We start from the raw sequence: 143,376 nt of genomic DNA, 5'->3' as shown, positions 1-143,376 counted from the left end.
TGGATTGATCCAGACAGTGTGATCCTCTGGAGATACTGTGAACCGACCCACCCGTTTGCGCTACTGCTACATGCATGAGAGCTGCGCATCAACCTAGCCGTCCACCGTCAGTATCCTGCAACAGACTGTCGACCTAGCAAAGAAAAAAACCTGTGAAAATTCAGCTGTTAGATGTTCTTGTAGCAGTCACAGACATATGGACAAATTCACTGCAATGTTCACCCACAGACTAGCATCACTTTGTACTGATGAATACATTGGTGTAAAAAAAAAGGAAGAATATGGACAGTATTCATAATCCTGTAATACACTTACCAAAGTTTCATGTTTGACACTGTATCGTGTGTATTTATTGAAAATTAAGATGTTTTACCCACTGACAGGCTAATAATTCATAACCTTACTCTGTGTCAGCCAGCTTTGCAAAGTAATGCTGTGTCGTATCTACGTAAATGTGCAGCTAACTTTTCATTTGTTTGATATCTTAATGAAAGTTTGAGGTCACTAGCAGACTTACACTGTTGCACCTTTTTCCATCGTGTTTGTTCATGGGCACATGCTGTACACCGTAAACCACTGGTTCCCAACCTGGAGGTCTTCACGAGGGTTGCGAGGCCTGTTTTAAAAATATATGGCAGGTCATTCAATTCTGTGAAGAAATCTAACATGTTATTTTTAAAGTTTAATTATTTAAGATGAACTTAAAAAAACCCTTACGGTTTAAAGGCAAGGTGAACACAAGTGATATTCACAGAGCCCTCAGTCTCTGCTGAACAGCCTCGTCCTGCATTAGAAAAGTACACAGTTAAAAGAACCAAAGAGCTAATAGAACAGTGGCCAAGCATCAAGGAGACAACAACACTGAATTTATCAAAAAAGAAGCCTTTCAGGAAAGTATGATTGTTAGAAATAATACAGAGAACTGGGTAAAAAGTCAATAAAAACATCTGGAAAACTCATCTGATGCAATATTCACAGAATAATATCAAAATTCATCCAAACTGCTGTTTTTACACAGACTTCCTGCAGTTAGAGTTCACTATTTGGGTTAATTGGACAGTTAATCAGTTGTTCTGTGCTTAATCAGAGGTCGTCAGTTTACTCAAAGGAGGAGTCCCCGAAGGAAAAAAAGGTTGGGAACCACTGCTTTAAGCAACACAAATTCAACTTTTCTTTTACCAAATGTGCAGGAAGTTTAAGAATAATGCCTGTTCCTCAGTGAATTCTGGACCACTGTCTGGGAAGAACAGCGCAGGCTTCCTTAAGTGTGCGTTATGTCGCCTTCTTAGTTAGACAGCATTGCATGGTAAAGCGTTAGTATAGATTAATCGTAAGCCATACTGTCTAACTGTCTAACACAACTCAATAGTGACTGGATTTACAGACCGGCTGGCGATTGCTTCCACTGAACGGATGCCCAGGTTTCCCCTCTGCTTTCTTTTAGCACATATTTAAATGTTTTGACATTTGTCGCAGTGCCTTTTGTTCTTTGTATATGTTACAGTGACGCAGAAGCCAAATGTAAATATTACTGATCATTCGTCCTTTGTGAAACTGGCCTTTCACAGAATGTTCCAGAAACAGTTTTGTACAGTAATTTGTAGATGAGCCCAAGCAGGTCTTTAAAAGCCATGAATATGAGCAGCAGTTAAAAAATATTTATGATATAATTTGTTATCCTGTAGTAGTCACTGGAATTTCTCTGTTTATTTTCATATGTAGATTGTTGGGTTGTTTCCTGGCACTGCAGCAGCTGGGCCTGTTTTGTTTTTTGGCTGCAGAGAAAACAAGTTATGGGGATTTTATCTCCAGAGAGGAATTTCTTAAAGTCCGGAGTAGCGAGAATTTCACAGCCTGCATGCAGGTTTCTGTCCATGACCGACTGACGTGTCTGATGTTGAAGAGAAAAACGAACACGGTCAGAACTCACAACTAATACATTATTGATTTGAATTATTTTGTGTGTGCCTCACCTATTTGCATCTATCAATAAACTGTGCATATATTTTCTCACAGTATCAGCTGGTGTTTTTTTTTTTTTTTGCATCCTCTTTTAATGTGGTGTGCTACTAATGAACCTGGAAAGAAGGTTCGGTAATGAGGGCGGAACCTAACGTTAGCCACCATCACCTGATGGCCGCAACAAGAGACCAGGAAAGCTCTCCGCCAGACAAGCCATTGACCACCTGTTTTGTGACGGTTCATAGTGAACCGTCACAAAACATTGACATTCCATGCATATGGTATAATTTAGCAGAGGAACAGAGGAAGTGTAGGGGGTTGTTTTGATGTACAACATGAGCACGACTGCATACAGAGTAACCAAGTCTTTGTTGTTTTGTCTTCTTACTCAAGTTTCCACCTTAAAATTCCTGTTGCGCTAAAGTACGTTATGCATGGAACTCAGCAGGAAACAATACAGCACCTGAATGCATCACTCTTCTAGTCTTTCTGCTGTTAGGTGATTTTTTTCAAACATAATAGAATTTGGAAAGGTACATATATAAACTACAGTAGTTTTTTGTGCAGGGATTAAAAAAATTTCTGCAATTTTGAAACTGAAGGAAGTATAAACAGGCACCAAACTCGTGGCCCAAGCCCAAAAATGCAGACACCTCTCCTACAGCTGAGACAGAGAGTGCATTTCATGGATCAACACAACAGGTTGTACGTGTGGTGGAATCTCAATTTGAGTTTGGAGCCTCAGGCCAAAACAGACCCCAGACTTTTCCTCCACCCCAACGCCTCCCTGAGCGCTGCCCCCACCCCATGTAGCTTTCTGCTTCACATTGTTCTGTCAAAACCACTGGCTGCTCCCTTGTCATAGGTGGAACTATGTTGCTATGGTGTTTTGACCAATGGAATGGCATTTCCAGGAACGCAGTCTCAGTCTCTGTCTCCCTCTGTCTATCACACACACACACACACACTCACTGAGTGAAGCAGCCTGTTGAGCAAGAATCCAAATAACCCCCTGGAAACAAACATGGCTCCCTTCTTTGTTTGTCCAACGAACACCGGTCAGGAGGTTGCATACTTTGAGCAAATATGCATCCCGGCAAACCGTCTTCAGGGCAGGATCTAAAAAGACAAAAACAAACACAGCACACTCAAACCTCACACGCTTTGAGCATGAATACGTTGCAAATGCAACTGCTGTGACAAACAAAGTGATGTGAAGCATAAAGGAAAAATCCAGTGTAAAAACACGGGTCAAAGCTAACTCATCAGCTACTGCTGCTGTGTGGTGTCTTTTCGTATTCTTACAGGGCTGAGTGGCCAAACATAGACATAATGTAATGACTTTCTATCCATATTTGTTCAACCATCCACATCATTTGATTCGTTAAACCAGATAGTGGGTCATGCACTGGATATTGGACTTTCCATATTATCTGTGAATACCACTATCTCTCGCTAGAACACCAACTGACTTTTTTTTTTTTTTGGGGGGGGGGGTTTATAAAGTAAATAAATAATTTATAATCACCCAATACAAAGGCACAACATATATTCATATGTACATATCAGTACTGCTTTGGAAACCACAAGCATGACAGCATGGTGCACAAACTGGCACATGACATATTTCACCCGTGCTTATGTATTCACCCCATTATCAATTTGAATATTTCATGCTCAGCGTTGGCTGGCTCGGCAGGCCTCAGGAAAGCTTTGTAGAGAAGTTCCCAGGCCAAATTTCCACTCACATTGTTATAGCACAGCCAGTGGCTAATTTGACAGTAGCCCAGAGTGCTCCTGCTCCATCACCTCGACGCAGCTGCCCATTAGACTGTGCCCACTCAGCACCGGGGAGGATTCCCCCCGCGAAGCTGAGTGGAGAGATGTCCCCTGTCTACGTCCTTGCTGTTCTGACTCCTGCTCACTGCTGCTTGCAGCCATTTAAGCAAAGCACTTACTACTGCTGCATGAGCTGCAACAGCATGCTTCATGCGTTAATCCCCGAGACAAAGCTCTGTACACATTTTGACGGGACACAGTAGGAAAAGCAGAGGTGTAAATATAATAAAACAGATTATGGCTGGATTCCATTTACCTGCTTCAGTTCTGGTCCTGATATTGTGCGTGCTGGATCACTGTCTTGGCTTACTGGGACACCTGAATAGTGAAGCCATCGTTAATGCTATTAGCAACACCTGTGTCAAAAAAAGACCCAATAGACTACAGACATGGCAGCATTGCTCTCGAACGAGCAAGATAAAAGTGATGCTTCACGTTACCCAGAATCCCCTGTGACCCCAACAAACAGCCGACATACAGCTACAGCTGCAGTTCTCTGCATGCCGTCTGCAGCCTCCTTCTAATGGCGACTGCATTGATTCACCTATGTGCCAGAGGCCCCACAAGGTCTTATCTCACCAAACCAGAGTGTATTGTGGGGTTTGATAGAGGTTACGCGATACAGAGGACATCACGGTTTGTGGTGCTTGACCGCTGTGTGCTCTTCCTTTGTCTCTCTCTATCACATGAGGAGGACTTTTTAGGTCTTTGAGCAGTTCCCCAGCTCCAGCATCATGTTGCTGATGACGCCTACAATACAGCAAAGCACAATGTATCAGAGAGAGAGGCAACGGTTTAAGCATCTGTGGTCTGCTCTGCTGCTACTGCAGTCCTGGCTTGATGGTGATAAGGTGGAGGCCATAGAAACAACTGCCCTTTCAGACATTCAAGCTTGGCCACACTGACGATCTTCAGCGTTCCTCCTACTCCTTCACACCGCCTGCCTTCAAGCTCTCACCACAGCACTCCTCTCCACTCCCAATTTTTTCATCCTTGAAAGTGTTGTGCCCCACTTGCACTTCCCCTCGCCATGCTGCTTTTGTTTTTCTGCAACAATAAGGTCCATGAATCTTTAATAAGACAGAGGGCGGCCTTACTGCTGGAAAAAGTAAAACTCAAATCAATAACCCATGGCCTGAAGTGGAACACTGTGGAGGGGTGAAAAGCACTGCAAATCACAGCTAAGTTAAGCTTCGCTTCGGCCAGTCATTTTAGAGTGTGTATATTCGAAGGGTGCTGCTGTGTCTCAATTTTAAGACTCTAAAAGAAACATTTCAACATATCTCTGCAAAAAGTGCTAAAATTCACAATCATGCACCTGTGCTTCGTCAGCAGCGGCAAAAAATTACAGGGCAAGATTGCTTTTGGTAGATTTAGAATGCCATCCACGTGCTTAAAAAAAACTAAACACTTGAAACATTTTCACATAAAGCAGTCACATCTTTGCAAAAACTAACTGCAACATTGAGTTTTTACACAGCATTACTTACAGGTCAACAGTCCCAGTATAATTCTAGTAGGATCCTGACATCTAGTGGCTCAACATCATCACTACATTCAGGTTTTGGCTTGACTGTCCATTCTTTCTCCCTTCTCTTTAGTGTACAGCAGCCATGTCCAAACTATTCCATAAAGGGCGGTGTGGCTGCAGGTTTTCGTTCCAACCAAGGAGGAGCACACCAGGCTGGAATCAATTAATCAGCTGATCTCAGTCTTCAGCTGATAACTAATGATCCCTTGATGTTGATTGGTTGGCCTGGTGTGCTCCTCCTTGGTTGGAACAAAAACCTGCAGCCACACGGCCCTTTATGGAATAGTTTGGACATGCCTGGTGTACAGCAACCCCAACGTACCTATGATTTTAAATATAGCATTTTTTTCTAAACTTCTTGTTATAGTAAAGTCAAGAAAATATTTCCAAACAGCTGGTTCTGGTGGTGCTCTTGTCATTATGAGGCATTGGCTCCTTACACATTGAGTTCCTAGTCAACGTTTACAAAAAGGAATATCGGCTCTGTGACCATCAGCTTTAACATAACTGCCAGCATGAAGACCACTGAAGTCACTGATTTTGTCAGTGAAATCCAGCGCTACAGTGGCTATAAATGCACACTCAGAAATGTCATGAACTGCCAAACTTTATTTTCAGATCAAAACAAAGCACAGCATTTCAACACTGTAATGACATTCACCCACTGTCTTAACGTGTGTGAAAAAAAGATGCAATCAAGCACTTTGGGCTTAACATCATGCTCAGAATTAACGTTAGTCAAACTAGATGGTTTGGCCATGAAAACAAATTCACCTTTTATGATTTTACATCACTATCAAAAAGTTGAATTCATCATGCCAAAGCCTAAGCAGACGTGAGTGAAAAGAAATACACACAACCTCGAGTTTGTGATGCTGAAAAATGCATTCGCTCATTCGATTATGTGGTCAAGAAAGGATTTTCTGATGACTTGTCAGTATGCAGCATGTAATGCAGTGGAGCACCAGGTCCTCGGGCAGGACACTGGTGAGATCAGCCCAGGTAGAGGAAGGGACGGGGGAGAGAGGAGGAGAGATTTTGAGGGTTCTTGGAGGTGGTGTGAGGAAGTGGTTCAGGTTTCGGAAACTGGGAAAGATGGGACCTGGGGGGGCTGATTTCGAGGCTTTGTGTTCATTTCTTCTTGGGTTTTGCCTCCAGGGGTAGGCCAATATCCTTCCCACGCAGTTTCAGCCCTGTTTATGAAAGAAGAGGAACATACGGGTTGTACAACTCTCAACTTACATAACATAAACACGATCGCTCGGTTTTAGCAAACAGTATTCTTACCAATCGCTCTCTCTATCTTGCCCATGACCTGGTTGTTGGGAATTGCTCTCCCGCACTCATAGTCCGCAATAACTTGAGGCTTCTCATTAACTTTCTGAAGAAAAGATTTGACATAAATAATTTAGAATAGTGTTTAACCAGCAAACTCTTCAAGCATACAAAAACACTTCCTCTAGCTGAGAATCCTTGTATCTCAAAGCTGCATTGCAGAAAACTGCCAGTAACACATTTCAAAGGACTGCTGCGACATGTACCTGACCTTTTTCAAATACTCAATAAGTGGAAATGGTCATCTATGCACATGATATAAAGCAGTGATGGTTCCATTTGCACAGGAAATGGCTTTGAACACTGGATGAATAATATAGTAAAAAGAAGCTTCAGGGCTATATGCTAACTCTTCTCGCACACTGATGCCACAGAGATTGAACGTTTTGTAGCACAGGCCAATAAATTGTAGCAGAGAAGAGTGAAGACTATAAAACATCTTTTACCATCTCTAAAAATATCCATAAGTGGTGCAGTTCATCAATTAAACAGGCATGTGACTGGTAATGGTCATGAATGTTGCATAAAGGACACCATCCAAACCTCAACAAGAAATGTTTTACAAAACATGAATATATTATGCTTCAAATGAGCAGTACAAGCCTCAGCAAATTTATATCCTCATACAATATCATTTATATTAAATTCATAATGCAAGATATGTATGTATTTTTTTTTGTTCTCTTACAAGTGTTTTACATAAACACTGGAAGCGACGTGCCACTAAATATCCAAAGATTCACGTCACTGGCCACAACTCGGGACTTTAGGTTAAGCTCTTTGTTGTTCCTTGCAGGTTTGTTTGGGGTTTTGGTTGCTTACAGTACAATTATATCATTTCACATCAATTATATTGTTTATCGTACAATGTTGAGAAGTATTGTGGTTTTGTCATTTGGAATTGAATACCATTTGTGACTATTTGTATACAGGATTGTGCATTGCAAATGATTCTGAAACTTTTAATGTCTATATCAAAGCCTGTGGATGATGGCTGCATATTATATGATCACAATATGTGACTGTATGTTTCACTGTTACTTGCTTTTAATCCTCTGTTACCCTCTGTACGTTGCTTTATGCGAGCAAACGTCAGAACCACCACAATATTTTACAAATCAAGACAAGCAGCTGTTCATATGTTTTGCATGTAAGTATATAAGGAGCCTTTGCACTGTTACTCACAGTGGCCAGGTCTTTCTGGGTCATGCCTTTGTCCTGCCTGCCCTGCTGGATGACCTTGCCCACCTCCAGGGTAACCCTGTCATGGTGTAGCTCCTCAGTCTCCCGGTCCAGTTTGGCTGTGTTCTTTGTCACAAGGTGCTGTTTGTTTTGCCCTGCAGACCCTGTGAGACGAGCAGAGGATCAGCGTAATGTTGGGGCACCACAGCAAAACCACAACCCAGGCCATTAAATTTATATAGAGCTAGTGATGTTTTGTCTGCATGGTTACAAATTGCATGAAGAGAAGAAGCTCTTAACTGCATCAAAATAAGGTCACTCTGCAAGTGAACCTTTGTACAGAAAGCATAAATTTACATTTCTTGGTTGTCTCGACTTCCTCCCCGCGTCTCTGAGCAGTGGTGACAGCCTAGAGAAAAGATGGACAAGCACAAACATTTCAAAACACATTCCAGGTTTACTGACGACAGATTGCTTTATGGCCAGGCTTATATAAAACCCGATCAGCTTTTAGCTCTTTGCACCGGATCATGTAGTTAATGAGTAGTGAATCTGCTTATCTGAATATGACGAACAAGACAAACAAAAGCTGACATGACCAATCCTGCCTGAGCACAACATTTCTGGACCAAAAAACCAACCAGGAAAACAATTTAACGTTGTCCTAAAACAGATGTATGTCGGATTTTAAGGACATAGTTAACTAACACATATCACCAGATATCTACACGTGGGTATCGAATGGCCAGTTGGTTGCAGCAGTTATTAACGGTTTAAAGCTGGGGGAGACACACGGTGCTGTCCACTGTTGTTATTAAACTAAACCACGACACATGGGGGTCGATGTTTGCTCATAAAAGAAGAAATATCTCAAATATTACATAATACCCGTTTAATCGGGTGCCTACTGTAATCAAAAACCCGATTTTAGGTCGTTTGAGGCACCCATCGTTTAGCGTTTTCTAAGGAACACAGACGAAGTGCAGCGTTCATGCTAACCTGCTTGGATTTGGCCTGGGCAGCGGTCGGCCCCTTCTTCCTCAAGACGGTCACGGTGTCCCAGTCACTTTCTGCCATCTTCCCAGGGCTTCAATCGATACCCGTAATATTTAATATAGATAGAAAAATAAGTTCAACTGAGTGTGTTTAAAATTAACCCTTTAAATAAGGCAGCGCTACTTTCGCGTATCACACGCTCCTTCCAGAAGTATCACCCACGCGTTCAGCTGAAGCTTTATTTAAAACAGAGTGACGGACAGTGACATAATGGAGGAGTGTCCGCAGCGACCCCTGCTGGTGGAGCACGTTGACCTACATCCGTATCGACAGGTTTCGACGTGTGACAGCACGGAGCGAGTGATTGCACTTTGTAAATACACGTTACATCAGACAGAGCAAAACGAACTGCAACCTTTGCCATTGTTACAACATATCAGCTGTGGGTTTTGTCAACTGATTCATCAGACTAAAACCTGATAGTCATATAGTGGGATGAAGTGACTGTTGTGGGGAAAAAACACTGTATTTTAATAAAGTAGGTGTGTGAAGATCTACTGCGTGTGTGAGATCTTTACTATCTTGTGAGGTGCTCGTTAGCGAATCGTAAACAACCTATAATGATGTGTCTTCTGCTAACATATACTGTACGTCTTCACAGCACAATCCCAGCATTTCTGGACAATCTGTAAGCACTGATGATTTTTATTTAAATTTAAAATTAAATAAAAATTAAATTTTAAAAAACTTTGTAGAAAATTTCACAAATTTTGCACAAACATACCATGAACAAAAACAGACATACTGAGAGGATTGGATAGCCATGATTTTATTAAAAATCGAGCATGTTCAACAAGATAACAGTACAGGACACAGAAAAATGTGAAGTATTACACTACCTGTAAATCTGAGCATCTTCATGAGTGAAAATGTACCAATAACAAAAGAAATGTGCAAAGAGTTTAGTTTTCAGTCATTGATTTGGTGGAAGTGAGCTGTACAATGTTCTGCATTAACTTGCAACCTCAGCTGATCTATTGGCCACAGTCTGCCAGCTCACCAGTTACAGGACATTTCAGAGGCAGCATCGCTGTTTCGTCGTGTGCGGATGGGGGACCAGCCGAACTCTGACTGGGCGTCCTCAGCCTGGTGGAGACGTCCCAAGCGGTAGCCATGTTTGGAACCCTGTTTCCCTGCCCATGCGCGAGGTTTGGGGTTCATCTGGAAACACATGAAGCAGCAATTAGTGAAGAGACCAATGCACTGTACACTGTCTGTTTCCAAGTCCCAGAAATAGTCCCATGTGGAAACAGGAATTAGTTTCCCAACTTTCTCCTTTTAATTTTAGACTTTCATATAGATAATAACTGACAAATTAAGTATACAATGTTAATTATTTCCATAATATGCTCCTGTAGTGCTAGTTACCAGAATCCATGAACAGCTTATTCTTAGCCAGGATTCAGCCTCTGTGGTGTCAGAATTTGTGCCACAACCTACAAACAAGGCTGGATTACCAACCAGGCAACGTGAGCAACAGCTGTGTGTTGTTTATGTGGCAATTGCTTTGTGCAAGTGCACAAGTAAAGCGCAATAACTGAAATGGCAAGGACCCTAAGGAGCCACTCCTGTAGTTTTACCCATTGTTAAGAAACTGTTGTATCTTGTATTGATACCATTCATATTTGGGTTGGTGTTATGCTTGCATACAACAAAGCCAGGGCTCAAGGTGCTTCAAAAGAAACAGAAGACACTTACTGCCAACTTTTGCACGCACATTACCCAGATCTCATCAGGAGCTCCATCTGTTTCTCACCTGAACAAAAACAGTTGTGTTCATGTGAAGAGTCTCCACTCGCTCTGACAAGTGATTCAACCATTCCAGATGGTCAGCGATAGACTGGCTTAGATCACTGTTGCTCTGCAAGGGAAGAAAACCAGATCAAATCAGAAGCGAGCTCAAGGAAAATAAGTTCTGATCAACCTTTATTTTATTATACAGGGGGATTTACTGCATGCCTAATGTACCCCAGATAAGTTGTCCTTCAGCTCAACAGCAGCTAGGCGAACATGCTCCAGTTTGTCAATCTGCTCTTTCAGACGGTCGTCAAGCTCCTGCATCATCATCAGGCCTTCATCAGGTCTGACGCCACCTCTGGTAGCCATCCTGGGTCACAGAAACACACCTATTATTTTAAGAAAAGGGTAACATACTTGTGACACAATGTCTGTTAAAATGCATTAGCATCATCAAGAACAATGCCCTCCGTGGAATGCGGCCAAGCAACATTGCTATTTGACTTCAAAAACACTGCGATCATCTGCTTGTGGTCTATTGGAGGTTTCCAGCAACAGTTGAAAGACAATTGGGGATGCAGCCAGCTCGCTGAATATTTTCAAAAGAAAGCTAAAAATGCATCGCTTCACTTAAGCCTTTATTTTCATCCTTGTTCGATCTTTCTATTAATTATTATTATTATTATTATTATTATTATTATTATTATTATTATTATTATTATTATTATTATACAGGCAACCAACAGAGGGAGACACAGTTCCATACACTGGCTCTTTTGAGCAAACTTCTGTGCTGCAGTGGAAGTAAACTGCTGCATCCTTTTCTGATCTCTCAAGACTTGAACATGACAAATAATAATGGGTTACACAATGATGATGATGATGGCTTTACAGTGAAAAGACAGAGACACATTTTGCAGCTGTCACCGTTAGAAAAGAGTTTACCATTTATGTGGAGTGAACCATTTCACTGATGGTGAGAAATACAACAAATTATGGTTTTGCCAGCAACTGGATGAGAACAGAGACAGTGAAAACGCACGTTTACTTTATCTTAAATGTGGTCTAAAGAAACATTGCAGACTATGAAGAAACTGATATCTTATGATGATATCTTTTCTGTATTGGTTTCGACCAGTATCAGAGGGCTACATCAGCGGATCAAACCAACTTTTTAGCCCCTCTAGATAAACTGGGATTCTGGTGATGACAAAACCTGTCTTATCCGTTGCTGTTTTCTTATCATGGTGACGAAAAACAGCTTTCAATTGCTCGCCAGGCGATTAATAAATCAGTTTTAGAAAACAAGAGTTAGCGCGATCCAGGTAAAATGGCTGACATTTTCCCCTCTGGAGCGACATGGATTTTGCTTTTACCCCCATTCATCTAACTGAGCGACCATACATGAGTTTTAACTTCGGGAATAGTTGTTTTGTTAGCGCGCATCGTTTGCATGCAGGGATTTAAGCTGCCAAAAGAGGCACCGGATGTTTTTAGCTAACAGCACATCGTGGTCATGAATATTATCATACTACTGGTTTCATGTGGCTCCATTACAGACTAAAGAAAAAGCGGCGGCTGTTAGTTATTCTCAGAACGAGGCTAAATGCTAACGGTACATTTTGAATGCTAAACTTTATTCGCACGTGCAACACAACAGCAAACAGGAGTCTGCGCTCGGAGCAGTAAATCACGGTGCGGGCGATAAAAACTTAAAGTGAGCTTACCTTGTTTATCTGACGTGGAAACACTCAAATGCTCGGATGTAACGTCAAAACGCCAGTGAATCCTGTGTTGAGGTAGGCGACTTCCTCGCTCCGCAGTCACACGGAAAAATACGCTTCCTTCGTCCAGACAAGCCTCTTTGTCCCGCAGACATCTCAGGAATTTGACACTTCTGACGTCACGTAGCCTGCTTTATACAGGTGCGTTATTAATGTGGTGTTATGGTCATTGTTATTTATTAAAAAAAAGAAACCGACGTTATTATGATATCTCTCAGTATTGCAGTGGATTCCATGTACTAATAGCCTTTATACAATCATGTGTTGACAAAGTGGTGAACCTCGCTCCATCCTTGCATGTGAACGACTGAGCCTTTCCAGGATGCTCCTTTCATACCCAATCATGATACTATCACCTGTTACCAATTAACCTGTTTACCTGTGGAATGATCCAAACAGGTGTTTTTGGCGCATTCCACAACTTTCCCAGTCTTTTGTTGCTCTGGCCCACAGGTTGGGAACCACCAAAGTGGCTACATAAGAACGAACAATACAGACCGATCGAAAAGGCCATTTGAACAGCACAAACATTAGTTGTCTTGGATTTACAGTATTTTTAAGGCTTGAATATATGGCTTTTCATTTAAACCCTGTTTTGGTGTACTGGACAGACAAACAGGTTATATAGTTTTATCAAATGACCATGCAAATAAAATATTTTTCCTTAAACCGGATGACATATTTTAGAGATGGCAGCACTGAGGTGCCTAGAGGAAATGTTTTGGCTTCTAGTTGAACATTTGTGTGAAATTCTACAAATAAAACATACGTACTGTCAGAAATTATGCTGATACACAGCCTTAAATCATCTCCCCATAATTTCTCCTCTCACAAGAATACAATGCATGATTTTAATGACAAAGTGAGAACAGAATCAACCGTACATTTAAGAAATCACAACTGCTTTATTTCTTTTCTTTCAATAAGCTCTTTTTTTTTTTTTTAAACAAGGGAGAGTAATGACCAAATATCTGAAAGGATAAAGATCAGGTAGGATAAATAGAATGCTGGATCAGCTGTAGAAAGCACTGGTCCTCTGACAAAATGAAATATGCATCTTAAAAGTACAAAAAAAGTCAGGGCAACATTTTGGTGCAGGTACAATGATGAGAAGCATAAAGATCTTTTGCGGTAAGGGATGAGAGGCAAAACACTCCAAGCCTGATAAACATATCAACAAGTGAAAGCAGTCCATTCTGAGAGCACAGTGACCGTTTCAACGTTAAATCCTTTATAGTGCCACAAAATCTAAAATGAAATGTGGGTTTAAGCCTCCTCCTCGCTGACAAGGCTTGACTGTACAGTTAAGTATGCATATACATATATACCAGTGAAACACTGTCAAAGATAAATTGTAACATTTTGTAGTGTCATGGAGCGTTATGGTAAGCAGTAACATTTAACCAGGTATGACATTGGCATTGTGAGTTTCAAAATGAGTGTCCATTACAAAAAAACAAAATAAATGAGGATTCCAACAGCTTCACATTTTCAAATAGAACAAACACTTTAAAAGTCCTTCGTAGTCCACTGGAACTGCAGTGCTCACAAAAAAAGCTTAAGCAAAGAGCGTATTTAAAGTCAACAAGCAATGCAAAACGCCCCTTGTTTGTGATCATTAGCTTCTAACAGGAAAAAAAAAAAGTTATTTGGACCCTGATTGTGATTATAGTTAGGCTGCAGTTATTGCTAGTGCCACCTCAGAGACCAGATGTTGAATAATCAAATGGGGACTAGTGCGTTTCTTCAGAATTCCCCAGAGTGAGAGTTGTGGGGAGTGGGATTTAAACGGAATTAGAGAGAAAGGTCTTTCAAAAGCATTAAAAGGAAAAAAAAAAAGAAAAGCAAAACGCCCCCAGGCTGCGGGACGTAAAAATCATCACTTACATCACGTGTTCATTAACAGACATTTTGATTAATTACAACCCAAACAAAGCGATAAGAAAGCAAACATTTCAATCAGCTATTTTGGGGGGTCCTTTACAGCAATTGTGAGCGCAGCCCCTCCCCCATACATAACTTCACAATGAGCCCACCCAACCCCAAAAAAAGACTGTTGCCAGCTTGGTTGATCAAAATCCACACAGTCGATGGCAGCACTATGAATGCTGAGTTCAGGTTCAGTCTTAGTGACGTGTTGCTATGTTCTAGGCAGGAGTCCTGCGAGTTTACACATGTTCAGCAGATCACATGCACACGCTGTTATTAATGCCAGTGAAGTTCCCATGGAAGCAACATGATTTTGGTAAAATGTCCACCTTTACGTTTCAATTTACATACAGACGAGCGCGAGCGACAGAATGTAAAAGCAAAGAACAGAGTTTCAAGAAAAGAAATAATTTCTACCGATCTAAGCAGTTTCACCAGGGTTCTTGGACTGGGTGGAGTACCCCAGAAGATGCATTTCTAGGGGTGATGCACTTGACTTTTGTCATGACGACATGCAGTGATGCCCACAAATTGGAGGATATTTTTCTGGGTTAATAACAGAAGTCCTTTACCAAGAGGAGGATGATGATCATTTTATTTAACCAGCAAAAATGCCAATGGAATATGACAAAAAAGTGCCCTGCTGCATTTCAAATTTGTTTAAAAAAATTAAGCAGACTTTGCTTCTCATAGTGAGTTATATCAAGAGTCTGCCTGGTTTTAAGGGCTAGAGTCCATAAACAGGGAGTAAATACAGTTTGGCAAAATGGTATGAAAAAAAATGAACCATCTGTCTGAGTTGGCCACTTTCCTTTTCCCCACCTTGGAGAGAAACACATGCACACAAAAAAGAAAAAAAAAAAGAAATATCTTTTCTCTTTACCAATCTCCCCTTAAAAGTGACTAATAATAAATTAAAGAGGACCTTGAAGAGATCTGCTTAAAAGACTGTTTGTGTCTATGTATATATTTATATATATTTATATATCTCTATACGTGGTGTGAAATAATAATGTCCAGTTCTGACAGTTCAAGAGGAGTAATTCATTATGATGTCTGCATGTATGTCCCTTGCCTTGGTGCCTCGAGATAAGGTGGGTCTTAGAAGGCTCAGACATTGGTCAAGGGCCTCATGTTGGCAGGCTGGGTGGTGATGAGGATTTTAAGGTCCATTGTTATGCCTTGCCCTCCTCTACTTTGACAGCCTGGGGTTTGATGGCTCCAGTGCGTGCTGGTTTGGCTTGCCCTGTGGAGGGTAGGGGCTCCTGGAGTTTGCTGGTCATGCCCCCGGATGGTGTCTTGCCGTCGCCCACTGCCTTGCGCACTTCTCGCATGGTTTTATTCTGCACAAAGAAGAGGCAGAGTTACTATGACCTACAGCAGCGCCTGGAAAACCATACATTCAATGCATTAACACTTGTTTGGATAGTCCAAGGCTGATGCTCAGCAATCAGGTAAATAAAAGCAAATGTGAAACAGTCTTCACATTTTTCTTAGTCTGCACAATTTCCGACAATTGTGAAAGTTACTTATTTTCACTATACTGGTGAAAGCTTCTCAGCTATGATGTGACACCATAACTCTGCTTTAATTACCATAAAACACCTATGTGCCACAAACTACAGAAATATTTTCACAGACGCATTGTCATGTGGAATTAATTGATTATTAGCTTTAGACTATCCAAAAAACTGACAAAGCTTTAGATCGAGTAATACAAAAGTCATTACTGTTAGCATGTGGAAGAGAATGCTCCAATGAATATTATAGATAACTATATTTGTGAAACATTTACATAGTATAGTACAACTAAGTCAAAACACACATTATGATTAACAGTATAGATTTACATGATTCCAGATAAGTCTAACAGCACTAAAAATCCTAGCAAGACTTCTCAGATATGATAAATACAACTGTATACTTTAAGTCACAGGCACACACTAAACAAGTAATGCAAATAGAGAAAAAGAAAATGGATTAAATTAAATTACCTATATTTACAGTGGGTGGCTCACCTTCATGCCATCCTCTGGCCCTTTGACAGGGGGCTCGGGGGCGGAGGGAGGGGTGGAGTGGGGAGGGTCGCGGCCAGGATTGGGGTAAGGGGGGGAGCGGATGATGACAGGCTTATTGACCTGCATGACTGGTCTCTGGATGGGGTTGGGGAAAGGGCCTGTGGTGGGGGGCCGCATGTGCATCACCATGCTACCCTGAGCAGGTGGGACCTGTTGGTCACGGGGCAGCAGGAGAAGGAGGAGGGGGAAAGTAGATGAGGGGGTTGGAAATAAATGAAAACACAAATAATTAGCATGCTAGAATTGAATGTTTTAGGGCATTTTCAGACTTGGACCAAATACTTAACTGTACATAATGATGATGACGATGATGGTGATGCGACTGTGAATGCCTTAAACCAAATCACATTATTAAATTTTACTTTTTTAAAGTGAACCCTGAGAGGGACGTGGGAGCAACAAACTCTACAGCCATAAGTGCAGAAAAACCTCTTTCACTGGCCCAAGAATAAAAATGCCCTGATTAGCCTGTGCACTAAACACATCAACATATACGTTTAAAACATAAATACCTGTTGGGCAAAATGTGTTGGCAGAGGGCCAACAGGCCCCCCAGGACCTGAGGGCTTCCCACTGGGGCTGGCAGACCCAGGCCTGATGAGGAGGAGAGAAGGAAAATAAAGCTACCTTTACAATCCAGTTCCTAAAATGTGCATTTGTGATACACCATATCTCAACTGTTGACACAACAAAGCTATATGTTAAGTGTTCTAGACAGTTCACTTGTATTATTTGTCATTTCCACTCACCTGTAGGACCCTCCAGATATGCCTGGGGAATGACTGGGCTTGTCGGAGAACTGAAAGCCTTTCATTTCCATCTGCGAGCCCTGAGAATAGTGTAGCGAGAAAGACACGCTGTCAATACACAAACAATCGTGGACTGCTTATTGATAGATATTTGCGCATTATAGAAAGTTGTCTGCACTGTTATGGGTTACAATGAATTTTAACGTCCATTATTGCTCTCGTGTCTGAACACCACAGTTTTTGGTTGAGCAACATAAAATCAGTCAGTCATACCTCTCGGCTGCCAGTCATGACAGTAGGCTGGGAGCCAGGTGGCAGCATTCGACGTGGAGCACCGACAGACAGGTTCTGCCCCTGCTGCAGCTGGATGGACTGTGGGAGGATGAGATGTTGCTGAGCTGAGCCATAGCGCAGCTGAGAGCCAGGTAGGGGCATGGTCACCTGGTGAAAACAAGGATTTTATTGTAAATATTATTATCATTTAAGGCAATACTCCAATGATGGTGTAATTATGCTATGAAGGATAAATTAATGCCATGTGTGATTAAATAAATTCCACTGAAATCTGCCAAGCATCAAGAGGAATACATTACATTGAGTCATTGTCAAATCCACTCACCTGGATGAGCTGAGAGTCCATTAGCTGGGAAGAACCCATACCAGGCCCTTGGTTCATCTGGCTGTCATAGACTAGCTGTTGGCTGCCATTCATAGGCTGATAGTGTGAGCCTGACTGTGGCTTTACCATGTCTGAGGGCTGCATGCCAGGGAAAGCTGAATAGGGCCCCTTGAGCGGGGCTCCGCCCGACAGCACCATGGGGCTGGGCTGTGACAGGTTGGGGTGCATGTAAACCTGGGACCTGAAAGGAGGGAGACAAAACAGGGCAGCAGAGTGAGTGAAGTACATGGTGGTATCACATACATGAAACAGAAAATGGCTAAAATGAAGCAAACCAATGGGACCAGTGGAATGAAAAAAAATTAGGTGGCAGTACCTAAAGGGGGGAATAGAGTTGAACATCTCTTGGGACTGGGAGACGGGTAGACCTCCTCGAAGACCCAACTGAGCCTGAGCCTGGAGTGACGTGTGTAAAGAGATGGGAATCTGCTGGGCTGCGGCCGCCTGAATGAATGAACAAAGAGAACATAATGACAATTCTGCTGCTACACAAACAAGCCTGTGTGTGTGTGTGTGTGTGTGTGTGTGTGTGAGTTTATCTCTCTACCTGTTGGTAGGTCTGCTGCTGGGTCATGGTGGGAGGTACGAGGCGTGGCTGGCTAGGAAAGACATGACCATCCAGATATAATGGAGGAATATGATTACCTAGAGAAGGGACAAGAAACAACAGGCTTTAGGTTTAGTTCTGCTCAAAGCCCTCACCAAACAGAGAAAATTAAATGAAGTTTTACCTTGCATTGACATGGAAGGTGCTACTGATGCCACAGGCATCGGAGGCATGGAGACCCCTCCAAAGGAACTGTAGCTGACGCCACTGGATGAGCCAACACTGCAGGGAGGCTGAACACCCGAAGCACCTCCTCCAGGAGAACCCTGCTCAGGGAGGGACTGGGAATTCTCCCACGCCTTGCGGGCCGATTCCATCTAAAGAAAAAGAAACATTTAAAGTTGATAAACGTGTGAATAACAGTTTTGCTGTTATGTTCTCATTATATCTTTCCCAACACAAGAAATGCATAAACAGATGCCGATTATTCCTTATTTATTACATGTATGAAAAGACATATCTATGTATGTGGGACTGTAATTAAAATACCTTGAGAGTGAGGTCAGCACTGGGGAAGGAGATGGGGTTGAGGTTAATGCCAGGCTGCAGATGGTTGGAACGCAGCATGGGGATACTCTGATTGAGAGCCGTCTATTTAAAAAGAAAGAAAAGTTCAGGATCTCTAAGTGTAAGTCACTATCTCTTGTTTTTAAGCAACAAAAATACACTCATCCACTATCAAAAAAAACCTTGAAGCATTCTTCTGCCGATTTCACATCGACATTTGCAACAGGTTACCATCAGTAATAACTCACATTGGTGGTAAGTGCATCCTGAAGCTTGTTGACAGGATTGGACACGGGCACTGGGGTGGAGCCTGGTGGTAGGCTGAAATCAGAGTCTTTGGCACTGACACCAAACTCAATTGGAGGCACAGGCAGCACAGTGTCCACATGGAGGTCCACACCATTGACTGGTGTGATGGGGCCACCTTCAAGCCTGTCAACACCTTCTGAGCCCTTGCGGTGCTTTAGGGAGCGTTCATTTCCAATGGGCCCTGGCTTGTGCTGTTCTTTAGTCTGCTCCGGGCCAGCATCAGAGTCCTGGCCAAGAAGAAGAAAAGGCATTCATCTGTTTTGTCTTATTTCTCAAAGTAATCCAAAACCGTTGCAGCTAATTTGTTACTGGTCAATAATGAGACACAAGAAAAATGTTGAATCGAGGATCAAGAAATATTTAACAGTGAACAATACAGACACAGAATATATGCAGTGTATGTGGAAGTTGCAACGAGCAACTATGTTACCTCAGAGTTGGGCTCACTACCAGCATAAGAGACCTGTTTAGTCCACGAGTCTCCCCCTGACGACTGTACTGAAAGGGCTGGAAAACATACAAGGACGCCTTTATTTAATCTTTGTGAAGAATGGAATAAATTTGTCTCTTTTCACACTATTCCCATTTTTTCAAAAAGCTCAAAACCATTTCTAAAACTGGTAAATGTCTTTACAAACATACTTCTACCTTGAAAAACATGAAAATGTTCACACCTGTACAAAAACTGTCACATTTCCTAAGGTTGTAAATAATCCTCTTTCTTGTTGTTTTGATGTTGAACAATTTAATTCTTTAATAATTATTAGAATTTAGTCTATTCTAAGTCTACCATGATTTGCCAATTCCTAAAAATTACAACGGTTAAGAAATGCCACCATCATGAACTTTGTCTCTTAGTTATATTTAGTATTTTCTAAATATATTTACTGTCAAGTAACAAAACAGTAACAAAAAAAACACGAAGAACAAAGCCTTGACACTAAGTTGGGTCTGTCTAGTACCTGAGCTGTTGGTCTCCCAGATTTCAGTTCCCAGGTTGTTAGAAGAAAGTGCTTCCTCAGGTTGTTCAATGCTCATGCTTCCCTGCTTTTTGGCAAAGCGTGGCGGTATCTTGGATGTGATGGTCCTGTTTTTCACTGGCACCTAATACAAGCAACAATGAGAAACAGCTTGATACACTGCACCCTTTTTTTGCTCTCTTTTTACCATTACTGAGCATATGTTCACATACAGCAGCTCCCTGTTCCTTCCTCCTTCTCTCATCTTCCTGTGGGCGTCTTTGCTTTTTGGACAAGGCATCCTGGTATCCGTCTGGATTTGAAACTGGTCCCCCTGCATCCCCCTCAACTATAAAACAGGCATATGGTCAATGCAAAATTATCTGTAGATAGGTAGGAAACTGCAGTGCCGAACATTATCTGTATTTCTGTTGAAGATTTTGTGAATCAGTACAACACGTATCATCATCAGGTTTTAGCTTAAATGTGATTAGTAGCTACCCTAAAAATGTACAAAAGTAGCAGCAGCAATTGCCCAGGACTTTTCCACTGTAGGAAAAAAGTTCTCCATTTGAAAAGGTAGAAGTTCACCTTTAGAATTGCTCTTTTCACTTCTATCAACATGGAGAACACAAAAAGACAAATCAAAAACATTGAACGCACTTGGGTAGCTGCTGAGCTCATACTGGGACAGAGGTTCAGCTATGTCTGCTTTGACAGGTCCTTGCTTCAGCTCCTTGTCCAATTTTTTCCCAGAGGACTCATTGGGCTCCCGGTCCTCTGGCTGCTCTATGCTGTAGACTGGGCCTGATTCATCTGAACCCCTGCTGAAAACATGAAAGGGACAGATGAAGAGGTTTTAATAAGGTATTCTGAGCAACACTAAAACATCTTCATAGAAAATGCAACAGTGGCAAAAAAACCATAACTTCTGGGAATATTATCTACCTAAAACATAGTTTTTAATTACCCAATTAAGTTCAGCAAAGGCTACAGATGGGAAGAAGAAGAAAAAGAAACAAGATGACTTAAAATTCAGGTTCTGGGGAATGCAATGAAAAATGTAGTGTTGCTAATTTAGCCAATCCTCCAGTCACACACAGACACCTTCTCTGACATTCATGAAGCCAATGACACTGACTTCTGGGACAGATTGCATGGCCAGAAGTGCTCAGTACCAGTAACAATTTTGTTTAATACCAGGGAAAACAAGGACAAACGATAGTGGAGCAGAATGGATGAACAAACGATTTATGGGCTTATGACTGGATCAACTTTAGTGAAGTGATGCACAACTGTTGGTAAATAAAGTAAGAATGGCACGTGGCTCCTCCTGTTCCAATTCCCAACCTAACCTGGAAAGCCACAGCTAATTTGAACGAACCTCAGCCACTTCAGACAAATTTACACCTCAAAAGCTAAAAGTTTGTACAATTAACAACAGACACAACAAGTCAACTAAGTATCCTTATTTGTAATAGAGAATTGTCTGTTTCTCCAAAAAAAGATGAGCAAAAAAATAAATAAATAACTGGCGTTCATTCCTTTCATTGTAACAATGTCAGCCAGAAAATATTTAAGTCAACGCAATGTAGGAGACACAATGTTATTGGTTTCTATTCAACAATACATGAACCTGACCTGAAACAGGGCACTAGAGCATTAATATAATTCCCAAGAACATGTTGAGTATGCTTCTTTCCCAGTAACTATACATATCGGTACAGCAGAGTATTACCTACAATTACTTCAGCTTAGAGTTGGTTCTATTGTCACCTCACCTCTTACAAGACGTTCCTCCATTCTGCCAACTGTCACTCCTGGTAGAGGAGGTGGTGGGGGGATCAGGTGTGCGTGTCATCTTGCTCACTTCAAGCAGTGATGGCTCTCCCTTCCTGTTCTGTCGTTCCACCAATGGTCTCTGACTGGAGAAGCTTCTCTTGCAAAGTTCCCTCTTCTCACCAGAGCCTGGTTCGCTATGGCCAGAGTCTGAGGGAATATCACCGTGTCCCTGTGTAGCAGCACCCCCACTTCCACCTCGTTTCTCTCTCCAGTCCCCAAAATCGCTGTTGTCTGATCCTGTCTCCCATTCCTCTGCCTGACCATGTTGGCTCGTGCGTCCACCGGGGTAGTGACCACTGGGCCAGTTGTCTTCCCCGCTACCTTTGGGGCGACCAGGCCAGGGGTTTGCAAAGTCTCCATTTATATACTCATCACTTGTCCACTGGTTTGAGCCAGGTTCACGTTCTTGTCGTAGACGACGGAAGCGTGGAGGCTTGTCTTGACGGGGTGGACGCCGTCTCCTTAACATCTGCCTGTCAGGGTTGTCACTGTCAAAATAGTATTCTCCTTCACGGTCCTCTGTGCCATTTTCCATGAAGGAACCAGTGAATTTAGGGGGGTACTTGAGAGTCTCACGTTCAACAGGGGGTCTGCGGGAGTACGCAGTCTCAGCTCCAGGACCATAACCATTTTCTTGCATGGAGCCACCACTGCTACTGAACTGAGGCCCACGGCCCCTCCATGTAGAAATGTCCCTGGATCCACCAAAGCTTCGACTGTAACCTCCAGTGGTGTTCAATCTGGGAGGCAGCATGCGACCTCCAAAGCCCCTGCTGGCCTTGACTTTTTCTCTGGAATCTGGGTTTGTCTGGTCATCTGTGTACACCTTGTTGGATCTCCAAGAATCTCTATCAGCTTTGCGGACTTCTCCAGATTCTGTGTAACTGTCTCCATTTTCAGATCCCTTCTGGCGGCGCCTCTTGGGCAGTTCCTCATACTCAGAGGCTTCACTCAAGGTCTCACTGACATTTCGCCTCCTGGGCTTGCCCCTCTGGAACTCCTCCACCTTGACAAGGTCTCTTGGTGTTGCTCGACCTCTGCCTGTACGCTGAGCACCACTGTTGTTATTGTTGTTGTAAGCCCCTCGGAGATTGTCTCCACCTCTGCCACCACGGGTTCCACCTCTAGAGCTAAATTCCCTAAAGCCTCGACTGCGTCCTCTACCTGTTCCCCTGACTGCACCAAAAGCCTGTTCTTCATCAATGAAGATCCAGTTATTGCGCCGTGGTGCGTGTGGCTCACGGCTTTCCTGGATATCTCTAGGTGACTGGCTCTTGCTGCTGTCCCAAGTGCTCTCCTTGGGAGAGTCATCACTGTGGGTGCTCAGAGGCCTCTCTGTTTTGGTGGGAGCTGGTGACTGACGCTGCCTCTCTTCAGGCTGTTTCTCAACAACAGGTGAGGCTGAACGCCTGTTGCTGGCAGGCTGGTTATCTTTCTTTAAGTCGTAAACATTAGTAAGGACTTCTTTCTCCAGGCGGTAAGGGACAGTCTTCTCCTCTGGCTCAGGTTTAGGCTTCTCATTCTCCTTGTCTTCCACTTTGAGAGCCTTGAGAACTGGTTTCTTGATGGGCCCAGTTCTACGAGTCAAGGGGCGCCCAATGGTCTCAGATGGCTGGCTGACACTACTACTGGAACTGGATTCAGACCACTGGCTTTGTGCACTGTTGAGTCCCCCATCTTGTTTCTGGCCTCCATCTCTTTTCCAATTGTCCTTGGAGACATCTAAGGCCTCATCTTGAGATTCAGGGCCGTCTTTTAGATGCTTGTCTCTAGAGTCTTGTTTTGGGTAATCACTATCTGTATGACTCTGAGCAGTGGTTAGCAAGCCTTGGTCATGGTGTTGGTGTTCTCTGTCTGGGACTCGGCTCTGGTAGGCATGATGGGGGAGATCATCTTGGGGGTGGGTCAAGCACTCGTTGGCCCTCTCTTCATATGAATCTTGTTGGGAGCAGGCCATATCACTTCTGTGGGGGGGAAGGGGGAAGCAAAAAATGATGAATGACAAAAACAGACCTACCAAGAGGAGTCTGAGCAGGGATTTATACAGGGATTTTAATCAAAATACAAAAGGATGCCTTCATCAAAGATCTCAAAAATTCACAGGCTCTTATTTTTTTAAGCACAATAACTGACCTATCATCTGGCTGGCCACTGTCTGAGCTTTCATGTTGTCTCTGGTAAGGTGGAGTGAAGCTGCGCAAGGGGTAGCCATCTTGGTTCCACATGGGGTAAGGCTCCGTGGAAGGGGTTCTTCTCTCCTGGTGCAGGTTGGGATGGCATCCCTCATCGGAACCAGGGCTGTTTAAGTGATCTTGATGCATCATGGGTTTCATCATTCCTGTTGAAAACAATCAGTGTTCAAATTGGAGAGTTGTTCCCTGATAGAAAACGGTAGGAAATGGACTGATTTCAAATGTGAAGGCACAGTCATCTTCTCGGATCAGAGCTCACCTGAAGAGTGGACAGCACCAGGGTAGTAGTCCACAGGAGATCGTCCTTGGGCCATGCGGGGATCCATGAAAGGCGGCATCATCATCCAGCGGGGATCAAACCCAAGGACATGTGGGGGATAGTAGCCCCGCTGGGCGTGGCTTGAGCCAGACGGGGCAGGGTGACCTGACTGTTGCCAGTGCTGCATCTTGTACACTTGTTCCTATAGAAAGTATACAACAAATACACTTGTAAGAGATGACGGATAAAATCCACAGTCCCTGTTCCGTGTGAAAATGATGCTGCCATGGTCATTATCCCAGCAGATGTTCTCTGTGAGGGAGAAAATTACCAAGTAGACAAGCAATATAGGATAGCAATTTTTTTCACAGCAGACATTTTGACTTGTGACTGTAAGAAAAGCAAGGGTTGTAATACAACTTTAAAAATAGTTCTATACATGTATCCCAGTAAGCCACGACAGCGTGAAAGCTAGGCAAAGCAGTTTAATGGAATTAAGTCATCATTAATTGTAGAATTTATACATGCTTTTCTTATTGTGCTACATGCTAAAATGTCTTCTGTGATGCTCAACTAACTCTCTTGAGCTGAAGTGAAATGTGGGAAATGCTGCCAAATTTATGAATCCACTGTGCATGGATTTTATTTCAAGTTCTTACATGAGATAACCAAACAAAAAAATGAACTACAATGAACTATCCAATCAAAAACAATTAGGTTAACTCTCTTTACAAGGCTCACTGCTTTTCATGTTGATGTCTGTAACCATAAAACAATCCCTTCTTCAATGAGCTCTTGAAAGCCCTCTTCTCACAAAGCAGCCACTAATACACTGACGCATTAGACTGGGATTAGGATTTAGGGTTAGAAGGGGCATCAGCTGGCACTCACCTGCTGCTGCTGGTGGTGCTGTGGCTGCTTTTGAAAGCGTGGTGGGACAGGTTTGGAGGAATGACGTCCACTGTAGTCTCCAGATGGGGAGGAGGGTTCCTGGCTATCATCCTCACTGCCACGGTAATTAGAGAAGACAGGTTCCTCACGGTAACTATGGCCAGGAGAGTTGTTGGGAGGACACTCACCTGCATCTGGAAAAACATGCACAGAACATGCTTAGATATATGCACTATATAATATGTAATCCTAAATGTACAAGTCTACTTGCAGTGTTTTTACCTTTTGTGCTGTACTGCCAGTTCTCATGGTGACTTTTACTCTGTTCCCTGTTTGGGGACAGTGGAGATTCTTTGCCCTCTCCCTCTTTCTGGCCCTCATCTGTCCTTGATATCTGTCTTTCAGTCTTCCCAAACTTCTCATCCAGCTTTTTGAGTTTTTCAGCACAGGCAGCCAGTCGTTCCTCGCGAGCACGCCGCTCTTCCTCCTCCCTGCGTCTGCGGGCCCTCTCGACAGCTTCTGACAGCTCAGGTGACACATATTTCGCCCTAGCCGGCCCTTGAGTCTGAGACTGCCGCTGGTGATCTTCCTGGTCAGCAAGTGGCTCACCTTGGCTTTTCTGCTAGGATGAAACAGAGACAGTTAGAGGGAGAGGGCTCAGTTTGTTCATAAGTATATAAACCTAGAATTTCCGTCTTGCGGTTGTTTGCCTCCACCACCCAGTCATGTTGCAGTTTACATCCTTGTCTGTTCACACTCATAATATTTGCAGTGAAGACTTTGAAAGAAATTAATAAAAAACATATTTTTGACAAAATGGAAGTTATCACTATATTGGCATGTATGATTCCAGTGAGAAACATGCTGTCTTCCATATTCACTAGAGCTTCATCATATGATGCAATGACAATCACCTGAAGCTCAATATCAGCAGAACCAATAAGCTTCAGTGTCTGACCAAATGTGAAATATGGTCCCAATCTCTCCTTCTGTTCCTGAGTTCTTTGCAGAAGTTCTTTGAGTTCTGAGTTCTTTGCATTATAATGTCAAAGTGAATATGACCTTTGACCTTTTGGGTTTAAATGTCATCACTTCATTTTCTCCCATGAGACATGTGCATTACATTTTGACACAATTAGTGCATGGATTCTTGAGTTGTGGACAAAAATGTGTTTTATGAGGTCACAGTGACCATCAGATTCTAATTAGTCCATCCTTGAGTCCAAGTGCATGTTTGTACCAAATTTAAAGAAATTCCCTCATGGTGGTACCGAGATATTGCACTCATAAGAGTGGGATGGACAACCTGAAAAGATAACGCCTCTGGTCACGATCAACAATGTGTTCTTTGAGAAAAGGTTTTAACGAAGAAATAACTTATTTTATGATTAACTGATTTTAAAAGCGTGGATGCTTGGGTTGGCCATCTGTTTATCTCCAACATTGACATTTTTGGCGATAAAACAAACCACTTCTTGAAAAATTAATTCTGATAGTTTGATTCTGTTTACCTTTCAGGAAAACTGTTTACAAGATGTCATTCTTCTAAATTATGGCAATATAAAAAACAAAGGAGGAGAGATGAAAAACACCCTAGGCCCCATGCCAGATTTTCACTCGGGAAATAACTGTTACATTGTAAGCACCACTATACACCCTAAAATTACTGTCTGCAAAGACCACCTGCTCACACTGAGAACTTAATAGCCTGAGAGACCTGTTTAGTGAAATAAATGATAATTAAATAGGTAGGCCTAAATGTGCAATTCTACTTGTAATATTAGAGACTTTGTCGGACAGATTTTTCACTTTGAAACTGCCCAAAAATCAGAGGCATAATCTGTATTTCCATTATGTCTGTCACATCCTTTGCACTTGCCAAGCTAAAGGCTTGGCAAATAAAAAGTAGTGAGGCACATATCTCTATGGTTACTGCAAGGTCATCTCTTCCAATTCACAATGACAGTCTCACTCGAGGGTGTGCGAGGGCGCACTGCTATTCATATGCTCTGTGGTGTTGCCTTATCCTCTGCAGTCACAGAGGGATTAAAGAACAAGATGCATTTTAACTGCGGATAACATCAATGTTTTAATCTTTGATAAGTAATCTCAAAAGAGGAGGATGAAAGTGGAAAAACACAGTACAGTGTGTAGTTACCGGGGTGTCTGCAGAGAGATATCTGCCGCTGGTCTTCCTGGGAGGCTCGTGATGGTGATGTTGGTAAGAATAACTCTCCTCAGGGCCCTCCTGTGGGTAAGACACCTCACCTGAACTTAGGGAGGATTGGCAGTCACGCTGGATATCTCTCTCCCTCTCCCACTCAGTCCTTAAAAGATAATGGATCAAAATTAAACCAGGAACCCTTGAAATGATAGCAAAAACAAAAAAACAAAACACAAAAGTGGGAGCTTATTTAGAACAATAATAAGCTATGAGGAAAGCAGTCTCACCACATCTTGGTTTTATCACCGTGTTCTTCTTCATCATCACTGAACTTGAGCTTCTCACTATAATCGACTTCCTCATGGAGTCCTGAAAAAACAATGTACTAACCATTAGCACTAGTGCTGTGGTACAGGATCTAGAGCACTGGGAACAGGTATTGGTATCCATTAGCATGTTTTCAGCCGTTAACTGGTTAACGACCGTACATTAGTATTTAGCAAAGACCAAGACCTGAGGGGCCTTTATAAAGGGTTTTTGAATTAAATTTTAGTTTAAAGCAAAGGTGTAAAATTATTTGTCAACTGTGACAAACTAAATTCTTTTGTTACTGACAAATGTTTGCCTCTAAGTCAAATGGACAACAACACTGCTAAAAGGAAAGATCTGAGAGAAACCTCAATCTCTGCTGAGAATGCTCAGTTACCGAACTGTGTCTGAATAAAACAAGCTCAAAAGAGGGATGACTGCAACATAAATCTAGCTAAATGAAAACCTAAACTAGCTGTCCCGAGCAGGTACGCCAACGCATCCTACTTGTCTAATACAGTTCCTTGAGTCAGGTTTCTGACTAACTGACCATTTTAACCCAATGCCCTGAGCCACAAAATGTGACACAAGCTAACACTACAGATGGAGCTGGATCTGATCATCTGTTAGAGCTACCTTGAATTGTCAGGATAAAGTATCCAAACCTTTCTGTCTCTTTATGTAATGTAACTTTACTAATTCTTGTGTGTATGTGAGATAATGCCTCAAAACCAGAGCAACTGCACAGATTTTCATCTTGTAGCTTGCCTGGAATACAATGGCTGCAGGCTAAGGAGACACTGCTGAAGTCTTACTAGTGGAGTCAGAGCAGTGAATGGTAATCAATGCTGGCATATGATGAGTTATTCAGCAATACCTCACACGCAAACTATGGCCTGTGAATATTCAGAAGTAAGTATCACACAGTTGACTGAAATCTCTTATTTGGCCTCAGTATAAGAAGGACCGGAGACAGTTAAACAACTCCAAGAAATACTGACCAGCCCATCCATCCTCGCAGTCATTGTCAAGTTCATCCAGATCCTTCAGGTCCTCTGGATTAATGATGGCCGGGCGCTGTGGTCTGTCACCAGGCCTACGGATGGGCTGAGAAGACAGTCGAGGTGGAGCGCGGACAAAGCGGTTCTCTCTTTTCACATCACCACTGTAATCAGTGATGGTAAAAAAGACAAACAGAAATCGTCAGTTGCCACAAACCTTTCAGGAAAACATCTTAAATAACAGATAAATGCTCTTGCTTTGTCAATGTACTTACTTGGCAAGTTCAGGTTTGGCATAGCTCTGCCTAAAGGAGGGCTTGCTGTCAAATCGGGCTGGGGCTGCAACAGTGGTGGGAACATGGTCTGTACCCGGGGCTTCACGTGTCTCTTTAGAGCACATCTGAAAATGGCGGGATGAAAAGTTTTTAATAGAAATACGATGAACCACCACAAAGTTTTGATGATTTCTGATTTTAAAACCAGTAGATCGTTTCATAAAAATGGCCTTCAGGAGTCATATAGTACTTACAAATGCGGGTAACATGTCATGGTAGACAGCAGTTGAGGTGTGGTGAAGCTGGTACTGCAGGGCAGTAGGGACGGTTGTTCTGCGGACAGGCTGGGCGGGTCGCAGGGAAGGCTCCTTGGGGTCAAGGACTGGTGACTGAGCAGTCACTACACTAGAAGAGGTTGTGCCGGTGGTAGTGGAGGGGTGAGATGAGGCTTGAGGGGTGCCGGTCTCACCCAGGGCAGTGATCTTACCCTCAGGATCTGCTGGCAGGCCGAGGGTCAGGGACGAGGGTTGAAGGTTCCTGCCACCACCTTCCCTCCAGCTCGTCACATCTTGAAGTGGGAAGAGGGAGATTTCAGAAATCGGGATGAACAATGGAATAATGCGCACAGACAAAATATGAAATTAAAAGTAACATCGCACTGTTCTCAGCATCATATGTGTCTGACAGGAGTTCATTTTGTCGTGCAAAGTCAAACAATGCTCTCTGTATCACTGCAACAGCCAATAGAGAACATCCTTAATTGCCATAGAAACGTAAAAGAACCACGGCTAGTTTCCCCAGGGCATCCCATTGTTGGAATGTGTTTCTTTTTGTTTATCAATGAGCCATTAATGTGTTCCAACAGTATCATTATCTTACAGAGTGTCAAAACTCTCGTCCCCAATTTAATACTTTGCTTTCCAGCAGACTTTATCTCTAATCTATGAGATTGTCAGCAAATTTCTAAGACTTAAAACTTACTCTGGGGGCGGAGGCTTGGTCCGGGCCCATACGACGGATCGAAGCCGCTTCTTTCCTTGCCAGCCCTGTCCTGTTCTCCAGCTGCTTTCAGCGTGGGAAATTCCTCGTGAGAGAAGGGCTGAAGTCGGTTTGAGGCCCTTGAACCTGATGTTGTCATTAAAAGAAGTGACATAAAGAAAGATGTTTGGCGGACTTATGCAAACAGAAGAGTGTTGTGGGGTCATAATCTGGACAGCATTACTATTCACCATTAGCATGTGATTTGATTTTCAGCACTCCGCTCTCAGTTAAACATTATACACAATCAGATGACTCACCATCTTGCTCTACTGCCTTTCCATTTAGCTGGGCCCATTGCTTTGGTCCACCTGTGTTTGTGTTCTGTGGAAATGATCAAAATCAAGGTCAGAGTCTAATAGCTGCATTAGGTCTCTCTGACCTTTGAGACATTTTCCCTCATTCTTCATATAGACTATTTTCCTCCTGATAGATAGAAAGTATTAACAGTATAAAGTTATTTTTTTGTTCAAGGCTGCAGCTCTCAAGCTGAAATTGCTTATAGAGTTGGGCATATCTAACACATACTTGGACACGCTGACTGTGATTCTTGCCAAAAAGTTCAAAATGGATAATTAAAGAGCAACTGTTTCGTCACGTTTATTGAAAGACTGCAGTGTGAGTTTTCTAGCACAAAGGGGGCCTTTTTGACTTTCTGGATATAATTAATGAAATCTGCACTGGATCATTTATATTAAAGAGGGCTTTTCAAAGATCAAATAGGTGACAGATCTTTGGTGACACAATCTTCATTATGGTAAGAATTGGGAAGAAATGTCCCAGGTTGAATGCAGCCAGAGCCACACATACACACCTCCTGGTTGGCTACCGGTGAGGGCTTCTGAAGATTGGAGACAGATTTCTGTAAAGCCAGCTGCGGCTGCAACTCCGGCAGCTGTGGTATTGATGCAATAGAACTACGAAGAAGAAGAAGAAGAAATGTCAGTTTTTTGATAGTTAGTCAAAGCTGTCATATGTACTACGAGATGATACATTGTTGCATCTTTACAAAACCCAAAGCTTTATTTCACTTTTTCCTGGTGTTGAACAAGGATAAAAGTGTTTGTTTAGAGGTAATGCTGGTCTCAGAATGCACCTCTCCATCACACCCAGTGTAGTTCTTGCCGTTTTAATGCTTGACAGCCTACATTTTTATGACTGAAAACTACAAGCTCCAAAGGCTGCTAGAAGACCACGAACATAAATTAATACAAAAAATTACTTCAAGCACAGACGATTTACCTAAATGCTGATATGATTAGATGAGTAGTAGTTTGCAGAGTCTTAACCCTTCTCCCCTTACCTCTTTTGATCGGGTTGTTCCTGCTTGTTCGCCCATCCTGTACCGTCTTTAGGCACAATAATCACGTTAGGATCGTTTCCTTTGTTTTCGGACTTCAAGCTCGGCAGGTGAGCAGGTGGGGGCATGCGCCGGGCTGTGGCCACTTTGCCAAGACTCTGCAAGCCATGTCGCGGAACAACTGAGAGAGAAAACATGGGCGGATAAAGCACAGGGGGTGAAATTAAGACAGGGATTGAAAGAGGGCAACAGAGACGTAAAGAAAGTATTTAAGTAAAAATAACCTTACCTGTGTTTTTCTGAGTTTCTATTGATTTTCCCTTGTACTTGTCAAATAGGCTGAGTGAGGAATACTTGCTTTTCCCATCCTTGGACTTGGTTATTTGCCCCAAACGATCGGACATTGCGATGTAATGTCATCGAGTATGGAAATTTTTCTTTGCGCCTCTTCCCAGTGCCTTCTGATTCTACAAAAAGAAGAGCAGAAAAAATATTGAGTCTTAGGTATGTGGGGTTTTCGACTGCTACCATGTGACTTTGGGCATTATCTAGATTTTGCCGATACTGAACTGAACTGAATTTTAGGTTCTTCTCACATGGCTCCAGTATGAAAAGAAACCAAGGAAACCATAGTTTTAAAAGCTAAAACCCATATTTTCAGAAGAGTGCGACTGGGAAAAGCGGCAACTGTAATTAAGGTATTGTATTATTTTTTTGGTTACCAAAAGAAGAAATGTATATGCATTATTCATATTTTTAGGGGCAAAATCAAATCATTGACAGATGGGGGGGAGTTAAGAAACTATACCTCTTGTTCCATCTGGGCTTAATGGTGCAACAGACAAATACTTAAGTACTACAAACCTAGTATCTTTTCATAAACAAACCTCACATAACACTAAGTTGCTTTAATATACGTCAATGCTGAGTCTAAAAACCACCAAATTTTAATCAAGCTCTATTAACAGCGTTTCTGTGAATGTGTTTGTGAATTTATGTTTACATACAGGACAAAAAGATCTGAACAGCAATAGCGTATAACTGTGAAATTATTTTTTTATCATACTGAAGTAAGATGTTTAGACTATTTACTTTTGCAGAACTTGTGTTACTGCGATCTACCAGAGAAATATTACCATGGAAAACTGTTGACAGCTCACTCTGAGTTACTCTGAGAAGCCAGGACATTGTTTCTGGAATGACAAACTACTAGTAAGTTTAGTCAAAGGTCATTTCTGAGGTTTTGTGAACCACAAACAAAATTCTACTTGCCTCCATTGTACTGAGACGAAAGCATTGCTTTCAGAAGAAAAACAACTCAAGAATTTTTCATTATTACTACTTGGGTTAACTGACTGTTTTATGAATGAATTAAACACAGCTAATAAAATCAAGCCATGAAGGTTATCATTGCAACAAGAGAAATTGAAGCTTAACAGCTAAAAATAACCACTGTTTAGCATATGTGCCCATAGTTTGCACTTGGTGTGTAGAACTGATGGGTACAGTATAGGTTGCAGTGACCATTAAGCATGAAACAAAAGCGGTGCAGTGGACTAGAGAGAGCATTCTGATTGTCTTTTCAGCTTAATCCCATTTACCCTTTTAGTTTTTCTTGTCTTCTTCCACAAGCAAAGCACGGCCTGGAAATGCCAGTACAAAGTCAATAAAACAAAGGCAAAGCAAATCTTTATAATGCCAGTACCAACTTTTCAATCAGACATACTCTGTGTGCAGTGAGAGCATATGAAGAAACTGTTAAATCGGATTCACAGTGACGTATGTTTGGTTGGATAGTTTGTTCTGTGATGCTTTACACACTAAAGACACGTTTTTTCCTCACACTGGGGCAGACGTGCATGTAGGCGGTCAGATCGGTGCTGTGTATAGTTTTTGCAATGTGTTCATGTGCAACTTTTAACAAAAGATGTGAGCCAATGTGAGGCGACCTATCGGTCACCCTTTGTCGGCACTAGTTCTTCTGTATGTCAGGGCCCTGTCCACACAGAGATCACAACCATTTCTACTGCGACCTCAGCGGCATCACAATTGTACAGAAAACCACTGGCAACATCTCAGCTCTGATCACGGTTGCTCATAGCATGGCTCGGAAGTCAAGTATCATAAACATATGGAAAAATACCCTGTGTGCTCAGGTAAACCATGTGATTAAAAAAGTATGGTATGAAGCAGGTACTGTCATTGCCCCTTAAATGCACATTTGATAATTAATGAAGAAGTGTGATTTGCTCAATATTTTCATCTGATGTGGAGGTTCACTTCAACCTCAGATTTTGTTTATTCCAAATACTGTCCTGAGGGCAGAGAGGCCAACAAGTCAAACTCTAAGACACATCAGAGGCAGAGTTCATTAAAAAATAATTACTGCTATTTTGTACAAATACATACTTTACAAACAACATTAAGTTGCTGTGAGCAGCTGTGATTAAAACCAATGCTATGACTTGCTGCCCTCCATATGTCTATAGGAGAGGGCACGCAAGTACGTTTGAACAAAATGAAATGACTGTTCACTTTTTAACTCAAACCACTGAAACTGGACATCAATCAGAGCATCCCCGTCATGTTTTTATTTTGCCACGTATTTTTAGGTTTAACAGAAAATATTTCACAATGAAAACAATTTAGGTATATGGATTATCCTGAGTAACAGACATTGTTTCTTGCACACACCCTTTTAATTTTTGTTTCATGCTTTGAACACCATAAAATGTGGCACCTCATCACCAAGTGTGGGCTGCAGATATCTCAAAACCTTGACTACATCTGTAAGATTAGACCCCACTAATGGTGAGGGGGAATTTTTTTGTGCTAGTTTGGCTCTCAATTTTAAATGAGTAAGCATCTGACATGTTTTAGCACTTTATTTAAACCAAAAAGTATGAGAGACCATGCTCTTGTTGGCAGGAAGTAAGCGTCATGATGTTGCCATGCAAAGAGTCTCTTCTCTTCCCTGGTTGTAACTCCATTTCCATCTATTCTTCCCTTCCTGTTGAGCTCTTTTGTATAACTGATGTTGTGTTTGTGGCTTTGACTTGTGGTGCATGTTTTCATAAAGAAGGAACCATGTTCTCAAGGCACTGAGTTAAGCTTTCGCATGCTCTGTGCTATAGTTCACATCTGAGAAAACCCAAATCATAAGTTACAAGCATACTTGAATAACATGAAATTGTTAGGACCAACTGTTACCTATGTAATGCAGCAACTATAACTTCTAACAGCATTAACTACAGACATATACATAAATATGTGGATACATAAAGCAATATGAAAGACACTGCAAATGGAAAATATAAAAATAAAAGGCAATGCATTGATGTTTACCAGTTGACCTCTCATGTGAAGTTACATGAAAGCGGATGTGGGGTCTAAGTGAAAATTAGGAGGCATTTGATTATTTGTAAGCTTTATCTAAACTTAAATTGCCAGACACTTAAGTACAAACAAACAACTGCAATAACAGATAACAATCAATAAGCAGGCAGATTTATTTTCATTTATCTAACATGAAACAGGTTTGAGGAAAGACACTCACATCAGAAGAAGTCCATACCCCGGCAAGTGTTTTCTAGTTCAATGTTATGATTCATGGCCAAACATGTTCTTCAAGTTGAACATTTTTATGATGGCTACCAGCGCTCACATTTCAAAGTGACTGACACCAACCAACACATAATGTGGGTCAGGCTTGTGGTTAAATGTTCTTTTTTTTTTTTTTAATTATATGGCCTTAGCTACGCTTCAATAGTCCACAGCTGATGTTATGGCTATTATACACAAACCTATGCAAATAAATATCGTTTGAGCCCAATACCAGTTCACACAATCCATAAGGCATGGGAGGCTGCTCGGTTAAAGCTCCGCATAGGCGTTTTACCGGGACTTCTAAAGAAAAATACCCGTCCATCAAGGTCGATTTAGTCAAGTATTAAAATTATCATGTCAGGCCATTTCCTCCTACCTGAAATTCAGAAAAAACAGAATTCTTATAAGGACCACCAAATTACAAATGTACCATTAACGTTAGTTAACGCTCCCTTGAGTTTGATTTGGAAGCAGCTAGCGTTATTCATTTCTTGACTTTTAGACTTTAAAAGGTATTACCACCAGACAACTGGAAAAAAAAACATAAGTACTTAAAATTAATACATTGGCTGTGATTTTAACATACTTATTCTGACAGCAGAACAACGTTTGACCTCATTAACGTTAGTTATTGGTGTCGTTACCTCCTTAAAAGCTAATGCTAATTCCAGCACATGAAGCTGACATCAGTCAGTTGGCTGTACGAAAACAAAAACACAATCTTGCCATCTCAAGTAGCAAGACAAAACATAAAAGCGGTTTTGGCAATGCAGCAGTTTGTGGACTACCCAACATTACCTTCAAGTGTAACCTAACAACATAAACGTCAAAAGAGACCCTAGGTGCAGTCGCTAGCCATCACTGTTAAAATGTTAGCTAGTGGCTACAGAAAATAGCTATGTAAACACCAAGCGCTGGTGGCCAAGGTCTTGTAGAGCTGTGTATCATTATTTTTTACCACACCTTAGGCTGCGAAGATTCAGGAAAACGTGTGGTTTTCTATTTATTCAAGATAGCACACGGGCAAAACAGTCCACAACCAATTGCTCTTACTTAGCATCGGCTAGCTCCGACAGTCGCATCTTGTTCGAAAACTAGCTAAACGGCAATCCCGTTTAACTTCAGTCTTAAATTCCAAAAACAACCTTGACAGGTCGGGGTTTTTCAGTGCTACACTGCTTGGCACTATTAAACACACTGTTTTATATGGGGAGTCTCTAAATCACTCAGACCCATGATGATATTTTCAACCTTTCTTGGCTTTGAGATCGGTCAGACGACAGGGATGGGAATGTAGGACAAGGCGATTAAAAATGGCTGCTGCACAGAACAAAGCAACAATAAAACTAGGCAGCGGAGAAGACAAGCAAAAGTGAAGATTTGGCAGGACCATCCGCATCCATAACTCACCGATTCAACGACTTAGTGTACCTTCTGATCAGTGACAGTGATATATTTCCACAAAATGTTGTCTAATCAAAGGATGGATGGCGATTGTAAAGCCCAATCTTCATAGGTTGAACCGATTGCAGTGTTGTTGCTGGGGTCCTACCCGGCCTGGAAATGAACAGGCTGTGTAGGCTGGATCGGCTCGCATGAGAGCGTACTACGTCACCAAATGACGTAAAACACAACGAGCACCCCCTGCTGGATGATTTCTGCACTTACAGGAACACCCTTATCTTCTGCAAAGTTCATTAGTTTTATTATCAGTACAAGACAACAAACTGCAGAAAATGTCACTGAAATAAAAGAAAAATATACTCTGACATTTACAGGCATATTGACTTTTAATTCAATTAACTTTACAATAATGAACTTTAATTACGATCGTGTTCTACCTGCTGAGCCACAGACCTTAGTGAGGTTTGGGCACTGGGTATATCAAACTTCACTATCTATCAAACTCTAAAATACAGAGATGATGACCTCTCGTGACATCTGCAATCATCTTAATTGACATTGTTTTATTGCTGGCAGCAGCCTGGAGGAATAAATTGTGGGCTTATGTACAACTTACAAAGAGCACCCAAACCTGACATGGTGCAACCCACATGCTTTGGTCTGAGTTTGTAATGTAACATGTACAGTGTGAAAGCAGAGGTAAAACAGATACTCAACGGTAAGAGAAACGAAATGACAGACACACAACGAGTCTCCCAAGTTGATTAGACTGGAACGGTTTCAGTATCGATTTGCATGTATGCTGTATTGCATGTTAATGTTTTGTTTTATCCACAGTGTTGATACTTCCATCTCCCATGTGCAACGAATGACTCATTTCAGGAATCATAACAAGATTCATCTGCAATGTCTTGTGCATTCACCCTTTTCTTTGCAAATCACAGTCTTTGTTTGCACAGCTTCCAACTCACTGACTCCTTGATGCATCATCTTGAAAGTTAATTTTGTTTTTAATAAAGTTCAAATATCTGTTCATGTAAGTATTTTGCATATGGCGATTTGAATGTACAGCAATACTGTAAATCAAATTATGTATGATGAATACATTTTTAATCACATACACAGAGAAGTGAGCTCTGAAATGTGAGCCTTTCATTTCAGAGGGCTTAACAGTGAACTCAGCTGTGCCTGCCTTTACATTCACATTGTCATATCCTGGCTTTGATCTCATTCTCGGTATGACTAATTCTTCTTACTCATACGACTGATCTCTTACTGAAACTGTGTCTTTTATTCAACTAAAACTTTTCCACCTGTAAAATTTACAATCTGCTCTTCCCTCATCAAACTTATCAGTGCAGTTATGTAGCTTTAACAATAAAATATGATATGGCTTTAATAAATAAAGACTTTGATGGATTTCCCTTATTTTGTTTGTAAAAAAAAAAATTACTGTCTTCTGTAATTTCTTATTAACATTACATCTGCTCCTCTTTACAAGAAAGTTGTCTGTAAACAAGCAAATTCTGCTGAGGGAGCTCTTCAGTGTGACCTAATTTAACAAATGTATATAAGGTCAATTCAAAGGACAGCATTAGACAATGAATGTAAAGCAAAGAACATTCAAATCTAGGGCAACAGCAGCAATGATCAAATTTAATTTCAATGGGTTGATGCTTTTTCTTTCTGCTTTCCACATCTTTAAATTAACAGGCTGATCTTCACAGGTCAAAGTCCGCTTTATTAATTAAGGCTACGTTATAAGGTTTGTGATTTGGATCTTTTTTCGAGCAGCTAATAAACTAATGGCAGCTAATGAACCTTGCCAGTGCTCATACTGGTCAGACAAGACTGGTTCCTGGACATTCCTCTAGAGGGAGCACTTGTTCAACCATTCGTTTCAAAAGGCTGCAAATGTCCAGCTACTGTATGCTTTTCAAAAATCACAAAAAGACAGTAATATTGGCGTTGCTCTAGCACATACATCACAAAAATGTTAAAAACAATCACAAAGCCATATTTTTAGTGACCCTATTCCAACTACAAACAAAAAAGAATGATGGAGAACATGAATTATCATGCAATTTCATCACAAATGTACATTAACAGCAACCATTGAGATACAGTTTGGCCCAAACCAGTTTCTCGGGAGTTTACTTCATTTTATGCAGCTATTTTACACACTTTTATTAGCCTGCAGGGCTTTCAGGGGTGATCTATTACACAAATACACAAGAAACATTCCCGAATGTACTAAAATCCAAAAGCACTGACAATCACCAGAATACCTGTGTGGGATTATAACATGCACAGAGCTACATACCTGCAGCATGCACTGAGGTCAGTGGCACCTAGAAGCTTGTGGTGTCTAATGTTCCCTCTATCTCTTGTATTCGCAACTCAGAGCATGACACAAAGAAAGCACAAAGACACAACAGTAGGACGTGTGGTGTCTGTTGAGTCAGTGCATGTGGACCCTGCAGAAACAGGCCCGAGAGCACTATCAGCACTTACTCACAGGGATATTTTGGGTACATGCTATGCAGGGTTGTGGAGGCCTGGAATTCGCAGCAGAATTAAACAAACCTGCACTGGGACAAGCTGTAATTTGGTGATGCTGCTCGTGTTTTGCTGTATTAATGCACATTTTATTTCACCATGAGAAAGCTCATATAACACGGTGCCAAGTCAGGCTGCTGCAGCTGGATAACTATCACTTCCTCTTTTCTCTCTGTGTGCATACGTGTCAATATCAATTGTGTTTATGTGAAAAGTTTGTCACGATGGTGGCAGTGGCTTGCTTGCTTGCTGGGACTTAATATCAGAGTTAACCTCCTTCTACTCCACATCTTTTGACATGTGGTCCAAACGTACTTCAGATGTTTGGCAACTTCTTCTAATGTATGTACATGTCAGTACATACATGACATGTAACACATAAGAATGACAACTCTTACCCTCGGACTCTCTGCCAGAGATTATTTTTGTAAAGCAGTTTCTGTTCCTGCTATCTGAACTGTTTCAGACGCACACACCAATACATTGGTGTTGTTTCCTGTCAGATCTTTCTGTGGTAAGAGTAGTGTGACAGGAAGCTAGTGTCAAACCTTATTTAGAAGTATTGTTGCATTAATACATGAATGTTTGTCCTCTTAGTCAAGGAAATAATTTGGTCTAAAATGATAGGCAAATGTAAGACTAAGACATAAACACTGTTTATTGATAACAAAACATTCAAGCTTTATGTCAAGTGAAGCCCTAATTTGCATGCTGCAGAGCTCTAGTTGCATTGCAGCTGAAGATGTAATCGTGGATCTTCACATTTCTTTTTCAGTTTGATGTCAGGATAGGAAATACATTCGTGTAAGTGTAAATTTGTGTAATTCATTCTAAATGACTAAAAATGCAAAAATAATGCATCAACTGGAAGAACACATTTTAGAAGTGAGAGAAAAGTCACATATCAGACAGAGTCTAGTTCAAACCTTTACCTGAAAAAGTACAATAACCACGTCAGAGCTGCGTCACTGCTCGAGACCACAGACCACACTTCTTTATTCTTTTGCTGACCATGTTGTGCACCATGTGATGTCTTGCTGTCCATGTGATGCTTGAAGCAATCAAAGCAATTTGTCGTGGACTTCCCTTCCTTCAGCTGATTCATGAACATGATTCATCACATCATGTTTAATGGTGTTTTCCTCATTCCAGTTGGCAAACATTCGAATTTCATTAGAAAATGTTTGCCTTGGATGATCACTACACCCACGCTTAAAAGCAACCACTATCCACCCAGAAAATGAATGTAAAAGCAAATAATTTCGACCGTTATTGGCCTTTTTGTGTTCACGCATATAAATAAAAAACACAAAGGCATCCACTATTTATTGACAGCCCACCTCTGTTTATTTATGAGATGGAGAAACAAATTAAAACCATGATATACACATTCCTGTCCAGAACAAAGCAAACTAACGTACACAAAACCGTATTTGACCACCAAACCAATGCACTGAAATGTGTTTGCTAGAAAAAACAGGTTTCATTCAAAGGTCCATTAAAAAAAAAATAACACATTTAGAAAAGAAATGTATTGTTCAAAATTGCTGTCATTCATACCACACACACACACTCACATGCACATTAACACACACACGCTTCAGTTGTTTTGTGGGGCACAGAATCAGTATCGCTGACAAACCATAGGCAGCTGTTGGGCTAATGTGCAGACTGCAGCAGCCTGAAATAAAATAGCTAAAGAAATATCTGTTATATTAAAAAAAAACAATTAAAGCATAAATGGCACATTGAAGGAAATTATTCGACCCCAGCTGCATCAAAAATAAGCTCATATTAGATAAACGTACAGTAAAAAGACCAAAATCCAAACAGAGATAGACAAATGCACGAGTCATGCCTACTCAGTGTTCAGCAGTGTTCAGCATGGTTTCACTATCCCAAAACTGTGAGCACAGTTACTAACAAGAAAAAACCCTTGTGAAAGCAGGAAGAGGTAACAGAGAAGGAGGAAGTAAAAGGAAGTAGCATGGTGACAAGAAAGAGTTCAGTTATGGATGAATCTTACCAAAGTTCATACTATGTGAGAATCAATAATCTAAAGAAAGGAGAAGAAAAATCTATAAAGAAAAATCAAAAGCTTGACTCCTACATGTACGCTTTCATCAAATCATTGTCAGTTTGCAGTTATCTTGATTTTCCCTTTATTAGTAGTGCTTAATTGAAATTAAGCAGCAGTAGAGGTGTGTTTTTATAACGGTCTCATGACCTGCCAGTTTTCGGCGTTACATGCAAGCCACCATCGGATTCCAAATGTTAATGCTTCTCCTTTCAAACCCTGCGATAAGAACATCGGACCCTTGCAAAAATAACTTCACAAGGCTCTGACATTGCGATGTTAGTGTATCAAATAAGCCTTGTGTGCTAGCATATCAAAAGCTCAGAAAAAGGGGCTCCAGCTGAGGGTGCTTATGGAAATAAGAGTCTGACAGGTGCTTGACGAGAGCCACACCGTCTCCATCAAGGTAAAATGGAGCATGCCCAGTGCGAAGCCACACACCATGTCAGTGAGGTGGTGTTTCCCCAGCAGCACCCGGGACAAGCCCACCAGGAGGGCCCACAGCACCAGCAGGATGCGAAGCGGCACGGCGAGGACCAGGTGGGACAGCAGGAACTTGGAGACCATGGCGGCCCGGCTGGCATGAGCAGCAGGGAAGGAGTAGACGTCCATGGCGACGCAGTCCATGAAGCCCGGCGTCATCTCCCAGGGTCCCCTGCGCTTCACCAGCCTCTGGACTCCAGCCACAGTCATAACATCAAGAATGAGGGCTGTCATGAAAAAAAGATTCTTTGCTTAAACACAACAATGTAAAAACAGGTAGAAGAAGAGTAACAAAGTGAAAGTAGCCATTGTGCAGAAAAATGGCCCATGAGTGTGATATATTATTACCTATGACATTATTAGGTTGTTAATACTGATACATTAACACATATGCAGCATTTTACTGCTGTAACTGCTGCTGGTGGGCCTAGTTTTAACTTTATACGTCATATAGCCTTCAGATATACGAGAACAGTTGTGAGATGATTAAAGACATAGGAAAGAAGAAGAAGAAACATTCGGCTTTGGACTTTGCTCAAACCTTTAGATTTTGTGAAATATCGGATAGTTTTACCTCTTTGAGGCAGAAAACAACTATTCAAATCAAACCTACGGAGAGGACTCAAGTGGAAAATGTGACAAAGCTTCAGGTTCAACCAAAGAGGAATTATTTCCTCCAGACGTTGGTGATCTCTTGACTTTCCCAGTGTTGCCACCACCAGGTTTGACTGAAATGATTTTGTAACTTTGTTTAGATAAGCGCTGTACGAGTAAAGTTATTATCATTTATCATTACTTTGGTGTCGAGTGCTAATTAGCAAATACTGGCATGCTAAACTAAAGATGATAAACATGGTTAAAATTATATCTTCTAACATCAGCATGGTGGCATTGTCATTGTGAGCATTTTAGCTCTTGAATCAGGCCTACAGACTCACGGAGCCGCGAGCGAGGCTGCAGACTCTTAGGCTTGATAACTGTTAACAATGGTCAAAACAATAAAGTGATATACAGATAATCAACAGACTTTTTGGTTTTATCAAGACTTTTTAAACAATATAACTCTTCAGAAAAGCGGAATAAAACTACAGTCCTTATGTAAACAGATATCTTGGTGACCAAGAATAACCAATAAGGCATACAACACTGGGTAGCATTTGCTTTGAGTCCACATACCAGACATTTGCAGATGCCTTTTTTAGCTCCATAGCACTCCCAAAAATATCCCTACCAACGCCACCTTTAACTGTTCAAGTCTGCCATCTTCACACACACTCAACCAGCCCGGCGCTAAATAACTGTCAGTTGTCTGACATATTGGTTATGCTTCCCTGCTTCTCATTCCAGTCGCCCACTCTCCGTCCTAACGGGGCCATTATTTTAAACTTCTATTCCAGCTCTTTAAAAGCAGGCTGGCGAGGTGGTGTCATACTCATGTTCGCTGGGGGAAAAAAAATGTAAATGCTAAAACAAGAGATGAAGGAACAAAAGGGAGGTGGGCTGGCTTGTGAAAAGGACAGGAGCTGGGCTAACAATGAAACTGGTGAAATGCGAGGGGGGACAGTTGTGGTGTTTGCCCCATGGTGTCCTCTGGCAGTCTACAAAGCACTGATGATGCATCATATTAGCAGCTGTAAGGAGAAGCCTGTTAGTGGTGCCTCTCAGCTGACTAACATAACAGTGACGATTTAGCTCATTTAAGCAGGTTTGTTTGGCCTCATCAGCACCTTAAATGACTAAACTCTTCAGGAATGTGGGGATAATTGTGCAAAATTCTGTTTTTTTCCAGAACAAAGCTCAGACAAATGTGTCTCCTGTGCTGGCAGATTGAGTGACTCCTTCGTTCCAGTCAGGATTTTACTGACTAGTGCACTGCTGCTACTGTAAAGACTTTGTTCAGTGTTCTTGCCAGTGAAACACTGTCAGGACAGACAGCACATCTGCAGTCAGCACACTGCAATAACATGTTCGAAGTCAGCCCCAAGTCAGTCAGTTATTGATCGCACAAAAACTGTTCTGAGCATCCAGACACTCTCCATCTGAGTCGGATTGTGGGAGCTGCTCAGATTCACTGTTCAAGGGGAAACAGCTATATTGAGAATGGAAACTCTACCCCTAAGATGTGTAACAGGTGTGGGCAGACGATTGGCTGGGCGGTCAAAGATCAACTTGTATTGTGAGGAAATCCCTTAATGCCCATTGTTTCTCACACCGGAAAATTAAAATGAAAGAATACTAGAAAGACACTTTATTCTTTGCTTCTTCTTTCCAGAGTCAGCAAAGGTGAGTTTTAGTGAGCAGCAGACGATTGAGAAACTGAACACCTGTCTAGTATCTATGGCAACACAAAGGTTGCTCAGTTAATATGAAAATACCTACAACAACGGTCTGCAAAAACTGGCTTTTTGGCCACTTGGGGGCAGCAGAAAAAATGGCAAACAACACTGACATATCACCACCTTCTCGGTTGATTTGGAGAATTTGTTCACAAACTGGTGCGAATGTCCACATCCAGCAGACACGGAACAACATTAGCATTCATTTGGAGTTGTGTGTAAATTCACCTGGCGGACGTAAGTTGAGTATTCGTTTTTCTTTTGTCTCTATTTTTGACGCCACCAACTCCAGAGCAAAATACCTGTTTCTTTAGCAGCCAAATGCAGCACTACGTTCACCAGATAGTCGCTAATTTGATTCATTTGCCGTTTGGTGCTGGGAAGGCAGTTTAGATTTTAGAGCTTATTTTAGAGCAGTTGGAGTAAAACAAGTTGCAGGCTGGATGAAACGAGTAAGAAGCCACTAAAAAAGCCGCTTCAAAGCTTCGTAGATCTGATGGGTCCTGCACAGTCGGGTGAAGATGCTCTGGTTTTGTCGCTATGAGTGACCTATTTCACATACAAGTAGTCCACGTGATCCATCATTGATATAAAAAATATTGATTACAGCTGCTTTAAAGATTATGGCATTGCTAAATTCATCTGCTGCCCCTTGAAATAGCATATAAAGCTAAATACTGAGCTATCTGTTCCAGCAAGCATAATGACAAATGACAAAAAAGACAAAACTGTGTGAGCATGGCCGAACCATGTCTGATTGTTACTGTCACCACCCATGTAGGCCCCAACTACAGTCTAGGAAGTTTGAGTAAGACTACACCAGACTCTGCCTCATTCAATTTTGCACAAGTGGTGATAGTGATGATGAATTGCAGTGCAGTTGTGTAATTAGCAACGCCCACTTTTGATGGACACATATTTACCACCTTCCACTGTGCATTAAAAGTGCGTTTTAGGAATCTACTCACACAAGATAAACATTAAATATGTCAAGCAAAAAGTGTAGTCGCAACTAAAAAGCAACCTTTTTGGTTTTTGTATGATTTTTTTCTGTTTTTATGCTTGAAACAGTCATGCTTTTTCACTCTTAAAATAAAAGATATTCAAACTGAATCTACAATATACAAACATGGTCTTTTAGCAACGTTCTCTAAGGGCCTAGTTCATGCATAGGTTAATTAATCAGTGCCATTTTAGCATTTTGATGCCTGAAGCATCTAGCAGTTGTATACATACTTATTCTTTGAATGAATGTTAGAATAAGACCCGTGCATGATATGAGGCAAACTTGGTTTCTTTGAAAAATGGAGTAACTAGGTCAATGGAGCAACTAAGTTACACAGAAGAAGAAAACAGAAAACAGCAAAGCAGAACTACACTGCAGCTGAGGATGTTCCAAGGACAGGAACATCCTCTGCACAGTCAAGGTCTGCTGACACGCTCAGTAGTCTTTTAGACAGTCTCACTTATTGTGTGACTACAACTGTTTTTAAAACACTATCTGGGAACTATTCCTACACTGCACGGTTCATACGCTCATGACAGTGGACTGAACTAAACAGTACCTGACAGGCAGGTCGGGGCTGATTACTTTCCTGTTAGGTGTAAACAAAACAGAATATTCCCCGCCCACTCTTCAGTTCATATGCATATTTTCTCCTGACAGACCTCAGTAGGCTACAAATTATCCTGGACCTGCAAAAAATGAACAAGCATTTGTGGCTGAACAATGTCCCAAACACAATACAACCATGTCCCAAATCCAGAGATTTACAGGCTTCCAAGCAAAGCTCAATGTAGCTACAGCCTGGAGATTTGTGCTGCCTTTTGGTCGATAATCGGCGTTTGGGTCGAGACTGTGCATGTGTGTGTACATGTGCAACCAATGTCTCTATAGATAAATGTTTGAGAATACTTTAGGTGCCAAATGGCCGTTGATTAAAGGCATCATTCTTTGCAGCTAAATCTATGTAGTCATAAACCATCTAATGCAACTCTGCACTGCAAAAGTAATACCTTTGCACCTAGTTCCAGTCTTGTGTTTTAAGTTTTGGTTGTGGGGCTAATTCTTAGTTTACATTAATGTGGCTGCATGTAGGCCTAGCCTTTAATTCTGTTTGATATATGGCTGATCTAAACTTCATATGATGTTTTTATGAGATGCTTTGTGATTGTGATTCATTTAGGCGTTTGTCACCTAAATGAGGCTATTTAGAGCCTTTGTAAATTCCTCCTTTTTCTGGAAACTGTCTTCTGATGGCAGACACAACACACAAGGGTAAGGGCCTCTTAATGTGCCTACCCAGAATGCCATAGGCTCAGTGGACAGCCTGCCTGTAAGCTGCGTAGCCATATTGCCTATTGGGACAGGGACACAATATCTACAGCTAAACTTGATGGTCTTTAGTGATGTTGCTACTAACATCAGCAAAAGTGTGATATTGGCAGTGGTGATGCCAATACGAGCAACATCTAATAGAGTCACAGAAAATTACTCAAGTTGAGTTTGAATATTGTTTCCAGCCATATAAGTACTTCTTTGCTGCGCTATTTTCATTTTTTTTCAAATTGGCAAAATAAACTTAAAATATAAAAGATCAAGAACATGATTTAAAAGCAAAGACTTGTGGAACTACTAATTATTATAATAACATTATAGAAAATCTGGTAATTAAAAGAGCAGAATAATACATGATTTGTGCCCTAAACACACTCATGTCTGCTGGTCTGGAGAGGGCCTTACTCCTGCCTGAAGTTCATCTGTAGAACAAAGAGACTCAGACAACATGGTACAAAGCCTGGGTGCAGCGTCAGGTATGCTAAGACTGGTCTGCGATTCTTCACCAGGGCCTAGAAAGCATCCACCTCCCTGCAGCTCAAACGCTCCAACGCTGCGGCTGTGGGCTGGCATTTCCCATACAAACACCAATAAAACAAGTCTATCAGGAAACTCTTTCATCTCGCACCCTTACTCTTTCCCTTTCTCTCTCACCACTGTGGTACAACACTCTAAAACACAGCGTGGATTTATGTGACATACAACTGACACAAGATGATACTCACACATTAGCCCCAATTATGGGTAAGTATCAATACTCCTTCTGTCCCTTTCTTCTCGCAAAGTCTCAATTTGCTGTTTTTCTTGTCTGTCAGCTTTAGTTTTAGCTAATGGCAGTGAGGGGGGATGGGTACTACTAAAGTGTGCTAATTGTAGAAAAATCGCACCTGAGACAACTATTATATCTACTATCAGATTATTATTATTGATATGTTAATGTAAAGGCGGGATTATACTGTTGTAGTTAGTTGAGGTGATGCTAATTTTGAGTTATTCTGCATAGGACTGCTACTAATTATTATTTTCATTTTGATATTAATCTGCTGATTATATTCTTCATTAATTGATTGTTTGGCTTCTAAAAATTCGGAAAATAGTGAGAAATTAAGTCACAATTACGCAGAACGCAACGTGACACCTAAACAGTGTTTGTTTTTTCCAACCACCAGTACAAACATGAAAATGATTAAAAATAAATTAAAGTGATTAGAAGGGAAAGCAGCAAATCTGCATATTTGTGAAGCTGGAGCCATGAAATGTTTTTACATGAAAAAATGACTTTTCAACATAATTCGCAATTAATAGACTAATCGTTTCAGCTGTACCTGTATACACTGTTGGCAAAAATCTTGATTTGTAAAGCATCAAACTAAAACTGTCAAATAACTGTAGTGAAGTGAAAAGTACAATCTGAAGAACAGAAGCAGAAAGTGGAATCGAAAGAAAAAGAGTCAAGTAAAGTACAAGTATCTCAAATTCCTACTTAAATATAGCACTTGAGTAAATGTACTTAGTTACATTTCTCAACTGCCTTTTAGAGCAGTAATGAGTACTATTTTAAGGTTGTAATATTGTCAAGATCCCTCTTTCATCCCATAATCTATCATGTTCTTATAATTTAAATGACCATTTAGAAACCCTTTGTAAAATGTGCCTCGTCATAGAGCCTTACACACACGTCAAAAGTGTATCTACAGTTTTACTAAACTCTCGTTTAAACTAGTATGAACTTTGGAAATGTGGCTGTGTGGCTCAATCATTTTTCTGTAATTACAACACAGTGAGAATGTCACAGCTGGCTGATTTCAAATCCGGGCTGCAAAGTCGACCTCTGCAAGTTTTGACAAAGACATGACGTGAGTCATGACCAGGGGAAGACTACTGGGGACTTGCTTCTCCTGTGTGGTGCGTTCAGGACACCGGACTGCAGGTTGGTGAGTGTGGTGTGACATTTACCGAGCAGCAGGTTGACCAGGACCTCTTGCCCAGCCAGAGTGTTACTCCTCGTGAGACACACAATAGTCCCAATGATCCACGTGATGCCGTGCCCTGTTAGCGCCAACAGGGCCACCATGGAGCGGCAGCCTCCCCAGGAGGACGACGTGTAGGCGCACACCCCCATGCGCTTGGACAGACAGATGTCAATGGCGAGGAGGGAGTTCATCGCTATTCCCTTGAATGAGGGGTTCAGCTGCATGCAGTCTTCCTCTGGCATTTTGCTGGGCTCTCTCCTGTCCTTGCTGCCACTGTCGGTGGGTTCTTCACTTGGCTGGCTTGTTTGGTGCTTGATTTGACCCGGTCGCCTTGCGCTGCCCCGGCTCTCCGAGGGGCTGCCGCCGGCGGCGCCGCGGAGGGGCTGATGGTTCAGAGACATGAACTCAGGTCTGCTCAGGACGCTGTTTCTCTCCCGCGCCCTCGACCTCACATTGTAACTGGATGGCATGTTTGGATCGGGCCAAGTTCTTCCTTTGTGGGTGCAACAACCGATTGCCAATCTCCGGAAGATAATTCAAGTGGTGCGAGTTCACCACGACGGTGAAATGTCCCAGGATAAACCCCCGTCACCAGTCCTCCCCCTCCTGTGGCCTTAATAGATATATTTAGAGCCACTGGAATGTGCGATGGCCATGCTGTTTATACCGCGACCCATGCACACAGGAAGAGTGTATTGAATGGCATCTGCCTCGGTCACTCCAGTGAAACCCGATCTACAGCATGGAGATAACATAACAACATGAGCATCTTGTTACGCCACAATATGGCACAACCACACAGCTGACAGGTGCTTCACTGCGTGTTCTGCTGTGAAAAACAAGCTCAGTGCCGAGAATGTGCAAAAGATACGCGAGACGCGGTGCTGTCATCTTACCAGGCGAAGGACAAACATGAAGCGCAAAGCATCGCTCTAAAGCTCCCCTGCAGCCTCCTCTGGTCTCCTGGCAGCGAGGGTAGGGCACAACCTGAAACAGTTAACAGTCGGCCTGTACCGTCAACAAAGGGTGAAGACATGAGCAGCCCACCCAGCGCAGCGTTTGGTTCTTCTTCCGGATCCGACGCAGTGTACGCACAATCTCTATTCAGCATCTGCGTTGCGCTCCGCTGTGCAGCGGAGTTCTCCAAGGTGCTTAAACAGACAGCGGCAGGACGGAGGAGCGCACCGTCATGCCGTCAGCCTCACAGAGACAAAGGGAGGATTTTCAAAGTGCCACGAAACAAAAAGCCAATAAAAGAAATCGGGGCGAGCGAGTAAATAAATAAATAAGTGAATAAATGAATGTGTTTGAGGAACAAATGATCGATCACTGAAATAAAAAAAACTTTTGTCTTCTCACATGGCAGATATGGGAACAAGTAACGATACAAAGCAAAACACGATTGATCATATTCGATTATAGATTATACGTATCATTCAGCAATCCGGCCTGCCCAGACAAATCTTTATCAAAAAACTTCATTAGCATGAATGCTGATGTTAAGTTGTGTTGCCAAAACGAAATTAGTTAAATGTTTTAATAAGCCTAAAGAAAATAAAATAGATTAATAATTGCATGATAATATTATTAGTAGATTTTAATGAATTTATCTCCAAATTAAAACATGAAAGGGATATGATCTAATCACAAAAAATACTAGTTACACTGTTATTTTTAAAATAAATAAATAAAATATAATGATCTTCCTCTTTCTGTCGGCTAGCCTACTTACGACATTTATTCGGCATTTCACATTGTCCCAACAATGTGCTCTGAGATTATTTTCTGCTAGTTTCCGACACAAACCGCTATGCCTACATTTCCCAGAATGCCTCAGAGCGGAAGTGTCGTCCCAGAGACGCTTATAAAGCCGCTTCCCTGACGGCCGAGGTAGACCAATGCGTAGCGGGGTGAACCTGCCGTGGCAGCGATGGGACGAGCGCGGAGAAATGACGGGTCGTGCAGGACTTTCGGCTGAACTGCATCCCATCGCGGACAGGACTGCAACCGGCGGCTCGGTCCCACTATGTGACAGCTGGCAGCTCTCCCCTCCAGAAGCGTGATTTTTCTTTCTTTAAAAAAAATAAATCATTATTATTTGACTCTAAGAATGGATCCGGTGAGGTGGGCGCTAAAGTTGACCCGGCGGTGTCATCTGAATGTCGCGGGGCTCCGTCTCAAACTCGACTAGATTTCAGTGGTCGTGGAAAGGCTGCCGCTCGGTGGGACGGTGAAATTTGCAGCTATAGAGGAGAAATAACGGGAGCGGCTGTGAAGGAGATAACGGAATTACCTCTCTGACCGAAGAACTGTGTGAGCCGCCGTCCACTCTGCATTTCTGCAGGATTTCTCCCCGCTGAAGACACAGGAGACTTTCCAGAGAATTGTTGTATAGGTAGACTTCTTCTTTTTTTTTGCATGTTGTTTTTGTCGGCTAAAAATAGTCCACAATTTATGCAATTGCACCGCATGAGCCGCTAATCCGCACATGTGTAAAAACGTTCAGTACAACCCTCTTAAATCGTCAAACTACACTTTTTATTGTGAGGAATTGAGGTTATTGCGGATTAACCGGACGCCAGGCTGCTCCACATATGCGTGAGCGTCACCTCTGAGCTACCATTTGTCGTTTAGCGCACCGTCCAGCGCAACATTTCTGATTATGACTCTATCACCAGCTGGACGCAGGGACACTCAGCCTTTGCATAGTCCAGGGATTATCTGTTAATGACACAAAGAATCACACGAGAGAGAACATGACGCCAAGATGTAACATTAGTAGCTTTTGTTAATTATTTAGCTCATAATTACTTGAGCCTTTTACGCGCAGCTTTCCATTGGATGCATGTTGCCAGAGGTCCTGCTGTGATAAAGCACATTTAGGAGGCAATGACTCGCAGCATGAAAACATCCGTGCACGGATAAGGAAAGTTACTGTCCCTGCGCTTGTTTGCTGGAGTTGCGTTTACGCACCGGGAAGCATGCGCTCTGCAAACACGAAGATTTTCTAAGTCCGTCTTTTTCTTCTCTGAACGTAGTTTTGGATCAAAGGTGCATGGCTTTTTTTTCTTTTTTTTTTAAAAACACTTTTTTAACCTGGTAAGATATTTTTGAGGGGCAGAGCATGATGTGGATCCAACTGTGGTGATTTTCTTGCTGTATCCATGCGTCTCTCTTCTCCTCCAGACCTCTGGACGTTGTTGTGGACTGTGTTGCTATTTAATGCAATGGGCTGTATCCAGAGTATCAGGTGTAAGCCCAAGAGTTTCCGAGACAGTGTCATCGTCCTGGAGGTGAACAGCTCCATCGACCCCAACCCCACCAGCATTGACGAGTCTTCCAGCGTGGTCCTGCGCTACCGGACACCGCACTTTCGAGCTTGTGCCCGGGTCCTGGTGCCGCCAGTAGCCGGCAAAGAGACATGGACCATCGGCTGGATTCAAGCTTGTAACCATATGGAGTTCTACAATACGTATGGAAACAAAGGGATGTGAGTATCAGGGCACCTTTTTATTGCGTTGGCTTTGATAATTGTCGATAGGTGATGAGCAGCTGCTGAGCACATCTGGTTGAGTTCCAGGGATGAATGAGAAATATATGCGCTGTGTTTGGAATACTGAACACCAACACTAAAGCCCTCTGGTGTCTTTTTTTGCTGAGCAAATGTCCAAAGCATTCAGTCCACTATCATACAGTACATGACAAAGAGTAGCAGCAGAACCTGGAGGCTGGAACCTGTGAATGAATCCCATTTGCTTGAAAAATGACTGAAATGATTAACAGATTATTAAAATAGTTGCCGATTAATGTTCTGTTGAGCAACTAGTCAGTTAATCGATTAGTGGTTCAAGCTCTAGTCAGCGTAAGTAAGTGGATATGCTTTATTTTGGAACATGTATATTTTGTTAGTATCATCTAACTCTGACTAAAACATGAGCTCACTTTAGACATATTTTGAGGACGTGCTGTCACCCAAAATAAAGAACTACGCAGAGAACTAGAAATTATAGGGCACCAATTACCACAACGAATCGTCCCTGATATGAAAAGAGCCATTTTAGCCAGATTGAACTTCAGGAAAAGAAGTCCAACTCAAGCACATTATGCACTTATTGCCAAACTTTTACAATGGGCCAAGGGGAGCAACAGAAAGAGTCAGCGGCAAACATGAAAAGGGAACCTTTTTTCAGTGTAATTCGAGAGGCTGAGCTTTGAGAGTACTGGTGTTCCTGTTTTTTTTTTGGTTTTTTTTGTATTACAAAGGATGATAAAATGAATTGGAAATATTTTCCAGTAGTGAAACTTGTCTACGGTTGCATCTAGGTTGCCCAGTTGGACGCCAGCATCAATCAAAACATTCCACATAAGCATCTGCGTTCAGGAAGATGAGATAAAAAAAAGCTAAAAATAAAAAATTGACTTGTCTGTAAGAGCGCTTTAATATTCAATAAGTAGCTCGGCTATCTGGGCTGCAGGCTACAAAATACTTCAAAACCTGACAGATATGAGGGCAGGACATTGTGATGGAAAATAATTGGTATGACCTTTCAGATCCCTCCAGTTGTCAATACACAGTTATTCTGCACCAGCGGTTATAAATGAGGCAAACCTGGGCAAATTCCAGCTAGAAGAAAATATGCTTGTGACAGCGAGTGGTTGTTCACAGTCCATTTTTCATTCTCTGTCTCCTTCTCATCTCACTGTGAGTGTGTGTAGGGGAGAACAGTACAAATGTTAGACAAGCGGCGTTCATCTCACATCCTTTAGTGGGAAACCACAAGCGGACATGTAGCCAGAATTTGCTTTATCTGCGAGCGCTGCACGTCTAAGATTAGAGACACAGTCCGCTCCCCTGCACCCCCACCCCAGTGTGGCCCTGCATGTGTGTGTGTGTGAGACAGTGAGAGGACCCTCAGTTACTCTCTCTAAGTCCAACATGATCAATGCCTTTTGTAAGCTGCTTTTCTGTTTACAGTAATTGCCTCATTCATCCAAGACACATTAATGTATCGCAAATATTCACTCTTTTATCTAGCTGAGGGTTAATTGCCGCTTTTGTTGAAAATATCCAGTTTTTGAAACATAAAGTGAACAAAAAGCAAGAAATGAACAGATAATCAATATTACGCCTGTCTTCTGTCATGTGGCGCCAACTGACGGGATGCAACATAGACTGAACCCTTCATTTAAAAGGCCTTTTAATCTGAAATGACAAACTCTGACACAGAAGTGGGTCAGGTTAGGTTAAATGTCACTTTGTCAGCTGGTGAAGAGTAATCAGCACTTTCACGTACGATGATGTGCTTCAGTCACGTACCTCTAAAATGATCCGTGGCCAAACTGCAGCCAAAAAAACTCAAGAGATAACATCCTCAAAAATGGCTCCAGCATATGGTAAATACAGACAAACGACACTGCCAAAGAACAGTGATCACATGCTGGATCTAACCAACGTGTAACTGATACACGCATACAGTATATATAGCACTATGTATAGGGGTGTTGGAATGCATCCACCCACCTTTGCAGCAGTGTTTGCAAAGGCAAATCCCCTCTTTTTTTTTTTTCAACCCTGCTGGACCAGCTTACGCGCTGAAAAAAGTACATCATCGTACTCTAATATTACAGTCATGAAAGACCACAACAAGGCCACCTATTCTTGATGTTCATTTTTAAGTCGCTCTTGAGATGCAAGAGATGAGTCTGCTCTCGCTGAGTCTCATACTAAGTAGTTTCTTTGATGGCAATGGAGCTTGGGCGTGCTGTAATTGGACAGAACAGACGAGGATGGTAATGAGGATGATTTCTCCGTTGGCTCTGGACGATGCGCTCGGGATTCTGCACACATTCATCGCCTCTCCTCCCGTCTGTCTATTAGAATGGCTTTACTGAGGTACAGTTCTGTAGGTTTGTTCAGTATGCTTGTGCACTGTGTTTATATACAGGCACACACACACACACACAAGCAGGCTGATACCTGTACCTGTGTGTGTTGTGATTACGTTAAGTTTCTTGCATTACCCTGAAAATGTGAAGGTGCTAAAACAGGAACTGTAGAAGTGAAACTGAAAAAGGAATTTATATTTATCTAAAGTTTGATACAACTTGTTAACAGCATTTATGGCTATAATGTTTCTTAAAGTGACACAAAAATTACTGCCGATATTCTTGGAGAGCAGTGTTGTAGTTGCACACAAGCAGGTGGTGAGGTTTAAGCATGCTGTAATTGGTTAACTAATTGCATTGGCACCCTATTTCTTCACTTCCACTCCTACAAAATTGATCCTATCTTCATCTATGAAAAAAGCATCTCTTGGACGTCTTCATTATGTCTCATCAGATGCAGTTTTCATGCTCCAAACCATTTGTCCCCAACATGCAAATGAATGTGGCTGCAAAGTCGCAGAAACAGGAAGTGAAATTCGGCATTGTGGGTAGATGCACAAATCCTCAATGAAGCTGACTGCAAATAATTGCAATTACAGAGCCTGAGAAGTCAGCGTCCATTTAGAGTTTTGACAAAGAACAAATCAAATGTGGGTCACGTGATGTGCAGCACGCAGGGCTTATTATCACAGGAGGTTTAAAGTCATAGGTGAACAGGAAATTGCAACCATGCACAACAGTGCTTTCCAACCTTTTTGTCACCAGGCATGTTCCACGTGTTCATTTGAACTGATTTTAAACTGGATGTTATTTAACATTATTAAATATATAGAAGTGGGTATTGTAATACAATTAAACGGTTAGCGCTTAGTCTAGTTTGGTCAAGTTTGCATTTGTGGCACCAGCAGAAGAAGCTCGACATTTTCAACCATTTATAGACTTATCTGCTCACTTGCTCACTAGTTCTACACTCTTTCAGTCGCAGCCTGGTGTTCAGGTGTTGCAGCTCACCTTATATGTGTATGTACATATGTTCTTTTTAGTCAAATCATAATTTGCATTTTGGGAATCACTTATTACAATAACTGACACGCTCAGGAGTCAAAGTTGAGCGGTTCTTTTGTTTGTTTTTTTGAGTGATTCCTTTTTAACATCCCTGCAGTTCTGTCACACACGCTCACCGTCTATTGCAGACCATTTGGCTGTGACAAAGCAAGCAGCGAAGACACAAACAGGAAGTGAGACATATCTCTACAATGTCTCTCCACTCATGATCAAAGTTCCGTAGCGGGTAGGCGTCTCCACATTGTACCTGTGTGCAGCTTGCCGCCAGAGTTTGTTCTCGCTTTTGATGTACATTAAAGGAAACTTTTCCGTTTGCCTGAAGTTTTTGCGCTGAGAATCAGATGCAACTTATTCACTGCCAAAATATTTGCACTACTGAAGTCATCTGAGGTCATGACAAAACGGAAAATTGCTGCAAATTGTTTTGGAGGCACCAGTTGAGAGGATTATGTGATTTTTCAGACCAGAAATGTACACATGCACACACAAGAGCACGCATGCACACTCACACACACACACACACACACACATGCACAGGCCAGGCTATTATCATGCCCGACATGCTAATCTCACCCCCTGGGTGAATACATAAATCACAATTTGAGGCCAGGCCAGGCAGGCAGTAAGTCATGTGGCTGTTGATCACACTGTTATCTCCTCTGTCCTGCTGATCCTCGGCTTCAGGGAATGAAAGGTAATCTTTTTCCTGCTGTGGGCAGAAAATCGATGGGCGAACGGACCAGAGGTACCAGGTCACTTAAGTCGTTCTGTGCCGCCTGCTGTGTGTGTCACAGTATTTTATTGTTGTGCAGCATTTTTCCTCAGCGGTTTGAAAATTGGTGGAAAGATCCAGCTGTGAGGCTTTGAGTCAGTTCTGTCATGTGCTGTTAGATAGAGGGTGATATCAAGAGGGACACTTCTCACACCATTGGAAAGCAAATCTCAGCTATCTATACAGAAATGACTCGACAGGAGAGCTTTTTCATGTGAAATCTTTGGCTTGGTTTAGTGTGCCAGAGGTTAATTTAAAGGATAATTTTGGTTTGTAAGAACTGTAAGAATAATTTTTGGCCATGATTTATACCAATAATATAAAAGATAAGATCAATAAAAAGAAGTCACTTGAAGAAAAGACAAAAGCAAACTGTTAAATTATGACCCAAACTGCCAGCCGTACATCCATTTCAGTTACAGACAACTTCCTGGTTAAACTGTGGCTTTCTGTACTTGTGCATGCAGGACTTTTCCTGTGCAGTTACACAACATTACACATATGCTCACTTCCGGTTTTACCTCCAGAGGAAGTGGCTTGAATAAAAATTTCTTGTTGGTTGTGCTTCACATGTTTCATGTCATCATAACCAGTACAAATGATGGCCAAAATTATGATCAAATGACCAAAGTAGTGATAAACTGCAGTTGTCATTTAATGTCAACAGCCACTTCATGTCTTTCAGCTCCATTTTAGGGTAAATCCTCATCTGTGACTCCTTACACTTCCAGGTCGAGTTGGGAGCTCCCTGACCTGCGTGATGGTAAGATCCAGGCCATCAGCGACTCGGACGGGGTGAACTACCCGTGGTATGGCAACACCACGGAGACCTGCACAGTCGTGGGCCCCACCAAGAAGGACAGCAAGTTCACCGTTAGTATGAATGACAATTTCTACCCCAGCGTGACCTGGGGCGTCCCCGTCAGCGACAGCAACGTGCCTCAGCTTAGCAGCATCCACCGCGACCAGAGCTTTACCACGTGGCTGGTGGCCATCAACCAGGCCACCTCAGAGACACTCGTCCTGCAGACGATCCGCTGGAGGATGCGGCTTCACATCCGAGTGGACCCAGAGAAGCCTCTGGGTCACAGGGCCGTTCTGAACGAGCCCCTGGCCCAGGAACAGCCCCAGATCCTGGGCAAGAATGAGCCCATCCCCACTAATGCCATGGTCAAGCCCAACGCCAATGACGCCCAGGTGCTGATGTGGCGGCCAAAGAATGGTGACCCTGTGGTGGTCATCCCACCCAAATATTAACCTGTTTCACTGACCAGACTGGCCTTGGATACCTTAACAGTGTCATTCTTTCTGTTGTTCCTGCTCGTCACCAGCTCTCACTGCTTTAACCCTTTCCCTGTTTTCAGCCTCTATATTCTTCTGTCTTATGTTTCAAAGAGACTGACAGAGAGAAAAAAAACAGGCGGAGACGAATGAAACCAGCTCTGAGAAAAAGACCAGCTGTTGCTTCGAGGTTGGGGGCTTGAACACACTTTTAAAACTGGAGCGAACAAACTGCAACCATTCTACCTTCAAACTGGGTCGGGTCGCACTGTGCTAAATGAGATCATTGCAAAAATGAAAAACTGGAGAATTTCTTTGTTTTTTATTTTCATTTTATATTTTGGCCGTTCGGGCCAAGTGACGTGGGGTTTGTGGGTGTGTGTGGATTTCAGTATTGACATGACCATATCTGCGCACATGCTACATACATGGACAGGCGCAAACCTTGTGTATGAATACCAGTTGTGTTTTTATTTATGGGCTGGGAGAGAGTGCATTCAATTTTGTTTGTCGTCACAGACGAATTGCATTGGGTGACGCACGAGATTTTAGTACTTTTTTTAAAAACATGCAAGACATTCAATCCATGCTGCCTTAAGTTTACATCGCTTTCCACTGCAAACTTTTTAGCCTTAAACAAAGTGCAATGCAGTATTTTGCTCATTTGTCCCAACTCTTCCAGACTGTTGGTGCTGGCATGTGTGGGTTTAGGACAGGAACGATGCCACAGAAGAAGAGCCGGCTCTGAAGCTTTTATGCTCAGTTGCATTTACCTGACAAACGTATTGTCTCACGAGCACAACCAGCGTTATGCGTAAACACAGTTATACAACCAAGTTAAGTAGCTGTGTTTCAAGTGCATTACACAACAGAAGAGATGCGCTGCACCGACGGACAAACAGAGAACAGCAGCAAAGCCGACCCTTGTCAATAGCACTCAACACAATAACGTGCAATAACAACTTGAGCAAAAAGTACTCAGAAGCGCTCCTCAGTTAACCTCATTTCATTCACTTTATGCTGTTTATAGGCAGCCGTAGCAAGTTTTCCTCTGTCTGTATCACTCCATCTCAGGGCCCCCTTTTTCGCTTCCTTCCCTTCTCTTTTTTCATCCACCCTGTCTGGCCTACTCTCTCTTGCCACAGCCAATAACTCTTTGCATTGCTCACAATCAATACTTTGATTAATAAGCAGTCACGCATGGGGAAAAATAACTCTTAATAACTAGAGAATAAAAACAGCAGTGTTTTGAAAAGTTTTCGCCACTCGTCTGACAATCTTATACACATTGCAACTGTTCCTTTAAATCAGCAACATCCCTTTTCTTTCTAAAATATTAAAATCCGAACATGTCTGTCTCTTAACTGTCGTTGTCCCTCATCTTCATCTACACCATTGCTCTCCCTCCCACTCCTCCTGCTGCCTTCCTCTCTTCTCTCTCTCTCGTTTTTATCTGTTGTCGGGGCTGAAAAGCAGAGCAGGAGGCATGCAAGTTTGATCCTGACTGCTCGGTTGGCATATAGATGACCCACTTCTCTGCTTTGCCGGTTGTAGCCCCCGCTGCAGAAATGTGGGGCTTTCCTCCCTTTATTTCACCGCCAGCAAACGCACGACACAAACGTGCGCATAAACAAGCAGCTCTGGTCAGCTAAATACCAACGTTAGATGAGATGGCGCCCATTTAACCTTTTAATCTTTGAGAAGGGCTTCAGCTGTAAACTGAAAACTCTTTTAAAAGCAGAGAGAAAAGCTGAATTTGCCACCAGGGCGTTTTATCTCCTTATCATGGGAAGCCAAAATATGAGTAAAAAGTTACTTCTGCACACACACTTTATCTGTTAATGAGTTAACATTATGCAAGTTCACTAGGCCTGCCGAGTCCCTGTGTTTTTGGCTCCAACCAAAGAAATAATTTGCATGCAAGTCTGATCCACTCATGTATTTCACAAAGATCAGTCAGCTGCTGCTTTCAGTGTACAAGCATCTCTGTTTGTCGACTGTACAAAGCACTCATCCATCAAACTTGGTTCAGGCCATATTTTTTGTGTTTCATGGGATATTTTGTTCATTCTGTGATTACAAAACAGAAATATTTTGTGATTTAACTCAGTTTGATTTGGCTGCTATGTCAAAGCCTGTAAAGGAATAGTTCAGCATTTTGGGAACCACAATTATTCACTTTTTTGCTGGTAATTAAATGAACAGCACTTTCATGTCTGCATGCTAAATATGAAGCTACAGCCAGCTGCAGGTAGCCTAGCAACATCATCAAGAAGGGGGAAACAGCTAGCCTGGCTCCGTCCAAATGCAATAAAATACCCTACCAGCGCCTCAAAAGCTCAATAATTAACAAATTGTACCTCATTTGTTTAAGACGTACAAAGTTTAAAAATTGTTTTAATGTCTTTATGCTAAGCTAACCGTCTCCTAGCTGCTTCTTCAATATGCACAGATATCAATCTTCTCATCTAACTCTCAGCAAGAAAGTTTCCCAAAATGTCTCCATATTTCTTCAACTGTGAGTGAAATGGTTCCAAGTTTAAATCCAATAATATGAGAGCGCAACCTTACACTCGATGGAGAATTAGGTAGCTAAAGGCTCTGCAGGGCACCATGCAGATTAATGCAGTAGAAGTCAAATAATATCTGGCTGAAGCAGAACTCAGACATGCAGTCTTGATGTCCATTCAACGCCACTAGCTAAACTGTTCACGTAACAGCTATATCAGACAGTCCTGCTCGGCTTGGTTCAAGCCTCCGCTCCAGGCGGGGTCGCAGGGCCTTGGTGGTGAAGGGAGAAGGAGAAGAGGAGTTAAAAAGGCTACTGGGTGACTGCTGTCATAATTAGATCTGCAATGACACACTTGCATGCCCTAGATGGACCGCGCTGTGCCGAGTCGTGCCGTGCAATGCAAAGGGCTAGCTTGAGTCATGGGTGAGGTTCGAGTGAGGTCAGGAAGCAAAGGTCAGGGTCAAAGTGTTTGTGTGAGGGGGGGCTGCCAGAGTCTTAAAATGTACTCGTAGAGAGTCGAGCGCCTGTGAGGGATTGAATATGAGGGTGACAACAAACTGAATCCATTTAGACATTAAAGCCAGCTCAAAATAACGTTGACATTTGCAAAGCACAACTTGGATGTCAACCACGAGTCATTTCAATTTGAAAGAAAGCTGCAGCCTGCAACTCAGTGACCTTTAACCCAGCGTAGTGTGGGAGCCATCTTTGCATCGTGGACTGCCTCTTAATGTGTTGCGATGACCTATGGACACTAGTACTCAAGCTGGACTACACGTAATGTAATTAAACCTCGACAGTGTGAGTGTGTGTGTGTGTATGTGTACACATTCACGTGAGCGTATGTGTTAAATCCAATTTGAGAGACTTAGGCAGGATGAGGAGTTTCACTGATGTGCTTCTGCTGTTGTTGAGTCATGATTCCTCCTCTCTGTGTGTCTCTCTCACACAAACACACGCTAACAGTGCAGGGAAGGTAATGTCCTTGTCATAAAACAGGGCCAGAGCTTGCCCTCACAAACACACACAAACACCCCGAGGGGAAAGGAGCAGGCCTGGCGTGGTATCTGATTGTCACAGCAGTGTCACATTGGCAGTGTGGACTCATTTATCAGCCCTGCACGTGGACCATCTGCACACATGCACATGCTAACAAAGCCATATGCACATACACAGCTGTTTACTAATAAGCAGGAAGTGATATGTGTATTTCTTGTGTTGTTAAACTAGAGTGAGAAGGTTTTAAAGAGAAATGGAAGTATTCAGGTGATTGAGTGGGTGCCTGTCAACTATCAACAGAATTTCATGTTGTATTGTAGGAAAAGAGCACTAATTGTCTTCTGTGTGTGTGTTCAAGTTTGTTAATGTTGTGTTACTGGTGTGTATTTTATGTTCACAAAACAGAAGAACTTCATAGATGCTTTATGTGCTTCCTCGACTAAGAATGAGAAAAACATACAAACAAAACTGCACATTGTTCTGTTTGCTGTATGGAGGGCAAAAAGTGCCAAAATTGGACAAAGCCAAAACTATGCAGTAAGACACTGTGAGTGACTTGTGAATTCAAAAACCTCTTGGCACTTATAATAGGCCTGTTTTCAATTGTTTTTTGATCATTCAATGCATTTAGCATATTAATATAACCAGAGAAACATCATAAATGCACAATGTAGCCATGTGGACGATTCTTTGTTGTCGTGTTTTCTGCTTGTCGGGCTGTGCCAAGTGAAAGAAAGCCTCCTCTCCTAAACCCACGCCATTACAGTTCTTCTGAGGGCTGCTACCTTTGCTTCACATCTACTTTATGTTGTTATTTAACCTCCATCCGTGAATAATCATCCCAGTATTTAAACCAATAAAACACCCCAAGTTCACTCTCAGGACCACCTGCCTTCATTTCCTTGCTTTTCTTTTTGGTTTTATCCCATGAAAAAGAAAAGTTAGTATTTGTATTGATGTTCTCCTTACTTCAAACAATAACAAAGTCCTATGGTTTAAATACAATCCTAATTATAGCACATAAGATCATATGAGCAACTACGTATGCTTCTCATTTTATTTGGTTTGTTTTACGGACATACTGAAATAGTTAAAGCAGTTTGTGTTCTTTTGTTCAGCTTTGACTTTTACACCAATACTTGAAAATGGGTCAGTGCTGGCAAATATTTAAAACTGTGAAAATGCACAACACTGGGGAAGCAACCCCTGAAAAAAATACAAATGAAAATTATATATATATGTAAACAAAGGTCTTTTTCATGAATAAATAAAATGTATAAATATTATCAGTTGTCTTTCTTTTTCTTTTTAGCTGAAATGTCCCACAGTGACATTCAAATACAAAATCTGCATTATTTAATGTTTTTTTTATATGTAAGGAGCCTTACAAAAAAAATGTTTGGCAGAAAGCTCATATTGTCATTTTAAATTCTCAGAAATAAAAATATGTGCTAACAATTGAGCTTTTCAGGTTATTTTAGCCCAGAGATTTCTCTTTAGTACTTGAATGAATTGAATGTTTTTTATTGCAAATTTTGCTGGTCTTAGTTTAATATTCAAACTGAAACCAACAGCCTTTGCTGTCCGGTAGATACACTGTGCATTAGTCTACTAGTTTCATCTATACATGTGCCACTTCGGGGTGATTTCCTCTCCAAACATGTTGGCCTGTGTGTCCACTCACACTGCACAAATCAAAGAAGCAGATATGCTCTGAGCGAGGACGACGACGCGCAGTCTTAAGTGCTGAATTGAAAAATCTGAAAAGCCTGCACGCATACGAACAAACCCTGAGGCTACACATATACACGGATGAGCACATGACGAACTGTACGGCTCCGTCAGCATCGGAAGGGATGTTACTGCCCTATATAGGTCTCTTTTTGCTAATGACAATGATTAAATGCAAAGAAGATGGGACGGGAAAAGAAAGGACATATGGTGGAATGGGATAAAAATCGAGACAGAAACAGACAAATAATACAGTAGAGATTAAAACTCCCATAGTCAGGGATTATGTTGGTTTGACATACATACCGTGAGGTGACGTACGTGAGGAAAAACTGACTCAATTAGAGAAGAAACTTAGCAAGAGCAGTTGTTTCATGTTTTTCCCTCACGGTCAAAGATCTCAAACTACTGAACACATACTACCGACCAACTTGACAGTCTCTCACCATCAACATCAGCAAAACAACAAACCAGAGAATTAATATTTCAAAGATGAGGCTGAAAATATTCTGTTTTTTCATATTTGTCAATATGAATCCCATGAAAGGCCAAAACTAACAATTTGTTCATTTCTGACTTCCCTACCCAGCCTGCAGCATGTTGTCTTTAAAAGCAACTCACTAATATTTGATTAAATAAAAAAAAAAAAAAGCCTGATAATTTCCTGAAGCTTTCTTTTCTTAGCAAACGTTACTCAAACAGGAGTAAATGGAGCGTTTTTCAGCTGTGGATTGATACACATTTGGTGTGCTTGTCAGTATTTAAAGTGTGTGGGACTGACTTAAAATTAGACACAGTGCCCATGTTCATCGGAATGAAGGAAATGTGTCACCCAGTGCTAAAGTGTGGCTCACTCATGTGTTTTCAGTAGGTTTTGGAGAACAATGGAGGTCCATGACACAGAAGAGTAATTTAGGCTTTGACAAAACACCCACTGCTTGTTAGCTGCATCTTTTTATTGCTGATTTTGGTCCTTTCGGGGGATTTGATGACAATAAGAAAAATGTAGACTATCTCTGGCCTGATCCTTTCATATGGCTCAAATTAAAGCTACGGTGCGGCACCCACCGACACACAAGCATAGGCTCAAATTAATCAAAATGTTTGAATCTGAATGAAGTCATTGAAATGCAAGAGGACAAACAGGTATGCTGAACAGCAATAATAGAGGAGGACTTTTCTCCCACCTCTTTTACGCTGCACCTCCATTATAACTCTTTAAGGAGTTCTAAAGGGACTGCAAAGTGCTCTATGGGGTTCCTTAACTTTGAGTTCATCACTTGGTTTAGAATATTACCACATTAAGCAGGAAGGTAAGGACTTAAAATTAATCTCTAGTCCACGGCATAAGCAGGGAGCTGATGTTTTCCCTTTCAGCACAGGCTCGGAGGATCCCTGCAGATATGAAGGACAATGACTCACAAATTTTAAGACAAGGTTGGGATTTAGCCACTGGTGGTTTTAATGAGAACTGGAATCTCTCGATAGCACTGAAGTAGAGAAGACAGAAGGGCTGATAAGGTTAAGTGACACTGTACTCGGATTTACTCAAAACTCTTCCTCCGATCCTATGGCATGTCAATTTACCAGATAAAATGCTGCATGTGATTTAAAGCGATTCTGTAAATGCCACACTTGTTTGTGGAAAGCCATGTGTAAAAAAAAAAAAAAAACAAACAAAAAGAAATCCAGCAGCAGATACGAGTGTCGGTTCAGCTGGACTCAGATCCAGACCTGCAGCCTCTGTCTTTGCTATCCTGGTCACATTCCTGAAGCTTACAGCTATATTTACTTGGCTCAGCGTCTGTGAGTATGTCGCAGTGTATCCCTGCATCCACCTGTCCCTATTTGTAATACCAAATAATCACTGTACCACTGTATCTTCAGCCCCAGACGCTACTATTAATATTCCCATGGTGCCAATGTTAGAGCTGCAATAGCTCTCTGTCATTCTTCGAGATCTCTGGGCTAATACTGAGGCTTACCAGCTACTGATCCACAGAAATATACTGGCTATTTTGGATTGAAAAGACTTCCATCTTCACCACGACTGGCCTCCAGCACTTGCAAACATGGAAGCATTTTGCTTTGCTACACGAAGTGGAATAGATTAGAAGATATTTGGAATAGTTTTAATTAGGGATATCCCAGCATCCCTGAATTTGAGGGTTTCAACAACCTCTGAGGATTTACAATTTATTTACGCATGGTAGTCATTGTATAGGCTGATTCCAGCTTTTTTAGACTTTGACATACAATTTTGACCTTCATATTAGGAGGTGAAATTTACAAAAAAATACAGACCTTCTTTATTATGTCTGAACTAAATTGTTTGAGGATGTCTGGGATCAGGGGTACCTGGATTTGGACCTAAGTAAACCTTCTTTTGGGAATAATGCCAGCCAGTTGCTGCTGCAACACTCAGGTTGTTTGGGGCAAGAAGGAAGGTTAAGGAATAAATTATTCTTAATGATACAATTCATTAAATTTCGCAACCTGGACTCAGAAAATCGGTGGATTAGTCAATCAAATTTTTGCTAAATCGACACTTGCACATATTGAGACGCTGAGCTTCACAGCTTCTAGCGGTAATGACAGTGTTTGCAACAGGTCTGATGGTGCTGATTGAAACTTCATAATGAAGAAGTGAACATCTGCAAGTATTAGTCGGTGTCTCAAGAATATCATCAATATAGCAAAAAAATAATTTTGTTTAAATTAAGATTTGTTTGTTTGACTTTTTGACACCTTCTAATGCATTTTAAAGACTATACCCTGCAGACAACATTATGTAACTTATATTTAAATGTATGCTGCAGCAAAGCGGATCAATGCTATGCTAAAGACAGGCATGAACACTGAAACCTTCACAGTTACATAACAGATTGCGTTTAAACAACATGCACATCAGGACTACATCTGGACTGTAGGACTAAGCCTTGAATGAGGACAATAGCTGCTTACTGTAGAGTGTAATGCAATTTTCCAGTTAAATTAATGAAGGCCATTAAATGCTGAACATCCCACAAGCTGGGACGGGGGCACTTATAGGCGAACTTTAATTGTCATCGGTGTAATTACAGCATGTGACGCCGCTGGATCGCACACTCTGCCAAGGCTGTTGTAATAAAGCCAGACATCAGAGGCAGCTCCTCAGGGAAAGCATCTCGATCTTTTACACAATCACGAGCTGAAGTCGAGCCGAACGCGTCATCTGACCTGCACCTGCCGTGTCCAGAATTCATTTCTGTGAATATTAATACCTTCACTCACATGAATTAAACATAAGACTGAGTCCCCTTTCATTTGATAGTTACTTAAATTTCTCTCACTCCACAGCTGTACAACTTACAGGAGCTGAAAAAAGGTCGGGAAAATCCAGTGAGATGACCGCAGGTCTAAAATAGGTTAAAAAAAAATAGACCGAGCAACACTTTTTAAATAATTTCAAGTGATCCCATTAGAGAGTCATTTTACTGAGGCTGCATTGATAATTCTTCACACCGCTGTGCTGATAGGGGGTGATGTATGTTATATACCTGTATGTGACAACGCCCCCTCCCTTTTCAAGCTCCCATTTGGTTTTCTGAGTGTTGACAACTGCCAAAAACATCCAAACGTTTCACAATGATTTGTGGCAGTAAGAACAAAGTGTGAAACATTCTTCGATGCCATTTTGCTTCAACAGAATTCATAGGTGTGAACTGTCATGTCTCGTCATTCCACGCCGCTGCGCCATGTGTAGCACCCCCATATGTCAACAACAAGCTGGGCTGTCCTCCAACAAAAAAAAAAAAAAAAACCCCACTGAATTCCAGTCAAGTTTCCTCATTAAAAGAATTCTTGGTCCCTATTTCAAGCACTTTTTTTTAAATAAACCATTTAAAAGTTGCAAATACTGGCTTTATTAAAATTTAATAAATCAATTAGTTTTACTTTATACACCAGGCACATGTCTGGATGTGTTGGGGGTCACAGTGGGAACGTTTTTGTGTGTGTTTTTATTATGAAAACACTTTGTGTTACACAGCTATGTATGAAAGGTGCTATCCAAATAAAGTCAGATGGATTTTCGCTGTTATATTTTACCATCCGACAAAACCAGAAAATACACACACTGTGAATCATTTTCTACCATTCGCTAATTGAGCTAAAGCTAAGAAACAATAACGGATTGGATCGGTGTATTATGCTGGCTAGCAGAGTCTGACATCATCGTAATTAATGTAAAAGCTTAGCGAGCACATGGCCCATGATTCCTATGCTTATCCTCTTTGACCAGTCAGAAAGATAGCAACTGGTGACTGGTGGTGTGGCCACATGTCTGTTTTAAATGAATATACTGTAAAGATGAAAGCATGCAGACGCTGACATGTTACACACACAGTACCACTTATTTCCTAGATGCACATGTAGCACATGACAAGCAGTCTCTTGGGTTAACATGTATGTTGCCATGCGACTGACTAAAAAAGATAAAAGCTCCTCCTATTTCTGCTGAATCATTTGCTCCACTGTGTCTCACTGATGATCAAAAAACAGGACAAAAAAAGGAAAAATTTTAGGGGCGGATATGGATTTAGTTAATTTATGTACCACACATTTGGGCTGTACAACAATTCTGCTGACACCAGCAGTGTTTAACATGCATTCAAATGCAAGATGCTTGCTGAGTGAAGAGGGGAAAGTCCAGGATTCAGCAAATAAGAAAAAATAAGAAAATGAACTCAAAATGTTGTCAAACTGAAACACTCTCAAAGTGACATTTATTAAATAAATCAGTTTTCGTCTACCAAACTGATTTCATGGTATGAAAACCACTGCAATCAAACTTTACCTGAAGGAGATTGGATGAGCTAACAGGTTACTGTTAGCTGGGTTCTTTTCTGACAAAGCTGATCAAACGCGCATGAAGCTTTAGCTCAAACAGCGCTATAGAAACAGGGAATGCTCACCTGAGTGGGAAATTTAGGTGTGATGCTGGGAAGCTGGCTGTGGCTCAGCTCTTTACACTGAAAAAAGAAAAACAGCTTTTGTGGCCAAAGCAAGGGGCTGACCTCAAGTGCACTTCAGCGCAAACGAAGGAGGACTTCTCACATCGGTGGTGCAGGCAGCTTGTTGAAGCTACCTGCGATAAAGGTGGTGACAGAGCGGAGCTGCAAGGTGAATACTGTCAGAAACAAGGAAACATAGAAATGTAGGTGTGTTGATATGTGCCAAATCATTTATCTATTAGGATAAAGCTTCCTGTGTCTGCCTCTATATGTACAGTATATCTATCAGGTATCATATATATCCAGTTATCATGGACGGATCGATGGTAACATTAGCAGATACTTGAGATATGGCAACCCATGCACTTCCACATCCTGTTTTTCTTCTTCTTGTGTTTACAGTCTCATTTTAGAGGTTCCATAATGTTTAAATTTGAATAATGGGAGTGAAAATAAGGAATTGGGATTAACAGCATTAAATCCATGTTATGGGGACAACAGAAAGAGTAGTTGTTGCCTTCGTAGGTTTTCAGAAACAGAGAGTGTTTAGCAACTCTGTGCAGCTCTGGTGATGCTCAAAGCCTTCTCCCTGACATCTGTGATAATGCCTGACATCCACGATCAAGTCTATTAGATAAGACTTTAAGCCCACTCTGTAATCCATTCACATGTAAAGTACGTGTTGAAATTACAGGCACCTGTTTATGTTGTGCCACATGTTAACGGAGAGGGAGCGTCGGCTTCTTCTGCAGAAGCAGAGCACTTTGTGCACATGTGGAAGACTAACCTCAGTTTGAAATTAAAAACTTCGCGCATAAAAGCTCCTTTGAAGTATCGGGATAAGTGATGACACTGAACTGCATAATCCCTGCGAGTCTGTTAAAGACAGAGAGGGGGAAGAGAGTGAAAGAGGAGGAACTGAGGCAGGTGGGTAATTAAAGGTTGGCAGGTCGGGATGGACTTGCTGGTATCGTGGCTCCGATGTTATTTATCACGCATTATGTTCGTGTCCCTGCAATGCTACAGTACTCAAAGCTGTGCTTAGCATTTAAGCAGGAATACCAGCATACAAACTGGACATGTCCTTACATTCTGTTCATAGCTGGAAGTGATGGGTGGCACACAATTAACTAGGATAGCATTTGAATGAAATATTAAATATGATGATGGAAGATTGTGGCAATAAGTATAAGACAAATGCTGTCACTTGCTTTGGATTTTCACCACTTCTATTGACTACTACTTATATTTAGGGTAAAATATCTCACATGCCAAAGCCAAACTTGGTGATGGATACATCAAATGAACTATTCGGCTGTGCAGATTTATGGAATTCTTGTCAAACTGTCCACAGAAAAAGATGTTAAACAAGATCAGGAGTCTTCAATCATGCTAGCGGATCTGCATGGTGGTACGTTGACACAGAGGTGTTTTGGGCTAAATGCTAATGCAAGCATGCTCATAATGCTAGAGCTACCATGCTGATGCTAAATTGTTATGTTTACGAGGGTGTCACCATCTTAGGGTTTAATTAAAACAAAGCACCGATGGGGATTTCATCAGTGTTGCAGGTATTTAGGCATAACCCAAAGCATTCAAACTCTTCATAGCAATGTGGCCACAGGTAGCAGATAGGAGAAGGCCTTAGAAAAAGTGATCTGCAGTGCACCACCCAGTCAGCACAGTGTGCAGAGAGAAGAGGAACAGGGGGCGAGGTCTCCCTTGTCTGTTCATGGATTATTGGATTTGGATTATCTGTCCAGACAAAATTACCCATTAGGGAAAATTGTAGCATGCACTTTCAGAGGAGCCACTGCTCACCAACGCTGGATAACACTCACCTCACACAGCAGTGCGGCCCGGCTGGTACATGATGTACAGCAGGGCAGACAACTGAGTGACCAGAATCAGCAGCACACAGGTCATAAAAATGCCCGAAGACATAAAAGATGCTCACGCTGCGAAGCGCAGCGGCACATGTAGAGTAGACCAATATGACAGCAAAGCAAGGGAGGATGTGCTCAAGAGCTGCTAATCATCATTCACGTGGGGGGTGGGGGAAAAGCAGAATAAGGTTGGGGGCTGGGGAGGGGCGGTTTAGCTATTTTTATCCGGATTCCATGAAGACAGCTGCCATCTTCCCGAGTGTTTGTGAGACTTTCCTGCACTTTCCATCACCAGCAACGGCGAGACAAGACGTAAGAAATCAGTACTGTCACTATTGAGAATTTCTGTTATATCAAAAGGAAGAGGGAAAACAACACCGCTCCAACCTTTAATGCTTTCATGGAGGCCAGTTGTGGAGTGGGTGCTGAAAATCTCATAAGCTCATCCGCTTTAGCTGAAAGCATTACAGACTTTGGGCTCCGTAACTGCCCGTGTGCCTCAGTAATCTGCCATTGTGTCCAATTCTTTACCTGAGAGTGAGACATCAAATAGATCTGGTGCCGATCACGTATATAGTACTGTCTCTTCAGACTAATATACGCATCAAAAATGCCTAATTAAAACAAAAAAATACACCCTTATAGTTGATTTATGGCCATTGGCTCCAGCCGACCATTTGTATCTATTAAAGACTATTTGGGGAATGTGGATTTGACCATTTCAGCAGGTGGGTGGTTCAGGTCACATGTTGCGACCCTGACATTCCCGTGCCACTTCAGAGCGACCAGGACCTCTGCCGTCCGAGAGGCGGGTGGAGATAAGGGTGGACAGAGTGACAGTGACATGCCCCACACGCAGCCATAAGCTGGGAAAGTAATTCTGTAGATGGTGCCACAAGCCATAGATCCCCATCAGCATTCTCCCACAGCCCAATTTAGCTCTGACTCAATGAATTCTTTGCTCAAGCAGGAGGAATGAGCTGCATATCAAGAAGGATTTAGCATTAATTAGTGAACCATCTAAACATGGCCTCGGGCTTGCTGCAACGCCATTCTTCATGCCACCTTGAATTAAACTGTTTAATTTTGTATGGCTAATATTCAGATTTCATTTTACTCCATGTTAAGGGAACACTAAGCATAGCTTTGCTCTGCTTTGATGTGAAGTGCTGTAATGTACGTCAGGGTGTTTTAGGACAAGTTTTGATGTGCACTAAATTAAATAAAATGGTATAAACTCAAAGTAACGTCTTCCCACTTTGAAAGATAAGGTCAGTACTCCAGGCAGCATGCTAAGGGCTTTATACCACATTATTATCAGGTGGTAATGTTTCGTCTTTTGTTCGCAGTTTCAGTGTCGCCGGAAGGAATCAATAAGCCTTTAACATGACTGAATAAAAAACACAATTATGAGAAGGCAAATGATTTGTTGGAGACATTTCATTCATTCATTTCCACTTTTTCATGTAAAAATATACATCAAGCGGGAGCGTACTGCAAAGATCATTTGAAAAAAGAAAATAGACCTTTTTATTCTCACATCAAACCACAATCATTTTTATGACAGTTGAAAATGTTGGGTTTGTTTAATTTGGGTACATTCTAAATGGGTGTACATGTTCGACTGTAGGACTGTACTGCAGTAATCATATAGCCGAGCTGAGAAGACCATTTCACATCATTCAATGAAAGACTGAAATGTTTTGAAGTAAATGTAAAGGTTTTTGTGCATTTGCACATTTAAAACTACAGAAACAAAAAGTCAAAAGTCACACTGGAGTATGAATGTTATGACAAAAGAAAACTGTGATAAGTCTGTTAACTGCATCAACGTGCAACAATGTACTATATTTTCTTATGAAGATCATGGACCAGATTACAAAAAGATCATTTTTAGTTTTCTATGATTTCCATAAACGTTGTAACAAATGTGTTTTTCCAGCGACCTGGAACTACCCATCTTCTGCTTGTATGCATGTTAACACTTGATTCTCCTGTGTTCTCCTACAGCATAAGCCTCTCAAATGAATATACATATATGTAGAGAATGAATTGCACGCTGCAAGCTGCTTGAAAACTTTCCTTAAGCTTTTCTTAAAATACACAAAAGTTTTCTACAAAGAAAATGCAGGGAAATGTATCCTCTAATTCACTTTATTTACCGCTTTAACCCAAGAGCAAGCTTCCCCCTTTCCCTCGGCCCACTGTGTGGCACAAAGAGCTTGATTGCAGAAAGTAGTGACGTCTAGCTCATGGAGGTTTAATAAAACTAGCTTCTCCAACTGGCAAATGTTTGAGGCCTTGATCTGGAAGAAGAAATGACAGACAAAGCAGAAAGGGGAGATTATTGAAAGAGTTTTAAACGGCACTAGTAGTAGGATTATTACCACAAGACCGTACATGTTTCCATTTGATCTAATGGTGCTGTTATTAGGATATTTCATATTGTATTTTTTTAAGAGGACAATAAGAGGAAATTAGGAATTTTAAGTTGAAGATAAAGAAACAAGCAGTAGAACTGTGTGCCTGTGAAAAATAAACGCACACAATCAAAATACTTAGTTTTCCTCATGTCTTGTGTAATTTGTGTAATATCACCATAAATGAAATTGCTTTTTGAATGAAGTTGATTTTTCACACAGAGAGCATGTGAGAGTTCCACAAAGATTAAGGATTCAGTACGCTGACCACAGTGGGTCCTTGTTTATCTCTCATCTAATTTTGATGTTTCGATTGTTGTGGATTGTTAAATTATGGCACAAAAAAGCTTTTTTGTTAAATTTTAGTTTCAGTCAAAAATGATAGAGGTTCGTTTTGCATATTTGCAAGAAAACAAGTGTCCGCTATTTTACTGTTGTGGCAATCCATGAAACGTGTACAAGTTAGAAAGAGGAAGACAATGAGCAGAAAGCTGCATGTACTATAGGAGGAAGAACTGAAAACAGAATGAGAGAGGAGGATTATTAACAGCATGTGAATGTGTCCGGTAGGCTAAGCCTCGTCTCCACACACTCCTGCACACTTCAGAGTGCATTCCACTGGAACACACCCCGGGGAACACTGGCTGCCATGTGACACACAGCAGCATACGCAGGCAGAAGCAGCAAGAGAGGGAGAGGTAGACGGTGGGAGTGAGAGTCCAAAATTTTTTTTTTAAAAAAGACAGAGAGCAGGATGGCAATGAAAATCTAATTGCAACAGGGCAATTAGTAAGAAAGTGCTACTAGAGCATTTAATCATGCATCATCCATTTCAGGGACAGCCACTTTCCACAGGGGATCAAAATAATGTAGTATGTGCAGCCTTGTACAATCTTATTTACTGTATCTTGCATTATATCACCTTTTTAAACGTGATTTAATGTAATATTCATTTATTTTTGTGTTTTTTTTATCCAAGGTTGGAAGGGCAGGAAAAAAAAACAGCAGATAATTCCTGTATTTCAGTGCACTGCAATAGCAACAGAGCTCAGTCTGACTGTAAATGGGTAAAGAGGAAAGACAAAGAAGAGGAAATAATGGAGGTGGTGTTCTGAAAAGGTTCTATGGGGAACCGTGATGTGGAGGAAAGATGTGAGCTTCAGCAGAGTTCAAGCACCACAGGCACAACACACTGCTACCAGGGAGAAATGTGGGTCTGTCTGCTCATTAGTTGACACACACACACACACGCACGCACGCACACATACACAGTGTTGACCACACTTACTGGTTTGTAGACCCGAAGGTGTTTCCAGAGAATCCTACAAAAGAAAGGAGAAAAAAGGGATCAATTGGGTGATTGTAGTGATAAAACATTATAACTGTCAGTGTGCCAAAGATGAAAACTCCTAAAGCAGTTCTCCTTTCACAGCATGGGTTATCTATGACAGATCTGTGTGCTGTGTATGTAACATGACCTGACACAAGCAAAGCTTTGAAAGATACAGGCAGAGAAGGTTTACAAAGATGAAGGGATGAAAGGGGGAATGGTACGGTCTGATGTACAGTATGTATATGAATAACAAAGGCTGCAGAAAAGCCAATTAAGGAGACAAAAGAGAGAAAAAAGACACAATAAATACACAGAAATAAGTGGGAAGAAGATGACAAGGGAACTCTGATGTGCTGACAAATTTGGGTCAAATATGCTAACTCAAAGAAGCCTGCATCATCTCTGCAGTGACACGTGATGGTGGGACATTTTTGCATCCAATGGAAGTCCCACAGCGTGACACTTGAAGCTGTCTAATCTTGATGTTCGCTAAATGTATGCTTTGATCAGTACTAATGCTGATCGATGAAATGCATTTCCATTGTCATTGCGATATAAACACGAATAACAGAAATTCTTTCATGTATGTGCACCAGTGGGTCCAAAATGAACACAAATCAAGCGCCAAATGCGGGTAGATTTTCCGTTGATGAGTCAAACTCAGCAGACTCTCTAAATGTTTGTACCAAAATAGTAAAATAGTAATGCACAGACACAGGGTCTTCATGGTGCACCTTGTAAAATCTGTAATGTACACGTAAATGACCACAAAGGTTGTTTTCCACCTTTTTTAAAAATGTATTTTCCTTTTTGAAATACATAGGCCTTTATCTGTCATTACTTTATTGTTCTTTTATTAAGACATTTTTAATAATAAAATAATAATATAATAACATCATCCCATTACCACTACTACGGCAACACCACAGCTGTAAGTTAACTTGGGTAACAATTATTTCGACCCAAAAAAATGGATTTGAATAAAGAACATGTGCTCACTGGTTTGCTCTATTTGACAACTTGTTTCCAAAACGGTGAAAGGACATCTTTTCTAAACAGTCGTCTGGTACAAAATCTAGTCCACCGAAACGAGGAAATGTTTGGTTGTAAGAAGCTATTTATGCTGCAAGACAGTAATTTGCTTTTTTGAATATTCACTTTGCTGAAAAACAAACTCTGTTGTACAATTTATTTCATCACTATTTCAAAGCCTCCTAAGACCACCAACCACAAAACTGTGCACAGAAATAAGATAAAGAAATATATAGATGTTGTCATTGCTTAACAACCATATTGATGTTGGAAGAATACCGACTGCACAAACACCACTGACCCTTCTGCATGCAATAGTCAACTTAGTGCTGGTAAGGAAGAAAACAGGAGGAAGAAGAAGAAAAAGGGAAACTACAGTAGTAGTCTCACCTCCTGCCTGTGGCTGTTGTCCAAAGCCTGAGAAGCTGCTGGGCTGACTTCCAAACCCAGAGCTCTGCTGGGCCAAGCCCCCAAATGACGGAGGGTTCTGATTGGCTAGAGCGCCAAAGGAGGGGCCACTGGGTGGTGAGGCAAACCTGAAAACGAAAGCAGACACAGACAAATTGATGTGGAACACAGTTACAAAAAGACTACTACAACGACTAAATTAAAATAAATATCTGGCAGTGAGCAGGGCTGATGAGACAAAATGAAAAGACTAAGCCGGAGGGGCTGGATGCCATTTACATCCTTGCTTTAAACAACAACAGCAATTTATCTACACAAAGGGAGGAAAAATGAGATAAGAGAAATGACTATAGTGTAAATATTTCACATAAATATGCTAGCAAGGAAATAAGTGTCAGATGGTGTTTGTGAGGATTGAGCGATGGGGGTTTAAGCGGTAATCCCTTCTACAGGACCCACGCCCACTGACCCCCAAGGGAGAGAAAAAGGAGAATAAGCAAAACAGAGCAAGAGAGAGGGGGGGATAGAGCAAGCCAGTTTAATCTGGAGGCAGCAGAGATTATCTGAGGCAAATAATCTAGTCCTGCACAGGCTCCATAGTTTTGGTCTTGTAGCCATGCACACTGTGGACACACATGGTTGTTAAAGGAGGTGGAGAAATCATTAAAGTGGAAATGATGGAAAGAAGGACAAGGTCAAATAATCCCTTTTCCTGTGTCTTACAATTAAATTTCATTTGAAATAAGGTTGACGTGCTGGGGGCTATAAAGAATTCCCCATTTTGTAAAGTGACCTGAGTCAAGATTTTTCTTAATTCAAACCTCCAGTCTTAACCTGTTGGAGTAAGAAAAAAAATGTGTGCACTACAACAGCAGATTCAACAGTGTGAAAGCAGCCTCCCTTGGTAAATGTGCCATGTTTCAACGGGGCTTCCAAAACTTGCTCCATTTGGTTTATTTCATCACATCTTCGCTGTAACACTGACTGTTTAACAATGCACCGAATGCTGCCCTTCGCTGGCTTTATGTGTTATGATTGTGTGATGGCGAGAGATCACAGATGTTCTGAGCCCCCCCCCCCATCAAAAACAAACTGCTGCAGGTAAAATCCTGCTGCTCCTCTCCTGCTTCTGTATTACACAAAAAGCCCGGTGACACTGACATTCTCAAATATGCAGTCACTGCAACGATGTGACAAACAGCAGGGTTCAAAGGCTGTCAATGAATATGCTAAATCTGAATTTATATTCAAACTGTATAAAAAATCCAGATGTTCAATTGTGGAAATTAATATCTGATTGTGGGATAGCTGCACTGAAAGCACTGCATGATGGTCAGGAGTCACAAAACCAAGTTTCTGCTCTCTAGAAATAAATAATCTGTTTCAGACTGACACATTTAAATCTTTACAGTCGTTATTCTGGTGAAAATAATTCCCAAGTTAGATGTGAAAATATTCTGCCGTTTCCCCTGCTGCTTCTCTGATGTCCGCCTTCTCTCTCGCTCCTCTCCCCGATTCAGTGAATTAAGAGTTTATTTGAACCAAACCAGAGTTGGAGGTGACTGTTGGAGCAGTGGACAGACGAACCAATAAGGTTTTGGTGAGTTTTATTTTGTTTCTGTCAAGTTTGAAGGAAGTGTGTTTTACGATGATAAAATTACTGTTTCTGTAAATGGAGTCTGGTGGCTTTGCCGAGAGTGATATAGCAGCTGCTTCTGGTCTTCAAAGGTCCATCTCTGTAGGAATCCTTTCCATAATGTTTTCAGACATCTATTATAACAATCTGAGCTGTCACTGGCAAAAACAAACACTTTTAGTGGCAAATGCCAGAGAGATTACATTGCAGCCCATTTCATGGCTGACGGCTCTCGTTCAATATTGACAAGAACTTTAAACTTGAAGAATAGGGTCCTATATTCTAAAAAAAACTATAAGCTAAGTTTCTTACCCAAATCCTCCCATGTTGGAAGCCGCGGTTCCCTCTCCAAACACTTTACCACCTGAGGAACCCATGTTGTTGCTGAAGGAAGCATTTGAGCCAAAAGATGCTCCAGTGCCAAATGCTGGGGCACTACCAAAGGAAGGGGGACTCCCAAACACTGGGGCACTGCCAAAACCACCTGTAGAGGGAAAAATAGAGCTTAAACAAGGTTCTGTAACAGAAAGTAGCAGAACATGTACAGGGAGTAACAGCACAGCTTCTACAAAGGGAAATAAAGGATAGATAGAAAAATACCTTCCACATAGCTGTACTATTTGGAGGGCATTTTTCTTCTCACAGGAGGCAAAAAGTTCTGCTTTGACTCTGTAAATATGACTAAACATACATTCTACATGTGGTCTGTAAAGTCAAATTTCCAATAAAAGTGAATATTGTCTCTATTGTTTCTCAAAGGTAAAATACCTGATCATGGTATATATTTGCCTTGTTGTGTACAGTGCCCGATTGTTTTGGAACAACACAATGTGACAGCTTAATGACTGGATGGACACTTCAGTCCGACTCAAGCCTCAGAGGCAGTGGTGGCAGGGGTAGAAAGGGTGTACTGAAATTACAGCCTGGCCACCAGCATGCCCCAGTAAATAATTGATTGAGCTAATGTAACAAGATTACACTCCCTGTACGTGGGCCAGTGATACGGCATTAGTGTGCTGAGTGGTACTGATATCCCAGTGGAGCTCAGGGATAGCTCTGATGCTACTACTTATTACCAAGAACTGCAAAAAAACTTAAAGAAAGAGGCTCAGTTTATATCCTGAAAACCAAGAAATCTATTTGTGGATGAATCAAGTTAATTCGTCATACTTAAATTTTGCTCCACACCTAATTTCATTTGCACTTGATCCACTTTAACTTGTTAATCTGCCAAATAGTCCTAGGTGCACAGGAGCATAGTAGGCTATTTAGACCATGTGAAAGATATGGTCCTTTTCCATTCTTACATTTTTACTGAGGACAGAATCAGCTGTAATGACTGACACCTATATAAACTGGCATGTCAGTCCTCTTCTAAGTAAAGTAAAGCAGTGAGACTATAACACAAATTGGCGACATGCATGAACTGACACTTAAACTCGTGGACGTTCTTTATCCAACAACAGTAACCCTTGTCCACAAAGCACAGCATAACAACGACACAGCGTCAAATTATGCTTATATCCAGCTGGCTTCACATGCTCTCAACTGTTACAGAAACCAGATGAACGGAAATTATAGCAGAAAATTGGTACTGTTTCTAACCACAAATCTACACTTTTGTAACCATGACATAGCATCTCTATTGAATGGTGATTATTTAAGACATAAATTACCCATATAAAATGAATTATGCGGTTTAAATAGATAATCTAAAGCTTTTTGTGTATCAAATATTAGTTTAAATTTGATACTGAAATAAGTACATCACATCTTTAACCCATCGCACTGTGACTTAGCAGAGTTGAGAAGCAACATTGCATCAGCAGTATTTAGGCAGGTAATAATGCAGCCTGACTAACACTCTCTTTCTGCTCCGCTGGGGGGAGGAGAGAAGGGCACTTGCTGTAGCTCAGATGATAAAGGAGAACGCAATGTCAAGTGTCGGCTGCTGTGAAAAATGCGATTATGTATAGGTGACAGGGCTTGTACCCCAGCCATGCCATGTTCACTGAAGTTCACACATCACCAACCCAGAAGCCCTGAGACAGACCCCGAAAAATGTGAAAGGACAGAGAATATCGAACATCACTAATCATTAAACCCCATCATGAGAACATGGAATTGTTCTCAACTGTAAGCGTGGAATTATGTAATTCTATAATTACCGAATAACGGCACCTATTTACATTTGCTAGGCCATTTGCTGATTTCGAAGAAGAAAATCAATCTCTACCCAAAGGAAGTATTCACAGCACATGGACACAAGTCTGGTGTGAAAGTAATCAGCAGTAAGAATCATATGATAAAACTGCGAAGCAGCAGTAAGCATCACTTTCAGTGAGTGGATGAGTGTGTCTTCAGGAAGACACAGTAAGGACTTTGTGCTATTGGAATAAAAAAACAATTTGGTTAAAGCTGTACCTGGTTTTGTCGGAGAAGAGAAGGAGCCAAATCCCTGGGATGCGACAGTCCCTGCACCAGTGCTGAAGGTCCCACTAGGTTTCTGCTCTCCAAAGGAGGTCTGTCCAAAACCAAAGGTCTTGGCACCACTATTCCCAAACAGACTGTTGGCACCTAGAGGAGAAGTAGGCAGATAAATGTGTCTTTCACATATGGTAAAAATGTGTTTTTTGCATCTGGTACTTTTGCTTAACACTTAAAAACCTTTCTTTTCTTTTTATTTTACAGATTGCTTACCTGTCGGAGCAGGTTGCCCAAACCCTCCTGTGGCAGCAGTGGTGCCAAATGGGTTCTTATTAGCGGCATCTTCACTCGGTTTACCTCCCAGGCCACTGAAGAACCCGCCGCCAGCAGCTGAGCCCGCTGTATTGGCTGAACTTGAACCAAACAGACTCCCACCGGATGACGGCTGCTGCTGCGAGAGAAATGTCAGCTAAACAATATGTCCAGAGGAAATGGAACTTTTGTTCAACTATAAGACTATTCACAGGTTGCTCTATCAATCATGAAAATGTAAGTGGATGATACCTGTCCAAATAGATTCCCACTGCTGGGTTGTTGGCCAAACACAGACGTGGCAGAGGAGCAGCCAAACGCTGTAGTAAGATGGAAATAACAGTCAAGATAGATACATTCACTGTTAACACAGCACTACTAGATGTAGATGTAGCTGTCATACATTTCCTCATGACCACTGTATAGTTCCTTCTCTTCCCACAGTGTCATATAAGAGAATGAGCTGACTCTGGAAATTTGAACCCCCCCCCCCCCTTAAAATCTGTAGATGGGTGACAGACGAGCTGCATCTAACTGCTGAGCTGATACTTCAACATCAGCTGTCCACAGACACACACATTCCCACACTGTGTTGGGAATTTAGAGAATGTTTGGGAATAGGACAACTCCCCTCATGCCACCCTCCTTACTCAGACTGCCACACCACCCCAAATCTCACAGCCACTGCCACATCTCGAACCCACTCAGGCTGGTGGAGGAGCTACAGACAAAGCTGGGCGCCTCTCCACAGACATGATATAATAATTCAGGGGGTTGCCAGATGTTGTTAGCTTAAACGCTGTGTCATCCTGATTAGAAGAGATAACACCACTTTGAGTGACAACAATGTCTATGGCTGACAGGTTTTAAATTGAGAACTTTGTACACCCCATTACTCTGGGAGCCTCAAAGCCATTTTTCTAATTTATAAATAGACACACTGTTAAATGATTCCAGTATTTGGTGGACTGAAGACGCTGTGTTGAGATGAAATTATGAATTGCAGCCTACATGCGAGAATTTGCTGCACGTACAAGTGGGTGAATGTGAAGACGACTCTAATTATCATTAGCAAATAGCAGCGTACAAAACATTCAGGAAGCAGCATTTCTCTTTTAGCTGACAGACGCTTCCTCAATTTCAAATGACAAACAGTGGAAGAGGTAGGTAATATCAGTTGTCTGATACATAATGCTTGCTCTTTGTAAGCTGGTGCCTGTACTCAAACACTGCCAAAGATCTTTAGTGAGGGAAATAGCTCCATTCTGTGACACCACTGTACAATGGAGAGTGGACTGATTGTTTCTGCAATTTTAGCAAGTCCAAAAGAGGGATCCATCTTCCCCTCTAGGGGATCAGGTCACATTAATTTGAGGGGTCACATTCTCCCAGTTAAACTTTCATTCAAATCATCATCATCTTTAAAGCCTAATATTTTGGAAACAGAACCTCAAGTGTTTGGATCAAGCAGCTCATGAAAATATAATTTTCAAATTTAGAAGGCTACAACTGTAGCAAATGTGCCAGTTATATATTATTTAACATTTAAGTAAATTTAAGTATTGGATCGCACTCTGTATTTGCAGATATTCAACACTTGCACAAGGATTAGGGCCAAAAATAACTTGATTGGGACTCCCCCTTTTTACAAATCACCTGCTTCTATAGCTATACTACTCCTGTGTCCCACAGACATAAAGCAGAAATAAAACCGCAGGCCTTGAACTCTTACTGTATTTTAGCAGACCCACACTCACCTGATGGCTGTCCAAAGCTGAATCCTGTAGATGAGGATGTGGTGGTGTTACTCCCAAACACAGAACCTTGTCCAAATCCAGAGCTCTGGCCAAATGCTGGTGCTGTGCTTTGTCCAAACAGCCCTGAGCCAGTGCTGCTGGCTGTGTTGGCACCGCTCGTGCCAAAGGAGAAGGAACTGGCATTGCTAGCAGTAGAAGCACCAAAGAGACCTCCTCCAGTAGTGGCACTGTTAGAACTTGCTCCAAATGCTGATTGGCCAAAAGAAAAGCCACTGGCTGTTCCTGTGTTGCTGGTAGGCTGGCCAAAGCCACTCGCCTGGCCAAATACAGATTTGCCAAAACCAGTTCCAGATGATGCACCAAACCCAGCTGAGCCAAATGCTGTTGATACTGGGGCTGCAGGGGCTGCAGGGGCTGCAGGGGCTGATGGAGCTGAAGGAGCTGAGGACACTGGAGGTGCAGAGGGTTGCCCAAACACAGTGCTAGCAGCAGTAGTTGTTGTACTGTTAACAACATTAGGGGTTGTTGCAGGGCTAACTGTGCTGATAACTGGTGAAACTCCAAGCGAACTGCTGTCTGTCGCTGCAGGGGCAGGCTGGGTAAAAATGGAACCTGGTTTGTCAGAACTGGGCACTTGGAATGCTACTGGAGCTACCTGGGAGACAGGTGCCCCAGCAGGGGTGGCAGCAGCCACAGGAGCAGTGGTGGTGGTGCTGTCTGGGGTGGCTTCAATTACAGGAGCCACACTGGCTGGTGTTGGAGGTGTTGCTTCAGCTGGTGCAGTGATGGAGGAGGGAGCATCTGGAGTAGGTGCAGTTGTGGCCAAAGGAGGTGCAGGTGATGGTGCTGTAACTGTGGCTGCTGTGGTTTCTGCTGTGACAGCATCTGCTGTGGGCTCAGCTACAACCGGGAGACTGGTGTTATCTACAGCTGGTTCAGTAGCAGGTTCTTTTTCAGGGGGCGGGGTGGGTTCTGAAGGTTGTGGGGGAAGTTTTGGTTCCTCTGATAAGTCTGCAGAAGCTGCAAGAATACTACTGAAAGACATCGGTAAAGCTGAGGCAACTGAGCTAGACTGGGGAACAGAGAAGGCCGGCTTGGGGTTTGATTCCGGAGGCTTGAACAAACTGCCTGACGCTGCCCCCTTGGACAAGTCTGCTCCGGTAGAATCTTCTGCAGCCATTTGAAGAATTGCACCGAAGCTAAACTGCGCTGGTCCCTTGCCCATACCAAGTCCAGTTTCCCCAAAGGCAAATGAGGCAGCAGTTGATTTAATGGACGAATCTTTAGCTTCTTCTCCTGGGCCTACACGTAGTCCAGAGAAACTGCCCAGAGTTTCTCCTCCAACTGTCTTTGGGGGCTGTGGCTCTATCCTGAGGGCAGCTGTGGAGGAGGTGGGTTTGTCTCCAGACGTGTTTGTAGGCAAGGTGGGAGATCCAGTGCCAAGAGCAGGGGAGAATGACTCCTCTCCAGTCTGGCCAAACATCATCTTCCCATTTCCACCAAAGGAGAATTTATTCACATCTTTCCCTGCAGAGACACAGGGGGAAAACAACAGGGCAAGATGAGGGTGTGTATGCTTGACACTATCCAACAACAATATGATACAAAGCTGCTGTATTGTTTTTACCTTGTGACATTCCAGCTCCTTGTGCAACTGAAGCAAAACTGAAACCTGTAGACCTGCAAAAGATAAGTCACAATGAAACAACACTGAGAGAATATACACGTTTCTGAGTGTGGTTAGATTAGGAGTCGGGGAAGGGGGAGAAATTAATAAATTCAATCTCAACCAGTACTCTCAAAAGTACTCAACCCAACCTCAATAGTTACGACCGCCCACAAGCTGTGGTCAAGTGCTGTTCTATATGATGGAAGGTAGTAGATAGCACCAAATCGCATTTGATTGGATAAAAAAACTGATGTACACATGGATGCAGGATGATGGTCGATAATTTTCAGAAGATGACTCACCCTGATGCGAAGGAGAACCCTTTGCTTGTGCTCTGTTCTGCTGAGCCAGCAGGAGCCACGGAAACATCTGTTTTGGCCGACTGACCTGAAGGACGCAGAAGTTTATGAAGTCAGTCAAAATCTATCATGTGAAGAATAACCTTGCAAAATAAAAGGCCAGGATTACTGAACACACAGCTGTGTTCAAGAATCATGAGCAATGTTGCAGACTGCAAGTTTGTTTGTGTTTAACCAAATCAGAGAAATACGTATATCCAGCCAGCGCTTACCAAACACGAAGCTTCCCTGTGGGGTGGTTGTAGTTTCGTTGGGCATCTTCTGGATACCTTGAGTAGGATTCTGCACAGAAAGTTTCAAATAGGCAGTGGCTATTGTAGCTTAATTCTGCACAACCTTAATACAGAAAAAAAACTATATATCTATTGTGTATGAGAGTTAAAAAAATATCACTCTGCAGGTTACAGCGCAGGTGCAATAAACTGCAATCTTAAAATGGATGTAGAGAAAAAGCAAGTGGCTGCAGATCAGTATGTTAGGGTCATTCCCATTAAACTGAACTTGGGCCTGAAAAGTGACCAAGCTTTGCGCAAGGGGTTCCCCTGTCACCCAACTGCAATTTCTAACATTAACATGGGAGGGAGCCAGGACATTTCTCACCCAAGCAGTTAATTCTTGTCTCGTCTTCACATGCAAAACTGTCAGCAACGTGTGAATTTTCGCAAGCTGAATGTTCTTTAGTTGCGGGAGGGGGATGTCGACACTGAATTTGCTTGATTCTGAGTATTTAAGTAAAAGCATGTAAACAAAAAAAAATAAGTCTCAGCAACTACACTTTTATCCAATGAATGTGTTTATCAGAGAAGCAGATGGTATAGGTGGCTGATATGGGCAAAAAATAATATCCTCAAAACATTTCAAGTATTCTGTAAGATATTTGAATTGTGAGCCATTTAAGATGCATTTTGCAAGCTATTTTAAGGATAAAGTGCCACTTAAATGATACATGTGTAGTGATATAGTTGTGTGGGTGATAGTTGAATATATGAAAAGATGAATGACAGCTTGGTGAGTGATGGATACAGTTGATGTAGTACTCACTCGTTTGGCCTGGTTGGAGGAAACTGTTGCAAAGACCTGAGCTGGATCTGCTCCTGATGAGCTGGGAAAAACAGCAGAAGAGAGAGAGTGTGTGTTCAGGTGTTTGATTTTAATTCTGTCCACATGAACAAATATAACAAACACCTTGCCATTCAGTGAGATAAGGTGTTTATGTTAAATAAAATGACATTTGTGTATCCGTGCATATGATCATACTGTGGCACAATTTTCATACTGATCATTTGGTTCACACTTAACGTCAAAATGAATTCAAACTTAAACCAAATCTGTCACTGTGTGGAATTCAAAATTCTTGGGAGCATTAATTTATTTCAATTGAGAAGATTTTTCTTGCTCTACAAAAATTAAATATACAGTACATGTTGGTTCTCTATATCAAGCTGGGAATCACTTGTAGAAATATCTGGAACATTACTGTTTGACAGAGATTAAGACAACATTAAGCGTGGAATCAGGGATAAGTCCACTTTCATAATCGTCTTCCTCTCACAACGCCTTGTTTTCCAAGCTTGTTATTGTGAGCAAGCTTTATTTGGGGAAAGCCCCAAGGAGGGATGGCCTGCCGAAATATCAAGCACAAAAGTGGAGCACAGCCCAGTGAGGCAGAAAGAGTAAGGTGCAGGCAGCAGGAAGGGGCAAACAAGAGACTGTGAATCATGGACTGAATAAAGAGCCAAATGAAAGACATGACAAAAGGGCAGTGACGAGGATAATGGCATGAAAAGAGACCATTAGACAGTGTGCATAAAGTGCAGCCCACGTATTCACACAGGTTTGTTTTGGTTACATTCTCCAGCACACAGGCGTTTAAATTAAACTGTAAACTATAAGGTTAGAGTGTTGTGCCCCTTTTTATATACCACCAGAGGTAAAAAGACCTTCCTGCACTATTCACACAATAAGCATATGGACATATTGTAGACATCCCTGAAAAAGCTGAAAGTCAACACTTTATCAGAATCATTGTTTCATTTCACATACTGGAGTAGACCCATAACAATAAAATACACTTGCCATACTTAACAGAGTGCATTGTATGTGGCACAGACAGGATCATACACAAACATTAACATGAAGGACGTTGATAAAAGAGGAACAAATGAAGACAGAATCTTTAACTCTGAACACTGAAAAGACTAAACTTAAAAAGATCTGTAAGTATTACATATAAGAGATGTGACTCTTGAAGAAAGAAGCTGAGATGCAAATGTAAGACGTCCTCAGATGCTGCTGGCCTCTGCCAGTCGTGGTGTGCACTGGCTAAGATTGGGTGGAGTCAGTGACCTGATAAATCTATACCGAGGAGACACACTAAAAACAAACACTGGACCCCTTGAGGACTCATAGTGACAGACTGTCTACTCACTGTATCAGAAATAGATTCATGTGGATACAGACATGATTAAACGCCATAAATATTATATAACATGGTTGATATAAAACAGGTAGTATATAAATAGGACAGATGAGATAGATAAGACAGACAAAAAAAGTACTTTATAAACCCCAATGAGAAATTGCACAAAATGCTCATTAACTACTCATTAACTAACATTAATTAAAATATGACCTGCACCAAAAAGACTGCTTTTCAATTCAAAGTTACGTGCCAAACAGTTAGGACTAGGGATGCACGATAATTATCGGGCCGATAACAGGAAATTATGACGTCATTCATCATTCATTTTGCTACACCTGTCTGGTGTAGCACAAATAGCCCCAATAACATATATGTTTTTGCCAGCACGGCAGTGCCTCAGTCCCACTATGAGACCCGAATGGCCTGCAGTGAATGCTGTGTTCAAGTGACGTTGGCATAATCAGAAAAAACTCCTTCTCACTGGGAAAAATCAAGAATACCCCCTCATGCCAAAAAACAACTCGTTAACTCGGTCATAATTTTGCTAGTTGCTGACGGAGTTTGGAAAGCGTATGAGGACGCCCGGCCTGCTAAAGTAGCTAACGTTGGCAAGCCAGCCGCAAAGAAGCCACCAGGACTTAGGCGTCGGCGAGGCTTTCGATAAGTCCAAGAAATTTGCCAAAGATGACCCACGGGCTAAGGTTATTGAAGATTTAATCATGGACGTGATGGTGCTTGACTTACTATGGACTGCCCTTCTTCAGTTTGTTTACAAAGATAAGTCTAAGTAAGGGATCATGTATCTTCCTTCATGATGACATAGAAGCCCGACGCGACACTTCTCCGTAGGAAACTGCTCACTATACATTATCCCGCTTAGACCGCAGCTTACTACTAAAGCATTCAATAGTGTGACACAAAATACTGACTAAAACATATTGTATTGATTTAAAATGAGTCTACTCTTGCCTGTCACCGCTCTCACTGCACAGCGGCTCTGAAAGTAAACACGTACGTTGCGTAGCAACAGCCTCTCACTGTGCGCAGGCCGGCAGGCAGGATAACTAGGATAATTAGGAGGTGAAAGTTATCGGTTATCAGTATCAGTTTTAAAAAACAGTTATCGTGCATCCCTAGTTACGACGTATCTTCACTTTGAAGCTGTGAACTACTTTGGTAAGAATCAAGCAGGACATCTGTGGACAATGACTCAGGGGCGAACAGATAAAATGTGTCATCTGCCTACAGACTACAAAAACAGGGGGATTTGTTACAGTAATCTGCAAAATAAGACAACCAGCATGTTTGTCAAATCAGCCCCTGTACCCCTCCAGCGCCTAATAACACACCAATAATAAATTAATTAATAAATAAAAAATGTTGTGTTGTTATTGTCACTGGATGATAAGTCTACATCCAGACCTGAAAACTCAGTAACCTGGAACTGGCAGTTTGAAATGCATCCAATGACAGCTAGTTATCCAATTTAAAATTCCTCATCTAAATCTGTCTTTACCTCTAGATTTATTCTTGAGCAAACCCTCCCCTCACTTTCCATTTGAAACTATCACTTTCTTGAGGAGATTTCAGGACATAACCTGAAAAAAATTACAAAAAAAAACATAAGTAAATTCATTTTTACCTGATGATGTTAGACACCGGCACAGGAGGTCCTTTGTCCTTTAGCTCCTGGACATTGACTACCTGAGGGACAGTCTTCAAAGTGGACTCTGTCAAGGAAGCACTGACAACAGCTGGAACACACACAAACACTACTGTGAGTAATTCACACACACAGATGTAACACAACCATTGTTTACACTAGAAAAAAATACACCTACATAAACACAACTGGTGTTTAAACTTATAAAATAACAAACCAGACAGGTGTAGCAAAATGAATTGAAAGTTTCCATGGCGATTTAAGGCTGGTTTGAATTACACTAAACATTTTAGTCAGTGAGTCTCGGTATGATGGGGTACTGAGCTGGGACATAAAGCCACTAATTTCATATTATTTGGTAGTCTGTGTCTCCCCCTGGTGAATAACAGTGAGCATAGCAACACAATATTATCAATATCATACAAATGGCCTCTTATATACACAGTGCTGCCCGTAGCAACTTAATACGTCTTCATTACTGTTTAAAAATAAACTAATACATAATTCTTTTTGGCTGCGTCAAAGGCTGGTGACTGTGGCATGTTCTTCCTACCTGTCTTCTGATTGGCCATCTGCCTGCGTAGAGCAGCAGTGGCTGCAGCCTGCTGGGCAGGGATGGTGACAGGGATGGTCCTCTCAGTTGGTGGGGCTCCATGTTTCACCGTCTTTGTGGCGAGAGCAGTGCTATCAGCCCCGCTGAGGTTGATCTTATTGGTTGGAACTGAAATATCAATAAAGTGAACAACATTTATGAGAAAAAAACCCGCCTACCAGTGTTTATCAGCTGCACTGTGTTACATCTGACATTTAAAAAGCAGTCCTCTTGTGGCTTTGCATGCAAAACAACTGTATGTTGCATCACATCTTACATGAATACCAGTAGTTATGATTTACACACCAGGGCTGGCAATAGGGCTGAGTCCAAAGCCCATACCCTGGACTGAGTGAATTTTGGTTAAAGGGGTGGACTGGATTGCCCCGAAGCCTGGCTGGATAGAGGGGGTCCTCACAACTGTGGGGTGGCGGGGGACAGACAATGCTGGTGGAATGACAGTCATGGGAAGAGGTTCTGGCTGCAGTTCCTCATCCTCCAGCTCCAAGTGAGCTGGATGAGGCTCCAGGGACTGGGACAGGGAGGACGTCGAGCTCACATCATCCAAGTCCTCATAGTATTTAGGTGAAAGGAAGGCTGAGCGAGACAGGTTGGCTGAAAGAGAAAAGATAAAAACAATCTAGATTACCAATAACTGCGGTAAGGCAGCATTATGGTAATATTTTATTTATCTCTTTGCATTGACAGACAATCTCCTCTTGTTCAAAAGCCCTAATTAAGTTAATTTTCTTCCCAACATTTAGACCTTTTCTTTGTTTGATTATTATTGGAGCACCCTAGAGAATTTACAGCAAAGATTTATTACATTTGTAAACTTTCATGCAACTACAAATTGCTAGTCAGTAAAGCGAATTTACACAAGGAAAACCAATAAAAGATTCCACCTCCAGACATCAGAGAAATCCTTATTAAATGAGTTTGAGTAGGATATGTTTACCTGGTGCAGTAGAGCGGACAGGAGGCATCTGTCCCTTTGAGAGGAAATTACGCAGCTGGGACTGTTTCACTGTCGATATCTTGGCTGATGGAGAAGTACATATAGTTAGCATGTTGAAATTAAGCAGTGTGATATCCGTGATTATTTTAACATCAACAATATATAAAAAATGATACCTGGAGATTCAGATTTGGTCTTAGGAGGGGTGGTGTCCAGCTTGGCTTGCTGGAGTGTGTCCCTTAAACTCTCAAGCTCGCCTTCCAAGCTGTCATAAAACACACAAAATAGTTCTTTAAGTTGAACACAACACCACCTTTTTTTCTTAAAACGATTTGCAGTGTACTCATGCACATACTTAGAAATGAATATTAATATCCTGTAAAGAAAGAAATGAATGAATGCAATCTTTATGTAATTCATGGACCATGGTGATTATATTGTTAGAGATTGTGCCATCCAGTTATAAAAAAACAAAAGCTGAGTCTATTCAGTTTTAATTATTCAAAAACTGCTCTAGATTCAAATTTCAGTCCATTTAAGTTCAAGGTTAACTTGACCTGTCAAGTCTGTGATTTCCAAAGCTGCACTGCAGAGTCTCCTTCCTCAGAGCAAACTCAAAATCTACAACATGTTATACTCATTAACAGATTTTCACATTCCTCCATTCCTACTGCTTGTGCTTTGCCAGCTCCTACCCAGCGGTTGTTGCTGTCTCAGTATTGCAGTTTATAGTTGACGTGGCAGTCTTGTTATAGAGGCGCAGTGAAGTCAGTTTCTTAACCAACTGGTCCAACTGGTTCTTCTGCTGGTTGATAATGTACAGGTTGTTGGCCAGTGTAGTGAACAGACCCTCCCGCCCTGGCACCACCATGTGTCTGTGAAGAAGACAAGTACTTCAGTCCAAATGATACTCAACCAAATCTTTTAGGTATCAAATACTTAAATATCTGATCTTTGTTGCTTACTTCTGCTTTTTCTTCTTCTCCAGGTGTTTCTCCCATTCCACATCCAACACATCATTGACATCTTCCACAGCAAAAGTAACATACTGGTACAGCCTGCGAATCTCCTGAATGAATGAATGAATGAATGAATGAATAAATAAATAAATAAATAAATAATAAATAAAGATTACTTAGCTGATTCATGTAAAGGCTTTATGAGAAGTATCCATTTATGCAGTCATTATTTATCGTCCTTCTGCTTGTCACCTTGAGCTGTTCCTCATTGCGTGGATCCAGAGGTTTTTTGTATAGCAGCTGTCTGTAATTTGTGTCCCTGCTCAGCTCACTCTGGGTTTTGGCTTCTTCTGCCCCAGCAAAGCCATCCAGCAGGGTGGTCTTCAGTGTACCAATGTCCCCATGGAGAGACTGCAAAAAGAAAAAAGGATGGATACTCATGGTACAATAGGCTTAATTCAACAAAGAGATCAAAACTATTGAAATAAATCAACAAAACAGGTAAAAATGCACAACAATGCAGTTTTGGACTACGGTCACACTAAAATTCTGCCAGTACAAACAAGTCTAGATATACACATGGGTTGTCAAAATGACAAACACTGGTTTTGTGACTCCTGTCCGTCATGCAGTGCATCCGCTGTAGCAGTGCTGCTTTTCTTTCCGCAATCAAATATTCATTTACACAATCGAATGCATGGATTTTTTTACAATGCCGATGTAATATTTGAATTTATAATATGTCTATTAATTGGCATGACATGAATCTTTTGCTATTTTGTCCCCTGGAAAACCACTTTTGTCCTAATTTTGTTTTTGTAAGCATATATTCAGAACATATGGGGCTGTCCAAAATACTATGTTTTGGTGCACCTTTCAGGGAGACGAACAGAACATGCGTTACATACTTCTGAACGTTTTCTTGTTAAATAGCTGAAATTTTAAGCATTCTCTCTTCTAGCCAGTAATTTTATTTATTATAACACTGTAAACTTACGACAGTGAGTCATTCTAAGACAATTTCATTCTGAGCAGGAGGCAGCTGTCGGGGGTCGGGCTTGACTGGTGAGTGTGATTTTGCTAACAGGGATTTGGGTCAGCGCGGGCAACATGTGAACGTGTTTTGGTTTTTCAACCATGGTCTTACCTCTGTAGTTTCCTTGATCTCCAGCGTGAAAACATGGAGGTCCTCTGACTCCTTCCTCAACTCCTTCATCTCCTCACTGGTGCCAACCTTGAAGTCAGCTTTTGCATTTCGTGCCTTCAGGTCATCTAACTCCTTCTGGAAGTGTGCGATCTGATGAGGAGTCAAAGACGTGCTCAGTTATTTGTAACTTTTTACATTAAGTCCATTCGAAACACTTGGTATATACTACAATAGCAACTTTCAAACTCGGGATTTATCAAACTGTGTTGCACCACTGAACCTAAGAAGTCTTAGCTAAAAAATATGTGTATGTAAATTTTCTGTATATTTATTTACAGAAATGTGTATATAAATGTGTGAAACAGTTGCTCAGAAACATCTGTAATTCAACTACACAAACAGGGAGTCACTTTTTCATCACATGCTGTAAGAGAACATCCAATAACCATTTTAGGAAGCAAATGACATATTAAACTGCCCATCCTTTGTAAGTGTAGGTATAACCTTGCTTTATGTGTGTTTCAGAGTTAGCCCTGTTTAAGCAGTTTAGAGTGAGTGGGAAGTATAGCCAATTAGGCTAACCTATCTAAGATTGTTTGGTCATTTAGTGTGATGTTACTGGTATAATGCTTTATAATGTTAGGTATATTGTGTATTAAGTCTACCCAGTTTACATCATTATTAAACAGCATTTTGACCAAGTGTTTGGTCAGCTAGTTTCAGTTGAAGGTACGTAGCAGTTACTGGATATAAATGTTTAGTAACTAGTGGTAACTTGTTTGTGTGGTGCAACCTGTTGTAATTGAGTGTTGACTAAATCTTCACTCAGTAAACATCTGTGTTATAACTAGGTTTGACCTTTAGAAAGGCTGGTGCCACAGAAGGAACCAAACTGTTGGGTCACAAACTTTCTCATACTACAGCTAAACAGTACACTGAATATGTTTCTGAAAACATTTGAGGCAAGACAGACGGACTGCAGAAACAGAATCTTGAGTCACATTTTAAAAGCACTGCCTAGTTTCACAATTTCCTCCTTGGTTCTGGCATACAGCTTGACAAACCTTGAAAATGGTATCAGCCCCTTACAGTGGGGTTTATTGGCTAATCTTTCATTGGATCGTCTGGACCCAGGTAAGCCTTGACCATAATTTGTGACACTTAAGCTAATGTTAATACATATACACTAACTTGCTTAACATGTAAATCTCAATTGAAATTCTGTTTACATCAAACATTCCCTAATAACATACGTACCTTAGTCAAAATTGCCAAAAGCTGACAGTACAGTCACTTGAAAGATAATTTAAAGATGTCTTACTACATTTTTAGCAAGAAGAAAAACGATACAAGAAAACCTGCAGTGTGTAGTTATGAACACAAGCATCTAGCTAGTAATTTTCCCCATATGGTGTGAGCCACGAGTCTCTCACTTTCTTCACAAGCTCACCAATTAAAAGTGGTACATGGTACTCTAGTGTTGACAAGACGATATGTCTCACCTCCTCCAATATACCAGCCATAATGGGATCAGAGTCCTTCTTTTGCTGTAACTGCTTCTCCAGAGCCTTCACACTTACAGCTGCCTGCTTCGAGAAGTGGTAAAGTAAGAAACACACACCAACAAATACACACAGCCCATATATTAAGTCTAAACAAGAAAAATAAGAATATCTGTAATCTAATATAAACACATAACGCTACAGCAATAGGATATAGCATCTATTATCTACTCCCTTGATGCCTTTATTGAAGTATTACCATTTGGTGCTCTTTTTTTTAAATAAAATGTGATTGGTGAGTTGTGATTTGTTGTTTTCTGCAATCAGTTTGGTGCTTACAAAGCTAGCCATTATACTAGCTGTCTCAGGCTAACATGTGGCTAATGTAACATTCGAAGTAACTGCTGGGCTAACTGTTTATAATGTGTACTGTACTCTTTTTACTTTTACTATGGTGTAATTCCTACAGGGACTGAATGTTGTTATTTTATTTGTGATGTGTTAACAATTAATGATTGCTTCCTTTAAAAACTTTCCAGCCAATTGCTGTCTTCAACCTTTGTTTTAAGTTGGTTTAGCTCACTGCAAAGCTAGCCGTGCACCTACATGCATAGCGGGGGCATATACTCTATTCAACTTTTGTATTCTCAACAGAAAATATTTTAAAGTCAAGTCGAAGTTGCATGTAAAGGGTGAGGATGAGGAAAACAGAGAGCAGACAAAGAATACTGAAACTAAATATTTTTATGGTCGTTAAAAACCTAGGGGAAGCTGTGCCCTCACCGTGTCCATACGATGAACACGTTTATCTTATTTTTGAGCAATATATCAACAAAACTGGACGGGACCTGGGGAGTCTGGACACGGCCCTGGGCAGCAGGAGCAGGTTTCTGGACAACTGTGGATGGTGTGCTGGTTTGAACTGGACGCACTGGGGCTGCAACACAACAGAATATCAGAATCACAACCCAAGGCTTCAAGTCTAAAACTTTAAACAGTGTTTTGATTTAAAAAAAAAAAGTTGAAATGACAAATGCAAAGTACAACAGTCAAAAAATTGAAGCGTGACTTTCTTACTTAATACAGCTGGTGGCTTAGCGGCTGATAGCGGAGGGGTGGCCAGACTACTGGAGTTGGAGACAACTGTTTTGGGCAGTGAGGAATTGAAGGAGAAAGACTGTGGTGCTGGGGTCTCCAATGCTGAAAACCTTGAGAAAGAGAAAACATTTTTTTGAAGTCTTTGTATAGTCTTTAGTTTTATATAAAACCTCAATGTCTCATTTGGAATACTCTAATAAATGACAGGTCAAAAATAATGATTTACCTCTCATTTAGATTAAGTTTCACTGTTGGTGGGGAAGGGGCTGCAAGGCTCTGGGGAGTCGGAGCAGGAGCAGGAGATGGAGCTGCCACTGTTGATGGTTTGATGGAAGGGGTGAAAGAAAATGCTGAAGGTGCTGAGGGAGTGTCAGAGGGGGGTTTAGAGGCAAAGGAGAAGCCTGAGGATCCTGAACCAAAAGGTGTGGATCCCCCCAGAGAGAAAGCTGAAGGTGCAGAGGTGGAGCATGTTGTTGGGACTGAGAAAATGAATGAAGATGATGACGACGACACAGGCACTGTGGGAACAATGCTGAATGGGGCGGTGGAAGAAGAAGCAACAGGGGCTGGAGGAGTGGAAGTCGCTGCAGCTGTAAGACCGAGGTTTGGGAATGTTGCTGGCGCTGATGGGATGGAGGCAGCAATTTTGGGTGGTTGGATTGCCAAAGAACCTGTGAACAGAAAATAAATTTGCTTTCATTTGATCTTATCACATGTTGCTCAAGTGTTGTTTTAAAGCAAGTTTGCTAACTCTAGAAGTAAATGGATTAGCCTTAGAGAAATCCACATTTGTCATGGTTAGATGCTCACGGCCACATTTCTCCCAAACATCAAAGGAGTTTGCACAGATGTTGTGAGGCCCCCCTCTCAAAGAAATTGGCTGAGGAAAAGGACTGGTTTTCCTGCTCAATAGAAAAGTAAACTCGTAACAGTCTAGCCCAAAGATCCATGCATGATCACAACAACTGGTCTCATGCAATAAATGTTAGTGAAAATAAAATGAAAACATCTGAAAAACAGTCTACTGTTAGATTTAAAAAAAAAAAACTCCTCACAACATTCCAGCAACAGGAACAGAACAGAAAAACTTAAAAATGCAACTGTTAGCATTTATAAATAACATTTTCTTTCAAAAATGTGTCATAAATGACAATGATCATACAGCGTTAACAAAGCTGTCCTGCTGTCATTACCACCACACTCAAAAACAACTGAAAACTTCACAGGCCCTGTTTGATAATGTAAAAGTGTGTTAAGACTTCCAAACCTCATTAGTAGATTTGTAATTAGGCTAAGAACTGAAAGTTTGCTGAACGAATGTTCCTTGAAGACTTTAAAATAAGCTTGCTGAGGGATGTATCTGGATGTGTGTTTGCTTGATTGATTGACAAGTCTCTCAGGCTGTTAAACTGAACTGTGCTGAGCTTGCCACTTGCATGGTCCAACTCCACAATACAGCTAATTATAGCGTGACACCAAACACCACAGTTAAAAATGTCACTTGGAACACCACTTAAGAACAGAACATCTGTGGAGTTCAATGGCCTGCTTACCTGGCTTGGGCACTCTCTCCCCCTCCAAGGAGAGGGTACTCGGGGGTGCGACCAGTTGTTTAACCCCAGGATTGAGGTTGAGCAGAGCAAACGGGCAGAGTAGTCCCTCCGTGGATAGCATTAGCATCGTGGGCACTGGAGGCAAGGTCTTCTCATCAGCTTTGAGAGGTTGGAAAGACAAAAGGCATTTAGACAGAGAAATACCATATGCATTTAACTGTACAGTCAAATGTATTCGCTCACCCATAAACACACAAAGACACACACATCTCCCTCTTTTCCTCCCCCTGTGGCACATTTTATAACCAGATCAGAGAGCCAAGAAAAATCTCTCTGGTAGGAAATTTTGTCTTAAGTCTATTAATTAAGAGCCACATGCAACAGCAATCTACATTATGCAGCAACAGACTTTAGCATTCTGCACAGCTTTCTGCTTCCAAATCACACCACTGCACAAGGGAGACAATTAACAGCAAGTGTCGTCTGCTGTCTCTGTTCATGTCTGCAAAATGCTGTTCATCTCTTCAATCATGAAAGTGCTGACAGTATTGAAGCACAAAGACTGTATGTACGTTAGTGCAGCAGTTATCTCGTTGATCTTGGCTTATTCCACCCTCCAGTGGTTAAAATAAGTACCCAGCGTTCAGTTCAGAAAGGCACACTGCAGTCATCCACAAAGACAACTGTCCTACGATGCCTCATTTGGTAAAACACAGTCCACCGCGTTCCTCTTCTTACCAAACCCCCAAACTCTTTCTTGCTCTTCACACCCACTTTCCTGCACTTTCCAAAATCATACTGTGTGTTGTGGGCTGCAGACAAAATGGCAAATCCATCCTAAACCAACATTTAAATGTTGAAACTGAGTATTCACACCCCAAATTAAAGATGCATTAGTCAGAGTTGATAATAGTCATTTCAGATTTGTCGAAAAAGCAAACTGAACCCCTTTGTCCTCTGTCTCATATCGAAAAGTATTCCTCAAGTGTCACTTTCACGGTCATCAGGGGATGACAGCAGTGCCTGCTTTTTCTCAGTACATTTCAATGTCTGATTAATTACCACTGATTCACCTCAGACAGTTCTCCTATATTTTGCATCTACTGTACATTCAGTCAATGAACTGCATGCACACTTTTGACATGACAGTTTTGGTATTTCATTGTCTGCATAAATTCAAACCTATATCTACCACAGACGCGTACACCCACACACAAAAACACACATACATATTCAAGCAAACTTAGATTAGCATTATGTTTCAAGAAATGAAAAGCGATCCTAAGTTCTCCACAAAATAACCACATAGTGCAGAGCATAAAAAACAAAAACGCAGCATCTAATGTTTAGTTTCATCTCAATTAAGAAAATATAGTTTGAAAAATAAAGAGAAGCATAGAGGGAGAGGGTGAAAGAAGGAGTGAACAGAAGGGAGAGGCACAAGGTAAACCTCATCAGCATTCTGCAACAGGATTGTCTGGGCTTTGTTGTTTGTTGTGGTCCTCTAGCTTGTCTGAGCCATTTTAATGAGTGCATTTTTTTTTTCTCCACAGATAACTCTCTCGTTACTCTCCCTTCGCTTTCTCTATCTAATGTCTCACTTCAGATAAAGGTTTTGATCAGACTACAATCATGTCAAAATGTTCCTCAAATTGCAGGTTTTCTTGCTGGGGAGGGAGTTCTTAGAGTGAGTGGGGATGTGACTAGACAGCAACAGCAGCTCTACGTGAACGTCTGGCAGACTGGGCCATTTAAGATAAAACAGTGTACTGAGACGGTAGCTTATCACTATTCTTTACACATGCTGCAATAGAGCACTGCAGTGGATGCTGTATGCACAAAGAAACTTGACGTATTTCAGCTTCATCGGATCATCATCATGTTCCGTGTGGAACATAAAATGCTGTGATGTCTAAACAATAAATGGAATAAGTACAAGAGATAATTATGAAATAATGCTAACTTCAATAAGCCAACAAACTACTTTATACCACAGAAATCATTAGTTTGTGGGAATATGAAAAGGCAAATTGAGTTAAAAAAAATATATATATATATATAATACAGCATATATCTTACCCGTCTCAGTGTAAAATACTCTAAGCACGCATGTTCATTAAAACAGACTTATCAGGGTGGGCGGTATCGTTGGTAGCAGATGGTGTACAAACCTGCTTAAACTGGTTTAATTTTCTCCTCACCGCTCATACTGTCAGTTCACTATTTTCTGAAAAACCCAGTAATTCATTGAGCTTCGCTGAAGACATGCCAACACCATTTATAATTACTAACACTGTGAAAATTAAAGTGATATCCAAAAAAGAAAGAAAGAAAGAAATGCAATTGCAAGTGGGAGAGAGCGACTTTAATATCTTTTGACTATTGAAGCGGGAGATGTTGTGACGTCAGCTTGATTACGGCAGAGAATATGGGCAGATACGTCTCATGTATTCAATCACAGTGTATGTGATTTTACATTGTTACAGCGATCATATAAAATTGGGAAATGGGTACATTTTCTCTTTTTACTGGTGTTCTGGCAGATCACTACAAAACTGACTAAAACAACATAACTGTGGTAAAATGCAAGTGACCTTTACTCAAACTTACTTACTGTTCCTGTACAATTAGCGGAAACGCATATCCTCGTTTTCAGATTTCACTGGCTATTCAAAGCACTAGTCATCTGCACAATTTGGTTGCAACTGGTTAGATTTTCACCCTTGTTGGCTCTTGCTGGCTGAATAGGAAAAACTGAAGATCCTAGTTGGTCAACTGAGGTGTCAATTGAAAGGTCAGAGTGCAGCGACCATTTTGATACCAAAATATCGCCTAAGCATACATGCTTACTGGAGTTAGAATGGAGAAAATGTGAATGGTTAGCATGTCTGACAGTTCATTTGAAACGATGCAACAGCTTTCTGTGGATTATTAGAGTTAAAAACTAAATATTTTACTGTCTTGGATCGTCTGGACCTTGTTTGTTGTAATCAGTGGATTACTGAGGCTTCCTAGGTGACTTGCCTCAATTTTGCAATCATTTGTTGGTGCAGGTGATTCTACCTGCTGTTGTGATTGTAGCTTAAAATGGTTTGTATCAATCAAATCACAAGAATTTTAGCTTCCCGATGATGTGTCGCGTGAGTAAAAACTTAAACATAGTAGTTGTGTACATAGACGGTTGGTGTACTTAACACTGACAGCCTACGCACAGGCCGTGTGAATTCCTTTTTTAAGTGCTAAAACAAAGTTTACTGGGCTCCAAATTGGTGTTAATTTGCCAACTGACAACCATCTTTGAGTGTCAGCTTTGACAAAGAGAAATTAACTTTAACGTTCAACAACAAAGACTAGGATAAGTGTACTTGCATTGTGTAAATGTGCAAAATGGGTCAGAAAGGTGAAGAGAGAAAGCACAACAGAAAAGCCAAATTTACTTACTGATGTGTATCTCCTGCTGGCTGGTGTAATCTATTGCTAAGCCAAGGGGAAGAGTGTCTTCGTTTGTCTCGGTCACTGGAAGCTCAGCCCTACTTGCATCCTCCAGGATCCAAAGCTCCCAGATCTAAAAAGGACAACAATCTATCGTGGTTATGACAATCTACAGACATTTGATGTGTTTTCCTCACCCCATACAGAAAGCACTAAAAAAAACTGCAATTAAATACAGCTAAATAAAATTATCAAAATAAAAAAAAAATCTGCTGTAAAAGAAAACTGAGCATCAGAGCTTCATGTAATTGGTTGTGGCTTTGACAAGCCTGAGAGCCAAGATAACATTATTTTTTTTGCAGTGGAGTCCTGTTACAGGAATTTAAAGACTTCAGCACATCAACAAGCTGGCACAACTGTCATCAAGAGGGCTAGTTAAGTATGTGGTATTAGGTTCGTTGACTGTAGATGGGGGAAACTCTGCTGGCATAAATGATTTAATCAGAAAGGGTTTTGAGTGAGACAAACTTTGTAGAACAGTTATGTAACTCTACTTGATACTTCTGAGCATCTCAAACATTCATCATGCCATATTTTCCTTTTAAAACTACACCAATCTCATACTTTACATGTCTGGTAGAATTTAAATGGAAATCCATCATAGCTAGAGACACTTTTCATTTCTATCTATATTCAAAACAGTGCACATTTTCAAGCTAAAGATTTCTATACTATGGTTTCACTTAATTCAGTACCTTGTCCTCTTGTCTGGCAATGACGCTGACTTCAATGGAAGCTGCTGATGCCGCAAACACAAGGTCCCTGGATGACATAAACAATGAGGGGAAAGCAACACATTTCACTAATTTAATGTGACATTAATTTAGTACAACTAAGAGTTTGAAGGGATAAACAACACATCTAATCTCAACAGCAAACTCACATTAGGGTGCCTACTATACCACCCATGGCTGTAAATTGTGATCATTCTTACCAGTCCTCTACGTGGTTAAGGAAGTAGTGGTGTTGTCGCTCAATGCAGCTGCCATATACTGTGTCACTGAAGTTCAGATACTTTGTCTCCACCTTCTCTTCCTTCTTCTACAAAAACAAACAGCCCTTTGTCACATTTATTTGATTATTGGAACATAACAAAATTGAACAACTGATGAAACTTCTTCAAGGTGGCAGCATTTTTAGCTGCTTCATAATTTACTATATTACCAGGAAAGAATGCCACTACATATACTGAGAAGTATATGCATTAACAAGCTCAGGCACAAGAACAGGTATGCTACTCTGTGACCTAAGTAGCTCTAAGAAAACAAAAACAAAGCCTTGCATGGCTTCGTGTTCAGCTACATGAAGGATCCAACTCAAGTTACAATACATAAGGATGCGCATGTCAGCTGCAGCAGAGGCCCCTATGTGACTACAGAGCCACTATACGAAAACACAGTAACTCTGCAAAGCATTTGGCCTTCGCAGCTAAAATGCATGACCTGGCAGAGCATCTAATGCTGCATTTGTTTCTTCACCTTGTTGCTGTGGCCATGTGGAGAGAATATCACCAACTAAAAAGGTAACATTCATGTGAATTGAAATTGTAATTTCAAATGTATCTACTGAGGCAAGATGAGCAAGACGGCATTGAAGACTGGAGGGGTAAAACCTGACAAAAATTCAAATGGATGAACTCATTGGACCGTGGATGTAGGGCATACTCACAGGGAGGGAGATCAACACTAGGTCAGGAGGGGTCTCGAGTGACCCATCTGCTGCAGCATATACCACCGCAAACACAAAGGTTCTCAGCCACAAAACATCCAGAACTGTGAGAGATAACAGGAAAGAGAGGTGTTAGCGCAGCTGTGGCACAGTAAACACAGAAATGAAAGTAAAATGCAAGTAAATAAGAACATGAAATATACTATCATTATATGCAATTAATAATTCAGCTCAGTATATGGACACACAACACAGATCTTACTTAATTTTACAGGTTAAGGATTTACCTTACCTTTGACAGGTTCGTCGGAGGTATAGAAGTGTGGACATGGTATGACTTTCTTTTCCTCAAGAGCCTTTTAACAGAGGAGAAAATCAGTTATTCATCTTGTCATTCATTGGCTGCTGCAGCTCTCAGGGAGCAATAAGTGATTTCATTTTAATGATTGTGAATTAGCTTCACTTACCGGTGTGTACTGACAGACTGTGGCATTCATTTTTCCTGCAGCGACTTGTTTTCCCTTTGGACTCCAACAAACTGTGTGGAACAAAGTACATTAACAACAAATGAGCTACAATAGAGATATGGAGTAAAGGCAAACCCGGCTATTATGTTTAGAGGCTCACTCACTGCATGTGATGCCACTTGATGCAGGTAGCTCGGCCAGCACTTTGACACTGTCAGCAACATCCAAAATCCTCATACTGCCATCAGACATACAGGCAGCCAACATCGATGCCTGTGCAGGATTCCACTTCAGGTCCTGCACTGAAGTGCCAGGAGGTACTGCTGGCAGCAGTGATGCAAAAGGTAACTTCTGTGGTCTTGCCTGGAAAGGAAAATAAAGTTTACAATATTAATTAATAAAACAAAAAACAGATTAAATGCTTAAAGTGACTAAATCTGGCAGATATTACATTAAGAAATACTCATAAAGTAGTCACCTTGTTCATAAAGGTGCGGACATCATAGAATGTGAGGGACAACCCTGCCTCCTCAGACAGGCCACATACTGACAAAGTAAGTTCATCACAGCTGAGAGCCAAGTGGTGCACAGCCAGTTCCACAGTCACCTCTGCCAATGCTGCTATCCCCTCGACTAAAAGAGGGAGAAAAATTGGAGTAAATTGTGAAAACAGACATTAAGGGAAATTAAGCTACACATGTATTCTTAGAAACAGTGAATTACAGGACAATGTAGTGAAAAACTGAATGGATAAGTATTCAAATTCAAACCTGTACACTCATATTCATACCTATCTCATTGGAGTTGCCATCAACTTTATCAGCAGCCAGAATGTCTTGAGTTAGGTAAACCTTGAATGTTTTGTCGAACCCAACAAAAGTTAAACCAAATTTGTTTGAGATGGTAAGCAGACTTGATCTTTCTTTTGGCAAATCTTCAGCAGGCTCAAACACTCTCGCTTTCTTCATTTGTCGAAACTGAAAATCCTGAAAAAGACAAACAAGCACTGTTTGTTACTTGAGGGTGACCAGCTATGAGTGGTGAACGTGTGTGGTTCGAATAACAGTACACTTGGAAATAAACCGTACCTCCTTCTGAGAAGAAAAGTAATAATACACTGCAAACGTGTTTGACATGGCCTGTGCGCATACAGTATGACCTTACAGCCAAATTACTTTAACTGCGTGAAACATAAGGAGAATAATTGCCTTTTAAACAAGAATTTGGTTGCTTTCAACTAGTTTATCAACATAAACAGGGACGCATAACCTGAAACCGAAAGTTAAAATTTTTCAGTAACAGCTAACATAGCTATACTGTGTAGTTAGCTAATCATGCTAAGCTGTGTTGATAACGTTACAGCAACATTAATTGAATGTGACAAGCATTTATACACACAGGAGGTTGTTTATTCGCCTAACCTCAAGTTAGCACTGCACTCTCAAGGGGCGCATATGATAGAGCATTTATATGCTAATAGCTACTATTAGCATGAGTATATGGCTAACTTACAAACAAGGATAAAAGTTGCTGTAGCTTAGCAGCTTTTTTTGTTGTCAGATTTTAAAACCGACCTCTAACTACCTCTAACTTCATTGTGTCTCTGTTATTAATATGCCCCTATAAATGCTTTTCGGTCAGGTTTAACTACACAGAAAACCTTAACTCGTTCAGCTAGCTAGCAGCTAAGATCGCCAGAAGCATTGAAAATGAACGGACACATTGCTACCAAACATTAGCTTATACATGCTAACCTGTCAACACAACTAGGATAACACGCCGTACCTTCATTTCCCTCTCAGGAGGGGAGTCTGTGTCGTCACTCATTTTGAAGTGCAGAAGCTGGTGCTTTTCCAGCCGATCTGTTGTGTTAGTTTATTCGCTCCCAGTCTGTATGTAACACAAATTTCTGGTGAACCACATTAGTCTGTCAAGACAGCTGAACACACGCCGCGCGATTTTGCTACAGAAAACGTCGGCGCTACGTAGGATGACAAATAGATACCAGAGAACCCTGAGACCACAGCGCTGAGTTCATACAGGAAGTCCCCTTTACAAAATGGCCATGTTTTGGAATCATTGAGAGGACGTTCAATGATAAAGAAGAATTAAATTCAGCTCTAAAACAAATTTAAAAGAAATACACGAATTTAGCAAGAAATGCAATTTGCTAATTCCCCAAAAGCACCAAGCCATTACTCCACCTGTCCATCCTGCAGGGGATTAATATCAGTCTAACAATGAACAAAGGACTATTCAGTAAAACTGTAAGTCCTATAAAGTTTAATAAATAAAGTTATAGCACATAGACATCATAACCCAAGTGGCTGGTTCCCTGCTTAAAAATAAAAAAATACGTGTTTAGAAAGTTTGAACAAAGTATATTGTATTAAACTAGATCTATTTTGTGCTAATGTGTTTTTTCCCTCCTTTTTAAAGGTTTACGATAAATCCTGCTCGCTACAACTAAAGGTGTGGTCCGATTCAAAACTATAAGAATGTTTACTTCACTCTGTTTCTAACTCCTCACCTACATTTTGGACTGCAATATATTCCTACAATACATCTCAAGCAAAGTTCTTTGGGGTGACATTTCTGGGTCAGCACTGTTTAAATGTCAGGCCATTATGCTCTGCCTATGGAAACACAGCTGTCTTAATAAACAGTATACACACAGAGACAAAAGAAAGAGGAGGGCAGGATATGGTGAAGTAAGGACTTTTATTAGAAAGCAGATTTTTCTGTATTGCATTTAAAGAAATCAGGTACTCTTGGACTACACAACTGAAACTGGTGATGGCAAATACCATGATGGGAATGAAAGGTAGATTCTTATGCAACATCAAAAGTGGCAACTTGCATTTCTGTTGTATATATTATTGATGCTTGAGTCAGAAGGCGCATAAACATTTTAACATTTTTCATCTGAAACATAAAGCAGTATCAACATTGAAATTGTCCCATCCCAGTTTGCCTGGTCCAAGCCCTGTTGATAGTGAAGAACATTACCATGATCAAAGTGTAGGGTTGCATGATAAGATCCTCAGTCTTTCGACTGTTGTCCATTGAGAGGTTACCAATAAGCCCAGACTAAGGACCGTGTTCGGCCCATGCCTACCAGAGCTTTACAGTTATGGTCCATGTCAACATGGGACAGCTTTGTTCACGGAGCACCAAGGTATCAGCCAAATATCCACCAGTCCTTGTTGCAGAGACACACACTTATAACCAAAAAGGCTTGAGTTAACATCACCATGTCCCTCCACTCTGGAAAGTAAGCTAGCACAGACCAAAGCAAGCTGGAGAAAGACAAAGCAAACAGCAAGAGCACAGCAAGTCATGTCAGATCTCCCATAATGCACTTTGGGTCTCATCCCTACTCTGATTGTCAGCGCTCTGAACACATGGCTTTAAAAGTTGCGTTTTCTCCTCCTTCTCCTAACCCTCAGTCGCCCTTTTGTCTTTTCTTTCATTTGTCTAAGTAGTTCTAAAGTGCTGGCATTATGTTCAAGGACACATACATACACATACAAACTTTTAGTGCATTTTTTTCTGAGTCTGCTGAAGGTTCAAAAATACACTCAACTGGGTAGTTAGTCAATGTATTCCACTCTTTACCACTACTTTGCTTTCATTATTGTAATAGGTTAAACTTTACCTAAACATTCAATAAAAGGCCAGGTTGTGTGATAAAAATACAACCCTTCTCATTGCAAGACTCCACAGTCTTTGTTTGCTAACAGTGACAACAGTTATTCAGCATAAAATACATGGTGCATAAAGATCAGAGGTTTCATTGGGTTAGAGTGAGTGTCTCAATGGCATGCATTTTATGATACAAGTGTCTCTTTGCATATAAATGTGTTGTTTTCAGGATAAACCCCTCAGTGGAACAAAGACTCCTGTGCCCATTAGTTTGACAGTAATGGGGGATGAACAGAGCACTGTGTAAGTTTTTAGAAAGGAAGTAACAATTTATTTGCAAAGAAATGTTTGTGAAAATAGCTTCTTTTCAACCAACAATCCCACCCTATATCTTATTTTATCATTTTCAATGATCATCTGGATGAATGACAGATACTGCAAAAGACACATTTCTGTCACTGAATTAAAAAAAAGCATTCTTAACAAGAGAGTTGCTGTGAAAGAAACGCAGCTTTCAATCAAAGACACAGTATATGTAAAAATACATAACATGACATACATTTTAGACTGGCTTTTCTTTCAGCCACCTAAAACAGAGCTCATCCTCCCCAGGGGTTAGCCATCAGGTTCTCTCACGAATTCCTCTGTTTACAGTATAGTGCAACATCATTCATGTTCAAATTCACTCTGCACAAGAGAAAAAGACCCTAAGCAGAAGAGAGCAAAAAACAAAACAAAACAAAACAAATAATTTCCTAAAAAAGTTTGGTATTTTTTTGTGGAACAAAAAGTGAATAAGCTGAAATGTGAAATCTGTGTACAATATCATATCATCTTTAAATAATTTTTGGGTTGTCGGTCAATCATATAGATGATGTTAATCATACTGTTGCTGTTGATAAGTGTAGCAAATCTATTTTCATGAGTTTGTCTTTGTCCTGAAAGAATGAGATGACAGATGGCAAACATTAGAAAAGGAGCGATTAAAATATCACATGCATTATACTAAACGAGCAAACAAGGCCAATTTTAGTCATAACTTCAGTGAAGAAAAAAAAATCTATCCCTACAGGTACTTTGTTTTGTTCATCTCTGAACATAAAGGTCCACATCACAACATCCACACCCACACAGTCACAGTCTAAGGCACTGCTCCACACCCCTTTATCCAGACAGTGTAGTATATCAATGTTTCACTCTATATTATTTACCGCTTTGTGTTAATTGAAGCTTATATCAAATTCCTCCAAGTTAAAATGTTGACCCAATTCTGCCTGTTTGATAATAGATCCTAGTAAAACCAAAACATAGACTTACTGTGCATGAAAATACAAAGAGAGCAAGACAGGATAAACGTATATGTTATACAGTTTAACAGTGGAGCACACAGGCTTTAATTTAAAAGGCTGATTAAGTTGCAAACTATTTTGTAATCTACAGTAATAACCGTGATTTTGTTTTAAAATCCGTAATTGTATACATTTTGGGAAGACTGTTACCTTGGTTGACAAAATCAGAAGCATAGGTGATCCTCTCAAAAGTCTAGTAATTAAGCTAGTGGCTCTGATAAACAACTGAATATCTCTATTTATGCTTTTTTTTTTTTTTAACAAGAGCAACTTAAGGACCCGAAGCTTCATAAATTAAAAATGAGATAAAGAAATTATTTGCTAAATCTTGAAATATATCTACGCAGAGAGTTTCAGGATCAGTTCAGAATATTTCAACATTAGAGACAAACATAACTGTCAAAATGTTTTTAAAAAATGAGGAGCGCATTGGGATAAAAATGGAATAAACAATATCGTACTAAATGTCTGTACTCGAACATCGCTCAGTTTTCTGTATACTAGGAAAATGCTCCCTGGTGTTCCCCACATTGGAAGACCTGTTCACTTCAATTTGAAAAAATCACAAAAGCTTTAGGTTAGAACATCACCCAGCCTCACAGTCAAATCATGTTATATAGGCCCATTTTTAAGAGTGTACAATTGATGAAGAAGTGGGTCATATAAACAGCATTTGAGTATTTGAACATATTCTGTCAAGGCTCGGACCCCTCGCCGAAGCAGTGCTACAGTTTACATTCATTCATCATCTCAGCCATCCCATCACGGCCCTGTTTTCTCACATTTCTTCCAAAAGAAAAAAAAAAAAGCAATAAACTGTAAACGTCATATCATTACCAAGTGCAATTACAACCCTGTGTTTCTAGTGCAGGGCCATCTTAAAGCTTCCCCTAAAGAGTCCGAAACAAGATATGTAGATCACAGACAGAGAATAACCTGGCCCGTTCTTTCCCGTGGCGCAGCACTGAAGCATAAACAGACAGATTAAATATATCAGGACCATAGACTGTGTTTCTCGCTTGCTTGTTAGGCTATGCCATCAATTTCTGCAGAGGAAAAAAAAAAAATCAGATTCATTTTATTTTTTGACCACGCTTTCCCAAAACAGGGCCTAAAAATAACTTTGGGGTTCATTCACCTAATTTTGACAGTCTGAACTCGTGATAAAATGTGCTTTGACGCTGATCGGGAACACCCAGAAAACAAAAAAAACAAAAAAAAAAAAAACAGACAACAGTGTATTCTTAAAATCAATGCACAAAACAATGAAAGAAGGCTGTTTGGACTTCGTCCCTATGCGTGGCAGAAAGCATGAAAACAAATGTCAAAAAAAAAGGAAAAGAAATACGAAAATACAGGTTTAAGTCCCTGTGCGACTCATTGCCTCACTCCAGTTTTCTCCTTCCAAACCCACAACCCCCTAATTCAATAACTCATCAGGGTGATGTGGAGGAAATTTTCAGTCTTTAATACAGTCACATTTTGCCAAAAAGCATTACTTTCCCACCCTTTAACCTCTTTTTTCGAGTGCAAATGCAATAAGCCAGCAGAAATTGCTCTTATAAGTTTTATTCAATAATAATTTACCCCCCCTCCAACCCCCCACCATGGAAAAAACAAACTAAACAGGATGGAAGCAGGACTGTGTTGGCTTGGTGCCAATCACACCACCACATCAAGGCGAAACAGTGCTCCTCTCTGACATGCTTCCCTCTGCCACTCAGTGTAGTGCACCTCCTCTTACTACTCCACACATTCAGTCTCCTCCACCCGTGGTGACAGCACGCTCCGCAGTTAAAAAAGAAAATCCGACAGACACTGCGTCAAACACAGTCACTCCTGGGTCACACCCAGGTCAGTTCTAACATGTGTCAGACTGAGGTCAGATCCCAGTGAGACATGGGATAAAAAGTCCTTTTTGCGTATTAATGGCATACGTCGAGGCAACAGTAGCTGTTTTCTTATTTAGATGCAGGTTTGTGGCTTTGTTGTCGTTTTCAATAATTCTCCATATCCGCTGTTTGTATTCATGCATGCAAGCTGTTGGTTTCTTGTTCATGTCTCTCTCCTCACAGAGTGATGTAATCTAAATGATCTTTCAAGTTAAAAAAAGCACAGTTATATATATATTTTTTTTTTTTTTTGGGTGGCGGACAGTGTATTTTTAATGCATTGGTGCAGACATTAAAGGCTAGCATCATAAGGTGAGAAATGTGTGCGCATGTCTGCGCATGTGTGTGTGTGTGTGGTTGGGAGGGGCGGTCTGGAGCAGACACAGGCATCACATTGACAGTCTAATCCGATATGTCACGGGCAAATATGCGTGAAAAAACAAGTCCATGTGATAGATTATTTGTTAGAAGTCTTTAGCGTTAGCAGAAACACTCTTCCTCATCTTTGCCGCAAAATCCACGTGCTGCTTTGAGAAGAAAGTAAAATTGTTTTAATGGTGGTAAGACAGTACTTGACCTTTAATTACAATACAATCTTTGTTATATAGTCATACACATTTATCATACAACGTGGTGTGAAGTGGTCAAACACGGCAAAATGAGCTGCTTTTGAAGCGAGCTGTGTTTGTCTCATCTGTTTTTCCCAAGGTTACACGGGTTATTTTCAGATGCAGCTTTCCAAGAAAAAGGAATCATTTTACAAACCATTATACCACACTCCCTAAACTGCCAGCAAAGCGGCTGTTGCTGTTGTATTGCACTGAAATGATGAATCATTACAGCCATTTGTTCTGCTATCAGGCCTTTGTAATATTGCTGCGGGTGCCGAAATACTGAGTAAATACAGAATACACGAAGAAAAGGGTGGAGCAGAAAGGGCCGATTTACTCAGTGTGCAAATGCCATGCCTGTGTCTACTTCTAGTATCGCTGCTCTACTTCCTTTAACAGTAATTATGCATGTACACAAGCACATGTGTGCACATGCATGTGAGACAAATTCCTGTATAGTAAGACCTACGAGCGCAGCTGTTTGTGCTGTATAATTCCTGTTGAGGAAGCACGGAGGAGAAGAGAGAGTGGTGGATGAGATGTTAAGAGTAAGAGAGCAAGCAAAAGAAAATGCGGTGTTAAACAGATTTCACAACGTGAGAGGCAGCCCAAGGGACATTCACTGTCCGTTCACCCGCAGACCTTGTCCAAAACTCTCCACTTCCTGCTCAGGCGGCGTGTCACCACAAGTGCCTGCCTCGGCTCCTGGGATCAAAGTTGGCGCCCCCAGTGATCCATCTACACCCTCTAACCCAGCTTCATCCTCATCTTCCTCCTGTTCCTCTTGGACTACTCTGTCACCTTCACCTTCAACCTCTGCTCCAGCAGCCCCAGACCCAGGGCTGCCCTCTGTCAGCGGTGGGTGAGTCCTGAGAGGGTCCTTGCGATCTGGATACAACCTTTGGTCTAGGGTCTTGAAGTCAGACTCAAAGGGGAGGGCTACCCCTGATTGAGGGGCGCCCAGTGCCAGGCCCAGACCAACAGCAGCACCCATGCCCATTCCTGCACGGTACACGTCCATGCCGTCGGGCAGCATGGACTTGATCTTGGGCAGCCATCGCTTGCGGACACGCCTCGCATTTGTGCACATGTCAGCAGCAATCACATTCATTTCACTCTCCTTGAAGTTAGGGTTGAAATTTTGACAGTAGACTGCAAAAGAGAGAAGACAACACACTCCATGTAGACAAACTGTGCTCTTTTCAAATTCTAAATATCAAAATCCCCAAATATCAGATGATTTGGACAATAAACCTACGTTTGACAGCGTTGAGGACCCTGCTGTCTAGGGGTTTCCTGCTGGGGTCACTAGTAGAGGAACGGATACCTGTCCCACAGCTATTGGCTAAAGTGTTTCTGCAGGGATACAGAGTCGACACCAGGGGGCAGAGTCAGCAACAGGCACATACAGTAGATAAACATGGGAACACACACACAACTCACCGCATTGCACAACATGGCCACAGATGGAGTGTGAAAGTTGGTTTGTGACAACAGTGGTAGTGTTGAAGACATACACAGAAGTCAAATTTTACAGGCCCTTAAAGACGAATACAAAGTGTTCTGCTCAGTTGCGCATGCCTTTATACTCACCTATCAAAGAACGTGGCTAGCAGGCGGCGGAGCAAGACTTTGTGTTTGATACCAGCACATAGATGGCAGTTCATCAGCTGGCCTCGAGTCATGAACACCTGTGTACCTGGTGAAGCATAAAAAAAGAGGATCATATTACTCTCTGTTTCCTGTCTTTGAGGATTCTGGAGGTTTGTCATTTCTCTCTTTGGCCCAGTCGCCAGTTCATCTTTTATTCTTCAGCTACATTTGAAATTCATGTTCAAGGAGATCTTTAACAAAGCTACGGCTGTCCAAAGTAGAAAAATGAGGGTGAGCAATTGAAGTTGAAGGCCATAAAAACAGCAAAACTATTGAATTACTTGGTTTTGCTTTCAGAACTATCTCTTTCACATTCATGCATCATATTCTGTATCTTACAGGCAGACTACAGAACTGAATTACACGTTTCCACTGTGTTCCATTGAATTACGTTACGATCTGATTGAATCTGAGCAAGTTTTTTGATTGATTGCTGACTACAACTTGCATCTGCACATGTCGTCGCATTCGGCTGTGTCTGTCTGTAAAGTACACTGGGCGGTACTCAGACTCTCACAGATTCTTTTGTCAGGAAAAGATCCAATAATAGACTGATTAAACTTTTTGCCACGCTCCATTGTAAGAATTATATTGAGCACATGTTGAGCGGTACCTCGTCTCTTCGAAAGTCTCTGGTCTGACTGCCAAGAGCGATATCTGGCAGTCAGACAAAAGAGTTCAGTTTTTGTCTCATCATACCCAAAAATCTTTTTCCTCATGCTCTCAGAGGCCCGTAAGGGCCATTTGGCAAACTCCCGGCAGGCTGTCATATGCTTTTTACTCCAGAGTGACTTCTGTCTAGTCACTCTACCATAAAGGCCTGATTGATGAGCACTGCAGAGATGGTTGTCCTTCTGTCACGGTCTTCAATCTCTGCAGAGAAACTGCAGCTTTGTTCGGTCCCTTTCAGATCAATACAGGGACGTGGCTCAAAACAACTGTGGCGGCCAATCAGAATCTGGTTGAACGTGGATCAGATGACGCTAAACTGCGTTTCCATTGGGGACGAGAATTCAACTGAATGTTATTATGACATAAACATAATGCAGCCAAAATGTTTTTAGCACTAATTTATATTAGAGCTAGAGTTGTAGCTGTAAAACAGTGATGATGGAGATTAACCTCAGCCTCATATTGATCAAACACAAGTTGAAAAAAGTGTCTCCTGCATAAAAATTATTTTACAAATGGTCAAGTGGGTTGTGGGTAACCTCCCCAATCAATGGCCTCTTTGCTGGAGGACAAATCTTGATTTTAAAGGTTTTCTATTTAAAATGTTGGTGCTGAGCTCCTAAATTTATTAGTTGAAATTAATTCAGTCAGTTAAATATAATTTTACCAACTATTTATACTAGAATTTTAAATGAGTCTCCATGTGATAAAATGTGAGCAAGCAAATGTGTGCGAGTGGATGCATGTGTTTGCATGTGCGTGCCTACCAGCTACCAATTCCAGCTTCTCCCCGGGGTCCCCCTCGGTGTAGAGCTTAGGGTGGCAGCGGTAGCCTATCTGGCTGATAAGGCTTGCAGGCAGTGCCACCAGGTCCCTGCGGATCAGCACACAGTTCCGGTTCTCCAAGGCCAAGGGCACCGCTGCCATCTCTGGCTTGTCCTGGACTGGTGGAAGCAAGCAAGAATAGAAAGTGTTCAGAAAACGAAGAGGGTTTTGTGTTACACAGCTAAACAGAAGCGGATAAATGTGTTTGGATCCACATATTCATCAGACTACAAACTACAAAAACATAGTTGTATCATCCGTACCCTCCATGCCCCCTGTTTAGACAGAGGCTACAAAATGTGATTAATAAAGCCGGTGGGTGTAATCTCATACAAGTTTGTTGTATTTCATAAATGTTTCAGAGCATTGCAGATGTATCCCAGATAAGTCACAATGCTGCATCAGCAACTTGAGGGGGGACAGATCCAAAGCTGGGTGTTAGGTTCTTACTCACAGAATTGTTTCCCCTAACCTCTGAGATGACTTGTGAGTGTATGCACATGCACGCACCTGCTGTGCACACACATGCAAACACACACACACACAGAACAGAAGAAACTAATCCATTAATTGCCACACGTACATGCACATAGTGTAGACAGAAAAGTGTGGATTAATGCATTTGCATGTGCATTTACACTTGTACACACACACTTGCACACATGCACACACACTCACACATGCACAAACACACGCACACGCACACACACACACACACACACACACACACACACACACACACACACACACACAAAGAGGAAAGATGTGCATGGATCTCAAATATCCCACAATGTCACCCTGGGGTGCTCTGTCTGATTGCAGATAGAGTGGATTTCATAAATATCTGAAACTCTAGAATTTGACAAACCTGTGTGATGCCTTTAAGCTGTAGGATGCTAAGAATGTTGAGTGTGTGTGTGTGTGTGTGTGTGCACGTGCGTGTGTGCACGCAGGTGAGTTTTAGTTTGAAAGTGGCCACAGTTGGTGTTTATGTGTTTATGTGTTTTATATGCGAATGCAAACACAAGTGAATCTATGTCTGCATGTGTTGGCAAATCTGCACCAGTGTGAAAGTATGGTAGAAAACCAGAGCAAAAAGCTGCACAGACCAGCTGTTGGAGCTGTGATAAGGAGTGTGTTGTTGGTCACGATGCACTCCAATCATAACTCCATAAAGCTATCTTTATGCTGAGAGAACCCACACACACACTGGAGGCACAACATCCTGCTTTTTCAAGATGTGCAGGATACATGATTTATGAAAGATTAAATAATGTAACTGGGATGAAATGTGCATCAGTTTTTTTTTTTTTTGCACAATAAATAACGAGTCTAGACGAGCAGTATCTATGTTCCAAAAACTCTACATTCATAATTTCTGCAAGTCATGCCTAGTTTTAATTTAATTTAAAGCCAATCTGAGAAGTAATTCACTTACTCAGATCTTACATGACTAGAAACGTATCACTGATGCAGGTTTTCCATTCAGATCTTGATGAGTCTTGTTAGCTTCATTAAAATACTTTGATTTACTAAAGGAATAAATACTACAAAAGTTAGCGTAGTGGAATAAATTATTCTCGAGTATGCTGAAAAATAAAAATGGCACAGTCATTTTGGTCCATGACTGAGGACATACTGTATTTTTAGAAGTTTTTAATGATGAAAAATATTCCAGAATAATGCTTCAGTGATGAGTGCTCTCCACTAAATACAGCAATGGTGTTTGAAATCCACCTGAGCACTGCAACACTTCACAAAGATCTTATAAAAGCATCAATATAACACAGTACTCACTCCCGTAGGGGTTTGCTGAACGTCCATAGAGATGACTGTAGGCATCCTCTGAGATCCCATCATACGGCTCTTCCTCAAACTCCTCATCTTCATTCTGGTAGGACGTAGGACTGTCTGTGGTTGGCAGGCTGGAGGCTCCAGGACTGGACCTTTCAACTCCACCTCCTGCTCCACCCCCACTGGCCCCCTGAACTTGGTAAGAAGGCATACCAGGGATGGGGGTCCCACCAGCCGAGTAGAACAGTGAACTGGCTCTCGCCAGCCGACTCCCGAGCTCCGTCGACGAAATCTTGCTTTGTGTCGTGGGTATTGTTAGGGGCGTCGGGTCACCCCCTTCGAGTTTAATCTTACGCTGCGGCATGAGTAGGGATGGAGACCAGCCCGGGGTTCCCAAAAGGGCAGCCACCGCTAGTCCGTTACCATTATTACAAGGACTCTGCGGCTCGGATCCTGTTTCCTCTAAAGACCCTGCTGTTTGCGAGTCACAGTGAGGTGAGTTCGCCTTGAACATTAGGTCCATGCCTCTTTCAACTATATGCTGAATTTGGAGGTAGCCAGCTGTGTACATGACCACCAGCTGTTCACTAGCTGCCATTGTTAGCTTCCCTGTATAGCAGAAAGTGAGGATCTGCTCAAAGCAAGCAGGTGTGACTGAGGAGGGCAGCTCAAACTGGGTCTTGGTGGAGCTGCTGAAGAGGTCACGAAAGTAGAGGCTGCTGGCAGCCAAAACGGCCCGATGGGCTTTGAAAGCCTGACCTGTTTGATAGAGACAGCAGAGAACAGGAGAAAAAATAAAGTTGAGAATATTGATAAAGACAATTATTCATTTAAAAGTTCTGTACCAAAAATTAAATCTCCAGCTTTCTTCCAAACCAACCTTTGACCAGGATGGAAACATCGCAGTAGTGTCCCAGCAGGCGCTGCTCATTAAGGGAGCCCAGAACTGTGGCTCCAAAGTTCGGGATCTCCACATGGAGCAGCTGGGACATGTTGACCGCAGAGGAAGAGGAAGATGGGGTTTCAGATATTCACTGCAGACTCCGCCAGTGAGAGAGGCATCTATATATATAAATAATAAAAAAAAGAAGGCATGGAGAACACGTTGGAGAAGAGGAGTGCAGTGATGAAGAAAGGAGTGCACAGAAAATGCGCGAAAGATGAAAAGACATGCCACAGGGAGGTAGAGAGGCGAGAAGGGAAAATTGAGAGAACCTTAAAGGAGGCAAAGAACAAGATTGAAAATAGAGTTGAGATAACGTGAGAAAATGAATACAGTTGAGGGAGAAGTGAGAGGTGTGTGAAAGCGAGATGGATATGCAGAGATAGTGGGTGAGAGAGTAGAGGCAGGAGAGAGAAAGGAGGAGTCAAGTCAGTAAAGAATACAATGCCGTGCCTACTGTACATGAGAACATTGTGAAACACTTTAAGGCGATGTTGTTTTACATGACTTAAATTCCAAGAAACTTGGACTCATTCCATGTATTGCACTCAAGGCATCAAAACATTTCTCCCACAGCATGGACTTTGATAACCTCTGTCAGCATTTCTAAACTCTGACTGGAAAACAAAACGGCTCAAGTCAAACACACAATTTCAGATTTTAATAGCTGCCTTTATCGAACATTCTCCAGGCATATTTGCACCTTCTTTCCTTCCCTGAACCTTGTGTCATTGTTTTTTTTCTCCCCACCAACCCACACACACACACACACTTACATATACGCACTAGTTTCATTATTAAGCAATGCTGCAGAACAGTTTCCAGGAATACAAACTGAAAAAAAAAAAAAAAGATGTCACCGCCTCTCTTACACACACTCTCTTTCTCTCTCTCTCTCCCACTTCATGCACTCCATACAGACAGGCATGCACTCTGGCTTACTTACATAAAAGTGTGCAGGCATAAACACACGCGCACGCACACATACGCAGCACAGGCAGCATAAGGAAATTACTGTGTATTCTGGCATGCAAACTCTCACCTGGAGAAACCAGCACACGACTTTCCTCTGCTAACAGTCTCTCACGCATGCACGAATGCAGAAAAAAAAGAAAAAGTGCTCACTGTTATCCCAGACAGTTCTGACCTGTGTAAGCCAGTCCTCTGGTTAAAACACACCATGGAGCCTTGGGCACACACAAACACACCAGCGGCAGTCAGGACCAGGACAGGAGAGGAGTAGTTAGAGATGGGAGGAGAGCACTCTGATGCACTCCGTCTGGTCGACTCTCTCTTTCACTTAAAGTGTCATTCCCACTGTCTCAGAGATGATTCTCACTGCTGTCTGACTTTTCTGTCTGCCTTTCTCCAGCCTTCTTCTTCTTCTTCTTCTTCCTCCTCTATCTCTATATCCTCCAAAGCCCCATTCTCTCTGCTCACTGTCTGTTCTAGCGCTGTCTCAAAGCCTCCCTCTGCCTCCCTGTCATTATCTCTCTCTGTTTCTCTCCCCTCTCTCTATTCTCCAAGGGTTGAATTCAACAAGTGCCGCTGTAGAGAGAGAGAGAGAGAGAGAAAGAGGGAGAGAGAGAGGGCGAAAGAGAATGGGGAGGGAGAAAGAAAGAAAGCAGAGCAGAGCAGAGCGAATCAATGATGAAAGGAGTAGGAGGCTCAGTGTGTGCGTGTGTGTGCATGTGTCTGCGCGCGTGTGTCTGATCAATGCAGTATCTATACGTCGCAGGGAGTGGGAGGGAGAGAAAAACACAGGCTACAGTTACAGACGGAGACAGAGACTGGGCAGAGCTAGAGAGAAGCAGGGGAGGGAGGGAGGGAGCGAGGGAGGGGAGAGTTGAGACAGAGAGAAAGTCATTTGAGGACAGTACGAGTAGAGAAAGACAATTAGGTTGAAGCAACTTCTGCCACTTGCCCCTGGACACAGATGCCTATATGGCCTACCAAAAAGAGGAGGAGAATGACTAAGACAAAAGAGAAATGAGAAAAGCTCGCAGAGGTCACAGCCACCATTAATTAATTAGAACATCGAATAGTGAAACTTCTGAAATCCCTGTTTGACGCAAGTCTGGACAGAATGCGTCACATCTTGGTAAAGTAAAGCTTTGCTAAACTGGAAGCTTTTATATACACGATGCAGTAATCCTCTAATCCTTCCAATAGTAGAATTAAAAAGGTCAATCAAAAACACTGCAAGGTATTCCCCATTTTCTTACCATCTGTGGAAGACAATAGTTAAAAAAAAAAGAGCTTTTACTTTTTGAGCAAGTGTTGTGCATTTTCTCTGAATCATGTAAGGAACTCGCTGCCAAACACCTACACACGAGCAGAGAGAAGTTCTGTCTTCACGCAAGACTATTTTGTTATTTCTACATGAATTGATAAATTAAATGATTAATTTACGCCTCCGCCGTGGTGGCTCAGCTTATTCAGGTGACATTTCAGCGTTTTCTGTTTTTGACCAGCACATGAAAGGCCTCCCTGAATGCTGCTTGATGCGGATGAGGGAGGACAGGAGCCAGATGTCACAGCCTGTGACAGGCAAGGAAAGATAAAAGACAACAGCTAAGAGAAAGGACAACTTCCAGAAAGACGTGTGTGGGAGGATAAGAGCGCAAAATTGCTGTGACAGACGAGTAAATGCATTTTCTTACTGTACGTGCACACACACGTGTAAATTTTGTAACCTTGTACATGCAAACTAAACACACTGGAGGAGGCTCTGACCTCTGTGCTGCATTTTGGTAGAAGAGACGCGATGATTATAAACCTCACAATATGCAATCTGTTAAGAAATAAATAAGAAGCCGATGCGCATCATTTTTTATAACTGAGCGTGTCCCCAGAAAGTATCCAGACACATTGCGCTTCATTTTTTGCCAAAGAAACCTCAAGCGGAGAAAGTTGTGCTAAACTGAGCAAACTTTTACTCTTCAGTCACAGCGGAAATATGAAAGGGAGGATATCACAAAGCGCTGAATACAGTGAGTCAGTCTTTGGTTTAGAGAGCTTTGCCCCAGCAGTGTGATATCTGCACGGCACATATAGACACACATGAGTGAGCACACACAAAAAGCACAGTCAAACGCAGGAGACACAAATCCGCAGACACACTAATGCAAATGGGCATAAACACACTCCCCCTGTTCTCTTACACACATGCCAACACACAGTCAGGTAATCTCCCCGTGCACACTCAGCAATACACATTCTGTTTGTTTGTCTGTCTGTCTGTCCCTCTGTGAACCTGCCACACTGCTTGTCCATCGGTCCGTCTGTCAGTTATTGTGACTATTGTGTCCTTACATCGCCTCTTGCTCCCCCCCCCCTCCCTTTTCTCTATCCTTCCCGCCCTGCATACCACATACCCACTGTCTCTCTGCCAATTAATGCACACAGGGCTGCATTGCAGTGAGGTTGGCGCGTGCCACGGCAGCAGCAAGCACAGTACAGAGTCTACAGACATGCATGTACGTGCCAGCCGGGCAGAAGAGCGAGGGGAGAGGGAGTGGGGGCGGGAGGGGGGGGGAGTGAGGGGAAAGAGGAAGAGGGAGGGGGAGAGAAAGAGCAAAGGAGAGTGAATGGAGAATATGTTGAGTCAGGCAGACAGGACGGCGGTGTGCCACACTGCACATATACACAGCCGCATGTAAATATATATATATATATGCACAAATATGAAACAAACATGGATGTACATGTAAATTATGAGGGTAAGTGCACACACATTCACACACGTATAAAAGTGCACACACACACACAAACATTCACACGGAAATTGCAGCCTCCTCCTGCCTGCATTAAATATAGACTTTGCACATCCCCGATAAAAAAATATAAGGCATGAACTCCCTCAACTTGTTTTGCTAACGAGTGATTATGTGTGTGTGCATGTGCGTGTGCGCATGCCTCTCTGCTGCTTGTGTCCTCATTTCCTTCAGTGTGCGTGTTTGCATTTCCATGTCAAAGTTTCTCACATACCAAGGCGTGTTTTTATAATCATTGTTATATACCCGACTGTGACTTTTGGCACTGTATGGCAGGAATGTATCTATGTGCGTGTGTGTTAGACAGCATAGCTTGTGACTTGATATATGAGATTTGAATGCTGTTCTGATTGCTGTTGTCTGCTTTGTTGGAATGTGTTACATCCATTTTAATCAAGGATTCATACCTACGCACAGTGTTATTAACTGTAGCAGCAGGTCCAGGCATATTTGAATAATATGAAGAAATGAGATGATTCGCCAGATGGCTCACACACACATGCACACACACACATACGCACAGATTTAATTACTAGTTATACTGTAGCTAGATACCAAGTGACAATAGGGTAACATTCAAACATAAAACCATAAAAGTCATACACAATTATGACTGATGCATTGGCCATCTAGTACTTTATGGGATAGTTCATATAAGTTGAATCTTGACGTCAAGTTGGTGCCAACTTTTTTTGCAAGATGCAGAAAATAAAACCTAATTAACCTAAAGATAAACTCAGAAGACAAATACACATACGTGATAGCATCAATTAATATCTTGGCTGAAGTACAGCGATCCACAGAAAAAGCAAACTACAAGAAAATTTTGAAGTGAGCCAAAGAGGAACAGCTCCTTTCCCTCTTGCTTATATTGCCTCTATACAATCTCAATATGAACAGTCCCCTCGTTATAAATATTCAGATCCTGCAGTTGTTCTCATGTCTAAAGTGTACCAGACAACAGATTCTATCCACGTTGAGACGGCAACGCTCCCTGGCAACAGTTCTACCAATCGGGACCGAGCGGGTGTCTGCCTGAGTCTGTCTGAGTATCATTATGGGATGTCGAGAGAGAGAGAGAGAGAGAGAGAGAGAGAGAGAGGCTGCTTATCACTGCTTATAATGCAACATCATTCTCTGAGCATAGACCCCGCTGGGTGAAGTTGTCTGCACATAGTCAGGATCAAAATCATCTTTTTTTATGAAAAAAAGTCTCCCTATGATTCACACAGTTATGTAACAAACAGACAACTATGAAATGATTTGTTGTGGGCTGAATATTGTCTGGTATCTTTCCACTTGTATTCACTCAATATGCACCAATAATGTAACTCTTGGTCTGACTAGGAGGGAAAAAAAGGGAAAAAAAAGGCTGAATTTCAGGTTTAACTAATGCCACAATGCTGCCTGTGGCAATACAAAAAATGACAATGTGAATATAAAGTGATGCGGAAAAATCACATAAACAAAAACCTGTGTCTCGCCTCAATTAGTTAGATAACATTAAATGTAACAATGAGGGTTTTTTGTCCCTGACAATTATTTAGTAATAATAGTTTTCTGGACTTTTGGACTGGACTTTCAGCCGATTGATTAGTTGAATGTCAGTTTATACGTAACATTACCATAACAATGACTGTGAAGTCTGGTAACTTGTCACTTAAAGCAGCTGTAATCAATATTTTGATAATAACAATGGATCAAATGACGATGTGTAAAGTGAAAGGAGTTGCTCGTAGCGACAAACCAGCAAAATTATGCATCACTCTGCAGTTCCTCTCAGATGTAGCGAGCTTTATAGCTTCATTTAGCACATCGTTTAGTTTTTCTGGCCCACAACTTTATCGTTTTGGTTCACTCTCACCGTTCTCATAGCATTGTTTTGGCCACAGCAGGGACTTATGATCTGCAAAAAATATCTGACAAATCCACCATAATGCACCTGGCCCAGCACCAAAAAGCAGACAGACAAAGTCAGCGGTTAGCTGGTGAACATGCAGCAGTACCCACAAGTTAAAGAGCCAGATGTTTTTCTCAGGTAGAGACCAAAAACAGAGAAAAAAGGCGAGAGAATATAGGGCTTACATTTACCACGTGGCAAGAGGTACGACTCAAAATGAATGCTAATGGTATTCAGAATCTGCCCAACTGCAGGCTAACAAGTTAGCCGTAGCTTGTTTGCTCCAAGTGGCCAAAAAACAAGGCAGCAGATGCACTGCATGTGAACTGAACAACATCAATTCCACAAAATAGGTCAGAGTACGCTATGTGGGTTGTGTTCCTTGAAAAAGCGACAGCCATGATAGTTTTTGAAGCTATCCTCATTTTGATTATCTGCAATTCAGACAATTAAATCAGCATGGATTTGGATTTATAGCCCAGCCCTATCACATAAAATATTATTGCCTGCTGCTACTGTTAATAGTGGTCACCTTTTATTTCCCCTAAAATCAGAAAATCACAGGCTCAATTGCCACTTGTGCAAAATGAACAATGACATGCACCCATCCATTTTCTAGTGCAGGGACAAAGGATAGCCTAAATACTAACATGCACACATGTATACACATTGTTACTCCTGTAACAAAAAGCTACCTGTCAGTTTAGCTTGTCATGGTGATTATGTGCATGAGGGACAGGGGAAGAAGGTGTACGTGCGTGTACGTGTGTGTGTGTGTGTGTGTGTGTGTGTGTGACAGAGAGAGAGAGAGAGTGATCCTCCTGAGGCAAAGGCATTGCTAATGAACTCCAAGTGGCTGTGGGAGGTAAACAAACAAACACTAGCAGCGGCTACTACATCACACCAAACTCTGGTGACTAGGACATCGGGATGGCTGCATATACACCCATACACAACAAACACATCAACCCACGTACCCTTGAACATACATGATGACTTTTGGGCGTACAGTGGAGAGCTGAAGAGCTAGAGACAGGGTAGGGAGATTCAATTGAGAGAGGCGAAAAGAAGCAGCGGGATAAAGGAGATAGACGAACAAAAGGAGAGAGGACGGAGAGAGGGAGTGTGTGCGAAAGATGCAAATAGAAAACAACAAGAGAGAAGTTGACAGAGCACAGTCACAGAGTGAAAAGAGTTAGAGAGGAATAGGGAAATTAGAGGGAGTGATAGAAAAAAAAAGCAAAGTCAAAAAGACTTCTGGATGAGGAGAGAAAACTGTGGGAGCCAAGATGACAAAAATAAAAAGAGGCTGGGAAAAAAAGAGAAAAAGAAATCAAAATAGTAATAGGCTAAACAGACCTGATTGGCCGTTCCAATCATATTCCCATTCAAAACTTGATCAGAATGGGCAATAACTTGGTGTGTGGTGTAATTTCATCTCATTTCATTCGGTGTCTGCTTTTCATAGCGAGGCAACAGACGAAGCCAAGTGATATCAACAAACTGACACTTTGTTCTAATCAAAAGAGATTCCACCTCCACATTACTGACTCCAAAATGTCAGCTCCACCAAAGAGGCTTCCCAGACTGCCATTTTCAGGGAAAGAAAATCCTGCTATACGGCAGAGCAACAAGAAACAGAATTCAGTCATTAGAACGACAAGGGAGAAATTTAAGGGACCAAGACGGTTGGATTTTTTTTTGGTAATATTAAGCTCATATTGCAGAACAACAGGGGCCCGCAGGTTGTTCCAGTTTATAGCAACACATATGTGTGACGCTGTCTCAGTCCCTGCACTCACGCAAGATTGAGATATTTTGAACAAACTGACACAAGATCGAAAATTCCCCCTATTTCCAACTTAAAAGGGAAAGTACGCGAGTGGCACAGGAAGAAAATGAGAGAAGAGAGAGTCCGCCAAAAACCAGAAATAATTCAGGAGGCATCAGTAGAATGAATGTTTGTGTGTTAAGCAGACGCGTTTGCGTGTGTACACAAAGATAAAATATACTGCACAATGACTGCCATGTGATACCTCTTTTTTTTCTTCTTTTGTGGGACAGTTTCTCACTCATAAATCCTCTACATTGGCATCGGCTCACAGCTGCCATGTGACTGGTGGGTGTCCAAAATGCAACACAGAACTGTACATTTTCCTTGAGCCCAAGGGCCCTAATTTCATGCAGGCTCACACTAATCTTCTGCCAACGAAGTATCAGTTTTGATGGGCTCGGGCAGATTTGTTTCCCACTTTTGTTCCGTATTCAAGGATCGCCATGACACAACTTGAAAAGAAATGGAGGGCAGGCTGAAATTGGTGTCAATGTTGGTGGGCATGGCATCTTTATCTGTAGTTTAATTGCGCTGTTAGGCAATGTAAGAAAATGACTGTCCAGAAAAAACCGGGTGGGCTATTAGTTTAAGCTATGTGTACCTAAAAAGTGGCAACAGTATAAATGTAGCTTTAAAAATCAAGCAAGAGAGAAATATATAAAACTTTTCATGCTACAAAGTAAGATGTATGTGAACAAATCTCCAGAAAAGTGTATTTTACTTGAGACGAACATCATTTGCCCTTGGCGTGACAGTACGGGTGTTGCACTCGTGCCTTGTGACTCTGCTTTGACAAAGATGTGGGTTTACACTCAGGAGAGGCTTATGTGGCATCTCGACTGTGCTTCCTCATTTTCGAGCTGTGATTGTGCTATACTAGGGAGTGTACTGGTTTGAGGAGCTAATTGGTTCTAGTTGATGCCTGCCTTTTGAGCACCATGATAATTTATTCTCGCAAGTACAATTACAAAGCAGGTGTGTCACTGCTGTGCTAGCGCTCCTGGCCACAAGACATCTGATACTCAAGTACGCAAAAACACAGTGGATTTTATGCAGTTGCTTGCAAAAGCACAGGGCCCTAACATCTCACTGATATCCTCCTTAACATGACCTTCATCTGGGGACAGATCTTCTGAGTGTCACTGACTGTCACACAAGCGTTAAAATTAGGTTAGATTTCACAGGACGTCTGTATGTTTGCGAGTGTATATCAGTGGTGGCACTCCCTATGCATTTGTTCCAAACAAGATTTGATTTTCATGGTGCATGAGGCACTAAAACATGGAGGAAAAAAGGATGAATCAGCATGAAATGGAAGCATATCGGTGGAAATCCTGCGCATGCATATACCACAAATAGCAGATCCCAAGTGAATGGAGTGGGTGAGAAAATGTGCAGATTTTATTTGTACACACCACATGAAAGGAGTGAGTATTGTGTTTTAATACTGTTTATCAATGGTTTTCATCTCGATTTCTCAATAACTATAAATGTCTTATTTTCCCAGCCCAAAGTTATATAACTGTAACACAATGTGAGGCCATATGAAGCCAAATACAGTCCTTATGTTATATAAAATCCTGAGTTGTTTGCATCCTTGTATGCTAACTTGCAGTCTTTCTTCTTCACTGCCTTGGTCGGTCCATTGTGATGTTTCTTTGCGCAACAGTGCCATCAGCTGTCGCTCAGTGGAATAGCGGGTCTGTCAGCAGGAGTGTGGATTGCGTACGACAACAACCACCTGCGTACATGTGGGCGTGAATGAAAAAAACAAACAAACGGGGACCCACTCATAGAAACAATGCTTCATATCGCTATTAGCGGCCAAAAACTCAACAGGGTACCTTTAAGGCTGATACCAGCACATTTAACATTTTTAGGTGTTGACCACACCTAACATTCTTCTTCCACTCATCTCTTTCACTTGTGTGTTGCAGTCTGTTGTCTCTATATGTGGTCGGTGGGTATGCTGGTCTTCATATCAGCTTTGTGATCTTTGTCTATTAGGATTTTTAGTCATCCAGGTCAAATGTTATCAAGATGTCAAAGCCAGCCGGGTACGCTGTTTCAGACTCTTGCACAGAGCGTCATCGGTTCTACTGACTGGTGGGTGGTTACCGCCAACTCCAACCACAAACAGCTTAATTCTTGCTGGGGGAATTTCAAGGCGATACCACGAACAAACAAAATTTGTTGTTTATCAATTTCAGAGCCTCATCAATCCAAAACCCTTGACAATACTAACATGCAAGTCATCTGAAAATACCTGCACTGTAACATAAGACATTTTGGGGGTGCTTCCTTTGAAAGAATCAAAAGGGCTCGATTCCTATCCAGCAAAATATAGGAAAATATAACTCACATTGTTAGAAAGGCTGGTACCACATTCACATTCTTGTAGTTGGTGAGGCACAGACTGAAAAAACTCTCCTGGGAAAAACAACAGTGCAGACTGTTTAAACACCGTTTCATTACCTTCTGTCATGTCCTTATTCAACTGGATCGTTTCAGGGCTTCAAATCTGAACGTGTTTAAATGGGTCCAAGTTTATTTCCTTTAGCAGTTCAACGTTAGGGCGTCTGGATTTTTACCTGTCAGAAGCACATCACATGTTGCAATGCAACTTCACTGAATAGGTCTATAGGTATTCACGTGTTGGAAGAATGTGACAGGTTATGCCAGTGGTTATTCATCCAAGTACAATAGAAAATTGAGGTTACCTGCTGCAGCAACATTGTCAATCAAATAGAGGTGTGCTCAGAGAGAGGAATTTAAAAAATACATAAAATGAAGTTCAGCTGGGTCTAATAGAATTGACGCACCTTTAAGTGTGAAACTGGTGTTTAATTCCTTCCCAGTGAAACCAGCACTTTTTTCCCCTGGTGAGATTATAGTGGGGGTGGACGTGGAGGGCAAAATGACGAAAAAGACTTTCCAGTGCATATAGCGCCGTAAAAGAATGAGTGGCAGGAGGAGGGTGACACAGAAGTAGCGAGAGGGCGAAGATATGGAGAGAATAAACATGCCATTTTGATCACCCCGCGCTGCCGTTTCTGAGCTGAATGTTCGGCAATGACACATGCGTGACATCAGAGCAGCCCAACATGACCGCCAGAGGAGCCAAGTGCAATGCAAAAATGAGGACACATCTTTCAGCATCAGTGCCCCACTGTCTACAGACAGGCATACACAAACACACACCCACACACCCACACAAAGACATACAGAGAGAGAGCAGTGCCCACATCCACTGTACATTTTTCAATTACGGCAGACAGAATGCTTTAATTCATTCTCTTGGACTGGAAAAAAAAGAGCAGCGGGGGAACGAAAGGCTGTTTGATACCATGATCAGGGTAGGTGAATCAAAAGAGTGTCTCATGACATGCAGCAAAGATTTCCCATGATAAAAATGATAATGTTGTCTAGTGTTATAATGTGACATAAAAGACGGTTTGTTCAAGTGCACAGCAGTACATACACATTTATTTTGAGTGCCTAACCCCCCCTCAACCAACCCACACACACACACACACACACACACGCACACGCTGTGACCTAAGAATCTTTCAGTCAGCACCAGACTAAGCTAGCATACATGTGCTCAAATGACATGTCACCTTGGTTAACCTCATCGCACTGGTAAAACACTGACAAGGACCCGAGCTCACCTATGCGAGCAGAGCTTGTTTATGTCCGTCTCAAGTCAGAACTGAGTGAACATGAAACAGGCAGCACACAGCAGCTAAAACATGCAGCAGTTCCATAAAATGAGCACAAACACAGGCATAAGACGAGTGTTTATGACACGGATTTCTATAGTGTTTGCAGGGACTGATCAGTTGTAATCCACACGTGACTTTATGTGCTTGCAGTTGCATTATCCTGTGCAAAGGTATCATGGTCATAATAGTCTTCCGCGAGGAGATAACATTAAGAAAAAACATAGATCAAGATTTTTTTTATAGCAAGAGGTTTTTCGTTTATAAATCCCAATAAGGAAATTTATTCTCTGCATTAACCCATCCTAAGGATTGGAGCGGTGGGCAGCCACTGAGCAGCGCCCGGGGGACCAACTCAAGTTCTGGGAGCACTGACAGGATAATTAACCTAACATTCATGTTTTTTTATGGCGGAGCACCTGGAGCTGCACAGCTCTAGCTCTATATCTCTGTCTATCCCAGAAATCAAACCAGGGATCCTCTTGCTGTGAGGTGACAATGCTAACCACTGAGTCACCGATGCTACCTAGCATTAAGCCATAAAGGCTTTTATCAACGAAAATATGACTTTTATGTTACGCCAATAGTTTTACATTTTTTGAAATACACTTTTAACAAAAGTCAGATGAGAAGATTGATGCTGATTGATAATTAGTGGTGCTTTAATCTTTGCTTGGCTAGCTATTTTACCTCTTTCGTGTCTTCATGCTATTAGCGCTAGCATCTGCTAGCCGTAGCTACATACTGAACACACAGATATGGGGGCTTCTCATCTAAATCTTGGCAAAAAAAAGAAAAAAAAGAATGCATATTATTTTGAATCTTTAGAAATAGCTGTACAAAAAACACAGTACATTAGGGCATAATAAAGTTAATTGTAGCCATCAGAAAACCATAAAACAAATCACTTTTTTGCACTTCGGTGCATTACAAACCAATAAATGTCAGGACTAAATTTCAAGCGAGCGTGGCTTTCACCTTCTGCCGGGATCACAACTGTAATGAAAGCATCAGGTAGGCAATGCTGTGATTTAGCAGTAATTGCTAACGTATGTTAGCTGTGAAAATGGGAAGGGTGGCGGTGAAGGGGGTTGGGGGGCTGTGTAGTGAAAACTACCCGCCTCAGATTCCTGTCTTTTTCCACTGGCCCCTACCAGCATTCTGCCAAGCTGCGAGGACATGAGGAGCACATACAGGACAGGTCATCCCCGCAGAAAGGGGGTCAGCCTGTTTGCTTCCCTCACTTATTACCTTATGCACTAATTAGCAAGCTTTGTTTACTGGCAGGAGTCTTGTGAGAGGCTTTACGTTTGCAGCAATTTAATTATGTACATCACACAGCAAAAGAGCATGGAAAATTGAGGTGGGCTGCAAGGATAAATGCCATCCACAGTGCTCGCTCTCTCTTGTGAGAGAGCGTGAGTGTATCTGCATGATTCGGTGGGGTTTATTTATGTGTTTGTGAACGTGTGTGTGTGTGTGTGTGTGTGTTTGTGCATGTCTGCATGCGTCATCCCCCGAATTATAGGTTTGACTTTCACAGTAAATCTAATGTCCCCTCACTGAAACTCAAAGGATCTGAGAAAATTGTTCTAAACCTACTCAGGCTGTTGTCTTCAGTTACAGTGGAGCCTTCGGAAAGATAGGGGTGGTTAAAAAGTTGATTTGAGCCCACACATTTTTCTCTGGAGATATTTAAGTGAGTGGCGGTGACCTTATTGTCGTGAGCCCTGACACACTATAAATTAAAGGAGTTCAGCTAAGGCTCCCTGAACTGCAAATCAAGTGGCAGGTAATACTAAGGGTGATTACACGAGTATGAACAACTTGGAAATCTTTTAAGCTTTTCAAAATTGCTCCTAATGCACATTACACTATCAAGCGAAATAAGCTCTCTATAAGGCGAAATAACCTTCATGAATTTTTAATGTGCTTATGCCACAAATACCATCAAATGAAGCAAAATAGCTTTGACTATGAAGTATTATGGTGCAAAATCTAATTTTCCATCCAGTTTGAGAATTCGATCTCATGACTGTATCAGAAACACATCCTTGTCATACTTCTCAGCACTCTGTAATTCTCTGCTACGGCTATGTGCTCCTATTCATGCTGAAAATACTTGGAACAATCAAATGTGCACAGGCTCCCTTTCTTTTCTTTTTTCTACTCAAGCGCAAATGCACAGACATACACAATCTCTCTCTCTCACACACACACACACACACACACACTCACACAAACACAGGCACGACATTCATGCCATGTGATCTTGCTAGGCATTATGCCAACGGCCAAACATGTCACTTACCAGAAATCTCTCTGAGACAGAGTGAGATAGAGAGAGAGAAGGAGAGGGAGAGAGAGATTCTGCACATTTGCCAGTTTGTGAGAGCTCCTTGTCAAGTGTAAGTACAGTACATACACAGGGAACATGAAATGTAGCTGCTACAGTTATCTGCACCGTACTGTGGTGTGGGGGCTGTCGATTCTGAGAGAAAACAAAAAAGAGCCACGTGATCATTGAGATCTAATGTGGAATTGTTCTGAGGAACATGCCATGTTTACTGTTCATTGTCTAAATTCTTGGAAGGCTTCCTGAAAAGCACGTAGCGAGCCAAAGCAGCCCAAATCAGTTACATTTCAAGATTCCTAATGGCTATTGCTGATCCTATCCTTCTCGCATTTGCTCCCTCGTTATTTCCCCACTTTTCTGCATTTCAGCGTGTCCTTATGTGTGTGTTCATGTACAATAAATGACAATAAATAAAAAGCTGGGCGATTTATACTTTTATGGTATCAGAAACTTAGATCTGTAGCTACACTATGATCTCTGTGTGGACTGCAAACCACTGGGGGAATAAGATATTTCATTTTAAAGCCACACATATTCCTGTATGTTTTATCTTATCCTCAAATCTGTGTTTTCCTCCCATGAGGCTGAAGGTAGGAGGAACAGAAAAAATGTAGTTGCAAATTCCCCCCGAAAATTACATAATAAAATAAAAAAATACAATATTACTAATTAAAGGAGGAGTGAATTTGAGGAACTGCCCAACTCTCTTTCGTGGTTGTGGCAATCACCAAAAAAAAATAGAGTTCTACCAGGTAAAACAGCATGAGAAATGTAAATCTGGTGGAAACTTCCACATACGCCTACATCATCAAAAGACAACTTAACAACAAAACAGCTGATCTCTTTTTTTGGTTCTTTTCCCTCTTCCTGACCAAATATTCTTAACCATTGATTCAGGTGGGTAGCTCCTGTGTGTTAGTGGGCAGACAGACCAACGTAACACTGGTTATTTGGACGTAATTCAGTTTATCTAAGTAAATCTATCATTCAGCAGGGCTGCCAAATTCACCCTTGTAGTGGTCAATCTGATTTGATGTGAATCCAGATTCAATTTTGGCTTTAATAAGAAAATATGGGGACAAGGGGAGGTCACCGGGGCCTCTGGCGTCGTTTGTTATTCATTTGTATTTCAGGAGTTGAGAATTTACACCTTTAAACCCACACGTGGAGTTGAGCGGAAAGTCTTCCTCCACGGGTGACCGAGCCACGTTTGTATCTTTCAATCCTTTTGGATGCTTTACGGACTCACCGGGCATTTATACTGAACTCCTCTGACACTGAGCGGCCTAACAAGAGAGCAAAGCTATCTGAGTTTCCTTAAATAATTTAAGTGTTCTGCGATAAATGCCGCATGAGGAAAAACTACATGACAAAACATTTGCTTGTTGGTTAAACAGAACCAATGCCATGCAGACCTGGAAATAGTTAAGTATAATTTGCAAGGAGATTTTAAGTGTTGCCACCACCAAACCACCTTAACACCTACACAGTCAATTGGAAGCTACTGTGTGCCGTAACACAGACCAGCCGATTTGTCCACAAAATGCAGATAAAATCAGAATTAGCTTCAAATGAAATATATCGTTTACATCTCCAACAGCTGTGAAATTGTGTGATTTCTTGATCCGTGCTGGATCTCTCTGGCTTAACATTCTTCCAGTTAACTATTTGAATTCGAGCTCCGCTAAAAGCAACGAACAAGCCTGAACACACCAGCAGCAGCAGCCGCATTTCTTTTTTTTATCCATCGGGGTTTAACTAGAACAGGCTCTATGCTAGGAAGAAAATACCAGACTAATGTATGAGAACATGATGTATGACTGGTGCCCTGTATTGAATACCATCAGCAATGACTCATTACTGTCTCAGGAAGGGAAAATCACACACACGTAAACACACTCCCCACTTGAGTATACACGCATATACAGTACAAAGAAAAGTGTAACAAAGCCTGAGGGCACAAGCACACACGAAAAGCAAATGAAGCAGGGACAAAAAACAAGTCTCAGGGTTTTAAATGCAGTTTGGATGAATAAATGTTGATGTTTTTTTTAATAAAGCAACAGAACAAATCTCTAGTTACGGTTTTTAATATCAGCTCTCTACACTCTTCTACCTTGTATGTCTTACAAAGCACTGGGGGAATTTTATAGAGGTTGCAACCAGAAGATACTTTTTTTTTTTTTTTTTTTACAGCATATCTGTTGAGGCAACATCAACTCTAGTTCATTTATAGGTCTAACAAGAGATGAGGCAAGACCCTCAATGAGGCAAGAACCTCTCTGTCTTTGTATTTTCTCTCTCTTTCTGTCTGTAGCCACATCAGCTGCATTTGAAACTGTGTTGTCGTTCTCTCTCCTTGACACTCCCCACTTGCACATAGCCTCGGGCCCCCTTGTGGAATGCTGTATAGTGTGAGGCCTATGGAGGAAGGGCATCCCGGGACACAGCGAGAGCACGCACGCACGCACACACAAACGCACGGGCTAACGCACTCATCGACACACGCAAACACGCACACACAGACAAATACAGCTGTTGAGAGCCATCACAACCCTTTGGCAGACGTCCAAGGCAAAGACGAGTGGTGTTGGAAGGGCTCCGTTTAGAGAGAAAGAGAAAAAAAAGTCCTACATTTTCCATGTATGTTGTGTTAAACTCTGAAGATAGAAACTTGGCAGCACAAGCCCACATTACCCCGAACTGATTTCCACGTATTAGAGGGGGGTGGCTGGGGGATATCATAAACTACCTTGATAAAAGCTGTCTTTGTGTTGCCTCGGGGCTGGCAGGTACACCTGTGGATACATACTGATTTAGTTATTCAAAAGGGAAGTACAATATATCTAGTTATCCGTCCCATGATATATATATATATATTTTTTTTTTACATGGGAGAAGCAGAAACAGATGGGCACTAAAATGCTCAAACACCCTGAAGTGGGATTCGAAGCTGTAAAATTAAGAGAGACATGCTTTTAAACACACCACGCTGCTTACGTGATTCCTCTGACTCTAAGCTGTGCTTTAACCTCTGACCTGTGCGACACCTGCTAGATACAGCTCGTAACTTCCAACCCCTGGGTTGTTCAGCACATGGCAAAGATAAGACAATGACCCCCAAACTACACGCAAATATTTGGGCTATTTTTGTCATCTCGAGAAAATACACACGCCTCGACTTGACGGCGAAGGATGAGAGCGAGAGCACGCAAGAGGGAAGGAAAGTGACAGGAAATGAAGAAAATTGCTACATGCCGGTGAGCCACACACTGCACCCATGTACACACAGGAGGAGGAGGAGGTGGAGGAGGAGGAGGGGTTTGTATGTATAGTCAGATGGCAGGGTTCAGGTAAGGTAAACACAGCCACAACTGACACTCCAATAAGCAAAGTGTGGACATGAAACTTTAAAAAAATAAATAAATAATGAATTTAAATAGCTTGATCCACTCTAACATACACATTTTATAGCATAAGTTGTTATAAATTATTATAAACGCAGCTTAGTGTCTCTTATAAGGCACGATTTTGCAGGCATAATTCAAAGAAGCAAGTATCTTGAACTGATTTGAGCTCGTGTTGCACTCGCTTGTGTAACAATGTGCCAGCAATTTCAGCTGATTGGTGTAAAATTATGCCTCGCAGCACACATGCACCATATAGCACCACAATGGATGCATTATGGGTGGAGATTTTTTTTTTCTCTTCATACTTCATCGTGACGCAAGACCGATCAAATCATACCACTTTCTCCTCTCGCACGGCACACAAACTAACAACAACACAATTTCCCGTGGTGATGCGTTTAAAAGCGCCGGCTAACGTTATAATTAGACTCCAGTTCGGGGGTGATAACGTGATTAAATTCTTCCAGTGGCGCGTGCTACAGTGTGCACCACTTTCTGCGGGAATCACCTACCATCCTCCGACAAAAAAAAAAAAAAAAAACATTTCGTGCTAGTACTCCACGAAAGTTGAAGAGACTAAGTTAGTTTAGCTGCTGGTTGGATCAAAAATGAACTCTCGTGCTGTAATGCCAGCACATTGTCGGGGTATGCGGCTGCCTATGAAGAAGAAGCAGGAGAATAATGCATGGTAAAAAAAAAAAAAAAAAAGAAGAAGAAGAAGAAGAAAAAAAAAACCTATGCGTCACACAAATCAAGCACTGTAAACATCAAGCTAAGACAGAGGGAGGGTATATTTACCCGATATGTCGCTATTCCATAAACTGCGGCTGTCAGCTGGCGCAGATGTGGCAGGCTTCCTCTTCGGATAACCTCTAAAGTTTGCGGGGTGTTTAAAAAAAAAGCAGAAGAAGAAGAAGCAGGCCCCGCTTTCCCCCTCGTCCGCTGGCTCACTCTATCACTCTCGTCCTATCTTGGCCGCTCGTCCCCCATCTCTCTCTATCCCACTCTCTCTTTCTCTCTCTGCCCGCTTCTGTCCCTTTGCAGGAAGTGAACGCCGCTCACATGAACAGCAGACGGACTGCGAGCAGCCTGACATCATGCACCGCTCGGCGGAGAGTTTCTTTTTAAAGACGCAGACATTTTGATCGCTCCTGCCAGGTTAACTGTAGGTGCACTGTCCCGCTGCAGTGTACGCCGCTCGGTCATATCGTGCCGCCTTTATGGACACATGAACTCGGTGCACTCTGCGGGCTTAAAGGTGCAGACTATTGTAGGTAGAACAAACCCGCCGGGCGGGTTTCGGTCGCCGCCGGCGCCGACTCCGGGGAGTTTGTGTGTGCGTGGGGGAGAAAGGAGAACATGTGGAAGCACAACTGGGGCCACGAGCGCGACCGCTGGCCATCGCCGTGCTCCTAAATAAGACGTACATGTGTGGTTACCTCACGTGTCCTTTATGTGATGACAGCTCGCGCTAGCCTACACGATGCGCATGTGTGTTGTTCTGCTAAATTATAAGCGCCAACTGCTGGCGGTGTGACCTCAAGTCAACTTTTCTTTACTGCAGGCACAGTACGACAGAGGCACAGCTCGCTAAATCACTGCTACAAGGTACACTGCGTTCCACAGAGCCACATTCCTCCCCTGACATCCTCCAGCCTATGTAACATCACGTAGGTTTTATGTATTTTAAGTACTTATATTAACCCTGCATGAGCATTTAAATGTTTTTTACCACACTTGTATCTAAGAGGTTGGTCATGACTTTTCTCACATATTCATGGCAGGATATCACCTGCAGTCAACGGTGGAAAGTAACTAAGTACATTTACTGTCCATAAGTACAATTTTGAAGTACTTGTACTTTGCTTCTTTATACTTCCGCTCCAGTACATTTAATAGGTCAAGTATTGTACTTGCACTCCACTACATTTGTCGTTTTTAGATACAAGTTTCTTTGCAGATTCTGATTATGAATACAAAATATGACCAGTAGTAATCCTATGTATATATTACAAATGTGTGTGTATGTGTGTGTGTGCTTTATGTATATTCTGATGCTTTGTACTCCTATGTAAGTAATATATGGAAGGCAGGAACTTCACTTGTAACAGAGTATTTCCACACTGTGGCATTGCTATTTTTACTTAAGTAAAGATCTGAGCACCTTCTCCACCGCTGCCCACACTACATAAGCATACATATATGAGAATATATCTAAATTAATTTGTGATGGAAAATATTTAATAAGTTGAGAGGTAATTAACCTATTTGTGGAGAATTGTCCCCTTTGTCCCAATTGTTTTGCTGTTCTCTTGATTTGTTTTTTTAATATGCAAACAAGCATAGAAATAAACTTGTATTCTCTTGTATTTTAATGCTATGAGTCAGTGGTTTTTCTTGTAACTCTTCAAAACAAGGTTAAGCCGAATCGCGACCTCTCATCAAATTTTACGTGTTAACAGTTATTTTGAGTTGGGTTTAGAGGCCTGCAGAGGTAGAACGACCACTGTAAGAATTAAAAAGCAAAGATAAGAGAAACATCCTAGTTTTATGTTGAAATGTGTCCTCAATCACCTTTTGACCCCCAAGTTTATCCTGTGACCCCCTGGAGGGGTCACGACCCCCAGCCTGGGAATCACTATTGGAATAATAAATAATAAAAATACATTTTATTTACAGGGCGCCTCTCAGGGTATTCAAAGACACTTTACATGAGGTCAAAAAAACAACAACACATTACTATACTTTATAACACACAACATTAGTAGCAGTTCTGAGAAGGTAAGTTTTGTTTGGTGGCTTTGGTGGGGAGAGACTTCCAGAGGGAGGGGGCAGCTATGGAGCAGCACCCCAGGTCCAGGCCTTGGTTCTCAGGAAGGAGCCTGGTGGTGGAGCAGGCCCGTGAGGTGGGACCAGGCCTGCTCACGAAGGGCTTTGTGAGCGAGGAGAAGGACTTTGAATTGGAGAGTTCAGGATGTGCTGGAGTGAATGTGGGCCTTTGGCTGATGTGCCATGAAGAACGCCACTGCAGGAGTCGATTCTGGATGAGATGAAGGCACGGATCAAAATATGGGCAGGAGAGAAGGGGATGTTTTTTTTAAGTGGAAAAATGCGGCTCTGGTGATTTGATTGATTATTTAATTTATGAAATTATCGTATCATTTAACTTATCATCTGTTTTGCAAGTAAAATCTTTTCTGAAAAGCGAGGAACGAGCAAGTTCAAACCTCAAAATTGTACTTTTCCATGCTGCAAACCAGGCTTCACTTCACAATGGCACTAAATTATCTCTCTTATTATATTATTTCTTACTTGTGTGTGAAAGTGCTTGTATGTGACACCCAGTTTCCTTCAAACTTCAAATTAAGTGTATTCATCTGCACTGATAAGAGAAATCACTTTATTAGTCCTGTGATTTTCCATATAAGCTTACAGGGGGTTGATGACATTTAGTTTACAGTGCTCTTATTGTGCAGCTTGGTATTTAAAGTGTATGGGACCACTATGATGTTCCTATAGGGAATATCATGTGTCTGCGGCACTCAGTGGTGAGTTTATAATGATCTCATTGTACTTAGATCCGTGCCATTAGGACAGTTACATTCTCATTAATGTTTACAGGGAAATTAAAGATGCTTTGTTATGGCTCATTGTTTAGCAAAAGTCGTAAACCTGATAAAATGGAAGCTGTTATGCATCCATTCATGATAGATCATCCTGTGTTCTATGTTCCTCATGAATGTGGCGTTCAAGGTCTGAACCGGAAGAGGTGTCAGCGCTGATCAATGAACAGGATGAAAAAAAAAACAGTCAAGTCATACTAACTAAGCAGAACTTCAGCTTTTCAAACAAAAAGAAGAAATGAAAATGAGTGCGCCATGACTTAATCAACAAGCCTATACCTATTGCACTGTACTGACATCACAAGACAGTCCATGTTCTCTAGTTCTCCTCTGGTGCAACTGAGTCCTGCTCAGGGTACAAGGCATATGATGTGTTGATCCTCAGAACAAAAGCTTATTGTTGGCCCCTGATTATCCATTTACAGCCGGAGGCCATACCAGTCTCAAGCATGTCTCCGTCAGGCCACCAGCCACTGTGTCGAAAGTTCATATCTAAAGATGGAGTCCTGGTAGTTTCCAGCCCCTTTTGCATGGTTTCCTGCATGATAAACATGGAAGTCTCAGCTGATGCAGAATTAACATCCTTACGGCTATACCAAGTTAAGTGTAAAAAGCCTCTTTTATTTCAGTGCTTCAACCTGTTGTTTGTGGTTTATTCAGATCCTTTATGCAAGTTAAAGTTCTAAATGCCAAACTGTAAAAATGCAAGTATTCATATAGTGCATTTAAAATGTCACTTATTAAATGTGTGTAAGTATAATCAGGAGAATGTACTCAAAAAGTATTAAAAGTATGTATAAATCAGGCACAAAAGCAGGATTTTACTGTTACTGGTGATTATATTCATTCTGGATTAATCTGCCGATTATTTTCTCCATTGAGTTTTTTGGTTTGTAAAAATTCTGAAAATACTGTGAAATGTCTTAAGTTAAACAGTTAAACAGAGCACAAAGTGACATCTTCACAATGCTCACTTTGTCCAAACCTTAAATGATAAACATCATCAAACTAAGCAGCAAATTGAGAGGCTGGAACCATGAAATGATTAGCAAAATACTTATCAATTCCTTTTCTGTCAACCGATTGTTTTAGTGTAACATATGAAAGTGCACTAGTGCTGTAAATAAAGCTGTCAGATAAATGGAGTAAAAAGTACATTTCCCTCTGTATTATAGTAGAAAGTGACAAGAAATGAAGTACAAGCATCAAAAACTTCAGTACAGGAGTTGAGTAAATGTAGTTATTTTCCTCCACAGGCCCTCATTAGATCCTGCAAGCATACTTCATGCCCTTTGCAAATGAAGCTATATAAGGTGATTGGGACACAGCCATTTCCATTGTTATGCTTGGCAGAAACACTGGGGTCTAGTTGTGGCAGGCGTTTGCATGCTGGAGGAAGCCAAACAGAGAAGTCTGTCAGAGCGGCTCTCGACTGATGGAACACTTGACCCAAAGACGTTCTCAATTTGAACTGTCACACACTCTTATGACACGGCCCGAGGCATGCCATCGTGGGTGTTACACAACACAGTGAACACTTTCAATCAGGCGGCGCATTGTTATAGCGGAAACATTTCATCAACAGAAAATTTATTTAATAACTTTACAAAAAAAAAAGCTGTTTGTCACTTACAGTTTGTCAGTTTCTCCTATTCTGGCCCACAAAAGCACATCACACACACACTGTTGACAACTTGTTTTTGGAGAATTTACCCACCATAGGTTACTGTACATCAGCTTCACCTCTGTGGTACATGTATGCTTACATGATGCTGTGTTCACACACGACATTATCGAAATAATGTCGACCTCAGGGTGCACTTTTGCGTTTGGAGCCCGACTCGTGTTTTGGCACAAATGACTGTCTTGCATCACACGGCCACGATGCACATCAGTCATGTGCTCGGTCACGCTGACTTTAACATTCACATTTTCCTCTACTGTAAACAAATGAATTTCTAGTCAAGATGCCCTTTAAAATCTATGAAAACTGGTTACAAATGGAGAGTCCTGAAGACTCAAATCTGGACTTCATGCATCATTTTTAATATTCAGGAAACAGGTGGTTTTGTGCCGAGTTATACAGGACCAACAACTTTAAAGGACTGTACACACAGATGTGATTCTTATTGGATTCTACCATATCTGACACTAAAGCGGTAAGTTTTTTGACCAGAGGCGAGAGCGACACAGAGAGTATGCTGTCCCATAGCGACACACAACGCTGAATTTACAGTGTGAAGCATCCACATCACACAGTACGCTTCCCACAGCTACATGTCCACGAACACCATGAAGCACCAGCCGAGCCCCCCCACCAGAAACATGGTGATCTGCATGCTGTAGATGATCAGGTCGTTCAGCACCCCGAAGTCCAGGCGCCTGTGCCCTAACAGCAGCAGGATGACAGACAGCTTGTACTGCAGCCGCAGGAGGACGCGCACGCTGACGTACTGCAGGAAGAAGAGAGCAGAGAGCGCCACCCAGAGCAGAGAGGTCAGCAGACTGCAGCCGAAGTACAGGAGGAAACGGAGGAAGCTGTACATGCAGCGTGAGCGCAGGTACAGGTCAAAGTTATTGTACTTGGTGCGCACTAGCTTGGAAGCGTGCGTCGACCCGCAGGCCGAGTGCATGCAGGTGGTGTGGGGGCCATGGAAGCTGCGCACCCGCCGTGGGATGGGGATCACAGGCATGGGTGGGCTACTGGAGCCCAGTACGGTGCACAGGAGTTACAGGTGGAGTCCTTTGCGAGCGCTGCTCCCGGGGAGGCAGTCATTTGGTTGTGGAGCAAGAAGCGGCTCTTGCAGGAGCCAAGAAAGGAGAGGTGGCTGCTGGCAGGGTCTGTCTGCTGTGAACTCCACTCAGCAAGCTTTTCTGCTTCCAATGCAATGACGTCCTGTGAGGAAATGACACTGTTACCGTATGTTTGTGGAGACATCATCAAAAAATGCATTGTTGCAAGCCCAATTTAATGAATGCAGGCCTGTGCATATATATTCTTAAACTGAAAGCAGCGGGTGCTGATTCATTTTAAAAGACAGGTTTAAGTCTATGTCTGAGCATGAAATCTTACAGCACCCGACCCCAGAAATGACCCTTCATGCAGATTCTGGGTCTAACGAATTGAGTGATCGTGCAGAACCAACGGTGCTCTTACTGCAACACTACGACGTCTCCCTCCTCACCAAAAGAGCTGGTGTTTGACTCTCAGACCGCCGGAGCATTGTATCACATTCTAAACAGTCGGCTGTAACATAAACACACGGGATTTGTTTTCTTTTTCCTCCCCCACGACGGTGTGTTTAACAGCAGCGGAGATGAGGCAGCGAGCCGGTGCTCGTACGTCCTGTCGCAAAATATACGAGTCATCCTGCTGTGACGACAGCTGCCCAGTTAAAGGGGAAGTGCTCCACGAGAGGGGATGCTCGCCTTGGAGCTCAGCTTGAAGTGCGTAATGTTCAGCAAACAGTATGCAGGGGTTATATGATGCATGTGTGTGCATGTGTGTGTAGCTTTGCCACAGTACGTTGCAAAATTAAATGGTTCCTCCTCCGTTCAAAACTGCATTAGGAAAATGACTAATTTAAGGTCAGTTCATAACCACTTGGCCTACAGACTCATTTCTAAGAGTGGAAGAAGTACTCAGATCCTTTATGAAAGTAAAGCAGCAGCTCCACGTTTATCAGCAAAATTTAAGTATTAAAAGTACTTAATGTGCAGCAATAATCTCCATATCATATATGATGTTTTTGGGTTCATGTTTCTGCAGCGTTAATGTGTATGTTGTGTTTTACTGCTGTAGTTTAAGGTCGATCTAATTTTAACTGCTTTATACATGTTGGGTAGTTTAATCTACAGCATCATATTTTATTAAATCATCATGTTTGTAGTGTCATAAAAAGTCTTCTTTTCTTACAGCTTTGTGACGATGCATTTTCCAGCAAACTCAAGGGAGTTTTTACATTTAACTAAAGCTGTGAGACAAATACAGTGGAGCAAAAGAGAAGTTTAACCTTTGACACTATGTTGTTTTGTATAAGCTTTGTATTTTTTTTTCAAAATTTTAAATCTTAATCCTAGTAACTGCAGCTGTCAAATAAATGTAATGGAGTAAAACTTACATTTCCCTCTAAAATGTAGTGGAGTAAATATATAAAGTATCATAACATGGAAATACTTCAATGAAGTACAAGTACCCTAAAACTTTACTTAAGTACAGTGCTTGGGTAAATGTTGCTTACAGTTGCTTTATCACATTATTTTTTAATCACAATTTCTGCCATCACCAGGATGTACATAAAACATGACGTGAGAGGGCAGGTAAACCTTTATTATATCATATATCATCATCACCATCATACTTTTAGCAGCAAAAGTAAATTGGAGTCTTTCCGCTTATATTGCACAGCTTCGGTAGAAAAAAAAAAAAAACTTTGCAAAGGCCACACGTGCATTTGTATTCATGTGTCTGTAAACCTCACACAAGGTTGCACAGTGCACCCACACGCACATCCTCAGAGGTGTGTGAGCCACATAAACGTGTTGCAGCCTCTCACTCTGTAGCCTATAACAGGTAACCTTCATTGGGCCGATTTATGGGTCGGCCGAGTGATTACATCTCAGCTATCTGTCAGCAGGCTGGATGGCAGCAGGTGGCGATAAATCATAATAAATACAGGCTTTTCTAAAAGAAGAGTTTATTACTGCTGTTAATAGTGTGCCGGATCACTTTACTGGGAATTTAAAGGTGTATTATGCAAAATTAGAAAAACAAACCTTATAATATTTAATCAAACATACATAAAGCTGTCACCGATGCTGAATATATTAATCCATGTATTTGCTTTCACTTTATGATTGTGTTTGGTAATGGAATCCATAGCATAATGATTTGATTGGCAGCCAAAGTCTGAAGTCAGCTCCGGCCATGCACATTAAAATGGCTGTATTTATTAAAATGAAAAGTATTTTCTTTGTCCACGATAACTAAGCAACTTTAAATGCTCCAAAATTGATTATCAAACATTTCTCAGTAGGTCATGAGGTTCTTAAAAATGTCCAGTATCATTTAATGAAGACATCTGCTGTACAGTCATGCTTCACACTTCAGGGTGACACAGTGGTCTGGAATGACTCGCTGGAACGAATCGCTGGAGATTTACTTTTATATTGAATCCTGCATCACAAATAATCACTTCACATATTTCATCTGCTCTCATTAAATGCAAAGTGTTTGAAGTTTTATCTCTGCCAGCATCAAAGTTATGGTAAAACGCATGTGTGCCTTAAAATCCAGTTACCGTCGGCCAACATCGTTCAGCATATTGTGGACAGAATTGTTACATGATCCATTTACCCAAACGGCTTATATTTCTGAAGCATTCCCTGTGAAGGCAACGTGATAAAGACTTTTTAAAACTCAGGGTCATGCCGGCGCATGTGTGGCATTCATTGGAGGAGCTGCTCTCAGTCCTCTCTTTCATTTGCTCATGTAATCTTGTTGCTCCTGTGCGAACTTGATCTTTAGCTTGTCTGTGCCGTTACTGCGACAAGCAACCTTTTTAACCGAGGTGCTGACGTTTGAGGCTCCCTCAGAAAGAGAAGGCTCCTCATTTTCAATGTGAATAGACAATGTGACGTCAGGATATTTGTCACAGAAACCCTGAACATCATACGGCCGACAGTAGTTCAGTTGTAGCCATGCAAATCAAATCCCTGGACTGTGAATTACTGAGTTATTACACCCATTTGCCTTTAACTTGGTTAACACACTTCCTTTCAACAGGAATCTTCACTCTGAATTGGATTTTTGTATCTTTGAACCACTTTGGGACCAGAACCTGCTGTGCAAGTTGTTGCACTTCTTTGACAATAAACTTTGCTGCCTATCTTCCTCTGCAACTCCCTTGAGAGGTGTTCTTATAATTGGTTTCACTACAGTATTTTCTGGTTAGAAGATTAATGGAGGCCATTTAGAAAAAAAAACTCGAAGGTTATCCTTGCTTGTCAGGTAGTGAAGAACTAGATTCCTTTCTCAGGGATAAATGATGTGGCACGTTGGGAGAGGACGCAGGTAGATCAAAGATAAAGGGCAAAGCACCAGAATGTAAGCGTGAGTTCATGTTTCTGTTGGAAGTGCTTTGCAAACCAGAGCACTAAAAATATCAGTTGAATAGAAATCTTTAATAAAACAGAAACTTTCCAAAAAAAGGTCCAACGTTGCAGGTAATTTGTTATCTAAATGCACACGTTCAAGCAAAAAATCTTCTTCAACTGACTGTTGCCAAATGCAAATCAGCTGTTTCTTTCTAGCAAGTCTAGGTCACATGGATTTGCCTATTTACAAGGTTCACTGATCAATCAGAACAGAACAACGTCTGAATTTAGCTGTAATCCCAAACCCCAAATTGGTGTTTCACAATTGGAGATCTGATATAATCTGCTTAGAGGAACACAGGTGAAGCTTTTCAAGTATATCTTTATATATGCCAAACAGTGCATAACATCTGCAGACACATTACTTAAATATTTCATATTTGTTTGTAGTGTCTAAAATATTTCGTTGTATTTTCAGTTATTCATGAGAAACGGTTGAATGAAACTATCCTTATTGGAGGGAAAACGTTTTGATTTTCCACCACTTGAGGGAGCCGTGTGTTCAGGTTTCACTGCTGTTAATAGCAGTGCTTTCCAATCCAGTGCTTGTGAGGAGCAGCACACTCAAGGGCATGGCCCCAAGCTGTCTTATGTAGGCATATTTGAACAAAATCCAACTCCTGCATTACCGCCGTTTTTGATAAATGGACACATGCAGCAGCATTACGGCTGCAAATGCCACTAAATAGTGCCAAGTGTAGATGCTGCCTTTCCCCTACATCTGGTTAATAACTGCATCCAAGCTGAGGAAGCTCCTCTGTCTCGTACCATTATCAAGAAAAACGATGTCAATAAAGTGGATGCAGGTGATTTAGGCACCCGAGTGCCCCTGTAAAGGATGTATACTGCTTCTAATCATGCATTATGGCAATATTATCAACTCATATTTTTCTCTTCCAAAGAGTGAAGTCCTGTGAAGTGTTGCCTCATCTTCTTGGTCAGGTAAAGTAGATTCTGTGTGCGTTTAAGTTCATCTCCAAGTTTGAAAGTAACTTAAGAATGGTGCTTTAAAATTGTTATTTTGCCAAGGCTACTTCTTCATTCACTGACAAGCTGCAGAAGGCCAAATCCACTCTGTACTTGTAGCCTTGCGGAGTGGCAGGCGCAATCCACAGCTATCCACCCTTCACCCCCCTCAAACCTTTGCCAATACGTTACCATCATAACCCAAAGAGCGTCTGGAGTAAGCAAGATTAAAGGGGCAACATGTCAAAATCCTCTTTGACTCCTCCAAATACACTTGGGCTAAATCAATTAATTCATTAACTAAGTAGAGGTCACAGCCAATAGTTGAGCTAAGACAAATGAAATCAATTAGTCGAGCTAATAAGATGAGGGAGACTTTAATTAGTGAAAGTTTAATCAAAGCCATGTTCGGGCTGTGCTGCGTTATGTGAAGCAGCTCAATAGATCTCCTACAGAAAGATCCATTAAGCCTGTCAGACGAAACTTGGGCCACACATTTGAAAATAAACTCGCGTCCCTTTACTGTGTTCCTTCAATTTTAGTAAGAGGACTTTCTGCCCACTTTTATCTGTTTCTCAGGGATGTAATGCATGTGTTTGCCAATCAGTCCCTTGGGCTGAGCATGTTTTTTCTGTTGAGGAACCAAATTATTCATGGAAAACTTAAAAAAAAAAGTAAAATAAACAAAATTAAAAGATGAGAGAAGGGCCTAACACTGATCTACTTCCAGGGCACTTAGGTTGCAGAGGATGCCAAGCCTTGGAGAGCGAATTAAGTACCCAATTAAACTAATTAAAATAAAACATGATGCAGGCAGTCAGGTCAGACAGTCCCTTCCAAGTTTCTTTGCTATAAAAACTTGAATTATTAAGGAAATAGCCCTTAGCGTGTTCTAACACTTTTAATCTCCTTCAGTGTTTTTTTTCATCTCTTGTGCATGTGTGTCTGTTAAGTGCACACATCTGTGTGGGTTTCATAATCCTGTCAAGCCATCTGTTGTCATTAAAACCTGCTCCTGTTGCACCACAGATCCCAAGTCTTCATCTGGCCAGATGTTACTTTGAACTGTCTCAAAGTTTTGCTGGTTGTGTTGCACAAACATCCACAACTCGGAGCAGCTTGGCCCAATACTTTAAGTTTAAATGTGTCCGCGGTGCTTTGTGTGTTACTTTGAGAGGAGCTGCACCAAGGGAAATGCTTAAATTTGGAATATGGAAGAACGTACTATTTATAAAAATTTGTCTATAAAAAGTCAATTCTTAAATAAGGCATGTTACAGTTCACAGAGGGCATTGATGCAGATGTTTCCTTTTTGGTCTGTCTCATCTGTCGTCCATGTCCCCCCCTCTGTCCCCAGCCACATGTGGCTGGATTGGGCCTTGCTGGTGTTAATCCTTGGCATAAGGGGGCTAGGCTGGATTATCGACTGATGTGGAAAAATCTGTAGGTTGGATGAGAGGGTTGTGAAGCTTGGACCTAGAAATGGAGGGGGGGTGTTTGGAGCGTGACCTTTGGGAGCACACTGAGATGCCAGGAGTGGCGAGGCTGCTGTGAGGTAGAGTGTGGCTGGAGTCGAGAGGGATAGTCAGTCAGAATGTGACATTTCCTTTGTTCTTTAGTTGCATTGGCACAAAAACAGGTGGGCTTTGAAGAAGAATTCATGAGTGTGTGTGTGCATGTGAGTGTGCATGAAGGTCATCGTCAGATCTTTTGATGTGTGTCCCCTCTTAAGCTCTCTTAGCTAATGACAGAATGCAGTTATCATTCTAAGAACTATGAGAAAAAACTGCATGAAAGGTTTAACATACCTGTATAAAATATTACATGCAGCTTTCAACAAATAAGAAAATGAAAAGTTTTTATTAAGATATTATTATCTTTTCAAAATTTAACTGTACTTGGCAGCAAATGCAGCTGTTAAACAAATCTGTTTCTCTTGTTGCTCATCATGAGCCTCAA

The 143,376-nt window shown here is 41.6% G+C and overlaps 8 protein-coding genes across 16 annotated transcripts in view; 2 read left to right on the top strand and 6 right to left on the bottom strand.

Moving 5' to 3' along the window:
• Window positions 1–2,010, top strand: part of LOC121623108 (inactive tyrosine-protein kinase PRAG1) — a 20,312-nt gene extending 18,302 nt beyond the window's left edge. Inside the window, exon 6 of the mRNA XM_041960265.1 lies at window positions 1–2,010. This exon is cut by the window's left edge and continues 1,255 nt beyond it. The gene's annotated coding sequence lies outside the window, so the exon portion shown is untranslated.
• A 3,913-nt stretch (window positions 2,011–5,923) lies between these two features.
• On the bottom strand, window positions 5,924–9,092 carry edf1 (endothelial differentiation-related factor 1). The gene is made up of 5 exons (XM_041960163.1): window positions 8,849–9,092; window positions 8,207–8,258; window positions 7,853–8,013; window positions 6,620–6,713; window positions 5,924–6,525 (listed from the first exon to the last, which is right to left on the bottom strand). Exons 1-5 carry the CDS (start codon window positions 8,924–8,926, stop codon window positions 6,464–6,466), a joined length of 447 nt encoding a protein of 148 aa, XP_041816097.1. The 5' UTR covers window positions 8,927–9,092; the 3' UTR covers window positions 5,924–6,463.
• A 4,215-nt stretch (window positions 9,093–13,307) lies between these two features.
• On the bottom strand, window positions 13,308–36,669 carry prrc2b (proline-rich coiled-coil 2B). Of its 3 annotated transcripts, none has more exons than XM_041959918.1 (31): window positions 36,531–36,669; window positions 31,804–31,981; window positions 31,518–31,695; window positions 31,029–31,131; window positions 30,475–30,538; window positions 30,158–30,301; window positions 29,431–29,744; window positions 29,177–29,301; window positions 28,902–29,065; window positions 27,879–27,960; window positions 27,586–27,754; window positions 25,710–26,049; window positions 25,428–25,621; window positions 24,537–24,738; window positions 24,219–24,423; window positions 22,025–24,049; window positions 20,907–21,070; window positions 20,477–20,592; window positions 20,247–20,388; window positions 19,715–19,791; window positions 19,224–19,511; window positions 18,958–19,059; window positions 18,593–18,785; window positions 18,409–18,506; window positions 18,178–18,305; window positions 17,802–18,042; window positions 17,456–17,623; window positions 17,183–17,262; window positions 16,946–17,027; window positions 16,374–16,583; window positions 13,308–15,698 (listed from the first exon to the last, which is right to left on the bottom strand). In XM_041959918.1, the coding sequence occupies exons 2-31, from the start codon at window positions 31,916–31,918 to the stop codon at window positions 15,531–15,533; spliced, it is 6,681 nt and encodes a 2,226-aa protein (XP_041815852.1). In that variant the 5' UTR covers window positions 31,919–31,981; window positions 36,531–36,669; the 3' UTR covers window positions 13,308–15,530. The 3 variants fall into 3 exon arrangements, with proteins under 3 accessions (XP_041815852.1, XP_041815854.1, XP_041815853.1); XM_041959920.1 differs by having other exon boundaries at window positions 20,907–21,067; XM_041959919.1 differs by having other exon boundaries at window positions 25,710–26,046.
• Window positions 36,670–40,413: 3,744 nt separating this feature from the next.
• On the bottom strand, window positions 40,414–49,363 carry LOC121623357 (inactive phospholipid phosphatase 7). The gene is made up of 3 exons (XM_041960622.1): window positions 49,187–49,363; window positions 48,274–49,025; window positions 40,414–41,870 (listed from the first exon to the last, which is right to left on the bottom strand). Exons 2-3 carry the CDS (start codon window positions 48,758–48,760, stop codon window positions 41,482–41,484), a joined length of 876 nt encoding a protein of 291 aa, XP_041816556.1. The 5' UTR covers window positions 48,761–49,025; window positions 49,187–49,363; the 3' UTR covers window positions 40,414–41,481.
• An 838-nt stretch (window positions 49,364–50,201) lies between these two features.
• Window positions 50,202–62,091, top strand: fam78ab (family with sequence similarity 78 member Ab). 2 transcript variants are annotated; one of them, XM_041960624.1, is made up of 3 exons: window positions 50,202–50,685; window positions 51,477–51,780; window positions 56,745–62,091. In XM_041960624.1, exons 2-3 carry the CDS (start codon window positions 51,518–51,520, stop codon window positions 57,268–57,270), a joined length of 789 nt encoding a protein of 262 aa, XP_041816558.1. In that variant the 5' UTR covers window positions 50,202–50,685; window positions 51,477–51,517; the 3' UTR covers window positions 57,271–62,091. The 2 variants fall into 2 exon arrangements, with proteins under 2 accessions (XP_041816558.1, XP_041816557.1); XM_041960623.1 differs by lacking the exon at window positions 50,202–50,685 and having other exon boundaries at window positions 50,717–51,780.
• Window positions 62,092–70,919: 8,828 nt separating this feature from the next.
• On the bottom strand, window positions 70,920–102,241 carry nup214 (nucleoporin 214). 2 transcript variants are annotated; one of them, XM_041960620.1, is made up of 36 exons: window positions 102,076–102,241; window positions 101,081–101,276; window positions 100,769–100,923; window positions 100,455–100,653; window positions 100,291–100,361; window positions 100,116–100,179; window positions 99,824–99,927; window positions 99,090–99,196; window positions 98,851–98,917; window positions 98,105–98,228; window positions 94,664–94,822; window positions 93,337–93,781; window positions 93,090–93,220; window positions 92,861–92,949; window positions 92,013–92,096; window positions 90,511–90,660; window positions 89,616–89,774; window positions 89,370–89,473; window positions 89,100–89,279; window positions 88,581–88,669; window positions 88,405–88,488; window positions 87,753–88,061; window positions 87,408–87,575; window positions 86,834–86,945; window positions 83,811–83,871; window positions 82,982–83,051; window positions 82,713–82,797; window positions 82,369–82,421; window positions 80,742–82,268; window positions 79,237–79,304; window positions 78,946–79,123; window positions 78,670–78,822; window positions 76,558–76,729; window positions 74,592–74,737; window positions 73,125–73,158; window positions 70,920–71,722 (listed from the first exon to the last, which is right to left on the bottom strand). In XM_041960620.1, the coding sequence occupies exons 1-36, from the start codon at window positions 102,115–102,117 to the stop codon at window positions 71,686–71,688; spliced, it is 5,976 nt and encodes a 1,991-aa protein (XP_041816554.1). In that variant the 5' UTR covers window positions 102,118–102,241; the 3' UTR covers window positions 70,920–71,685. The 2 variants fall into 2 exon arrangements, with proteins under 2 accessions (XP_041816554.1, XP_041816555.1); XM_041960621.1 differs by having other exon boundaries at window positions 78,946–79,120.
• A 753-nt stretch (window positions 102,242–102,994) lies between these two features.
• On the bottom strand, window positions 102,995–131,535 carry LOC121622997 (nucleus accumbens-associated protein 2). 4 transcript variants are annotated; one of them, XM_041960103.1, is made up of 7 exons: window positions 131,471–131,535; window positions 113,612–113,946; window positions 112,735–113,490; window positions 110,880–111,056; window positions 109,381–109,486; window positions 109,046–109,143; window positions 102,995–108,939 (listed from the first exon to the last, which is right to left on the bottom strand). In XM_041960103.1, exons 2-7 carry the CDS (start codon window positions 113,721–113,723, stop codon window positions 108,407–108,409), a joined length of 1,782 nt encoding a protein of 593 aa, XP_041816037.1. In that variant the 5' UTR covers window positions 113,724–113,946; window positions 131,471–131,535; the 3' UTR covers window positions 102,995–108,406. The 4 variants fall into 4 exon arrangements, with proteins under 4 accessions (XP_041816037.1, XP_041816040.1, XP_041816039.1 ...); XM_041960106.1 differs by having other exon boundaries at window positions 113,612–113,793; window positions 131,471–131,511; XM_041960105.1 differs by lacking the exon at window positions 131,471–131,535 and adding an exon at window positions 114,717–115,178 and having other exon boundaries at window positions 113,612–113,793.
• Window positions 131,536–135,857: 4,322 nt separating this feature from the next.
• Window positions 135,858–137,636, bottom strand: LOC121623474 (transmembrane protein 250). Of its 2 annotated transcripts, none has more exons than XM_041960747.1 (2): window positions 137,453–137,636; window positions 135,858–137,191 (listed from the first exon to the last, which is right to left on the bottom strand). In XM_041960747.1, the coding sequence occupies exon 2, from the start codon at window positions 136,986–136,988 to the stop codon at window positions 136,569–136,571; it is 420 nt and encodes a 139-aa protein (XP_041816681.1). In that variant the 5' UTR covers window positions 136,989–137,191; window positions 137,453–137,636; the 3' UTR covers window positions 135,858–136,568. The 2 variants fall into 2 exon arrangements, with proteins under 2 accessions (XP_041816681.1, XP_041816682.1); XM_041960748.1 differs by having other exon boundaries at window positions 137,481–137,636.
• Between the last annotated feature and the right edge of the window lie 5,740 nt (window positions 137,637–143,376).

Source organism: Chelmon rostratus, chromosome 19 (assembly GCF_017976325.1).
Source record: "Chelmon rostratus isolate fCheRos1 chromosome 19, fCheRos1.pri, whole genome shotgun sequence".
Lineage (NCBI taxonomy): Eukaryota > Metazoa > Chordata > Actinopteri > Chaetodontiformes > Chaetodontidae > Chelmon > Chelmon rostratus.
The sequence above is the reverse complement of the archived record's forward strand: the minus strand, read 5'-3'. Positions and strand labels throughout refer to the sequence as shown.

Coding starts and splice junctions, on each gene's coding strand:
- LOC121622997 (XM_041960103.1), bottom strand. CDS start 113,723: ATGTCCCAGCTGCTCCATGTGGAGATCCCGAACTTTGGAGCCACAGTT. Junction 113,491..113,611: donor TGTTTCCATCCTGGTCAAAG/GTTGGTTTGGAA, acceptor TCTATCAAACAG/GTCAGGCTTTCAAAGCCCAT. Junction 111,057..112,734: donor TTCAGCAAACCCCTACGGGA/GTGAGTACTGTG, acceptor TGCTTCCACCAG/TCCAGGACAAGCCAGAGATG.
- fam78ab (XM_041960623.1), top strand. CDS start 51,455: ATGCGTCTCTCTTCTCCTCCAGACCTCTGGACGTTGTTGTGGACTGTG. Junction 51,781..56,744: donor ACGTATGGAAACAAAGGGAT/GTGAGTATCAGG, acceptor TTACACTTCCAG/GTCGAGTTGGGAGCTCCCTG.
- LOC121623357 (XM_041960622.1), bottom strand. CDS start 48,760: ATGCCATCCAGTTACAATGTGAGGTCGAGGGCGCGGGAGAGAAACAGC. Junction 41,871..48,273: donor CCTGGTCAACCTGCTGCTCG/GTAAATGTCACA, acceptor TTTTCATGACAG/CCCTCATTCTTGATGTTATG.
- edf1 (XM_041960163.1), bottom strand. CDS start 8,926: ATGGCAGAAAGTGACTGGGACACCGTGACCGTCTTGAGGAAGAAGGGG. Junction 8,259..8,848: donor CCCAGGCCAAATCCAAGCAG/GTTAGCATGAAC, acceptor TCTTTTCTCTAG/GCTGTCACCACTGCTCAGAG. Junction 8,014..8,206: donor AGTCGAGACAACCAAGAAAT/GTAAATTTATGC, acceptor CTCGTCTCACAG/GGTCTGCAGGGCAAAACAAA.
- nup214 (XM_041960620.1), bottom strand. CDS start 102,117: ATGAGTGACGACACAGACTCCCCTCCTGAGAGGGAAATGAAG. Junction 99,197..99,823: donor TAGTGTTGATCTCCCTCCCT/GTGAGTATGCCC, acceptor TTGTTTTTGTAG/AAGAAGGAAGAGAAGGTGGA. Junction 94,823..98,104: donor CCAGCAGGAGATACACATCA/GTAAGTAAATTT, acceptor AACCTCTCAAAG/CTGATGAGAAGACCTTGCCT.
- LOC121623474 (XM_041960747.1), bottom strand. CDS start 136,988: ATGCCTGTGATCCCCATCCCACGGCGGGTGCGCAGCTTCCATGGCCCC.
- prrc2b (XM_041959918.1), bottom strand. CDS start 31,918: ATGTCCGATCGTTTGGGGCAAATAACCAAGTCCAAGGATGGGAAAAGC. Junction 20,389..20,476: donor GGAAGGAACAGGGAGCTGCT/GTATGTGAACAT, acceptor TGCTTGTATTAG/GTGCCAGTGAAAAACAGGAC. Junction 18,043..18,177: donor AACTCTATTCCCCCCTTTAG/GTACTGCCACCT, acceptor CCCTCCTTTCAG/GTCCCAGGTTTACATGCACC.